We start from the raw sequence: 123,364 nt of genomic DNA, 5'->3' as shown, positions 1-123,364 counted from the left end.
TAGTTTCTCCTGGAAAAATAGGAGTGTAGACGGCCTAGTAAATTATACTACTATAAAGCCGGCATTAGCCCCCATCTAGAGCATAATCCTCCATATGGCCTGCTGTGTCCTTATAGAAAAGCCCCACTGTAAGTTGAGTGTCCAAAGCGTAATTGCTGTAATTCAAAATGCTTTCTATATAGGCCCTATAGGCATACATGTTGTCACTCTGCGTAATCAGACGGTCGCCTAGAGTAGTATCCACCTGATTTAAAGAGGGTGGCCACGGGGTAAGCAATCGTTGCAACTTTAGCCGTTGCGGGGATAGCTGTCCCATCTGCCTTTGTTATTTTACAAGTGAGGTAAAGTAACGTGTCATTTAAATCCAGGTACATTTCTGTTGAGCCTGATCTATAAAACTCTATAGGCGCTAGCGGAGATAGTGCAGCAAGGGGAGCCACTTCAATGAAAAAGCTGTTTTTGATACTAGTTTGTGTCAGGGGTACGGCAAACAGATTGAGTTCAGATTTGACACATTCCCTGACGCACAATGGATAAACGCCATCTTTTAGAAAATATTGATGCCGGGGCTAGTTTTATTTTTCTTGGTCGATCTGTTCTTGCGAGTTCATTTTCTCTTCTGAGCGGTTTTCATTGCTGATCCTGGTTTTTTATGCGGCCCTGGAAGCCCCCATCTGTGTGATGTTTTCCTTTTTCTTTTGTTTGTGTTTTTTTTTCCACATAAACCAGACCAGAACCCTCTTGCGGTGGTTGGTTAAAACGATTTGCGATGGAGGTTGTAGCCATAGACACCACATCCTTAGCAATATTTGTAGCTGCTGTTTTGACATGTGGTTTGGCTAATTCAAACCCCTTTCGTAGAAATGGCATAGCCCTTTGAAAGATGCTCTTTGAAAGTAAGGTTGATTGCTGTAACCGGCTTGTCGACGGTAATAATCCCTATAAACATACGGCTCCCCATAGTTTTTCATAAGTACCATGTTTTAATAGTCTTTTTCTCTCTCCTAGGACGGAGGTGTAGTTTCACTAGGACCTTCCCGTATTTAAATGACACCAACTCCCCCTGATCATCCCTTATCTGTATATTGATGGTGTCAAAATGACTCTTAGAAACCGGTATATATTCAGGTTTAATATATTGTATGTTAACAAGGCCATTATTTTCACCTTTCACCTGGGCTGTTCTCATTTGGAGGGCGTAGGAGTCACCGACCCTTTGATATTCTACTATATCACTGTAGATCATAAGGCTGTAAAAGCCCCCATCAATATCAGCACGTGTTCTGTCCAAATCTTTAGTACTTTTTACATGTTGAACGGTTCCCAACACCCTAAGAAGCTTCCCAGTACATATAAACTCTGTGCTAAGATCTGTCGATTTTAGAAATACCTTTCTCTGCGCCTTATCCAGAAACAACTGTCTATCCGAATAGCGTTCAATGTTTGCAAGACTTTTATTGATAGCCTCTAACAAAGCTTGTATACTGCCGTAAAATCCAGGAGGAAAGCCGGTGTGTAACAGTTCAATAGAACCTTCACGCTTGATGGTAAATTTGACCTCTCTTCTAGCCACAGTGTCCCAGGTATGGGGATATTGAATCTCCATTAGACCTGCTTCCCACAATCCTTGTAAATCAACGGGTTTGGCCATTTTAATACAATAATTTGATATTTCATTGTTGGGGAATGTATCTAGAGAAGCGTTACTGGGTAAGGTGATATAAAATCTGTTGCTTTCCATCTTCTCAGGGAGCGCCTTTGCTTTGTAAATCCTTTAGAGATGAAGCGCTGACCCAACTGTTACATTTCTCAGGCCACCCTGCCCATTTTACCAGACTTTGTTTTTTATTTCCTTTACCTTTACACTGAAGAATTTTCTCAATTCTAATAAAAGCGCTGGGGCTCACTTAGGACCTTCTGTAACTCTTCGGTGTAAAAATTACAGCTCACACCATCACCATCATAATCAACCAGCTGGCAGATGTAAACCCCCTCTTTCACAGACACTTTGGTCACTATAAATATTTAATCAGTAAAGGATTGCTGATACTCCTTTGTAAAGACACCTTTAAGCTTGGAAACTCGGACATGGTCCCCCACTCGAAAGGATGGTTTCTTGACCTTCTTCTCTACCATGTCAGCATACAAGTTTCTCCAAACGGTTAGGGAATTTTCAGGCGTTAAAGAATTTGGAGTCATTTTTATAGATCGATGATAGCTATTGTTGTACACCTCTATAAAACGTTGTAATACGTCCACATAACAAGGTGTATTCTTTGCTGTAAAAAATCTCCAAATCTTAGATTTTAAGGTTCTGTTAAAGCGCTGACCTCATTGTACGTTATAAAATGATACACATTATGTTGTTTTAAAAGATTTTGGAAGGGCCTATTTAAAAATTCCTTGCTGGCATTTTTTATTTTACAGGCACCCGGCCTTTGCTAAAAACATGTTTGAAAGCGGACGTCACTCTTGATCCGGTCTTATCCCTCCAAAACTTCTGCAAAGGCATATTTTGATAAAATAGCATTAACCGTCAGGATGTACTGCGCCCCATTGTTCTGCTTTTCATAGCCACGCGAGGATAGCTCAGCGTGCTCGCCTTGGAAGCAAGACGACACGGGGCAACACGGGTTCGATCCCCGGGTCCGCGCTTAGAAACCTTTGGGTATTAAGTGCGTTATAAATAACCAATCATATCATATCATATGTGCGCATTTCAATTAAATCACACTGCCGCTGGTGGTCTCTTTGAGAAACTACGGTTTTTCTTCTTTTAAAACGTTTTCTAGCATTTTTATAAAGACTATATGCCACTTCACCAGATAACCATTCCTTAACAGCTCCGTGTGTGATGGGTTTCTTGTCATGTTGTAGTTTTTTATAAAGAGCATCAACACCCCCCATAACTGCCAATGCCGCTTTCATCATAATAACTTTCATGCATGCTTCAATAAGAGCTGTTGAACGCTGAATCACTTCAAAAGAAAAACAGAGACGTAATGGGTGAAAGACCATTTTATTACAACTCTTATACATATAGCGTCTGACACAACATCACCCTTTGTTATATTTTTTCTGCAGCCTTATAAATGGTGTTATACAAAATCTCCTGTTCCCCCTGCATATAACTCTGTATGCATAAAACACTTGAGGCATTTAAAAGTTCATACAATTTGCGGTCCTGTAAAACATATCCTTTAATGCTAAAGTAATGTTCATACAATTTCTCCAAAAGCTGCTGTAATACCGCTCTAGGGTGTAGGTATAAAGAACCCATATCATATTTGTACAGATGCCAGTATTCATCCAATACAGGGAGCCAGGTGTTGGTACATATGTTACCTATGCACATCAAACTTTTACAAAACGGCTCTGGTCGGGGGGTAGGTATATGTAGATATTTCAGGGTATCTGGGGCAATTTAGCTCTTTCAGCATAGCGTATAACAGTTTTTCCACACATACAAGGCCAGTTTTCAGTTTATGATCCACACGCCTTGCTGGCCCTTCTGAAAGCATATCCTAGAAACAAATATACACATATAAGAAGCAAACTCTGGATATTTCTTCTCTCTTTAAAACAGTTTCTGGCGTGCTACACAAGGCTTCAGGGGATTCCCAAAAGTGTATAGGTCATGAAAATCTTTATCCATTAAACGGGCTACCCTGTTTCTAAAAACCACAGGACCAGCCATTTGTAAAGATCTCAATTTTTTTCTCAGGATTGCGACAATGGTATATTTCTATCCATGTTTTTGATAAAACACGCTCCACGCTAGCATGTACGCGCATACCCATGCCTTTATAGGCAGCTTTAAGCAACTGAAAACCTTTATATGAATTCAACAGAAAACATATCCGACGTATTGCTCTAGCATGATAATTCGGAAGTAAACTGTCATGAGCATCCTGTTGCCGGTCATCGCATTTATGTCCATAGCACCAGCGGTAATAATCACGCTTCAAGCATACTTTCACTACACAAACCGCAAAAGCCTGAGCAGTTGAGGTTTCCAAAAATGTCATTGTTTCTTCTTCTTCTTCATCAGAACTTTCAAAACGTTTTAAACAAACACACTTCTTACACTTATTACGGGCTTGTGTTGCTGGACTTTCGATCATTTTTGATCAGCACACACAGTAAAAATTGACGGTATTGATTGAAGACTGCTGACTTTCAGCGACGTCAACTTTATCTACCGTTTTCTGCAAAAAAAAGAAATGTAACTCTTCAATATATATTATTACACATAGTTCACACAAACACACCCTTTTTCTACAATCCAAATTACACAGAACAGGTCCCTCTGCTTCCCCCTCCATAGGAACAGCGGCATCCATAGACAATCTGGCCTCCACAACATCAGCCTTCATCGGAACTTGTTTCCAACTCCAGGGTCATGGCCACCTCTGGAAACAGCTCCCCCAGAACCCCCAGGTCCGCATAAAAGGGCTCTTCAAAAGTCTTCATAGATTCGTCCATAGCCTTAAGATCGGCCTCTGTAAAGCCTGCATCCATTATACCAGTCTCTACACCATCAGCATCTTTAAAAGGGTCGGAATCAGGCGGTGTCCTATCACCAAGATTAATTAAAAAAATGCCCTTGCTCAACTCATCCTCATACTCCATCCCACTACCAGCGGGGCATCGCGATTCCTCATCAGCTAAAGGATTTGTTATCGTCGGACTTCTAGGACTATCAGACTTTTCAGCGGTGTTGCAGGCGTCTTTCCCTATGGAATTCTTAGCTGTAACGCTTCATGATTCAGGGTATTGCTAGCGTTATGCAAATAGTACAGCCAGTCTCCAGCAGCACCGTGTACCTCTCTCCAGAGCTCCTTATTCTATAAATACACCTCAACCGCTCCTATGGGAGGGAGCATAACTACATCACCCCCACAACGCCCCCAGGCCTGCCCCCTGACATAACAACTTCATACCTACAGCATCTCCCAGAGCCCTGGACCTTGACACAGGGGGGATGTCACAATCCCTGCTGAGCCACGCCTAGCCCCAAAATCATAGCTCACTGCACGACATCACTGCCGGGAAACGCCCTTTCCTAGGGCTGCACTTCCGTAACACACTGCATGATGTCACTGCTAGGTTAGGCACTTGCATGATGTCACTACTAGGTTAGGCACTAAGAAAAACTATAGGGACATGGCCATGATGTCCCAATACCTGCTAGGCCACGCCTAGCCCCAAAATCGTAGCTCACTCCAGGAAACGCCCTTTCCTACGCCTGCACTTCCGGAACACACCGCATGACGTCACTAGTAGGTTAGGCGCTAGAAGAAACTTCAGGGACATGCCCGTGATGTCACAATCCCTGCTGGGCCACGCATAGCCCCCCCAAAACACAGCTCACCCCACAGCATCACTTCCGGGAAAAGCCCTTTCCTAGGGCTGCACTTCCGGAACACCTCGCATGATGTCACTACAGCACAGGTAGGGAGGGACTTCCATTACCACGGAGCCCCCAGAGGGGTGGGAATTCCGGTAAGGGCGTGGTTACTGCCTGTCAGGTGATGAAAGGTACATGCTTGTTCTACTTGTAGCTTTCTCCTTCCTTACAATTAGTCTACTCTATCCATGCTTGAACACTTTTGCATTCTCTGAGGCAGCTAAAGTGAGTTCTCTGCCTATTATGGGTTACATGTAACTTTTACATACAGTTCTGCATTAATACTACAGGCTGCATACCTTCCTGGGTGCTATTGATAAAAAGTATCTGGTTTCAATACTAGAAGAGAAGTAACCTCTTCGTAAATTGCTAATGTTGGCCTTCAAATGCTACTTGTTTATCATTCTGATTAGAGCAAGACTGGAGAGGGTAAGGGGACTTAAAGGGACTAAACATGCTTATTTTGAATACTGCGAAGCGGCATATCTACCTATGGGTTTTGCTCACGGTGGGGATGGGGCGGTGGTGCCACCAGATATTCTTGATCACTTAATTCCTTTGGTTTGGTGGAGGGGGGGGGGTCCAAAAATGCTGAAGATGGCCCTGCCCAGAGCAAGCCTCCGTCCCCACGCCACTTTACATCCTAAATGGCTTGCTTTGAATTTGTTGAGGGCAGCTCCTGTCCCAAATGAAACGCGGTATAAAAGCAGTTCCTCGCACAGAGTTCGTGTTACGTTTCCCACCTGGAGCACACCCACGGGCCGGCGGATAATGCCTTTGGAAAGAGTCGTCCAGGATGCCGTCCAACCCAGGGCGTCCAACTCTTGGGGTAAAATAACACCTCTTAGGGCAGTGCGCAAGAGCAAATGCGATATAACAGTTATTACTTATGGTGCCACAATCATTCAGCTCTGAGACGCTGTAATTACATTTCAAATGATTCAACTCGGCGCTCCTTATTTCAGCAACCGCTGGAGTTAACTTGCAGAGGGTGGCGTGTCCGCCGGCATTGCATGCTGCTGGTACTGTCACAGACAGCCTTGCTTTATGCCAGCGTGTAGTTTGCGTTATCTAGAATGTCCCTGAACATTTTGTAGATTGTTGCATTTAAAGGTATTAGGTGGAAACTCCAGGTGGAATCCTGTTGCTGTGTAGTGTTTTTTTAGCACGCGGCTGTAAAATCACAGTGCAAAAATCTGTATAGTGAAATGAGCCTGGCCAATGGACGTCCATTTCCACTTTCAAAAGCACCGGGGATCTACAGGAACTTTCTAAATAGAGCTATAGTATCTGTCCTCATACCCAGCAGGCAGCAGCTGGATGCGCTGGAAAGCATTCCCAACTAGTCAACTGGGATTCCACAAGATGGATAAAGTCTCCCATTGTGCCACCCACGCACCAATGGGCAAAGCGGGATTCAGAAAAAAGGGATGCAGAAAAACGACGACAATTCTTTTCTCCTAATTTATTGAGATACTTCCATAGTAGCAAAGAACACGCGACGAGGGATCAGAGCTCAGTACAACTAAACAAGGCAGGCACAATAGGGCTGGGAACCACCCTAGACATCTGTGTGCAACCTTTGGGCGCACGCAGAATTGAATCCGCCCCTTGCCCTCCCCCAGACCCCTTCACAAGGTATTACATTTACCTGCACTATACGGCATCAGAAAACAGAACTCTGCCTAATATGTGCCATACAATTAGGAACTAGTATCCATATTTATGCACTGGAGTATGCTACCCAAGTGTTACATGCGAAGTGTGTGTCGTTTTGGCACCAAGTGTCATTGTGCTATTCATGGTGGAGTATGATATGACTTCAGGGACAGGACTAGGTTTGCCACCTTTGTTTGAAACCAAAACTGGACTTGAAACCCCGCCCCTTGACACACCCCTTTCAGACTCTAATACGGTAGTACACGTTTTAACAGGCCAACATTCATTGTTTTTATTTAAGCAATCTGCATTATAAAAATAAAAAATTATTATGTAAGGCTAAAATGACATTTCATAAAATTACATTTCATTCATTTTTGTTTTTGGCGCTTTTTGGTAGCCACCAAAATCACCATTGCTACAGTAAAGAAAAGGGGGCCAAGAAGCAGTATTTGGGGTTGGCATGACAACTGGAAATTGCCAACGCAAGAAGTGTTTATTGCTGTTGTACTACACGGATGTAATCTACAAACCACTCACCAACCTTGCCCCCACTCTCTATACCTCTCATGCTTCCTCTCACAGACGTGCTTTATTTCTTAACCTCTCACTCAACCTTTCTCACTCTTATTTCCACTTGCTCATCATCAATAGCATCCTCTCTTAATCATTTCCTCCCTTTCGCTATTCTCCTTCCTTCTGATTCTAGTGCACACCCGTAGCCCTTATCGCATCCTCATATAAAACTACGCTGCCCTCCGAGCACCTTGGTACCTATAAATGCAACATGCAATTAACATCGGTAAACGCCAAAACTATTGGCACTGCCAATGCTTGTTTAGTATATTTTTTTATTTAAAGGTATTCCAAAATAGTCGATACATCCATCTCTGTAGTGCTAGGTATGTGCTTGTAAAGAAGTCTCTCCTAACGCACCCTTCTTTGACACTCCCTCCCAGGTCAGTTAACATGAATAGATTCCTTGACTTCACTATAAAAACTTGGGTACCTTTCCATCAGTTTTTTGCAAGGTTATACCTGTCATTTTACACACGACTTGTGACTCTCTGGAAAGTGGTGTTCCCCATGTTGTCATAGTTTACTTGAAGTCGTTCCGTTACTTCTGTGGTGCCCAGTAATTTTTTTGTCAGAGTGGGGTGATCTCTTGGCAAAACCCACACACATTGTTGCACTATGTCTATCCCATAAACAAGCCTAATAGTCTGTTTCTATATCACTGCATCCTTTTCTTAAATGTTTGTTTATTTATTTGTATAGCGCAAGCCAGGCCCTTGGGCATCAGTGTGCATTGCTTAGTTACAATGACATTGTATTGCATTTACATACAAGAATGGATACAAGGGTAACAAAAATATACAAATATATACAATAATGTACAATGAGTGGTAGCACAGCAAGAGTCATTTACAAATGAGGCAGTCATGGTTGAGATAAGGTAGAGGAAAGTGGAAACAATGAATATCGTGATGGGAAGTGATAAGTAGCATTTTTGTGTTTCCTATTACTCTTTTGAGAGTATCCATTTTGAGTTTTTTCTAAAGAGTTGGAAGGATGATTCTGTTCTGAGTGTCAGCGGTAGAGTGTTCCAGAGTTTGGAGGCAAGCACAGGGAAAATGGTGCCTCCTGCTTTCTGGAGCTTGAATCTAGGGACTTTCAGAGAGTGGGCCTGTGCCGATCGGGTAGGTCGTGAGGTGGTATTGCAGGTGAAGTTGTCAGCTAGGTATTTTGGTGCTTGATTGGCCAAGCATTTATGGGTAAGAGATAGGAATTTGTACTCTATTTTTTGCAGAACCAAGAGCCACTGGGTGTTTTGTCTCAGGTCTGAGATATGATGAGATCTTGGAACGTTTTAGAGAGTACTGGTGCTCTAGCTATAGTTGTGCAGTTGGTGGAGGATAGAAAAGGTCTGCAGGCATTGATGAGCTTACAGGTGTAGGCTGTGGATGAGGAGATAGCGTTGATTTGTCTATTCAGAGTGAGGGCAGAGTCGAGGTAGATGCCTAAGGTTTTGACGTCCTTGGATACTTCGATGTTGTTGCTGTCTATGATGAAAGATGTGTAAAGTTTGTCAAGCTTGTTAAGTCTAGATTGGGAGCCTAGAAAAAGTAGCTCAGTCTTGTCGTCATTGAGGCAAAGTCCATGTTTGGCCATAGCGGCTCGGATGATGGAATAAATGTTGTTGAGGACTTTGGAATCTTTGGTGTAGTCTCCTGTTAGTGGGATGAGTATTTGGGTGTCATCTGCGTAATTCGTGTAGGTGACACCCAAATGATCTAGTTTGTCAAACAGAGTTTTGGTAAACACATTGTATAGTGTTGGTGATACGCAAGAACACTGAGGGCCACCACATGAAAAAGGCGCTGGTTAAGCGGCTGCAGAAGGTGTGAAGATCCTCATGGAGCAGTTGTTTAAGAAGGATTGAATCCAGGCATTGGCTTGGTTAGAGAAAAGGTGACTGCATAGAACTTCGTGGTTTACCAAGTCGAAAGCAGCCGAAGTCTAGAAGAAGTAGGAGGGCAAGTTTGCCATTGTCTTTAAATTTATGCATTTGTGTCTTGAGGTCGATCAAGGCGGTCTTCGTACCATGTTTGGGTCGGAAGCCCGATTGTCTGAGGCCTAGTAGATTGTGCTTTTCTAAGTGGTTCTGTATCTGCAGGTAAGCTGCTCTGTCCAAGATTTTTAAAAGGAAAGGCACAGTTGTGATGGGGTGATAGTTGGTGGGGAGATTAGGGTCTAAAGAAGTTTTTTTTAAGAAGGGGTAGAACCCAGGAGTCTTTGAGATTGTTTGGTACAATGCTTGACGTAAATGACACATTGATTAGAGTGGTGATGAATGGGGCGAGTTGTTTAGCTGTATCTTTGATTATCAGGGCAGGGCATGTGTCACCCTGGCATTTTTATGGTTTCAAAGTTGAGATTATATCCTCTACCTGTTTGATAGATATGGTGGAGAAATTGAATACGGCATTGGTATCTGGTTGTTTATTTAATTGTTGATTCTGTCTTTCATCGAAGGTTAGACTAGCTTTTTTGGATTCAATTTTCGATTGTAACAATGATAGTTTACCGAGTAGGGCCTTTTGAATGTTGAGCACCAAGAAATGTCTTTGGTGCACGAGTCAGGTAAGGGGAGGGTGATTCGAGCTCTCTCAAAATGTTGAAGAGCTCTTTGGTATTAGATTTAGCTTTGATAATTCTCTCATTGTAAATGTTTTTTTGTTTGTTTGGGTGATGGCTGATTTGTAGTTATTAGAGACTATTATGTAGATGATCTTGTTAGTGTCTAATGGGGAGTTTATCCATGAGGATTCAGCTTGTCTTTTAGTTTTGCGCAGTGTTTTGAGTTCAGGGGTGAACCAAGAATTAAGATGAGTGTGGTTTAGCTTTGCATAGTTTTAAAGGTGCAATGGTATTGATAGCTTTGAGCATGGTGGTGTTGTATAAATCCACTAAGACTGTAGGGTCAGCGTAAGTGGGCGAATAGTCGATGATGCGCTGAAGTAATGGGAGTAGTTTATCGACAGTAATGTTTTTGTTGTTTCTCGTGAGTGAGGGAGGTGCATTGGGTTGGGCTGGTGTGAGGAGTTATCTTTATTGATTGAGAATGTTATGAGCTGGTGGTCCGTGCATGCGTAAGGTGTGTTAGAGAGAATGTTGGTGTCGAAGTTCATGTCGGCTAACCAATCTAGGGTTCTGCCCTTATTGTGCGTAGACTACATAATGCAGTGTGTAAAACCTTGTTCAGAGATAGTGTTGGCAAGTCACCTAAGATTAAGATCTTTGAGTTGGGTTTGGTGTTGTTGGAAGGCAGGAGAGCAATGTCATCTTCAAAGGAGGACGTTATCCCGGGATGTCTGTATATGAGGTGCATGGTGAGTGTTCTTGTGGGTAGTTTGATAGAGAATAATTCCCCTGATGGGAAGGTTTGGTTGAGTATAGGCCTTAGGTTGAATTAGGCCTTGGCAATGAATGCAACCCCACCTCCTTTTGCTGAGACTCTGTCCAGGCGATAAGTGGCATATCCATCAGGTATGGCCGGTGCAAGGGCAGGTCCTGATGAGGCTTGGAGCCACGTCTTCGTGATGGCAAGGAAATCAAGATTATTGTTGGTTATATTATCTGTTATGTCTAAGGCATGGGTTGGTATAGATCTGGCATTTATTAAGGCACCCTTAATCATTGGGGTAGTGATCTGTGCCTTGACATTGGTGTCTGAAACAATTTCATCAGGTGGTGATGTAGATTCAATGGGACTGGACTCGGAATGTTAGGTAGATCTTTTGTGTTTCACATTGGTGATTAAATGGTTCTGGTGTATTATAGATCCTAGTCTTAAGTTTCTGCTCGATGTTGGACAAGGTTGGTTCGGGGTGGGTCTTCTAGCAAATAGATTTAACCATTGTGCCAGTGTAAGTGTGAGCTGGGTCAGTGGGGAGGGTTTGATTGGCTTGCTAGAGCGATCAGGGAGGCAGGATGGTAAGAATTGTGATGGGGGGTATATTGTCAGAGTGAGGTAGTGTTGGTGCCATAGCAATCGTGGTGGTGCAAGGGTAGTGGGTGGTATGGTCAGTGATGTCATGTGTAGTATTCATGTTGGTAATTTTATCGGTTGTGTTACATAAGTGCAGCAGGCTTATAAACGTGGTGAGGTGCCGCAAGGTGTTAGGTGTTGTATTCATGGCTTAGGATGCTATGTTAGATAGAAATCAGATGAGGTTCACTGGGCAGTGGTGGTGAGGCCACAATGCAGATTGTGATCTAATATTCGTAGTCACTAGGGAAGCACAGGCTTGAAGGCAGGATCGCTCTGGGCCAACCGTCTGCAGTTATTTACCGTGTTATGGCAACCGTAATTAGGGAGCTTGCTAGCTGTGCCATGCAATGGTGCAATGGGCTAGGAACAGGCAACCACCTAAAATAACAGAGAATGCAATTGTGGGATATTTTGACCCACTAAGATGTGCCTCACTACATCACTTTACTGCACTGGTGCAAGAAACAGCACAAAATGGGCACGCTGACTCCTGTGCGCGCCAAGATCTCTAAAGTGTGTTTTGTAATAACCAGAAAATGGCTGCACCGCCCTGCCAACACAAATTTTAGGTGCGCTGGAACAGAGCCCGTGTGCTCTGCAACATTTTACATGGAGCAAAGTGAAAGAGGCAGCATCGTTGTGCTGAAAACCCAAAATGCCTCTTTAAAATGACACTTTCTCAACCTTAAAAAGTTCTGTTTGGCGCTAAATTCATCAATTTCTCCTGAACCACAGTGATTAAAGGGCCCTGCAATGCTCAGGACCAATCATTGTGTCTCAGAGGAACCGGGCCTCATTTGAATGACAGCTCCTGTCAAAAATATCTTTGGAAAAGCAAACCAGGGACTGTGTTTTCATTTACACGGGAAACGCGGCTAAAACTTTGCAAGTGTATCTAAAGAATCAGCTGTAAGAGAAAGACTTGGATGCCTGATACATGTATCCATGCTGCAAAAAGCTCCAGCACTCAAGGAAAGAACTAGAGCTGGACAAAGTGTGTATTTGCTGCATATGAAAACCGAATTTAAAAAAGTTAAAGGGGCTTTTTCCTGAATGAGGAGCAAAATCGCCTATTTAAAAGTACATTGTTGTGTAAAGGCATGCTCATTTAGAAATGTAAAAATATTTCTTTCTGGTAAAAGTGCTCCTATAAACTGTTTTGATTCGATAGGTTTCAGTCCAGATTTAAAATGAGAAAATAAAAGCTAAACCCAGGATAAGTTGGTAAACTATATTAAAAAAGAAAAACTTGCTCTGCCAGTGCTAGCCCTGAGAAAGGGTGACACCTCATAAACTGCTGGCACAGGAAAGGCTAATTGCTAGCTTGGAGGCTTTGAATACCCAGGACAAAGGGACTTCCCAAGTCATCATCAGACATTCGTCTTTGCTCCAGGCTGAGACAATAGCAGGCTAAGACTCTCACCTTTCAAGTGGGAGGGGCAGTAAACTTCAGTCAAGAGAGAGGCCCCTCATCCTGCTTCAAAGGAATTGACATTTGCTTGCAGTTGGGGGGAAAAAAACGATAAGTGACGATAGACTTCCTGTTGGTTTTAAAAAGCCTATTTTGTAACTGAACTTAAAAGACATTTAACTTTGCAGCAAGAATGAGGAAAATATGAAAGTTGGTAGTTTTAAATCTAATTTTAGGCTCTTTCTGTGAAGACGTGGTAGAGCTCATTACTGCATAAGAAACAGAAGTTGTAAAGAATGACAGAGTATTGATATTGTGCACATAACATTTTGTACACATTCCAGGGATAAATGCGCATCTGTGTACAAAGTTGGGACATTTTAGGCCAAATCTTTCATGGTTAAAATTGCCAAAATGTAGCAGAAAGGCAAAACCAGGTCCCACAGACTTGGGGTTTGGATTGAAATGTGACCCCCAAAATATGCAACCTGTGCATCTGATTTTCTCAGCGGTTATAACTGTATAAATATGTATTTGTGGGAAAGTTTAGGGGAGGTTTCTAGTCATTGTAAAAATCATCCCATAAACATGACATACTTTTCTGTGATCCAATCAGTGAAGAGCAAGGCAGAAACTATGCTCTTGCCCAATCCTAGCATTATGGGTGTGGGTAGTAAGCCTGCCCCTCCCATATACTTTAGTGATGTCATTTGGCATGATGAATAAGGGAACCTGACGACACACAAAAGGACTGATTCCTGACTTTCTTCCTGATTTCCTGCGTGGCATCCTGTTCCTGATTTCTGCATCCTGCTAGGCCTCAAATTCTGAAAAACCCAAGGGAAGCATCCTGATCCAGCTGGCTTGCTACTACTATATGCATGCCTGCAAACTCGCCATCCCACTGATCTCCAGTAACCAGAAGGGCCAGTCCAGTGCAGTCCGGTGACCAGAACAGCCTAGATAATCCTGTCCCACCAGATTTGCCCCGCTGTCCTTGGTTAGACCCGATCCATGTGATGACCAGAACCCTTGACGGTCCAAAATCCTAAATTAAAGTGGACTCGAAGTATTAATAGGAAGCATAGAAAATCATAGCATCCCTTGCCTTGCCTTGTCCTATCCCAATCTCTAAACCATCCTATCTTTACCTGAATAACTTGTAGCATTGTCAGAGTTCTTATTGCCATCCTGTTTTGATTTATCTTGCTAAGCGCCATATCTTTAGTCATTTTTATCTTGTGTAAATCTTAAATTAACAATCCTGCTTCGAGTGATCCGACTGGTTCTGCCGGGACGGGCACTGGGGATTTGGTGTTGAAGTCATAAATCAACTCCAGAGCTTACTTTGTCCCTCCTTGGTATTCTAGCCAGAATGCTCTAGTCATAGTAAATATTTTCTTGTCCAAACTGAGTTTCTTTTCTGCTTCTCTACCCGATTTTTCCAAAAACACCTCTCATTCACCCTTGCATATCTTCCTCAGTTTAATAGCTTGAGACTTCATTTCAACCCGGGATTATACCCAAGACCTATAGCTACATTTCAACCCAAAAATCAGTGTATTTCACCCGTTTTTCTTTAAAACCGTTTGGTTAATTTTAGGTGGGAATCTGCAATTTTGCAAAGTTTTACAGGTGTGATTTTTATTCTACATTATTTTCAAACTTCCATTCAGATTCAAAGTCTTTTGCTCTAACTATAGCTCATGATTGTTAGTATCTTTCTAATGTTGCTCCCAAAGAGATTTGTACTGATTTAAGGATTTTTGCACACATTCATTGTTTTACACAGCCATTTCGGAAATGTCATTTTAAAGAGTAAGATTTCAACTCCATTTTTCTCTCTTGTTTGGGGAGGGAAGGTTGGATTCAAATTCTGTTTTGTGTTCCTTATTCCTGACTACCTGCTGCTTCCTTATATCTAGAATTGCTTATTTATGGGTTGAGGGATATTGCAGGGGGAAATCCTAACTTAAGTGCTATATTTTCAAACAAGCCAAAAGTGTTCTTTTCTCTGGTGTTTGATATTGGTGTTGCTAAAGAGCGAATTTAAGTGCATTACATACCTTCCTATCTGTTGTTGTCACCACATTGGTGATTGCTGCTCCCTGTTCAAAAGTATATGTTTGACATGAATTTTAAATAAATAAATAAATATTACCTTTGCCAACCAGCCTGATTTCTGGTCCTTTGTGACCCAGGGTATTTGAATAAGGGGTGTGACATGAATGGTATATAACTCAGAATATTGAACCTATAGACACAATAAAATCAGCATTCCAGCTGCGCGCTGCATACTAGGCTGAGACCAGGTTGTATCGCCTGATTGAAATACTTAACACAATGATATAGTGGGCTACGGTCGGGTAACACAGCACTGTGTGCCAAGGCTAGGTAGAGCAGGCAACAATGTTGTGAATGGGTCAAGCAAAATAGTATGAGAACAGGCTAGGTACAACAGATCGGTGCAATATCCAACAATGTTATGCAGAAGGCAATATGCAACACTAATAATCAGTTGTCTGGGTACCACAAACTACAATGTTATGCAATGGGCTGGTCAGATTATGTGGAGCAAGCAGCAACAGATATGCAACATAATTTTGTGAAGGATGGGGTACAGGAGTACAATGGTACGATAGGCTGTTACAAAACATAGCCAGAGGGGTATGCTGGGCAATCTGCTAGAACCAGGCTAGACGCATAGGTAGGTTGACTGTGGCACAGCTAATGTGTGCCTGATAGCGATGGGAGATGCTAAAGAGCAAGTTCTGCATGGGTCTGTCTGTGGTTCATGGAACAAGATGCCGTGGGGTGGGGGGGCGTGTGGGACAGCGCTAGTATGTGGCGTGCGGTGCTCTGAGATGGTCAAAATGTTAATGGAGACGAGACTGACAGGGATCGTGGCCGTGCCGCGCGGGGCCTGGAACTCTCCCACGGGAAGTTAAAGGTCAAAGGCTCACGCAAATTTTGGAAAACAAGACAGCCCCCCACAGATCGGGGGGGACCCCACACGATCATGTAAACGGTAACTAAGGTTTAATCTCCGTGCTGAAGGCTCGATTTGCATTCCTCTGAAGCCTGCAGCGTCCTGAGGATCCCGCTGGACACAGTGTGTTTTTCCCACGACTAGTGGGGAGTTCTTTGTTTGAATGAGCTTGGTTCATGTTGATATGTTGCCCATTCAGAGGCTGTTTAATGGTTTCATGGAGTGTCATTGGGCGACTCTCCACTGAGAAGTGCGGGCGGTTTTTCTGGCCTTGTGCTGAGGCGCGCTCTGTGGGAGGTGGGGGGCTCTGATGGGGTGCCAAAGTTTGGGGACATAGTGACCAGGAGGCACTACAGCCAGCTCCCCACTGCTGACTAGAAAGGGCCGATGTTTCATGAAGGAAGGCGTCACATAAAGGAAATCTTTTTCCCGGGGCCAGGGTAGCGACCCAGGCGGTTCGTTGCCAGTTACATCCCCACTTGGGGATCCGGCGGCGAACGCCCCACAAAATGGGCAAGGGAGGGGGGAAGAGGGGTGGGGGAGAGGGTGTTCTTTATGGGGTTCAGGGGGAGGGGTACAACCAGTTCAAATCACAGACAGTTCTACAGCAGGCTCCAAATGGCAGATAGAGGTGTTTAAAGTGCACACACTGAAGGACGATAATGATTGAAGGGAGGATAGGCACGCTAAACGTCAAAGGCCTTAACTCCCAGAATAAGAGGTCTCTGACGAGCAACATGTTCCGCAAGCAACACCTAACAGTCCTTTTCCTGCAGGAGACACCTACAGGCAGGGGAGGGAGTCCAGAATTAAGGGGACAGAGATCGGGTGTAACTACTGGGCTTCGCATCAGAGCTCAAAGAAGGAGGGGGTGGGTATTCTCCTGGGCAGGGCGTTCCATCTCACGGGGGTAGAACACAAAAGGGGCTTTGGTGGCTGATTCTTAGGCATTAAGGGTACCTGTGAGGGAGAACGTGTCATCCTGGCCACTTTATACGCGCCCAACTCAGGACAAATCCATTTCCTTACTCAGATCTTTAACGGAATGGGCGGAGGGGGCCATGATACTGGGGGGAGACTTCAACCTTATAATGGACCCTCGGCTGGACTGGTGGTCCGCTAAGGGAGGGGCACCCAAGGGTATTTCCAAGGACAACCTGGCCCTGCAGACCCTCCTGGGAGAGCACTACTGGGTGGACATCTGGTGCAAAGCACACCCAGGCCAGGGCAGATACACCTTCTTTTCACCCCCGCACTGCACCTACACCAGAATAGACCTCTTGTTAATCTCAGAAGAGGGAGACTGGGTGGTGCAACAGCCAAAGGTGGAGGCCATAACATGGGCAGACCATCAACTACTCATAGCTAACTGGTCTCTACCCATCTCCCCAAGATCTTCCCGATGGCGATGTAACGATACGCTTCTCAGGGATCCGCTATTTCGAGATTTCATGAAGCAAGAAATGTTGGCCTACTTTGAAACAAACAACAATGGTGAGACTGACATGTCCACACTGTAGGAGACCGCAAAAGCCACTTTCAGGGGCCTCCTTATAGCAGAAGGCTAGAGACGTAAACGGGAAAGGGGCCTATTTGAGGGTAAACTCCGTACAGACCTAGGCAATCTGCGAGCCAGACTGGGCCTCCCAAGAACAGACCGGGGGGCTCTCCTAGAGGAGATGCAGGGTAAACACAAGAACTCCACACGGTCCTCATAGGGGAAGTTATCAAGAAAATGCGATATACTAAGCAGAGGTATTATGAACAAGGAGACAGGGTGGGGACCCTCTTGGCACGAAGGACTCTGGGCTGCAGGGTTGAGAGAGGAGTCGCTCATCTCAGGGATGGTGAGGGTGAGACTCACGGGGGGTCGGGAGGAAATAGCGGAGTGTTTTGCTGACTATTATAGCAAACGCTACTCCAGACAACCAGACGAATCATTGGAAGATATCCGTGCCTACCTGGCGGAACACCCTCTGCCCAGGCTGTCTGACCCGGAACTAGGGGTCCTGGAGAGTGAAATATCAGAGGAGGAGGTGGAGGGCGCCATCAAGAGATTGAAGGCGGGAAAGGCACCGGGAGGTGACAGCTACACGACAGACTTTTACAAGCAGACCCAATCGGTCCTGCTGAAGCGTCTGGCCAAACTGTTTAATCAAATTAGGAACCGAGACTCCATTCCACCGACGTTCCTGCAGGCCCTCATCACTGTTATACCCAAACCCGGCAAGGACCAGACAGAGTACGGGTCTTACAGACCCATCTCACTCCTAAACCTAGATGCTAAGATTTTCACTAGAATCCTGGCTTCCAGACTGGAGGGCTGCCTTCCTCACCTGATACACCCCGATCAAGCGGGATTTGTCTTAAACAGGCAGGGCTCTGACAACATGCGAAAAACACTTCATGTACTTACCTCGAGGGGGGGTCTGTGACGAGGGCGCGGTCTTATTGGCCCTTGACGCGGAGAAAGCTTTCGACATGGTCATTTGGGCTTTCATGGGAGAGGTTTTCACGACTCTGTGGATGGGCCCGAGATGGCTTGGTTGGATGTCCGCGCTATACTCCTCCCCCTCCGCTAGAGTGGTGGCCAATGGGACAGAGTCGAGGGCGTTTCCCCTCGAGCGTGGCATGCGGCAGGGATGCCCACTGTCCCCGCTAATTTACGCACTTGTGATGGAACCATAGGCAATCTCAGTCCACAATTATGTGGCCATCAGGGGATTACAGGTAGGAGACATGCAATGCAAAATCTTCCTCTTCACGGATGACGCGCTACTCTACATCACAAGACCATCCCACACAGTCCCCCGAATGCTACAGGGTCTCTCGCACTATGGGGAGCTATCGGGGTACAAAGTCAACCTTGAGAAATCGGTGGCGTTCATAGGGGGAAACTTGTGAGAGACAGCCTTTGTGAATTAGGCTCCCCTTTCAGCTACGGGAGGAGGGATTCTGGTATCTGGGGGTCCAGGTCACCCGCGATCCCGAGGGCTTATACTCGGCCAACTCCCCCCCCCCCTTTGGTCCGCAATTAGAAGGGACATAGAGAGATGGGCAGGGTCGGGTCTTTCCTGGATGGCGCGTCTTAATCGTATAAAAATGGTAATTCTCCCCAAATTTCTGTTTCTCTTTCAAATGCTCCCGGTGCTGCTTCCCAAAATATTTTCCACGGAAACGAAGCCAGTCCTTCTCAACCTCCTCTGGTCGGGTAAAAAACATAGAATCTCCTATGAGGTGTTAACCAGGCTTAAAGAAGATGGCGGGGTGGGATACCCTGATTTGGAAACATACTACAGGGCTTCCCAACGGAGGTTTTTGGTCGATCACTTCAACCCGGGTACGAAAAAGCAATGGGTAGCCATGGATAATGGGCCCCTTGCACCTGTCACAATAGAGGAATGGCTCTCGGTCCCAAGGAAGAAGATCCCTAGAAGTGTCCTGAACCACCCAGTCCTAAAGGTATTGTGGTCCCTATGGAAGGAAGAAGGAGGTTATTATCGCTGGCTCACAACCTGGCCCTCCCCGCTAAGCTGTATATGGGCCCCCCCTTTCCTGGCTAAGATAGCAGAACCAGCGGCATACCAAAAGTGGTTTGAGGCAGGCCTCAGCAAGACTGGCCACCTCTGGGTGGGAGGCTCGTTCCTACCCCTGAGTGACTTGGAGGAGGTCCTGGGAATAGGGACTCTGTCCCCCTTCCGCTATCTCCAATTTAAGGGAGTCCTCACTGAACTATCCTGGGGGGACACCCTCAGGAGAGACCTTACAGACTTTGAAAATCTCCTTCTATCCGCGAGGGGCTCCAAGGGGATAATATCTCACCTCTATAGGCTCTCCTGTTCTCTGTCCCAAGGGACCCTCCACCTGCACGCATACAATGGGGAAGGGACCTGGGAGAGGAAATTGACGACGAAAGGTGGTCCGCAATGTGCAGACGGGCCAATCGCTCCACGGCCTCACTTCAGTGTCGCCACCAAGCCCTCAAAGTATTACACCGATGGCACTACCCCCCACAGAGGATTGCTAGAATGAGGCCAGGTTACGACCCACATTGCTGGAAGTGCAAGACTGAGAGGGTAGATTACATCCACATGTGGTGGGGGTGCCCGTTGGTTCAACAATACTGGGAAAAGATACTGGCCTGGATCAGGGGGGTGGACGGGGTGGAGCAGTCTCCCTGCCCCTGGCTTCTTCTTTTTGGGATTGATACTGGGGAGGATCAGGAAAACACCCAGGACCACATGCTACAGATTATGCTGGTGGCGGCCAGGTGCTGCCTAGCACAAAAATGGAAAAACCCCGGAATGCCGGGGGAAAAACATGGGTCACCAAAGTGCAGGCCATTTACAATATGGAATTTCTCACACATCTACTTGACGAATCCAAGTCCAACATCGAAGAAATATGGCTTCCCTTCTTTGATAAATACGGCCGCCCAGTATAATGTTATACACCAAAGCCGGAGGATTCCCCCCCTGGGGGCGTTAGGCCAGTACGCACGTACCCGACTACGAGTTTCTCGAAACTCGGCTCTTGACTTTGGCGTGCTATGTGCACATCGTGAGGACATTACTCTGCTCTCTCAGAGCCTGTCAAATTTGCAACTAGTGAGAACTTGAACTGGAAGGGGGTGGGGGGCGGTATGTTATACTTGGTTTCTTGTTTATCCATGTTTGAATAAGCTCTGTACTGTTGTAACACATGTATGAAACCTAATAAAATATGATTTTCAAAAAAATGTTAATGGAGGAGCCGCCCAATGTTGAGTATTGCTTTGTGCCCAGGAGCAATGAGACGTTTAGATGCTTAGTAGACAGGAAGTGTGGAAAGCAATGGATGTGGTTATGAGGCTGCCCCGCTCAATGGCAGAAGATCTATGATAACAAAGTCAAGTAGAAGATATTAATCGGAGTGGAACGGCAGCGTGAGCCTACCTTGTGGGCATTGGAGGGAGGGGTAGGCCTACGCCGTGCGGGCCTTTGCCGCGATGGGCCGGCTGCCGGTTACGCTAATTGGAGGAAATACTGTTGTTGCTTAGCAACTCCCCCACAGCCTCGTTTGGGACTGAGTGCTGAGAGGAACCCGGGCCACCATTTTGAAATCAGGCAGGCTCAGAGATTGCAATGAAATAAAATACGAAAAATATTGTAGAGGCAGCAGGGCTCTGATGAGTGGATCGTGGAAATGGAACAGCTTCTTTAGTACAGAAGTGCTCACCTCAGTGGACGCGATGCTCAGCCTGATCATATGTTCGCTCCTTGCTCTGCCTTCTCCAGCAGTCCATTGCAGCTGTCAGATACCATTGGCTTTTGGGACAGAAATATGCTCTGTGGAAACTTTTAAGGAATATAGTTTTTCAGATTGCATGCTCAACACCCTTATTCCAGAATGCCAGTGCCAATTGGTTTGCCTGTGTAAGCACTCTTAAGCGTCCTGTCCTCTTTCCTCCATGCTTATGGGATTCCGTCTCTATAAAGGGAAAGAAACTGGATTTTCTTGCAAAGCATTAAACTAAGGAAAAAAACCAAAATGGGTGAATTGCAAAGTGGCATACCAGCCATGTGTCAAATCACCCCTGTGCATGCTTTCCCCAACTGCTATACACTTTTCACCACACAAACAGGGCTGGTGCGTCATGGAGCACCTGCGCCTTTGTTGTGCTTCAATATATTATTTTTGGGACACCCCCAGCGTATGCCAAAATAGAAGGGCTTCAGATGCTGCGAGTGCTGGGGCAGATGCATTGGAACTCAGCTTTTTCTGTGATAGGTTTTCCTTGCAGTCTCTTTGGTGCTGGTTTTTTATCTGTACAGGGTGTGGTTATTCAGCGTAAGGGCTGGCATCTTGTAACCCCACGCAGTACTGTGAGTTGAAGTCTGTACGTCCATTGGGATTAATCCTTGTTCAGGTGTTGTTGAAAGAGCCATGTTTTGAGAGATTTGCAAGACTGGAGAATTGTGGGGGCATTCCAAGCCGATACTGGGATTGAGTTCCAGGGGGATGTGAAACAAATCCTTGATGTTGTCAGTTCCCCCAGGAGGGCGTCCCTTCCCATGCAGCCAGGGAGGTGAGGCCACTACCCGATAGTCCCTTTGGGGGTGGTACTCAGCGGGAGGATCCCATGGAAGGGGACCCACTCCACGGGAGAAGCAATTACTATCAAGGGAGAACAGAGTACGTTAACCACCTTGCCTCCATGCATGCATTGCTCACCCAACAACACAGATGGGGCCCAAGTACCCCACACCCTCTGTCTCCTCGTTCTTCTGTTAGTTACTGCATGCATAGTAGCCCTGCATATCAGATAGACAATACTGTGATGAGGAAGCGTGAGGAAAGAGTGAAAAGAGATGGCTCCAGAAGTAATAACAGGAAAAAGAGCAGGGCAATGAAGAGCCCTTCGCGTACACCAGGGCAAACCTACCAGCTGTCTGGGATTTGAAAGCTGGCTTACCATACAAACCGATGAAGGACTCTCTTCAGGGTCCCTTTTACCCAGATGAGCATCGATCTGGGGAGCGAAGATGCACAGGGAGGACATGCTGCAGACCGGGATGCCGGGAGAAAGTCGGCTTCCAAGAAGGCTGAACAGAGAAAGGGCTCATCTGAGGGCCTGGAAACCTGGCCTCCGGTGTCACAAGTGCTGGGATATAACGGAGAATCCTCCAAATCAGATAAGTCTATGTCCACCTCCCCTTTCTCCTCACCTGTCTCTTCCAGAAGACTTCCTCGTCTGTAGGACTTGTCCTTTGGTATTTTCTTCTTTGTGAAGAGATACGGTCGTCCGCGGGAAGAAGCCACCCTGATTCCCTGATAAACAGGGAAGCAGCCGGCCCCTGTCCCGAAGATGCCAGGAAGAGAGGAAAAAAGCAGCTGCTTAAAAAAAAACCTCTCACCGGATGTTGTTGGTAACGAATCAGTGCCGGAGGAGTTGACTGGTGAGTCCGGAATGCAGGTGAAAACAGGAAAGTCTTTCCGATGAAGTCAAAGCTGTAGAATTAGTCCGGGATAGTAGAAGTTGGAGCAGGAGAAGCCCGAGGAACCGGGATGGAAGTACACACCACTGCCAGATACCGGAACGAGATCCGGAAAACAGGAAGGGATAGAGGAGCCCCGAAAGGCACAGGAACCGATAGAACGGAAAAAACAGGGAAGTTCAAGGAAAGGGAAGAAGCAGTAGAAAGGAATACTGCTTTAGGTACTGAGTAAATCAGGCAACAGGCAAAAGTACTGGAAACACAGTAGCACGGCAACAAAGCGAAAGAAACAAAGTTGCAACGCACAGAGCCCAGAGAGGGGCGTGGTTAAATACGGAAACCAGAGAAAAGGCTAGACCGTTAAACCAGGAAGTGAAAGGAAAGACACACAGAAGAAAAAGACTAGACCGCCAAACCAGGAAGTGAAAGAAAAAACACACAGAACTTCTAATGGCGCCGCCAACGCCAAGCCTTCCATAACCGCCAGCGACCACCAAAAGACGGCGGCATGACAGTATGCCCCCTCCCAAGCGGCACCCCCCCCCCCGCTTTACCCGGGAACAGACGGTGAAACCGCTGAATCAACGCCGGAGCGTGAACATGAGACACCGGTTCCCAGGAGTCCTCTGAGTGTGGATATCCTTTCCAGTGGATGAGATACTCCAAGCGACCCCGATGATAGCGGGAGTCCCGAATGGAGGCCACCTCATACTCATCAGAAGGAACCTCCTTGGGAGCCGGATCTCGTGGCAAAGTGCGACGGTAGGGATCACCCTTGAATTCCCTTAGGAGAGAGGAATGAAACACCGGATGGAGACGGTGCATATGTTTTGGCAACTGGAGACGAAAAGCCACAGGATTGATCTGGTGAAGTATAGGGAAAGGACCCAGATAGCGGGGAGATAGTTTAGAGGGGCGAAGCCAACGAGGCAGAAACCTAGTAGACAACCAGACCTTGGTACCCTTACGCCATGCCGGAACCGGCTGGCGCTTAAGGTTGCAGTAAGATCGGTACCGGAGACTGCTAGCTCGCAAGCAAATCGTGGCAGACTTGTGAGCATCCGAGATACTGGTAAGTAGGGCATCAACAGAGGGAGTTGTAGAAGGAGGAAAAGAGAGAAGGAATAAAGGTGGGATGAAAACCATAGGAACAAAAGAAAGGACTGAGACCAGTGGCACTGTGCTCTGCATTGTTATAGGCAAACTCTGCAGTAACCAACAGACTAACCCAGTTGTCCTGTTGAGCATTAGTGAAGCATCGAAGATATTGCTCCAGAGTGGCATTCGTTCTTTCTGTCTGTCCATTGGTCTGTGGGTGGAAACCGGATGACAAAGCAAGTTCCATACCCAGTCTTTCACAAAGTTCCTTCCAGAACTTCGAGGTATACTGAGATCCCCTGTCAGAAATAATCTTGTCCGGGGTACCATGTAAGCGAAATATTTCTCTGGCAAATACAGCCGCCATCTCAGCTGCAGTAGGAAGACCCGCCAAGGGAGTGAAATGTGCCATCTTAGTGAAGCAGTCGACCGTTACCATGATGCATGAACAACCTTCTGAAGGTGGCAGATCCACAATGAAATCTGTAGAAATAACGCTCCAGGGTCTCTTTGGAAGGTCCTGTTGTTGGAGATACCCAATTGCCTTTTGAGTGCTGTGCTTGGATCGACAACATACCGGGCATGACTTGACGTAGGTTGTAACTTCTTTGGCCATCCCAGGCCACCAGAACCTGCGAAGAAGCAACTCCAAAGTGTTCTTTACACCTCTGTGACCTGCTGTTGGATCATCATGGCACCATTTTAAAGCCGACTGACGGGTGAAACTGTCTGGTAGAAATAATCGTTGTTGTTGAAAACATAAACCATCTTCCATGGATAGATCCTTCGGGAGAGGGTAAGTGGACCGCGTGACCTTACGGACTCTGTCCAAGAATGAATCCACAGAACAGATCACTTTAACTTCTGGTAGCATGAGGCTGGGAAATTCCTTCAGAACCTTGTCTGGATCTGGTCTTCTGGAAAGGGCATCAGCAAGTATGTTCTTGGAACCTGGTAAGTAAGTCAGTACGAAATCATATTGGGAGAAAAAATGTGCCCAGCGAGCTTGACGTGAGTTGACGCATTCCATCTTTTGCAGAATTTTAAGATTCTTATGATCTGTTCTGATTTCAAAAGAATGATTAGCTCCTTGTAGGTGATGTCGCCATTCTTCGCATGCGGATTTCATTGCCAGTAGTTCTTTTTCTATTACCGAATAGTGTGTCTGGCTGTCATTCAGTGTTTTGGACATGTAGGCAACGGGATATTCTAACCCTTCATGTTCCTGTAGGAGAGCTGCCCCAATTGCTGCAGAAGAGGCGTCAGTTTCCACAATGAATCTTAGATTCTGATCTGGTTGATGAAGTACCGGGGCAGAGCAGAATTCCTCCTTGAGAGGTTGGAAAGCCCGGTTTGCCTCAGAAGACCAGGTAAAGGGCATGGATGACTTCTTTAGCAATCTTGTGATGGGTGGAACTCGATCCGAAAATCCTTGGATGAATTTGCGATAAAAATTGGCTAAACCTAAAAACCTTTGGACGTCTCTGATGGTATGAGGTGTTGGCCATTGCAAGATGGCGTCGATCTTAGCGGGATCCATGCGGATACCTTCTGAAGACAGGATAAAGCCAAGATAGTTGACCTCGGAGACTTGAAAAATGCACTTGTCAGCATTGGCCTTGAGTAGATTGTCTTGCAATCTTTGAAGGACTTGGTGGAGATGATTAGCATGAAGTTGAGCGTCTTTAGAATAAACCAAAATGTCGTCGAGATAGACGACAGCACAATGAAAAAGTAGATCGTAGAAAATGCGATCCATGAATCTTTGAAATACAGATGGAGCATTGACAAGACCAAACGGCATAACACAATATTCATAGTGTCCGAAGGGAGTGCGAAAGGCCGTCTTCCATTCATCACCGGATCGTATCCTCAAAAGGTGGTAGGCTCTTCTTAAATCAATCTTTGAGAAGATCTTTGCCCCTTGAACAGCTTCCAGGATGTCTCCGATCAGTGGCATGGGATACCTATCTCTGAGAGTAACTTGGTTAAGACCCCTATAATCAATGCAAGGGCGAAGTTCATCGGAACCTTTCTTTGGAACAAAAAAAAGTGAAGCCCCAGCAGGAGAAAACGAAGGTCGGATCAGGCCATGATGTGAATTAGCATCCAGGTATTCTTTAAGTGCCTTCTTTTCCTTAAGGGAAAGAGAAAACATCCTTCCAAAAGGTACAACAGCGTTGGGCTGGAGAACGATCTGACAATCCTCTGGTCTATGAGGTGGTAACTTCTGAGGACCATCGTCCGTAAACACCTCCTGGTAGCGGAGATATTCTCTGGGGATGCTGTTTACCTTTAATACCTCCGAACTAGAATTTAACTCTGGAAAAACATGAACCGTAGTATGTTGGGTCTGTGAGGAACAAGAACTACGACAAAAAGCTGATGTAAATGACAGTTGATTCTTTGTCCAATCAATGGTCGGATTATGCTTCCGAAGCCACGAGACTCCCAGGATTAATGGAAAATGTGCTGCTCGGATGAGGTCAAATTGAATGGTTTCGTTGTGATGTAGGATCTTCATCTGCATAGGAGGTGTAGTATGAGTGATAAGGCCCGAGCTGAGTGGTCTACCATCTACACCCTCCACCTTTTGATCCTCGTCTTTTTGCAAACGGCGAATGCCAGCCTTTTCCACCCAAACCAAATCCATAAAGCAACCGGCAGCACCACAGTCCAGTAGTGCCAAAACCTCATAGGACTGCTGAGAGAGGCATAACTCTACTCCAACTACCATAAGACGGTTGTCTTCTGTGGACGGCGTGGGTGTGACTGATAAAGAGACGAAGGGACCAGGAAATCCCCCTCGGTAACTTGTCCCAACTAGTTCCGAGGACTGGCGTTTCCCGAACGTCTTGGAGGCACGTTAGGACAGTCTCTAAGAATATGTTGATTGGATCCACAATACATACACAGGTTGTTCTCTCTGCGTCTTCTTCTTTCTTCCGAGGTAAGTGGCCCTCGGGTAGTCCCAATTTGCATTGGTTCCTCTTTCGACATACAGGTGGGAGAGGGAGAGGGAATCCCAGGATCAGGTGTAGCAGGAAATCCACGCTGTTTTCGACGTTCAGACCGTCGTTCTGAGATGCGGAAGTCCAGCTGAATAACAGTAGACCACAAGTCGGTTAAAGTAGCTGGTCGGTTAACCCTTGCTAATTCATCTTTAAGGTCCTCCCTTAATCCTCTGCGAAAGATGGTGTACTGAGTGTTCTCTTGCCAGCCTGCGTCAGCAGCCACCCGTTTAAAACGGGAGATGTATGACAGAAGATCCGAACTTCCTTGTCGAATATCCAGTAACTGTTCACTGGCGACTACCGCAGACTCTTGCCTTTCAAAAGCCATTTTGAATTGGGCGGTGAACCCGGCATAATCTTGGAGTAAAGGGCTGGCACTGGTCACCAGAGGGGTAGCCCAAGAAAGCGCGTTACCCGTAAGGTTAGAAATTAGAAAACCTATACGGGCTGAGTCTGAGGCATATGATTGTGGTCTGAAAGTGAAATAGATTATGCATGCCTCCATGAACTCTTTGAATCTAGCTGGAGAGCCATCGTATTTACCGCAGGCTAAGGGCATGGGAGACAGATCACTCCGGGACTGTTCGAAGTGATCGACACGCTGCCTCAAAGCAGCGTTTTCGGCTTTCACAGCGTGTAATTCTAATGTCACATTCTGCATTGCAGTGAGCAAATCTTGGACCTGTTCCGAAATAGACATTGTGTTCTCTTTTTGGGCGTTGCAAACTGTCACAAGTGCTGGGATATAACGGAGAATCCTCCAAATCAGATAAGTCTATGTCCACCTCCCCTTTCTCCTCACCTGTCTCTTCCAGAAGACTTCCTCGTCTGTAGGACTTGTCCTTTGGTCTTTTCTTCTTTGTGAAGAGATACGGTCGTCCGCGGGAAGAAGCCACCCTGATTCCCTGATAAACAGGGAAGCAGCCGGCCCCTGTCCCGAAGATGCCAGGAAGAGAGGAAAAAAGCAGCCGCTTAAAAAAACCTCTCACCGGATGTTGTTGGTAACGAATCAGTGCCGGAGGAGTTGACTGGTGAGTCCGGAATGCAGGTGAAAACAGGAAAGTCTTTCCGATGAAGTCAAAGCTGTAGAATTAGTCCGGGATAGTAGAAGTTGGAGCAGGAGAAGCCCGAGGAACCGGGATGGAAGGACACACCACTGCCAGATACCGGAACGAGATCCGGAAAACAGGAAGGGATAGAGGAGCCCCGAAAGGCACAGGAACCGATAGAACGGAAAAAACAGGGAAGTTCAAGGAAGGGGAAGAAGCAGTAGAAAGGAATACTGCTTTAGGTACTGAGTAAATCAGGCAACAGGCAAAAGTACTGGAAACACAGTAGCACGGCAACAAAGCGAAAGAAACAAAGTTGCAATGCACAGAGCCCAGAGAGGGGCGTGGTTAAATACGGAAACAAGAGAAAAGGCTAGACCGTTAAACCAGGAAGTGAAAGGAAAGACACACAGAAGAAAAAGACTAGACCGCCAAACCAGGAAGTGAAAGAAAAAACACACAGAACTTATAATGGCGCCGCCAACGCCAAGCCTTCCATAACCGCCAGCGACCACCAAAAGACGGCGGCATGACATCCGGTGGCAGGAAGCAAGTCATCCAAGTGGCCCAGGTGAGACCTGACGTACAGCGAGAAACAAGCCTGACAGAGCCGCAGAGAGTCCAGGGGAAGCCAGTGAAGCTTGCCAGTGTTGCCGAGTACTGGGACCTTCATGGACCAAGTCAGAAAGTACGTGGAGGGGTACAGGGAAGGGGTTTACAACAATTTTACCCAACCCCAAAAGTTCAACCCCCAATTTCTCGCATACATATATGTGGGGGGGTAGAATACATAAAAAATGTACAGGGGTAAGGTGGGGGGCTGTAGGGGGTCTTCCCTCCAAATATATATTTGCGGGAAATAAAAAAGTCAAACTTTTGGAAAGTCGAACCTTTGGGTTCGGTAAAATCACTTAGATTCCAGGGAAGGCACTGGGAAACACTAGAGGCTGCGGTCGGGAGGAAGTGGAACCATCTTCCTCGTCCAGTGGTACCAAATGGAGAAATAAGCCAGTAACTCTATGAGCATCCGGCCGTGATTGACAAAAACATACAAAAACAAGACAATGAACACGAAATATGTGAGAAGTCCTATGATATTATAGTTTATTTATATAGCGCCTATACACAATGTGTTTCAAAGCGCTTCAAGGCAAGGGAGGGAACAAGGGAAAATACAAAGACATTCTTACAGGCCATGAACAACAAGAATGTGAAAATAACTATTGTACTCGGCCTGGCGACATTTCAGATAGTGCAAGAGCGAAAACAGAGATAGGAAGGAGGTGGGAAACAGCCAGGCGACTACCGTACTAGGCCTGACGACATTTCTGGTAGAGCTGGAAATTACAAGAGAGGAGGATATAGGAGGGAGAGGAACAAAACAAGTGACGATCATACTAGGCCTGACGGCATTTCTGATAGCGGTGTAGGGGGGCAGGGGCAGTGAACAGATATGGGAAGGGGGGAGCAGACAAACAATAGTATCATACTAGGTCCAGGGACAATTCTGATAGAGTAAGTGCATAGATAAAAGTAAGGGATGGCGGGAGAAGAGAGGGAGACGGGACAAGGGAGAGGAGGAAAACAATGAAAAAGAACAGAAGCAGAATACAGATTGCAGAGGTCAGTAAAAACAAAAGACATCACAGGGGACCGGGGAGGGGGGCAACAACATCATCACAGGGGCCAAGGGAGTGGTGGGGGGCAGCAACAACATCACAGGGGACCAGGGAGGGGGTGGGGGGGCAACAAGACATCACAGAGAACATATATCGAATTTGAGAAAAAACACCACTGGCTAAAAATCAGAGATAGAATTTCACTTAAAACAACCTCACTAACCTTCAAGTGCCTCAACAACGCAGCTCCACCCTACCTTGCAAATAGAATAGTCAGAAGAATTTCAACCCGCCCCACCAGAGCTGCCAACTCCCACTGTCTTCTAATACCCAGATTTAGACTAAAAAAATCAGGTGGAAGCAGCCTCCCCGTTATGGCGGCCCAATACTGGAACGCCCTCCCACTTAACCTCAGAAAAGATCAATCTTACTACGGCTTTAGACATAACATCCTCACATGACTACACTCTAACGCCCTCCTTGACTTACAAATGCACTGTGCACCCGTCTATCACCTGAACCTCTGCTCCTTCGTGTATCTTTCCCTATGAATATTTATGTATGTTATGTATAGTCATTAGCTAATATTGCTGATTATGCTTTGCCTACATGCATGTATCTCTTTCCTCACTATGTAACTAAGCTTGAAGTAACCTTGTATTCAGTAGCGCCCAGTTACCTAAGGGTCTGGAGCGCATTTCAAATCAATAAACAAACAATAAACAAACAAACAGGGGACCAGGGAGGGGGCGGGGAGGCGATGAGACATCACGGGGAACCAGGAAAGGTGTGGGGGTCCACAACTACATCACGGGGGACCAGGGAGGGGTTAGGGGCAGCGTTCCGGTGCGAAAAAGGTAATGTAGTTCCAATTGTTTATTCAAGTAAGTGGAGTTTCAATATCTTTTGAAAAGATAGGTTATTTTTGAGACGTGGGGCTGGCGGAAGGGCATTCCACACCTGGGAGGCCCTATAGGCAAAGGATTTTTAATTACCTTTCATTTTTTTGGGAAGAGGCTATGTTAGTAACAGTGTTGTTAGATCTTACGTTTCTGATAGGCTTATATGGAATCATTCTCTCTTTGAGGTAGTCTGGGGCATTTCCATGAATTGCCTTGTGTGCGAAGATTAGTATCTTAAATAAGACTCTGGCAGCCAGTAAGTGTTTTTCTATATTCCGAGATGTGTTCTCCTCGAGGTATGTTTTTTAATATGCGAACTGCATCATTTTGTGCTGTTTGCAGGATCTGCAGATCCTTCTTTTGGGCACCCCCAAGTAAAGCATTACAGTAATCCATCCTAGATTGAATGGTTGCTCTGGCTAAAACTTCGCAATTTTTATCTGAGATTAAGGGTCTAATTTGTCTTAGAAGTTTTAGATAATACTGAGACTTCTGTACTATTCTGTTTACTTGGGGCTCTGAGCTAACGGAACAATACATGTAGGTACCTACGGTTTTTACTCTTGATTGCGTTTCTATGATAGTCATCTAATTGCACGTTAGAAGTGCGTAGAGATAAAGATCAGCAACTCAGTTTTTGCACCATTTAAAATCTAGTGTTTTCGCATCCATTTCTTTATTATCTTATAGCATTACGTTTAGAGCTGTCCGGCTTGTAATCTGTCAGTTCTAGCAGCAGCTGAGCATCGTCCACGTAATTTGTAAATATAGCATTTGAATCTTCCAGCAAGTCGCACAGGGATTATCACCCCAGTGGATAGCAGGTTTCCTATCTGTTAGGAAGGAGAAAATCCACTGTAATGCGCTAGGTGAGCAATTTCCTACTTTCTCCAAAGTGGTCAGTAAGATCTCATGATCTAGTAAATCGAATGCTGCTGAGAGGTCTAATAAAATCAACATGCCATATTTATCAGAGTCTATCAACTCAAGCATATTGGATTGAAAATTCAGTAAAGCACTTTCTGTACTATGTTGTTGGCTAAAACCCGATTGTTACTTGGTGAAAGCACCCCACAGAAACCAGAAGAGGGATAAGGGTCTGAGACCCGAATTTTGAGAGGTTTAGAGACTCATACATATAAGATAATGCCTGGCAGGATAGTGAACTGGGCCAGAGTAAGTGGCATTATAAACCTGAGAATAAAATGGTCTGGGACTCGCACAACCAGAAGAGAAGGACAATGGGGGAGAGAGATATCCTTTGGCAAAGGTTAGAAGAAGCCCAACAGAAAAGAGAAACCTTCTTTAGTCAAGAGAAGACCAAGGGAAGAAAGACATATCCTTTGGAACAGGTTGAGAGAAGACCAGAGGAGGAAAGAACTATCCTCTGGAAAAAATCCAAATATCATTGTGACTGTTAAAAGGGAGCCTGGAAGAGGAAGGCATTGTCCCCATCTTTATGAAACTCTGAAACTATATAGGAAGGCCTAGTGATGGCCAGGGGAAGGATGGCATTCCTCCATCATTTACAAACTACATAAAACCATCCAAGAGTAAGGAGACACCCTTTTTGAGTTAGGGCGAAACCTGTTGTACAGGAAAACCCCTCTTAGTTATAGGGACAGGTAGGATTTTTTTTAAATTTTCTGTTACTTAAGTCTATGCCAATAAGCATGCCACCATTGTGTCCCGCATCTACTTCTGTACCCTTACAGTGGGTATGTGATAAGAGCAGGATTGTTTGTGGGTCCTCTCTTGCGCAGGAAAGTTGTGATACGAGCAGGTTTGGTGGATTTTGTTGCATGAGGAGCTTGTGCCACCATATATGTGGTGATTAGCCCCCAGGTATGCTGGTGGGCTACTCATAAATGCTTTGTACAGCCGGTAAAATAGCTCAGCGGGTTGAACACTCGCTGCTGTGATCAATTTGTGATCTGCATGTCGCAGGTTCAAATGCCGACAAGGCTAACTCAGACTTACATCCTTCTGATATTGATAAATGAGTACAAACTTCAGCTGGGTGATAATTGTATATACATATGTTCTCTGTTAAAGCTTTGGCGAAAGCACTATATAAATAACACATTTTGATCACTTTAGATGATGCATGCAGTCTCAAACAGTATCCTGGCTTGGAGAGGAAGCCAATGTATTTTGCGTACAATGGAAGTCATTCAGTCGAATTTCTATGTACTCGTAATAAGACATGCTCCGACGTGGTGGACTATTTTTAGGGGAGCCAATTGTGTGGTTGGGAGTCCCAACAGGAGGGTAGGGAGGCACTGAGCAGACATCCAAACACAACTATCAAAGTGCAAAACCATCCAAATTCACTAAAATCATAGCGCCATCGCACACACCTCAAATACCTTTAAGTTTGGCACCTGTCAGGAGACGGTGCAAACTACAAATGCACCATGCAAGCATAATCAAACCCCCCTCCCCAATAATGGTGGATCACAAATTGCTTGCACTTGAAGTAGCACATTGATTGATGTGCGAGACCACAAGCACCTGCACTTAGTCTGAAAGTGTTGAGGAGGGATGAAGGGTTTGATTTTGTTTGGGCCTTCCTTTTTTTTTTTTACATTTCTATGGCACCAAAAGCCCTGGGGCATCCAGGCACCACATACATACAGGAAAAGAAGAAGTAGAAAGGAAGCTATGGCTGGAAGTTTACATAAACAGCGTAGTTTTCAGGAATTTTCTGAAAACTAAGTGATTTGTTTCTTCCCTAAGTATTTGTGGCAGATCATTCCACGCATATGCAGCCAAGACTGAGAAGGAGCATCCATTTCCCCGTGTTCTCTTGACCCTGACCACTTTCAAAAAGTGGGCTTAGGTGGTTCGAAGGTCTCTGGTAGACTGATGTATGGAGACTTTTTCCTTCAGGTAACTAGGTGCTGATCCATAGATGCACTTATGACATAAGGTCAGAAGTTTGAAGGAGATCCTAGCTGATATCTAGGCAGCCAGTGCAGATCCTTCCTGGCAGAGGTAGTTGGTTCATTTCATTTCATGCCATAGATTATGCGGATAGCCACATTTTGGATTTTTAGCAATCTGGAGATGTCGTCCTTACTAGCGCCACCCAATAAGGCATTGTAATAGTCCTCTCGTGGAAGAATAGCGACCCTAACCAATTTTGCTCAATTTTCTTTCAAAATTAACGGGGCCACTTGCCTTAGCACTCAAGTAATATTGTGTATTTTTCACAACGGCGTCTACTTGGGCGCCTGCGTTCAAGGTGGCTTCTATGTATGTGCCTATGGTCTTTACCTTATTTACTAATGCTATCTGACTTCCCTCCACCAGAAAGCTAGCAAAGGTGGGGGCTAGAGTCTCCCTAGATTTCTTAGACCCATATATCATTAATTCCATTTTACCAGTGTTTCGACACAGCCAATTTGTGGTCATCCAGTTTTTTATGACTTGGTAGATCTCACTAAGCTTGTCTTGGTCCTCCTGGTAATTTCCTGACAACACCAGGGACAGTTGGAAATAATTGGCGTAATTCGTAAAGAAAAGCCCAGTCTTTCCAATTCTCTACATAAGGACACTATATAGATGTTAAAAAGTAGAGGGGATAAACACGCCCCCTGGGGGACACCACACATGATGGTCTCCACTTCAGATGCAGAGTCTCCCCAGTACACCATAGATTTTCTATCTTCCAAAAAAGACTTATCCCAGTTTACCGCCTCATCGGCAAGCCCACCGGTGTGTCGTAGCCGCTTCAGCAGAATCCCATTATCTAGCAGATCAAACGCTGCTGACAAATCCAGTAATATCAGCATCCTTGATCTACTTTTCTCCACTATAGTCAACATGTAAGTTTGGAGATCCACCAAAGCACTCTCGGTACCGTGAAAACATCGGAAACCTGATGGCCTTCCATACAGCCGACCCGAGTTTTCCATATAAAGTTGGAGATGGGTTGTAGCCACCTTGTCAATCAATTTCAAGAAAAACAAGGTGTTGGTAATGGGTCTAAAGTGTGTAGCATCCTTGGGATCAAGACCTGCCTTCTTCAATATGGGTGTTACTGCCACAGCTTTGATGGCTTGCGGAACAATACAATGACTGAAAGAACTATTTATGAATCTATATAGAAATGGAGTAAAGATATCCTGGTGATCCAGAATTATCTTTGAGGGGACAAGGTCCCCTAGACAGCTAGTAGGATTCATAGCTCTCATGATATTAATAGTTTCAGTAACTGATATCTCAGGGAATTGAAAACCTACCGGGGGTAATTCCCGATTAGGGCCATTATCACTAGGTGCCCAAGAGTCAGTCACACAACTAGTATCCACACTCCCTACACTGAGAGTTCTGTATCTAATTTCTGACTCTCTAACTCATTTCTAATTTTATTTAGAGCACATAGCAATTTGTCAGGAAAAGCTTTCTGAGTTCTTGTACAGTCATCCTGGGTAGGGGTGATATTATGATTTAATACATCCGGTTTCTCCCATGACCTAAAGAGACGGAAAAGTTCCTTGGTTTCATTTCCTGCCACCACAATCTGGTTGTTATAGTGGGTCAACTTGGCTTCCATAATTTTAGCTTCAGAAGCTTTTTCAAGAAGTTTCCAGGCTGCCTTATTGTTTGTGTCTTTAAGCCATGCACGTTCTGTATGTCTCTTATTAGCTTTTAATTTGGCCAAGTCTGGCGTGAACCATTTTTGATGATGGATGGCTTGCCTACTTATTCTGGACTTCATAGGTGCGACTTTATCCAATAAGATTGTCATCTCCCTATTGTATTATTCTACAAGTGTATTAGGGTGATAAGAGACACTTGTTTTCACCATAACTGCATCCATACATCCAGATAGGTCATCCGCAGTAAGATCCTTATAATTTCTCTTCACAACTTTACACAATGGTTTGTGTTTAGGCCTGGAGAGAGGAGGGAGTTGTATTTTACTTGAATCCCAGTTAGTGCTATGTTGTAACTGGCCATCCAATCAAGGATGTTCCCTTTCTGTTCTTGGCTATGTGTTACTGGAAGGACAGGCTGCTGTCAATGGAGAAGCATAAGGATTTAGCTGAATCCGAGAGCTGCAGATCAAATCCTTCTAGGCGCATATCACTGAGTCATTGTTGGACAAGTTGTTTAGCGGGAGGACCCTGAGGATGAATCCGGTCTTGGGTGGGTTAGGTTTGAGGTAGGCGGTAGGCAGACGACATACAGGCCGGGATGATTGCAGAGTCAACTGATGTCCTGTGGGCTTTTTACTCACACATACAACTGAGTATCATCTGCTTTGAGGAGTGTGCCCAGTTGCGCAGGTAGGAGTAATTCTTTAGGTCATTACCTCCATAAAATATCATCCTTCACCGAACACAATGAGCAAAGCCTCATTTTCTTAGCCACCCTGACTTTGTGACACATTCCCGTTGTCCACTCAGCCAGGAGGGGAGCCTCGTGTCCCTTCCTGTGCCAAATGGTGGTTCGCACAGGGGTTTGCCTTTAAGTTCTTTGCTGGCCAACTACCAGTTCCTGAACAAAGGGGAGCAGGTTTGACACACGGTCTCATATGAAGAGCATGTGTTGTATCCTTTCAAAGGCCACGAAGCCGAGGATCACACACTTAGCAGGCCATTGCTTTTCAGCAGGTAGACTAAGTCACTCTCAGGACTCCTGGGGTTCGATAGCTGAGAAACCTGTTTGTAGTCTGGCCCCATGTGGGGAGTACACCGCAACACTGTACTCACCAGGGATAAGGAAATATGCAACATCTTCCCCCACACGAGGAAGGCGAGCACCAGCAGGTGAGTGCCAAAAAGGGAAGACTAAACAATATGCATCAACAACCCTCTGAAAAGCATTGGCTTCCTTCGGCAAAGTGCCCAGCCCACATACTACTGAGGACCAGGCTACCTCTGCTGATTTAGCTAAATTGCAGTCTGGGGACCACAAACCCTTCCCAGACAGTAGTCTCTCCCTCCTATAGTCTTGGGTGTTCCTGAAATAGAGATACTGATATTCCCAAACAGGACAGCATTAGATCTCGCCACAAGGAATCAGGTTTCCCATACTGGACAGGGTCAGCTTGAGCCACATCGTAGATTGATTTTCTCCTCTGCTGAAGGAACAATATTACCCCATGATGCATGCTTGTTTAGGTTTCTAGATACTACCACATCCAGCAGGCCTTATACGGCATTGTGCAGTGTCTACCATCCACCCCTTTCCCTGTTGCAGGGACTTGGTTGGCAAAGATTCCTGGAGATGGAGTCGACCCTTCTAGCAAAACTGCTTACATTCATGACATCTCTTAAGATTAAGGGTTCTTTTAAAGATGTTGGCAATCCTCCCCCGCCCCCCGCCCTCCACACCAGTTCCTCAAACTCTTGCCTCCTCCACCACCAGTTAAGCTTGTTCTCCTCCACTTCCATCAGCCAGACACTCCATTGCAGACAAGGAAGGGAGCCCAAGCCGAGCATGGGGATTGTGTGCATAACAAGCTGGAGTTGTGGTGCTGTTGTGAGGGTTAGATTGCATGTTTGAAGTTTGAGCCAGTTAAGCTTTAGGTTTGTTCCTTGGTGGGAAGAAGCTATTGTATGTAAAGATATATGCTGTCTTTTCAGGTTACTATTCTGTGATGGCTGAAGTTTGTGTAAAAACAGGTGCGGAGGAATAGTCGGTTACCATTCTTTTGTGTCCCTACATTAATTCTGGTAAAATTGTCAGCGGATTTCTGCTTTCCTCATAATTTTACCAGACTCCAGTGCAGTCTCAGAATTGTGTATGCATATAGACTTTTTCCTCTACAGAGGACGATTTCCAGTTGGTTTAATTTCTTACTCTGTTTGTAGTGCAGAGGTGGCAGAGTGGTATTGGAAATAGGGATGACCCTTTCTGTGGATAAAAAAGAAAGATGCAACACCAGAGCATCCAGATGTTTTCCTCAAAACGGTTGTTTTGGACCTGGATTTCTGCTTAGTTTCGTTACATTAAGTAAATGTGGATATCATTTAGTTTGACCTACTCATTCAGTTTCTAACCATTAGACGAGTGGGCTGGTGCAGCACTTGAAATGTGTTGGAACATGATGGGTGCTTAAGAGCAGCCCCAGATGAGGAAGTGGGAATAATACTAGAGTTTGGTGATTAAGAACATTAGCCCAATTTGGTAAAAACTGTGTGCGCATGCAGAGTGACTTAAATCTGATGCATTTGGTATCTGGCAGCCAGTAGAATTCGCAGAAGGGTGTGTGATATTATCACATTTATTGACGATACGGAGGAGACGGGCTGCAATATTCTGGGCTCCTTACAACCAGTGTATGAAGAAAAGGGTAAGCCAATGTAAAGACTGCTGCCAAGTCCAGTCCAGTGTAGATGAGGGCATTCACCAAAGTCACTTTGTATGTGAGCCTGAAATACTGAGAAGGGCCTCCCCTTGGAAGCGGCAGGGTATAGGGCTCAAGTGGAGATCCTCAGGCTTTGGTGGAATAGAGTGTCAGAGTAAGCTGTAGTAAAGAGAGATGACAGAAGGGTGTTTGGGGCTGTGGTAATAGGGGCTTAATGAGTGGAACAAGTGATGGTGATTTCATGCTAAATGGTGGATATTCTGTCCGATGATGAAGAACATGAATCGTTTCTCTTAAGGCTTCAGAGGGGCTAATTGGAGTGGGTGAGGGATGTGTGTTGAATTATTCTAATGGATTCCTTCCTCCCACACAATCCTCCGGTATGATGTCGTATGTCCAGCGCAAGATGATTTCAGAACATGTTCCTACACCTTGGGCTGCATCGTGGTTCTGCAATGGCTCAGCTTGGCGCCGTAACTGCCCCTTGCCGGATGTGACATTAAGGCCATTATACGTGGAGCATCTGCGTCCCATGACCTCTGTTCCTTTTTTCTAGGCACTCTGTACGCTTCTGGAATGCTGCTCAATTTATAATTTGTGACTGCATTATGACTAACCCTGTGAAGGTCATGGGCTTCATGCCCTGTGCAAATTGCGGGAGACGATCTCTGACCCCCACAAGATCTCCCTTATTGTTTGCGGAGGAACACAATCCACAGGATTGTGGCTAATGCTAATTCATGCACTAAAAGGTCCTATGGAAGTGTGCCACAAAGTTATTTACCTTCTCCCAAAAGGATGGCAATAGAACTTCTTCAAGGTCTCTGGGGGTGGAGAAAAGAAGACAACTCTCTGCTCTGGAAGGACAATATGAAGTACCATAAGAGATCCTGCTCCCAAAGCGACATGTCAAGGCATCATCCTTCTTCCTTGTTGAAGTAGAGTAGCCACAGTTCCAGGGATGACTGTTGAATCTGATCCCCAGGTAGTACTGCCTACCAAATCCTCTACTCCAGAGAAATGGGTTGATTTCTGGCTGAAGATGGTCAACATCTTTTCCAAGACGTTGCTGGTGACTGCAGGAATCACTGCACGTGTAAAAGCAAGCAGAGCCAACTTGCAAGACAGTGACCGCACGCATATGTGCTTGGCCCTAGCCCCAACCAACGTGGATCTGACCAGATGCCATGCTGCTCCTCCCTCTATCATGGAGCTCTCTGAGCCCGCTCACCTCAGCAAGGTTGCACGGTGCTGCCAACACTGGTACCCAACAGACGGAGGACTTACCCACAGAAGATATACAGAGGATGTTGGCGTGCAAAATACCTATATTTAATCTGTCTTCTCACATATTGACTACAGATGAAAGAAGATTACTTACCAAGGGGTTATCTTTTGTCCCAACACAATCGGTACCTCAGACACAAACAGAGATAGAATTAAGGAACTTCCTTTGTAAAATAAGGCTTAACGCCTATTTTGCAAATGTCACTGTAGACAACTTACTATCTACAACCGTATTCAAATGTAAGTCGACTTCTGACAAAGAAGTGCCACCGTAGGTTCTCACCTTCGAAAAGCGGGTACTAAAAGAGATACCAAGACTGCTTGACCAAAGTTTGCATGCATATAGTAATCTCGGCATGGGTGAGAGAGGGACATTGTGCTGTATGCAGAACAACCATGCTCTCGTCATAAAACCAAACGATAAAGGTGGAGGGTTGGTCCTGATGAACCTGTCTGACTATGAAAAAAGGGTTTATGATCCGTTACTAAACACTGACCATTATATCCGATTAGACGCAGACCCTACATCGGAGCTTGTGGTCTATCTACAGGAAATATGTACTAGGCATATTAACGCAGGATTTCTCAGTCAACAGGAAGCCTGTTTTCTTACACCTCCTGATGCTAGGTGTCCCAAATGCTATATGCTTCAAAAATTCCCATCTACCTGCCAGGGAGACCTGTTGTATCACTCTGTGGCTCTCTTTTAGAACCATTGGCTAAATATGATTTCTTTCTGCAGCCTCTCACCACAACCACTTGAGCTTTTCTCAGGGACATGATCAATCAAGTACCATTGGATTAAACAGCTCTATATACCTGTAGTCCCCACGATCAAACACTTGAAGTGGCTGAGCCAAAAGGGAGACCCCCCACCCATGTCGTACCCACATAATTCATATTCCAGCTACTTCAAATAGCATTATGTAAGAATTACTTATCTTTTGGGAAGGAGCATTTCCTCCAAATTAAAGCAACGTCTATGGCTGCTGTTTTGGCGCCCAGCATAGCCAATCTGTGTATGCATTCTTTGAGGAACAATATATTTTCTCTACCCATAGATTATCTGGTAACATTTTGCTGTGGAAGCGATTCATAGATGATATTTGTCTAATTTGGGAAGTGACATCATTGGAACTGGCTCAATTCGAAAACTGGTTAAATGCATTAAATTGCAGATTGAGACTCACTCTGAAATTACATGCCGAGAGGATAGCATTTTTGGACATTTACATTGGCCTTGTATTCCACACTATACAAAAACTACAGATAGGAATACCATGCTACATTACAATAGCCAGCATCCAAAACCGCTGCATGATCGTCTTCCTTATAGTCAAATGCTGAGTAGCTGCAGGAATTGCACCTCCAAGGAAGATTATCTGGACAATGTTAAAAGTTTGATCAACTTTCAAAATCATGGTTATCTTCCACATTTGTTGAAACGTACTGCCAAAAGAGTGTCCATCATTAGGAGAGACACTTTGCTATCCCCCAATAATCAAAGCTCCAGCACAGGTGGCATGTGTGACTACTTTCTCCAGATCCACTCCAGCATTAGAACAATTTATGAGCAAGCTTTGGAACATTCTTGAAATTGGTGTGGCAACTGGAACAAAATGCATCTTTACACTCAAACGAGGGAGGAAACTCAATGGCAAGCTGGTTCATGCTCTTCATTCAGTACCAGCTTCCCCTAGACAGATTTGAGGACAATCGGCCTTACCTCCTATTAAAGGCCACCATCCTTGTGGCCATTTTTCCATCTGCATTGTAAGTGATTTCAACCTGGCACTCCACCTAAGTCAATGCCTACCATGTGATGCACAGTTGGAACCCTTAATTATATATTTTTGTCTATAAGTTCTTTTATTTCTGAATAATGTACCCTTATATCACGCCCCTCTCTTTGAATCCCCCTGGACTAACTGAACCAAGAAGCAGGTTGTTCTGCAAAGTTAAAAGATCTATTTTATGAATTTGAACAATATACATATATCACACAATTTAATATATATACAAGGATCACCAATGGGTGATGTTAAACTCAACACTCTCTTTAATCAGAAGGAGTATGGATAAGAAAATCATGCAGCACAGAATAAAACTTTGTGTGGGTCCAGTCAAATGCAATGTCACTCTTTCCCCCTGCACACTACTCAATTCCCCCCCAATATGCAATATAGAGATGGAAGGAGAGAACACAGGTTTCAGGAAATATACAATCTCAACCAATACAGTTTCAATCCCAGTTCCCCCCAGAAAGCATAGAGAGAAACAGGAATGATTTCAAAACAAGTCAAATGCTTTTGAATGGGTCTTGTAATGAATGGGAAAAACACTGAAAAATGGATTTAATTCTCTAAATTGGATTCATAACTAGTGGGAGCCGCTTTGTATAGTTTCAGGTAAACACTAGCAATGATGATTGAATAACTAGCAGATTGAAAACTGAATTCTAATAGCTGTTTTACACGTGATGAAATTGAGTCAAACGACCAATTTGCGGCAAACGTTTCAACGTGCGAGAAATACGATTACGGGAAAACGACAAGGATTTGTTTGAAGGCTGAGGATCTTAGCTTCACTTTGACACTTCAATTTCATTTCTAGCATGTACGGTTCAGAAGTTACAGAGGTTTTTGTAGAGGTCAATTTTTCTCAGAAAGAGTCAAGATTTACAAATGAAAGCTGCGCTTTTGAAATTACAAACAGGAATTTCTTTACACTAGGGAGTCTATGAAGCCACAAGATACACGACAGCATAGCCACAGATCCAGTGATGCCCCCGGATGGTTTCTACCTGCCGAGACGCTTGTCTTTCCTCAGCAAATATATTAGCGCAAAGATGATATTATGACTACAATTAACAAAGGACTATATGGATGAGGGAAAGATTCAGAAAAGACAAAAGAGATTCTACAATGCAGTTCTGGATATGATAGAATGGTTTTGGATTGGATTACTTAAGGATAAGAGATTGGCTATGGACAATTCTATGCTAGATACTCACAACTATGGTTTGAAATAGACCCGTCAAAGGTTTTGAACTGGAATTCTGCTAGCCCACCGGACAGGATTCAGGCGCTTGGTTCTGCACACAGCACGGCACTCGGGACACTGCATGGCCTCTGGAATGGATCTGACGGGTTGGTTCTGGGTTGCAGCTATCACGTTACAGCTCTGCTCTACTGGTTTGGATCTTTGGGTTCTAGCAAGAGTTCTTGGCAAGAAGCAGAAACAGCACAGCCCGGCTGTTCAATTTTTGATGTGCCCCTTTGGAAGTCTGGAGTGAATCAGGTTTCAAGATTTTAAAGAGCCAGCTGAGAAGTGTTCAGCTTTGGAATTGGGCCTTCTCTACTTTCAAAGTTCTGGAGTCTTGGACCTGGGTTGTCCTGCAGAGCGCTTTGCCAGTAAATCAGTTAATGGGTGAATCTGTGTGTGTCTCTAGGTCCTAAACTGTCCCTAGTTATGTATTTCCCTAAGGGGTGGGTAGGCTGAATTATACTAGGCACACCTTATAGGAATCCAATTGGTTATGGTCTTTCCCCTCTCCTGATTTGAGAAGGAACACATGGTTTCATGATGATGTGGCATTTTACAATCCAGGGATTGTAATCCCTTTGCTTCCGTACAGTAACTCTATTTTTCACATACATCATATTTACAATATCACCAACTTGTTTATAATACATATTCACATCACAGCTTTAGTAGAGCACGTATCTGTCCGAGTGAGAGCTTCGGTTCAAAATTGACAGTTTTTCACACTTTTGGTTGGGTACCCAGTGTCAGATCTGTCCACATTATTCTCCATACATGCACATGACATCTGGACATAATCCTGTGAAATTTCATATTTCTAGCATTATCACAATTGCTACAACATCAACATTTCGGTAGTCCTGTCTCTGAACATTGCACAGAGTTCAGAGTAGTTTCAAACGGTGAGCAGCATTTTCATATTAAGAACCTATAAATTACAGATTTTTACAAGTTCTGCACAGTTCTGAGTCTTTTTCCAAAAAGATATTTTCTACAGTTTCAGATACACAAATCTGTCTGGTCCCACCTCCATAGTTTGCTGGGCCCAGAGCAGTCCAGGGCTCTCTTCCTGCTGGCAGTTGGTTTCTGTTGACACCTGAATTTGCATTCCCTTTCAGTCCAGGAAGCCTATTGTCTCTCTCCCAGAGAAGCAGAGCAAAATCCCCTCCTTCTTTCATTAGCGTCTAAATGATAGTTCCTGGGCAGAGAGCAAAAGGGAAGGCACCTTTTTTTGCGGCAAACTGTGGAATGTGCCTTTGAAGTCCAAATAAACCTTACATTTTCAACAAATATACAAAAATCTGTTAATTCCAGTCTTTTTAAAACATAAAAATTGAATTGTAGCAACCTATATTGCTTTTGATGGCAAGTCACTTCTTTTCCACAATTTGATCTTAATATACAAGTTTAAACTACAGGGTAAGTAAATGACAGCTTTGACACAGGCGCGCGGCAGTACTGCGCCCATATCTGACAGATTTTTCCAGGCAAGCACCTTTTTGAATGTGGATTTTCTTGTGATGAAATGTGCTCCTGACATTGTGCCTAGGTGGATTCTTTCAATAAAGTGATGGTTAACACCCAACAAGGATGTTGGATCTTTTCTGATGTTTGGGGAACCATTATTTGGCAATTTCCACAGCCAAGGAAAAATGGATTTTAAAGCACTTCTGGGTTTTCCTGACAATGCAGCACTGCCTTTTCAGGTAATTTCATTTCACTCTATGGGCAGCCCAATGACAGGTTTTGGCAGTGTGGTCTCCTGTTTTACCACTGACATAGGCAAAATGGATTGGCGGCCTATTTTTCCAGTTTCCCTGCGCACTTCTCAGAGATTTTTAGCGCATAGGGCTTTTTGGCAGCCATTCTGATGAAAGCAGCACACAGTGATGTTGCAGGGCAGAGCCTAGTGGGTCAGAACATCCCACAGCATGTTCACTAAAAAAACACTGTCTTCCAAATAAACAATTTTACATAGCAATTAAAAACATTCACAATCTGCCAAACAAAAAATGCCATTCATGCTATCTCATGTGCCTGTAACCTGTGGTATATAGTGGGCGTACATTTATAAGCCCAGCAGAACTCCCCTACATCACCAATCTGCATTCCAGCAGTTACAAGGAGAATGGCTGCGCTGGCTGTGCTGAGCGCTATTCCCTTGCATCAAAACAGCGTTTTGCAGTTACAAAAATAATGGCTGAGCTGTCTTTGCCGAGCACATATGGGGTGAGATGGAACACCCGAGAATGGCTGCCAGTTTTTTCTGCATGTGCACCAAAGAAAAGAATTCAAAGGCAGCACTGCTATGCTGCCAGCTCAAAACTTCCCACTGAAAAAGAAAATGTTCTGCATTTAAAATGACTGCGCACTGATGCCCTTTTCATCTTTTCAACATTACCCAGTTTGGTTCCAGTAAGACACATTCATGTACACCCATATTCAGGGTGTACACCAGCAAATGGGGGCATTACTCACTGAATGGCTTGTTGTGTCAGGGGAAATCTGTGAAATAGCGGAGAACTTCACTCCAAGCCGTACAGCAAACGCTTTACTTTTTGCAACAAAATAACATAGGTGAACCCTTCACAAGAAGCCCTCTCTCTTTGCTTATGTCAGTTTCAAAGGATCTTTGCATTGAATAGGTCCCTGTGTAGTAGAAATTGACTAGGGCCATGAAAATGCTCAGAATACAGATGTGAGGAGAAAAAAACGCATTCAAAGGAACAGTCAAGGAATATTAACCCACGCGTAAAAGGGTGCTTTTGACAAACAAGAAAATGCCTTTTACAAAGTGAAATGTTAAACTAAGGCCCTGTGCTTGAATAGAAATGTGATGGGGGCTTGCTTTAAATATATACCTGATATTATTTCCAAAAGATTTGCTTTCTGGTTAAGGAAAGAAAAATAAATAAAAATATTTTGAGACCAGCAGAACAGGTTCGGCAGGCCCTGGCTTCAAAGGGCCCTGCCTCCCCTGGGAACAGAATCACCTCCCCAAGTGACCGGCCCCCTTAAGCACATGAAAGGGGCCAAGGTGGAGAATCTAGCACCCTCGTCAGACGAAGCGGCACTGCTCCAGCCTGAGACAATGGACTGCCCTGGCACAGAGGTGTGAAATCCTCTGACACTTCCCCTCGGCTGCAACAGCCTAACTTCAAAGGCAAATCCATGGCAATCCCAGGCTAAGATGACCAGAGCCTGACATTTGGCTGGGGGTTGGAAGGAATGCCCATTTCTGGAAAACAAAGCCAGCCCTGTTGATGTCAGAGTCCGTTCAGATTATGTAATTTATTACAGTGATCAAAAGACATATTAATGTGAAATTATGAGCGTTTAAATGTCATGTTTGCGCCATTAAAATACGATGTTGTAGGTTTTCCTGGCATGGTGGGGACGCAAACGCCAGGAAAATGGCAATTCTGGGGAAAGCTAACATGGTACAGCTTTGAAAATTAATGAAAACCTGCACTGTGATAATATGTATACATATATACAATTGTAGAATTTCAGGTGACATGTGTTCCATGGAAATGGTGAAAGATTGCCAGCATCACACCATTTGAGGTTTGAATGCTATATTCTTGGTAAAATATGTGATCTGTTTATCTAATTTTTATAAGGTTGACGGGTCTGAAAATAAGAGTTTTGCTCCATAACTTATTTTGGCAAAACTTCGGTGAAACAAAGGTACCTCATGAAACACCCACCCTAAAAAATGATTCACCTCCTTCAGTCCAATCTGCTTACAGGGAGGAGGTGACATCCACAGCTGACCTATCCGATTGTAAGAGGTGTGTTCAGCTTGAGTCTGCCCCATAGTAAAATCCTGTGGTGATATGCTCCTTATATAAAGGGGAGGCATGGGGAGCTCTCTTCTGACTTTTCCAGCTCCTGTGCATCTAGAGATCCAGACATTCCAGATTCACCCTGCAAGATTCCAGATTCCACTGCCAGGCCAGAGCTGGCTGATCCTATCCAGGCAGAACCACTGATATAGAAATACCCCACAAAAATCCCAATAATTCAAGGAGAGCCCAGGTGACCACCTCGCTATCCAGTGACCAGACTAGGCCCAGCTATCCTCTTCTAGGGGAGCCCCTTGCTGTGTGCATTGACCAGATCTTGCCTCGCTGTCCGGGAAGCCGGTCCGCTGTCCAAGCTACCCCATTCAAGTGCCTGTTGTGAGTATTTCCCTTCCCCAGTAACCAAAAACTGCATCCCTTGCTTTGTTACCCTGTATTAGGTCCAATCCCATAGCGATCCTATAACTGCCCTAGCAAAAATCCTTAAAACTGTCAGAACCCTCTGTGTATCCTGTCCTTTAATCTGCATGTGTTAGCGCCATTCTTTCCAATCATTTTAGTCCGTTGTGTAAGTCCCTAGTACTATTTTGAATAAATTAATGAATTCCCGGATAAAGAGACACATGTTGTGAGGGGGCTAAAACTGCAGCTTAACCCTTTTCACGGGTGGCGTTTCTCTTCTCTAACCACTAAAATATAGTCCCAGTAAAACTTGTCATTTCCTTTTCAAACCGAGTTGTCCCGTGAAATTATTTCCGTTTAAAAACCGAGTTTCCTTTCCTGTTAAGAATCTCATACTGTCATCCCTCCAGAGTTACCCTTTCATTTGCATATCATACCTGTGATGTGCCTTTATCCCTTAGCATTAAAACCGCATTCCGATTTCGTCTGTACATTGCCTTGTAGTTGGCTGGTGTTCCTAAATCTCTGATACTGTCTACTCATTTCTACCTCATTCATTCAACCGCACATGTAAAACAAGTATTTAGTAATACTGAGTGCTATTTTGCTCAATTTCAAAGGTTCTCAATACTATTTTGCCTCCCATTCAGAGGGGGAAGGTCGGACTTGCATTCTACTGGTTGGCTAGTATACCTGACACTTTGCTACTCCTTTCTACCCACACAAAATTCGGTTAACAGGGGTTTGAGGGAGCGTTGCAGGGAGAAATATTAACTGTGGTGCTATCAGAAAATACCTTCCAAAAAAGTAATCTTGCCTGTATTCAATTGTGCATTATATATCTTATGTGACAAGGTCAAACTAAGTGTATTCTATCAAATTACAGTGTAATTATCACCACACTGGTGATTGCTGCCATATATACAATTTGTGTGATTGGTTCATGGTCCATTGTGACCTGGGGTGTTTGTAAAGGTGGGTGTGAGACGGGTTGGGTGCCTTCTCAAACTGAATTCGTAATAAATCAAATAAAAGTGTTTTAATTGTGCGCTGCATCCCCGGCCAGTAGAAAGAGTCATGGTATGGAGTGTACCATGCCTTTGAAATCCTTAACAATAGGCATGACGACACAGCAGTGCCAATAAGATTAATGGAGCATTGGTCGAAGATTAGAAATGTGCAGTTGCACCTGGATCGTTCCAAGTGCCCGCTGAAATTAACAATAAAATGGTCTTGGACCCAAATAACTGGACAGATTCAAAGAATATGGCAAAATGCTACTTTATTCTCAGCACAAATAAAGTAGGGAAACCTGGTGAACAAACAGATTGCAGCTCACTCACTCTCAAACATATTTTGATTACACAAAAGCCTTATACCTCGATGTATGTCAGCTATAACATCATCCTAAAAACCTATTGACGGAAGGGATTGGTTAAGGGAACATATATGCCTATACTGAATTTAGGTGTTAGTAACATAATTTGCTGCCCCTTACCTGGTAGGCACGCCTTGAACTACCTCTTAAAAACGTATAATACTAATTAATAACAGAATAACAGCAGCAGATTGGCCTCTGCAACAATGGCTCGTACACTGCTACACAGGCCCTCATGACTGGTTGGTATTCTCTCCCAACCTTGGATATTCGGCTCGTCTAGCAGCACGTAAGCAAAATGAAGCCCAGGTGCGAGGAACAGCGTCAGACCACTGCCCACTTGGCCAATTTGCTTACCATCTCTCATCAGTTAGGCCCAAAGCCAAGACTTCTTCTTTATAGTTGACCTTGCCGACTGTTCACTTCCATGGGACTTTTAAGGGAGTGTAGGTACATCACTATCTTCGTCTGGAGCTTAATGAATAAGACTTGTTTTCTGGTCTCGCACCACTTTTGAGGAAACCACGATTTTGTCCACCCTGACCTTCTATTTAGTGCTATTTAATTCAATTATACTGGGTGCTATTACTCATCTTGGCCTCTGACGACTTGGTTGCTCCATCTTGCGTATGCTTTCTACATCTTGTTCAATACTTGGCACTTGCAAATGTTCACTCCTTTGCTTAATCTAAGAGAAATAAGTTGTGCGTATGTAGCTTATCCTCCTCGTCTCCTCTTGTGCCTTGAAATTATTTCTTGATATGATATGCATTTATAAAGCGCCTATACACAAGTGTTTCAAGGTGCAACAAGGCAAGGGAGAGGGAACAGAGGGAAGACAGACAACGATCTTGCTAGTCCAGGTGACACCGAGATTGCGCAAGTGCAGGGGAGGGTGAAGGGGGAAAAGTGTGGGGGAAAGGGGAGGGGGCAAGTGCTGCCAGCTAGTGGCAAGTGCAAGGGTAAGTACAGACATTAGGTGTCAAGTTCTAGTAGGGGGCTGTAGGGATACAGAAACAGTCCCCGAGTGCAAGGGTTGCCAGGTGGGCAGTGCAGGTGTGCAACTGGTGGGGAGGGGACCTGGGCCCAAGATCAGAGGGTAGCCAGGTAGCCAGTGCAGTTTCAGGTTCAGCCAGGAGATCAGCAGGGAAGAAGATGAGAGAAAGCGGAAGCAAAGAGTAAGGTCTTGCGGTGCTTCTGGAATTGGAGATGGTTCTCCTCAAGTTTCAGAGAGGCAGGGAGGCTGTTCCAGAGGGAGGCCCCAGCAGAAGAAAGAGATCTACCACCAACTTGTTTCTTAGATAAGCTACTGACCCTGAGGGAGTTGGAGGTGGATGAGCAAAGGGCTCGAGAAGGAAGATATTTAGGAAGAGAGAGTTGAAGGTATTGAGGCCCCAGGCTCCAGAAGGCCTTGTGGACAATGCAGAGGGTTTTGAACTTAATACTCGCCGCCACAGGGAGCCAGTGCAGAGATTTCAGTCCTGGAGAGATAGGATCCCTGGGCCTGAGGCCAAGGACAAGTCTTGCAGTCCTGTTTTGGATGAGTTGCAGAGAGCGGACAGTAGAGGCAGGCAGATTTAGAAAGAAGCTGTTGCAGTAGTCCATCCTAGAGAGAACCAGAGCTCTGAAGACAGTGAGCTTCTGGGCGAAGGAGAGGAAAGGTAGAATACCTCTGAGGAGGTGCAGCTGGTAGTGTGACTTCTTAGAGACGTCAGAGATGTGAGGTGAGAAGGAGTGTGGAATCGAAGATGACCCGAAGGTTTTTTGCCTCACAGGTTGGAGCAGGGAGAGGGCCAAGAGATGCTGGCCAGAGAGTGACAGTAAAGGAGGGAGCAGGTGTGCCGATGAGGAGAATCTCGGTCTTACTGGCATTAAGGAAGAGATCATTGGCGGCACACAACTCCTGGATAGCAGACAGTCAGTCAGAGATGAAAGAAGGAGAAGAGGTAGCAAAGGGAGCTTGAAAATGAGTTGGGTGTCATCCGCATAGCACTGAAAGTTGGGACAGAGAGCAGCAATGCAGTGGGCAAGAAGTGCCAGGTATTGGTTGAACAGCCAGGGAGAGAGGTTAGACCCCTGGGGAACACGACAGGTAGAGATAGAGGAAAGGAAGGACCCAAGTTGGACCTGGAAGAGTCGATCGGACAGGAAAGAAGTCAGCCAAGCCAGGTACTGATCGTTGATGCCCAGTTTATCACAGAAACGGGTGAGCAGGATGGCATGGTTGACCTTGTCAAAGGTAGAAGAGTAATCAAGTAAGATGAGGACACAGGGGGTGTGGAATCAAGGTTGGAGAGCATGTCTTCACAGATGCTCAGGAGAGCAGTTTCTGTGCTCCTGGCAGCTCTAAAGCCAGACTGATGGTCATGGAGACAACCAACAGATTCAGTGTGAAAATTAAGCTGGCTAATGGGAAGCTTTTCCAGGAGTTTGCCCAGGAAAGGAGTGATGGAGATTGGGCCATAGTTAGCCGTCAAGAAGGGTCGGCAGAGGGTTTCTTAAGAAGAGGGTGCACAAAGGAGTGCTTCAATGGGGAAGGGAAGACTCCAGTGGCAAAGGAGTGGTTGCAGAAGTCAGCCAGAGCAGGAGCCAGGATGTCAATGTGTTCCTTGATGGTTCTGAAGGAACAGGGGTGAGCCTGTTTTGACGAGACCTTCATAGATCGGACGTGTCTAGAAACCTTGTGAGGGGAGAACAGGGGAAATGCAGAGAAAGAGGCAGGAGAGGTGGCTGAAGAAGGGCCAGAGGAGGAGCAGGGAGTAGAGGGAGGAGGGGGAGAGGAAGAGAGAGAGGACAGGATGTCCTGAGTTTTAGAGACAAAATGAGAAGCCAGGGTCTTGCAGAGTGCCTGGGAGGGGACGGGAGAGGTAGAGACCGCAGCAGGATTGGCCAGCCCCTTACAGATTGTGAAGACTTCGGCCGAGTTGTTAAATGCTGCAGAGATGCGGGCTTGGATGTGGGCTCTCTTGTTTGTGCAGACAGAGAGCCGGTATTGCCTTTGGAGCAGGCAGCAGGCCAGTTTGTCAGAGGGTGTACTGGGAGCACACCATTTCCTCTCAGCCACCCTGCACTTGTGTTTAAGGGTGACAAGGTCCGAGTCGTACCACAAGTTGCACTTGGCTTTGGGCCTCAAGCGGATCCACATGACGGGGGCAAGAACATTGAGAGTATCAGATATAGCAGAGTGGAACATGGAAGCTCCATTTTTAAAATACTTTCGTGATCACAATCACAACGCTAGCCCTACTGCTGCCACGTTCTACCGTTTTGAACTTTTGTGATTGTCATGATTTCTCCTGAATTGTGCAAAATAACATATTTCATACCAAATTGCAGCTAATTTCTATATTATTGGACATGCTGTCGACAGTATGGTACTGTCATAGTAGAATTGGCTTTGTTAGATCAGCCTGAAGGCTGGAATTAGCCACAATGTGTTATGAAATATGTTATTTTACACAATTTGAAAGGATATAACGCAGCAGCAGTAGGGCTAGCGCATGATGCCAGGCAAATATGTCGATACTTTTCCTTTTGATAGATGGAAGGTAGATATACACCAATGTAATTTCATTTGAAGTAATTTCATGTTTGGGAATAAGAAACAAACGGAACACCAAATATTATTTGGAAAAATAGGATAATGTGATAATTGAGCGACATTAATTGTGATGTTTTTTGGTCAATTATTATTATTTATTTAATGTGTTACAGTTTAACTAGTAAACTTTACACATACATGGCAACAAAAATACAATAATAAGATTAAGATTACACAATTAAGTAAAATGGCAATGCTAATAACAATAAATAAATAAATCTAGCCTAGACACAATCATACATTCTAAGACCTAAAACCTAAATCATCCTAAATCAAGCCCTGTGCGAATCACATCAGAACTCACCAGGATACGACATACTGACAATATTTGGAAGAAACGGTTAGGAGTTAGAATTCATAATTACAGGATTCACAATTACAGAGTCACGCATAGCCCAAGAAGGGTTCTATTGAAGGTGTATCCCATCACTACTCCTGAGTGTAGGTAATGCTACCTATTCAGATCCTAATGCCCAATTTTCCCTCTATGACCAACCAGATGTTGTATAAAGCAGTAAAAATGTGGATATTTTCGGCATTTAAGCAGTGATGCCAAAATAATGCCTTAGAGGTTGTTACAGAGTCATGCGTATACTTTCCCATATGTTGATGTATTATGTTTGTCATACTACTACATTGAGTCAGGACATGTCTTGCTGTCTCAAGAACATTATTGATTTTACACAATTTGCAGATCCTTAGTGTCGACAGCAATCAATCTCTCCGGCCTGTGACCCATAGGGTCGGGAGTTGGTCCAGTCTTAATAGGAGTACAAAGCGTCGCAGTCTTTTGCAAGGGCATAAGTTAAGGTAATCTTGTGGTCTCATATATGTATACAACCTGAATTTCACAAATTCATAACTTTTCAATGCACTGAGCTGGGCAAAGTTTTCCAACCAATCCCACATATCTATTCGCTTATCTAGGGCTCTCTGAACTTGCCAGGTGTAGTCCCCTTCGCGATACGTCCATCCTATATCAGCGAGATATCTTAACATTATAACAGCGGGTGAGAGGGAATTTTGTTTTTTACATATTTCCTTATCCACAGCAATCAATACTGGATGTGTTGTACCACTACGCATATTAATAAAAAACCCTAGTCTCTTTTTCATCACTATAGCTTTCAATGACGGTATACCCAGCTCTATCTTTTTTGGTCAATGCAATGGGTTTCTCATCCCATATTTATTGCCATAGTAACGTTTATTTGAAATATGAAAAGAGCGAGCTTTGCAGCTCGTAAAATTGGAAGGATGCCATTCTCTGTAAGTGCGTTTCTCAAAGAGCACAAATTGCCATAGCAACGCCTGTTTAAACGTCTAAAGTAGTGAGTACTGACAATAATAATGTTGGTTTTTGAAAACCATAGTTGGTAAAAATAGACGACTAAAATCTAATATAGGCAAAGTAAATGCTTGTAAAAATTTGCAACGTTGTCTGTATGAAATTATAACACATTAGGAAGTTTGGGTGTACCGTAAACTCAAACAATGGGGCTCAGATGCGGTTTACCGAAGTATGGAGGCCGCTCACACTTGTGAGATGCAAAGGACGCAGTCATTGACGGATCACCTAGGAAATGACTGTCAACAATAGGGAGATGGCGCCGGCTGCTCGACAAGAACACAAGAGCCGACGCAAACAATTGTGGCGGGTGACAAGCAGCTGAAGAAAACGGGTAAGAGTTCAGACTGAGATTATGTAGATCAGACATGGGGCTACAAAATCAAACTTTAAAGATTGTCAAGATATGATAGATAACGTGAGAATGCAGATTATTTAAATAGATCCAAAGCACGAGAGTGTGCTAACCAGTAAGTCATGGCACTTAATTAGACTGTTATATCACAATGGAGCCTTACAGGATACATGATCATGTATATATTTGCATGAGGGATTCACCCATTAACAAGGGAGAAAGGACATAAAAGGGCGTACACGTGAATCGGAAATAATAAACGCAAGGAAGGTAAGAAAACAGAGTACTTTCAAACCATGCACTGTTTATTGAACACGCACATGAGATTGTTCTCACTGAGGGATTTTCCACTAACAAACCACAGTAAATAGAATAAATAATTAATAAGGTGTAAACGCATATTCAGGATAAATGTATGAAAGCATGTGACATGAGAGATATGCTAACATCATATGTGTATATCTTTTCCTTTATTTTCTTTTTATTTTCCCTTCCCTATCAAATCCTCCCCACCTCCAACCCGTATTTTCTGTGATTGTAATTTTGTTTTTCGATAATGTTTACTAATCTCTATGCATAATAATAACAGTATGTTTCAAATATAGCCCGGTTTTGAAAAAGGCTCAGAAGCTGAAATATGTGCCCCCAAGAAGGGCCGAAATCTCAATTTAAATACCCAGAAGGGCTGAAATGTCAATTTAAGTAATACATGGAGAGAGATTTAATACGGTTTGGCGCATCTTTCAAGAGTATCTGCAGTAATACTTTTTAGTAACGGAGTGGGACTTTCTCCGTTTTACTCTGGGGACATGACTCACAGGTCAGAAGTGACAAGACCTCATGTTGCATGGGCAGCGTTTTCTGATGCAAAAGAAAAAACCCACACACCTGTCTAAGACATACACAATGTATTTGGACTTGCAATTAATACAGTGTTTTACCTTGTGGCATTGGTTGCCATTGAAAGTCAGTTCCTTAGTTCTTAGGGCATACGGGTACATACGGGTACATAGAACATGTGCCACATTTGTGGAAGCCCGACGTTTTACTCTTTTAAAACCAGTTTTGTGGGGTATCAGACATTGGTGTCAGGAAGGAAAGGCTTTGGATGTTTCTCAGGGTTGGTGCCTTCGTGAATGAGAATTAGGATTTATCTGATATCCATTTGTGTATGTCTCCATCTATGGTGAGTAGGTGCCAGTGTTTCCTTATGATTTTCTGAAGTTTGTGGCTATCCTGACTGTATTGGCTAACATATCTTAAAGTGTTATCCCTTTGCTTTTTGTTTATTCTTGGGGTGAGGAGTGATTCCCTGGTGATGCATGTAGCTGTCCGTATTGCACTATGTATGTTTTTTTTTTAAGTAACCTCTGTGTGTAAATCTTGCTTTCAGCAAAGTGCACCCCGATTGGTATGCAGGGGTCCTTGCTACAGTTCCTTCTTTCTCGTATGAATTCCCCTTTTCGGATGTTGTGTATGACAGATTATCTGTGACAGCTGGTAGCCAAGAGGACCAAGTTAACCTCTGTTGGTTCCTGTATGTTCTGGTGTGAAGCCCTTCCTGGTCGGCTGTGATCTTGATGTCTAGAAAGTCAATACTATCATAGCTATGGCTATCTGTTAGTTGAATCCCGAATGATAATCATTGAAGTCAGTGAACTGATTAATGGTGACAGATCAGATCATCAGTAAGTTATCAATACATCTGTACCATTTGTAGATATAACAGTTGAAGTCTTGGTTGGCAAAAGCAAAGGTCTGTTCGAAGAAATGCATGAATAGGTTAGCCACTGCTGGTGCAGAGGTTGCACCCATTGCAATGCCTCTCTTTTGGCAGTAGTATGTGCCATTGAATAAAAATAAATTGTTGATGAGGGTGAACTCCAAGAATTCCTAAGTGAACTCAAAGTGCGAGTAGAAAGAAGCCGATGTTTTGGCATAGGCGTAGTCTATTGCTTGTAGGACTAGTGCATACTTAATGGAAGCATAGAGGGCTTTTAAATCTAGTCTAATGAGTAGATATCCAGGTTGCCAATCTATGTCTTGTAGTATTAGGAGGATGTGCATAGTTATCAGATAGTTACTTTTTTTATTGTGGTCATTCTGGACAATATAGTGCTTATATACTACAACATCTAGGGTGATGCCTGCTATTTATACACTGCAGTATCCAACTAATGCCAATTGTATTGTCAGCATGCATCTCACATTTGGCTGTTGCACACTATGGGCCCAATTCACAGAGCGTTTTCCTATGGGATTGCGCCATTATAAAACGCTTCTGTGAATCAGGCCCTATATGTTCGTTGGGTGCGTATACTCTCTTCTAAGATGGCGCCTATGGACGCCAATCAAAATCAATGTTACTTGCTCAAATGGGTTGTGTCGTACATGCACCATAATCACTGAAATAGAAAATGTCTCCTTTTCACTGTACCGGCTGTTTGGTAGTCGCTGAGTTGTAGCACAGTGGAGGTCGTCTAGTAGCTGTGCGTCTGTCACAGAGCAACTCATTTAATACAAGACCTTTGATATTTGAAATGGATAAGCGGTGGCATGCGTGGACAGTTGCAACCTGCTCACAGATCTACATAAGGAGCATGACCCAGTACCAGTAACAAGGGGTACTTGGCATATATTTTCAGTAGCCGGGTTGGAGTATGATTACAACGCCATGATGTGTGCTTGAAAACACATTTCTATGGTAAGAAATCTTTAGATTTATTAGCTCACAGAGAGGGCTGCAACATGCACACAGTATCCTGACAGTAGATGACCATGGGGTTCTACTAATAAGACCTTGTATATTATTGTTCCCCAGGACATACACCAGATGCAACGCTGGTTTTGAATTCACATTGAATAAACCGTTATGTGCAGAGCAGCAACTCGGGATAATGTAAAAAAAATATTTTATCTGTAGATCTAAATTGTTGTTTCAATATATCCGGCTAGGCATTTCAATATTTTTGATCACAATTCACAAACATTACCATCTGGGACCAATTGGTGTCCCCTTTTTACTTGTGGCTATTCACTGCTATCTTTAAGCCAAAACTATTGTCATTAAAATAAGAGCTTTAACATAAGAGCTTCAAATAGGGGCTTTGAATGAGGATCTGTGATGCTTTTCAATGCAGGTGACATATGAGGATGGATTTATGTTGTTTGGCTATGGGTCCCACCCATTTATCCCCAAACCACACCCCTTTTTGCACTCTTTGCCTTCATTTGTATTGTGTGATGAATGCGTCAGACAATTTTACTTCAAAAATGGCAGCTGCAATGTGTTATTTGACTCGTTTGATGCTTTAAAAAACATGTAGATATTTTAATTTATGCAATATATTTTTATTTTGTATAAAAAAAAACTTCTTACTGGTATAAATACATTGTGTGGCGACATGGCTTGAAAAATGCCCATGTACTTATTCGTGGGTGTTGATCTAGTGTGTCTGAAATGAAAGCAGTACCTGATTGGTTGGCAGTATGTTAGAGTGATGTCACTATGATGTGATTGGCTCTAAAGTATTTGCTTTTTTTCAACAAGGCAGCCATTTTCTTTCACCTCCTGGGTTGCAGCTGAGGGCATTATTGCAAGGTGAAATTGCTGGTTTAGAAATGTATATTGTTTAGGGAGGGGGTCCTTGAAATCAATGCGCAGATATCTGAGGGGAGCTGCCTGAGTGCATACACCAAGCTGCAGGTTCCTGTCAGCAGTTGAAGTAGAGCTCCAGGCGGCGGAGGGAGACCCCCGGCACTGACACAAGCGAAGAAGAAGAGATGGGCACACCGGCGAGGATGACACCGAGCACCCGCAGCACTTGCCCCTTCAACTTGCACGAAACATTTGTTTGCATGCTGTTTCCTTTTTTAACAATTCCGATCTGGGTTTACATTTCAACTTTCCATTATGGGGGGTGCATGGCATTTGCACGCATTGTTTTGGTTTTGAAATTACCTTTGGTGCACAAATGTAGGTAAGATTCATGCATCATTAGACTATCTGAAAATCTCAGAATGTGTTCAACACCATCCACTAGTTTTGCTCTTATAGTTCTATCTGAAAACGAGGTTACGTAGCAACATTGTATGTTATAATTAATATTGAGATCTTAAATGCTGAATTCTACTTTTTTCAACTTGGCAAAAATGTAACTCTGCTATTGTAACATTTTCGAATCTTTCAATTAACCCCATTAGCGGCATCATGACACTACACGTATTATTCCACACAATGCCATTTTAAGTGAAAAGATATAATCGATCACACAAAATGCAGGTATAATAATGACAAGTTTAGCTCCTGTTGTACCTAACAGCACTGTGCATGGTTTTGGTATGTCGCAGACAGCAGGTATGCTTCCTGGGTGGCAATCCTCTCTGTGTTTGACTTAAAAAAAAAAAAATCTTCATTTTGTTCGTAAATTGGTCAGAAGTGAAAATACCAGCAGCAGACATGGCGATTTATATTATAACAAAAATGGAAACTGAAAGAGAGAAGCAAATGAGCCTCAGCACTCAAACTACACTTGACAATGTGGGTGCAGCAGTCCTTACCAGCTATAGTATATATAATGCTTACATATACTGGGTCCCTTTTTTTTTTTAGTGACGCAGTCACTGTTGCTTGCATAGTTAAGTGGGTTAAGACGCATGCTGGATAGCGTCTGTGTGAAATATGAATGGACAAAATGCTTCCAAGTCCAATACACCAGGCTTTCATCCATATTCTGCAGGGCCGCGAAGTTGTGGGTGTGTGCCCTAGGCATTTCCTCATCAATGAATGTTCTGTGAATGATTACCCCATGCACAACGGCATGCTATTATCAGGAGTGCTTGTGTCGTGAGAATCCGGACAAGGGACTTGGCAAAATCATTGACAAAGCCAACAGTTTTGGCTTGCATATAGGTATTAATTAACATTTAGCCAGGCATTGCTAGCATATTTCCAAGTAACTACTCAATTTTCGAGCTGTTTCTGTCTTACAGCCTGCCAGGTAGAACCATTAAGGCATGTCTGGATAATACCAATCCCTTGCCTACGCAAAAGCTAAAACTGATGGCTTTGCCAATGCTTGTTTCTATTGAAGAAATACACTCAAGAGTGCATAAATCCACACACGTGCTTTGCTGAAGGCTCGGCTTAAAGTTGAGGTGCAATAGAGAAATGAAACAATGTCTTAAGTAGACGCACAGATCAATAGCATTTTTATGAATCATTTAGACCCAGAATAAAAATATTATTGTTCAGACGGTTAGACCAGGCCTCCAGATAAGGTACATATCAGGCCTTTTTACCCATGAAAATCTTGTGAATATGACAGCTTTATTATTTTCATGTGTGCATTTACGCACAAGTTTAGAGCAGAGAGCAGTGCAACGGTCAGGTTACTTGAGAGAAACCAGAACGCTTCTATAAAATAACCATTTGACCATGAGATAAGGTATAGAATTTAGCATTCAATCCTTGCCCGTCTACACTGTTGTATCATAACATTGGCATACCATTAGGTAGTAATATCACCAGGAAATGAGACAATTCTGCGAAAGATGGAGACCACCAGGGGACGTGGCATGGTCTGCTGCAGGTAAGTCCACCCAAGCATTATGAGCCCGGCGCTTCCAGTGCTGGGACGGGGCATATTTATGAGCCTGGTGCCACTGGCGCCAGGACTGGGTCCAAAAGGTCCCAATTGGGACTGGTTGGCACTCGGAACCTGGGTTATGGATCTGCTTCCAAGGGAGTTGGGAAAACCCTGACCTTTTGGAAGCAGAGATCATGACAGTACCCCCCCTCAAGGCCCCTCCCAAACCGGGCTTCTCCGGGGGTTTTGGCTTGTCAGGAAATGTTCGGTGAAATCTTTTGATTAGGCGAGGAGCGTGGACATATTCAGCAGGTTCCCAGGATCTCTCTTGGGGGCCGTAGCCTTTCCAGTCAATTAGGTAAAATAGTTTAGATTTGGAGATCTTGGAGTCCAGAATGCTTTTGACTTCAAACTCGAGTTCTCCATCAACTAGGATAGGTTTTGGAGATTTAGTTAGTCGGGTTTGAGGTTGCACGGGTTTTAATAGAGAGACGTGGAAGACCGGATGTATCTTCATGTGCGGGGGCAAGTCCAACTTGACCGCTACTGGGTTTAGTATGGTAGTGATGGAATAGGGACCAAGGTATCTTGGGTTGAATGTGCGTGGCCCTTTTAGAGGTAGATATTTGGTGGATAACCAGACTTGATCCCCTACGTGATATTGAGGGGCTTCCTTCCGATGTTGATCTGCTCCTTTCTTGTATTGTTCTTTAGCCCTTTGAAGGTGAGAAACAGCTTCCTTAAAGGCTTGGGTGATTGTAGAATGCAGGTAGTCTACTGCTGGTGTTTCAAGATCTTGCAGGGGATCCAACTCCGAGGTTCGAGGGTGACTGCCGTACAAAAGAAAAAATGGGGTTTTCCCAGTTCCCGAATGGACAGAGTTATTGTAGGCATATTCGGCTATCCAAAGGATGTCTTTCCAAGTTTTTTCAGTTTGTTGCAGCATGCAGCGTAAATACTGTTCCAGAGTTTGATTGGTCCTCTCGGTTTGTCTGTCGGTCTGAGGGTGGTGACTGGTCGATAGTCTCACATCAATTTGAGCCGACCGACAGCAACTTCGCCAAAAATGAGAAATAAATTGACTACCTCGATCCGAAATTAGAACCGAAGGAAAACCGTGCAGTCGGACGATGTTTTCGAGAAATTCTCGGGCCAGAGTTGCTGCTGTTGGCAAGCCTTTGAGCGGAATGAAATGCGCCATCTTGGAGAATAAGTCCACGATTACTAGAATCGTATTGTATCCGGAGCATGGAGGTAGATCGGTGATGAAGTCCATAGAAAGCGTATGCCAAGGGCGAGGTGGGATGTCAATAGGGCGTAAGAGGCCTGCTGGTCTTTCCTTTTGACTCTTGTTTTGGGCGCATACTCCACAGGACATTATAAAGTCTCTGATATCTTTTTTCCAAGACGGCCACCAGAAGTAGCGCTTGATCTTTTCTGAGGTCTTGGCCATACCGGGATGTCCTTCCATTAAAGAATCGTGATAACAAGAGATTACTTTTTTCTGTAAATCTGTGCTGGGTAGGTATAATCGTTCTTGGAAATACAATAAGTTGTCCTTTACTGCAAAGTCCTTTCCCTGCAGATGCCAATTCGGTATGTCTGCTGGAGTTACAAGTTGCCTGGCTTTATCCTTAACTTCCTCTATGGATTCTGTGGCGATTACACCCAGAATTCTTTGTTCGGGAATGATTGGTACAGGTTTAGGGTTGATCAAGTGTTCTTCCACTCCCATCCGAGAAAGGGCATCAGCTTTACCGTTCTTTGTACCAGGTCGATAGGTAATTATGAAGTCAAACTCGGCAAAGAATAATGCCCAACGGAGTTGTCTAGAGGATTGGGCTTTTGCGGTTTTCAAATATTGCAGGTTTCGGTGATCCGTAATCACAGTAACGGTGTGTCGGGCCCCCAGCAGATAATGCCGCCAAGCCTTAAAGGCAGACTTGATAGCCAGAAGTTCCTTGTCAGTAATCGTGTAATTGATTTCAGGAGGCGAGAATTTGCGGGACCAAAATGCCACGGGATGCAACTGATTGGTTACCGGGTCCTTTTGTGATAGAACTGCCCCCATGGCAAGGCTTGAAGCATCAGTTTCCACGATGTAGGGGAGTTCGGGGCGAGGGTGTTTTAAGATTGGTGCAGAGATAAATTTAGTCTTCAAATCCTGGAAAGCTTGTTCCGCCTCGGTAGACCATTCAAAACGTTTGTTTTTCTTTAACAAGGCAGTGATGGGCTGGACTATTCGAGAGAATTCTGGGATAAACCTGCGGTAAAAGTTAGCGAAGCCTAACATGCTTTGCACACCTTTTACGGAGGATGGTGATGGCCATTTGAGAACTGCATCGACCTTCTTTGAATCCATACGCACTCCGCCAGGTGATAATATGAATCCCAAGAATTCAACTTCAGTCACGTTGAAAACACATTTTTCCAACTTAGCGAAAAGTTTGTGTTGACGCAATCTTTCGAGGACCATTTTCACGTGTTTCCGATGTTCAGATTCCGATGAAGAATAAACGATGATGTCATCAATGTAAACAACAACACACACATCTATGAGCTCTCTGAGGACATCGTTCATAAAATATTGAAAGGCGGCCGGGGCATTGCAAAGTCCGAAGGGCATGACCTGATATTCAAATAGCCCATACTTGGTGCAGAAGGCCGTCTTCCATTCATCGCCCTCTTTTACTCGTACCAAGTGGTAAGCTCCTCTAAGATCCAGCTTTGTATATATGCATGCTTTTCTGACTTGGTCCAGGAGTTCAGGGATCAAAGGTAACGGATATCTATTCTTAACGGTGATCTGGTTCAGGGAGCGATAATCTATACAAGTTCTAAGGTCTCCTTCCTTTTTTGGAACGAAGAACAAAGCTGAAGAAGCAGGGGACTTGGAAGGACGAATAAACCCATTTGCCAGGTATTGATCCAGGTATTGTCGAAGGTGAAGGTTCTCAGGCTCGGTGAGGGCATAAATTCTACTACAAGGAGGAGTAGATCCAGGTATCAGGTCTATCTGGCAGTCATAAGACCTATGAGGAGGTAGAGAGTTAGCCTGATCCTTCCGGAAAACATCTTGGTATTCTAGGTATTCGGGAGGTAACTGGGGAGTCTCTGAAGAAATTGCTGCCAGTGCAACACCAGGTGGAGGGTGACAAGTAGAGACACATTCTGGAAACTGGAACGTTCTTGCTCGCCAATCGATCAGAGGATTGTGTTTCTCTAACCAAGGTATTCCTAGAATAATCTGAAACTGAGGGACCTTGATCACATCGAACACGATCTTCTCATGGTGTCCATCTTGACTTACTAGCGTCACCTCTTGAGTGGTATGCGTTACTGGCCCGGAGGCTATCTCCGTACCATCCACCGTAGTAATGACGTCCTTTACAGCCTTGGGACAAAGAGTTAGATTCATCCTCAAAACCATTTCATGATCCACATAATTGCCGATGGCACCGCTGTCGACGTAAGCTTCAATTGCATGTAATCTATCCGGATTATCAGGGCTAATGAGGACCATAGGTATCACGAAATGCGAGGTCACGGAACTGGTTTTCACGCTCGGCAAGAGGACCTCTATTCTTGTCGGGCAAGGTCGTTTCCCTGCTCAGAGTTTGTAACTTTGGTAACTGCAGCTCCTACTGCCTTCTTGGCAGGTTTCACCGGACAGTCTCGAAGAAAGTGCCCTGAGTTTCCGCAATAGAGGCATAATTGCAACTGTTTTCTCCTTTCCCGCTCCTTTTCTGTTAGAGGACCTTTCAGACCCCCTATTTGCATGGGTTCCCCGGAGTCTACTCCTTTGGAAGGAGTTGGCGGTTTGGAAAATACTCGAGCATCAAACTTGGAACGATCGGCCTTCCTGTTCTGCAGTCTGTGATCTATTTGAACGACTAAGTCTATATAGTCCAAACAATCTTGTGGGGGATTCACTACTTGGGCTAACACATCTTTGAGCTCTCCACGAAGACCTCTATAAAACAGCGTAATCCTTTTGTCCTCAGGCCATTGAGTTTCCACTATCAGTCTGTTGAAAGACGCAATATAAGCCAAAAGGTCTTGATTACCTTGTCGCAACGAAAGAAGCTCATTGTCCAAGGCCTGCCCCTGTGAATGTCTTGCGAACAGTTTTTCCATACTGAGCTGAAAAGCTTGAAAATCATGGAGGACCGGATCAGCTTGATTTACTAGAGGGATCGACCAGTCTGCCGCATTGCCACTAAGGTACGAAAGCACGAAAGCTACTTTAGCTTGGAAAGGCAGCTGGCCGGCATAAGAAATGCAACCGGCACTGATTGATAAATACTGCAAACCTCTTTGGGTCACCAGAAAATCGTTCGGGCGGAGCCAGAGGTACATTCCCAGGTAGGTTGATCTGCACTGGATTCATAGAGGATGTAGAAGGAAGATTTCCCCCAGATGCGGGTAACGGGGTCTGTCCGGCTTGTGACTGTAGCAATTGTCTAGCGAGATCATCTGTTCGCTCCTTGGAAATAATCAGTTCCCTTCTTAGACCGTTCGTCTCCTGACGAGCTGCATGCACTTCTGCCCTTAGTTCCCCAAGTAACTGGGCTAGCTGGTCGGTATCCAAGGTTTCCATAGCGCCTGGACGGGAGTTTTGTGGTAGGCTTTGCGTTCTGTAACGCTCACCTGATTCCCGTAGAGGCGCCGGTCTTGACTGGGCGTATACCGTATCTTCAAAGGTGATGTGTAACACACGGCTGGCTCTTTGGGCTGGACCTCTGTGCACTGTATGTCTGACTCGAAGGGTAAGATGTCTTAGGTAAGTGAACAACGTGCTCTCCATCTGCCTCGGGGCAGGGTGCTGTAACCAGTTTCTTCACTGGATAAGGGGAGCAGGCCTCTTGACTTCAGAGGACTGCTGTCCGTCGTTTACTGCACGAACGGTAAGTTTCGAGTAATTCTAATGTCTTTAAAGTCTTTAGTAATGATGTTTCTTGTTTTGCAGGGTTCCGGCGATGGCGGATGACGGGCTGAAGTGAGCTGAAGATGGAGCCTGTGTGATGAATAGAAGCGCCTGGAAGCACGTAAGTAAGCGCTTGGTGCCTGCTTCACGATGCGCTCTAACTGTCTTTTTATTTTGCAGGTACAAGTTCGGAGCGGCTGCAGGGTGCCGGAATACCCACTGGGTTAGATGTGGAAAGGAGTAATGGCACGTGAGTATTAAAGTTCCCCAATGTCTTTAAACGCACCTTGTTTTGTCTTTCAGATGCGGGATGCAGCGCCGAAGGCCTCCGGAGCGTGCGAAGAGTTGGTAAGCTTTTGTCTTTCAGATGCCGGAATGCAGTGTGAAGACCTCCGGAGCGCACGAAGAGTAGGTAAGCCTTTGTCTTTCAGATGCCGGAATGCAGCGCGAGGCGTTGGTGACAGCCGATGGACCAGGTAAGTGAAGAGCTGTCACTGAAGACCGTAATACTAACCTGTTCTTTCTTGTCTTTATAGGTGTTGCTGAAGACTGGATTCAGGATGGTAAGCCTTTTTCCTTAGGCCCAGGATCAGATGCAGAAGACACGATGAGCGTTCTGCTGCAGAGGATGCAGAATAACGCAAAGTAAGATTCATCCATCGGGTGTGGTTTAAATAGCCTCCTGTAGTGCTTAGGTGTCTCCTTCCACAGCCACGCCTAGGTAAGAAAAGAGTTCCTGCTTTCCAGAAGAGTTCCAGTGTTCTGAATCTAGGGAGTGGCTCCTGCCCCACCCAACAGGAAAAGTAGTTCCAAACAGAAGAGGATCAGAGGCTCAATTGGCAGGCAAGTAAGCAGCATGGTCTGCTGCAGGTAAGTCCACCCAAGCATTATGAGCCCGGCGCTTCCAGCGCTGGCACTGGGCATATTTATGAGCCTGGTGCCACTGGCGCCAGGACTGGGTCCAAAAGGTCCCAATTGGGACTGGTTGGCACTCGGAACCTGGGTTATGGATCTGCTTCCAAGGGAGTTGGGAAAACCCTGACCTTTTGGAAGCAGAGATCATGACAGTTTTTGAACTTGCTTACAATAATAGTGCTGGAGTGTTTCTAAGTGTGTCTTTAAATAAATAATTATATACTTTGATACCAAAGCTCTGGTCAGTGTTTGCTTGTGCTACTGTATTTTGGTACCTATCTTGTATACTCTATATACTGTCTAACTCTTCTTGAGAGAAGTCTGGCTGCTCAGCCACAGCTACCAGGTAAATCTGGGTGGTACAGACTGCTACCAATTGGGTTTACTGCCAACACCTGTAGTCTTAAGCCTTTTGCAGTGGTCCCTAAGGGAACTGCACAGGTGTCTGCCTAACACTGGTGGCAGTGGTGGGATTTGTATTGAGTATACATTTTAGTGTGCTTATAGATACCTTATTGCAACTAACCACAAAGCTTAACACTAAAAAAGTTATTTTCTAAACCTGTCAACTATGGAAAGTTATAGTCAAGAGTCCCTTGCTACAAAAACTGCTGATTGTTTAAGAGTTCTCTGTAAGCATAAGAATCTCCTGACTAAAGGCAAGAAAATGGAGCTAATAGAAAGGTTGTTAGCAAACTAAAGTCTGGATGGTGGTTCAGAGGAACCTACCACTCCAGCAAATGTAGATAACAGCAATGATATTGATGTTGATGCTAGTATTGATAATCTTGGGTCAGAAGCAGAAGAGGAGGGTGAAGATGATGTAGTTGTCTCCCCTGGGCCTCTACCTGCCCTGCCAGCTGTACCTACTGGACCTTTACCAGGTCCCACACTTAGTCCTCAAAATCTGGAACTAGAGAAAATGAAACTTGAATTGGAGATTAAGAGACTTAATACTCAAGCAGAATGAATACACCAAGAACTGAATCAAGAACTAAGGCTCAGGGAAATGGAGCTCAAGCATGAGTTAGAGATGAAAAGATTGTCTGTGGAAAATGCTTCTCTCTCCGGATCCTCTAGGAGTTCCAGTCCCAAAAGACCCTGGATGCCTAAAGAGCTTGTGGGTATGTATGAGCCTAACTTGGATGTGTTGGATTGGTTGAGTTTGTTTGAGTATAATCATGGGCTCCAAGACATCTCAGGAAATTGCTTACCTGGTTGTTCTCTAGGCTCCCCCCTGTTGCAACTGATGCGGTAATGGAGTTGGGGGAGGAGGATAGGAAAGATTATGAATGTGTGAAGCTAGCTTTGATAACTAGATTTGGGTAGACCCCTTCCCAGTACCTTAAGAGGTTTAGGACCCTCAAAAAGCATGATGGTACCCCTTGGGCTACCTGGGTGAGCGAAAGTTTGAAGAACTTAGAGGGATGGATTAAGGGTTACAAGGTGAACACTTATGAGGGAATGAAGAATCTTGTGATGTTGGAGTCAATTTATGATGCCTGCTCTCCTGAGCTCAGACAGCACTTGGCTGATTCAAATGAATTAGATTCCATAAACTAGCTAAGGCTGCTGACTTGTGGGTTGCCAACAGGGCTACTCACAAGGACTCTGGGGTAACTCAGAAAAAGGATGAGGGAAAACAGCCAAAAAAGGACTCCAAAGATAATTCTAATAATTCCAATCCCAAAGAGGGCCCCAACCAAAACAATAAGGGTAAGCCACAAGGGAAACCAAATCAGAGTAGTGTACCTTCTGGTGGTAAACCAGAAGGAGGTCAGAGCAAGCCACCATTCCAGAAAGCATTTGGTAAATGCTATGTTTGTAGCTCGCCTGACCATGTGAAAGGAGATCCCAGATGTAAGGGTAAACCTTCAGGGGTCCAGCTTGTCTCCTTAGTCTTTGCTCCAGAGGAGGAAGTACAAATGGCAAGTGGAAACTTTCTGTTACTAGCTGATGAACCCATTGGAGTCTCAGCTAGTGTTTCCTTAGTGTCTCTGGGGTTGTGGGAACAACAGAATTTAGATGTATATAATTCTATCCCAGATAATACTAAAGAGTATTATAAGGACAGTGTCCAGGTGAATGGTCAGGAGACTCCTGCCATTAGGGACACTGGGGCCAGCATAACTGTGGTGGATAAATCATTTTTTCAGGCAGAGGATGTTGCTAAGGCACCCAAACGCCTCACCAAGTTAGCTGGAGGGCCTGTGCAGATGCTTCCCCAGTTACAAGTTCTCATCCAGTGTAATGACATGACTGTGAAGATACCTGTCAACATACAAAGTGAGGTACCAGGAAGGGTTCTGTTGGGTAATGACCTGAAGACTCTTGGAGTTGTCACATAACCCCAGACCTCCTAGTAAAAGGTTACAGGAGCTCACCAGACCTGCAAGGGAGAGAACCATGAGAGGTACTCCCAAGGAGATGATGAAGAAGGATATCACTCCTACTCCACTGGAGTTACAACTTGCTATCTCTGAATAACAAGAAGCAAAGGGGAAACCCAAGACTTCTAGGAAACAGCCAGCAGCAAGCACCCCAGTGCTTCCAACTAGGACTTCCCCTAGGTTGTCCAAGGTTACACCTGTAACTCCAGCTGAGACTGAGAGGGAGGTACAACCTTGTGTGGTTGAGCTAGACTGTGAAGAAGAGCTAGTGGAAGGCCAAGAACTCATTGGAGATCTGGATCCTGTTGACCATCCTGAGCTGCAGTCTTTACTGGCAGAAGGTGGACCCAACAGGGCAGACTTCAGTAAGGGACAGAAAGAATGTCCAACTCTGGAAGGTCTTCGCCAACAGGCAGCTTCTTAGGCTGATGGGCAAGAGCCTGGGAAGTATAGGTTGCACTGGGAAGATGGCCTCTTCTACAGTGAACCAACTGAGTCTGCACCTGGGGACTACAAGCGGCTTGTAGTACCTCAAGACAACAGACAACAGTTCTTGAAACTGGCCCATGAGATTCCTTTGGCTGGTCACTTGAGCTTCAAGAAGACCAAGGAAAGGCTCTTACTCTACTTTTATTGGCGAAAAATGGGGGCTGAGGTAGATAAGTTTTGCAAGAGCTGCCACACCTGCCAAACGTCTGGTAAGGTTGGTTCCAAGAATGTGGCACCTTTAGTGCCTCTCCTAGTGGTGGGAGTCCCATTTGAGAGGGTAGGGGTTAACATTGTTGGTCCCCTTGATCCCCCAACCTCCTCAGGCAACAGGTTTATCCTTGTTGTAGTAGACCATGCTACTAGGTACCCTGAGGCAATCCCTATGAGGACTGTTACAGCTCAGGCTGTGGCTAAGGCCCTCCTTGTTTTTTTTTACCAGGGTTGGGTTTCCTAAGGAAGTAATCTCTGACAGGGGGTCAAATTGTATGTCCCACTACATGAAAGCCATGTGGAAAACCTGTGGAGTTACTTACAAGTTCTCTACCGCCTACCACCCTCAGACAAACGGATTAGTAGAAAGGTTCAACATAGTCATGAAGAGCATGATAGGTGCTTTAGAAGATCCCCTTAAAAGAAAGTGGGACCTTCTATTGCCATGCCTTCTCTTTGCTTATAGAGAAGTCCCTCAGGAGGGAGTAGGTTATTCTCCCTTTGAACTTCTTTATGGCCATCCAGTCAGAGGTCCATTGGCCCTGATTAAGGAGGGGTTGGAGAGTGCTCCTTCCCCCAAGCCAGTCAGAGTGACTGACTATGTGATAGGTCTCCGAAGGAGAATGTCACACATGATGGCAGAAGCTAGTGATAACCTGAAAGCTGGGCAAGCTTTGGTCAAGCATTGGCATGACCAAAAGGCTAACATGGTTGAGTTCACTCAAGACCAGCTAGTTCTAGTTATGATCCCAACAAGGCAGAGGGCCTTGCAAGATAAATGGATGGGACCCTTCAAGGTTGTGGGTAAACTTGGAGAGGTGAACTATCTGGTGGACTTGGGTAATCCCAAGAAGGCTCCCAGAGTCTTCCACACCAACCGACTAAAGGCGTATGTCTCCAGGCCGGAAGTAGGATGCTTGCTGCTAGCTTCAACCGAAGAGGAAGAAGAGAGTGAAGCTCTCCCTGATCTCCTCAGAGGCTTACCCTTGGATGAAAAGATTGAAGGATTAAATCTCTCTTCAAATCTGACACCTGAGCAACAAGAAGAGTGCAAATCTATGTTAAATTAGTTTGCCTCTCTCTTCTCACTTTCACCAGGCTTGACCCCTTGGGGACAGCATGATATACTCACTGGTGACTGTCTGCCAGTCAAAAGCAGAGGATATAGAATGTCAGAAAATGTAAGGACCCACATCAAAGGGGAGGTCAAGAAGATGCTTGATCTCGGGGTAATAGAGCCCTCTACTAGTCCACGGTCTAGCCCAGTTGTGTTAGTACCAAAGGCAGGATCCAAAGAATTGAGATTCTGTGTGGATTATAGAGCTCTTAATGCAGTCACCAGGACTGATGCCCACCCTTTGCCAAGGACAGATGAGTTGGTGGATAGACTTGGTTCAGCCACGTTCCTCAGCACATTTGACCTTACGTCAGGCTATTGGCAAATAGCCCTGACAGACCATGCCAAGGAGAAAACTGCATTTCCTACCCCAGTTGGCTTATACCAATTTAAGGTTATGCCTTTTGGATTGAAAAATGCACCTGCAACATTCCAAAGGATGGTAAATCAGGTTCTAGCTGGGATGGAGGACTGCTGCATGGCATACTTGGATGACATTGCAGTATTCAGCCAATCCTGGGAAGAGCATGTTAACCACCCAGGACATGTTTTGCAGGCTCTTGGACAGGCCAATCTGACCATAAAGGCAAGTAAATGCCAGATTGGTCAGAGTAAGGTGGTCTACCTTGGGCATGAGGTAGGAGGTGGAGAAATAAGGCCTTTGCTCAGTAAGATTGAAGCTGTGCAAAATTGGACAACACCTACTACTCAAACCCAGGTGAGAGCCTTCCTAGGCCTCACTGGGTATTACAGGAATTTCATAGAGAACTATGGGACCATAGCTTTTCCACTGAATGTAATCTCCTCTCCAAAATTCCCTAAGAAGGTCAAATGGAATGAGGAGTGCAATCAGGCCTTTGAAAACCTGAAGAAAGCTCTATGCCAAGCACCAGTATTGAGAGCTCCTGACTATCACCAAACTTTCATTGTGCAGACAGATGCTTCTAATGTAGGTATAGTTGCAGTCCTTAGCCAACTGGATGAGAAAGGTAGGGAGCACCCCATTTGCTTCATCAGCAGAAAGCTGAAGGCTCCTGAGGCAAGGTGGACAACAATTGAAAGAGAATGTTTTGCTATTGTGTGGGCACTGAAGAAGTTTAGGCCATACTTGTATGGTTCTACTTTTGTCATTCAGACTGACCACCAACCCTTGAGGTGGTTGATGCAAATGAAGGGCGAAAACCCAAAACTACTGCGATGGTCAATCTGCCTGCAAGGGTTTGATTTCACCATTGAGCACAGGTCAGGGTGTCACCACCAAAATTCTGATGGTCTCTCTAGGATGTATGTCATCGACTAGAGGTATGAGATTCATCCAGGAGTGGATTAAATCCTCCTGTCCCTTAGTCTGGGGGGGGCGAGTGTTAGGGAGAATTCGCTGTTAAAGCTAATTTCCCAAACCTAGTGAGTCCCCCAGATTTTGGGGGTTTATTCTTTTCTCCTGCTAAGAGTGAGACTCTTTTTCTCCCACTCTTAGACATGATTTGAGATATCCTTTGACTTTGTATGTGTTTTATGGGCTATGGGGTCTTTTACTCCATAGGGCTTCATGTGTTTTTAGTATATGTGTTACACAGCACCCTCAGTGCAGTAACACAGGGGTGTCATAGTGACCCCCAAACATAGACTCGGTACCCTGGGACTGACTGCTTGTAAAGTCACCATTGGCTTTACTAGTCCTAAATTGTGAACAGAACCAGTACAAACCATCATATTGTGGGCGTACTGGTAGGGGCAATTCGATTGCCCCTGGGTCTGTTGTTCGAGGGGGCACTCTCCAGTCCCCCCTGTGCGAGTTTCGGCAGGTGGCAGTGGATACTACTTTTTATATTCAACCGCGAATATATTCCTATGGGATTTTCCCATTGTTCGAGGCTAATACATTTTAGCATAGCCTCAAACATACTGCTGGGTTATTTATTTAATATCAATTCACCGGTTGGTATTTTTTGCCAGAACTCGGTTCCAAAATGGCGTTTGTGTTTGCTTCTGTGACTCCAACCCAAGTCGAGCCCTTTGTTCCACGTTTTGGCCGGCTTCTCGACAGAAGCCTCCAAAAGTGGTGCCACTCTGTCTGGGTATCACAGAGGGTGTGGGAGGGGGTTTAGGCACCCTGGACTGAGTTGCCTCTGCAACTCAAGTTGCACTCTTGTGTGATTGGCCCAATGGTGAGCCGCCCGGCTCACCACTTAGCATGTTTGAGTGACAGCTAGGACTGATGAATGGGGGTTTTCTGCATAAAAGCAGGGCTTTGGGGACTGGGACTTCATACGTCGCCACAGGACCAAAGAATCCGAAGAGGGAGAAGCTGAGCCGACCTGCAATGACGACACCACCGGTGGAGCCCTGCTGAACCGACTCACCACTTCTTCCAACGACAGAGGAAATCTTCATCCCGAAAAGTCTTCTTCCTTTGACTGGTGGGGATAACCAGTTTGCCCGCCTTTTCGCCTTCCCGGATCATCTCGTGGCCGCCTTGCCTGAGCCAACCACCCCCCCTGCAACCGGGATACCACGGTTTTCCACTACCGCGAATAAAAGGGTAGTACCTTTTAACCGGAGAACGTCGCGGCTGGTTTCTTCCCTGGCAGTGCAGCGACCTTCAGCTTTCCTCCACGTTGAGACCATCTCTTCCTCTGGACGACGCCGCGACTTGCACCCGCTGCCAGGAACAACTGCCCCCGCTGGAGGATTTTCTCCACTTTCAAGGTACTGTGTCCGCCTGGCCTCCCTCACAACGGTCTGTGTGGGGTGTCTCTTAAATCCTCAACTTACCACTTGGGTTGGCCCTAGGCTGGCTAACTGAACTTTTCTGAGCTGAACTGATTCCTTTTTAAACTCTCTGCAAGACTCTCCAAGCCTTTTAAATTGTGTGATCTTGGGCGCATTGGTGTTCTACTTTCTCCAAGAGGGAGCCTGGCCTCTGAACTTTTTGCTCACAAGTAGACTTTGACTTCCCTGCCTTGCTGAGTGCTTCTAAAGTACTGTGCTGTGTGCTGGTTCTAATTTCTGCCTTTTCCCTCCCTTTTTCTTAACTTATTGGAGTGCCATCTTTAGTTAAGCGCTCACCTCTGTCTGGAAATAAGTGGTGTTAACTAAGACTTGTCTAATAAGGAATAAGGGATGTATATACATTAATAGTGACTGTGTTTTTGAACTTGCTTACAATAATAGTGCTAGAGTGTTTCTAAGTGTGTCTTTAAATAAATAATTATATACTTGATACCAAAGCTCTGGTCAGTGTTTGCTTGTGCTACTGTATTTTGGTACCTATCTTGTATACTCTATATACTGTCTAACTCTTCTTGAGAGAAGTCTGGCTGCTCAGCCACAGCTACCAGGTAAATCTGGGTGGTACAGACTGCTACCAATTGGGTTTACCGCCAACACCTGTAGTCTTAAGCCTTTTGCAGTGGTCCCTAGGGGAACTGCACAGATTTCTGCCTAACAGGGACATCAGTAATGAGACGGGCAAACCCCCAGTGGCAGCAAGCACAGGGGGAACACAGATGGGGGGGGCACATCGACAGTGTGACCAGTGACGGATGCAGGCCCAGTGACAGCAGGGCCCACGCAGGGCTGCCAGAAAGGCAGGGGAGGTTGAAGCTCCCCATACAGATCTAAAAACACCCAGGCGCAGAAGGCCCTGAAGAGCAGTTGCACATACGCAGAATACTGGCACAGCACGCAGTACCTCGTGAGACTAGGAGGACAACGCAAAAGAATCGCCATGGGGCCCCCTCTCCTGAACAGGTGAACGGTGAAGTGCCTGAGGCGCCTGCTGAGCATTATTAGGACTGTTGGAGAGAACAGACGGACGCACCACCACAGGTGGAGGCAATGCGCTGAGGCACGCATAATCCATCCTAATAGCCCAGAGAAGAGCAGGAGCTAATGCAGAGAACCCCTGGGCCACGCAAGCTGGACCCCAACACAGCCGGGGTGTTGCAGAGCTTTCGCAGAGACCCTGCAAATGGCCCAGCTGGAGAGCTTGCAGCCGGTGGCCGGAGATGACACTGAGGGTTCAACCAAAGCAGACATAGGTATGCTCCTAGAGGAGATCAGATCAATAAATAGTGGTCTCACGGGGGGGATCACTGAATTGAAAGGAAAGGTTAATAAAGTAGAAGACAAACTGAAAGCTATTGAAAACAACCAACTATCAGCCGACATAATGGTGATGCGCACAGAGGGCTGCATGCAAGAAATCAAACAAAAGGAAAGAGACATTGCCCTCAAAACGATGGTCTGGAAAATCGCATTAGCATGAAGGAACCGCAGGCCGAATCTGCGGACGCACTAGAGGAACGTGTGAAAATGCTTATCAGTGGTCTCTTCGAGGTCCCGGGGACCCACATAAGGGACTGCGGTCAGTGTTGGCGAAATGCTACTACTATAGTCAAAAGATGGGACATACTACTGAAAGCCAGAGCGAAAGGGGACATAACCTTTGAGGCAACAGAAATTCACCTCTGTAAGGATCTGTCCTCCATGACACTAAACAAGAAAAGGGAATGTTGCCCATTGACGCAGTGGCTAACTGAACGAAACATACTTTACCATTGGGGGGGTTCCTGTTCACACTGACCTTTGAAGATCAGGGTGAGGAATACAGGGTCACAATGCAGGAAGAGGCAGAGGGGTTCTGCAACACTTGAAGGCGAGGACAGAAACCTGGATGCCACAGAGGCAGCCAAGGATTCCAGGCCCATTTGTGGTCCAAGTGAACAATGTCCGAGAAGGGGCCGATTGACAGGCTCGAGGAAATATAAGAGGTTTAACACACCATGAACTCCTGCCCGCCATATGCACATAACTCAATCCTCTTGGAAGGCAGAACTGGTCAGGGAGTGCAAGACTCCAAAGGCCACACTAAGTGGTAAATGAGAGATCACCACAGAGTTCAGTTTTATGTTTATGTTGGCAGTTTAACATCACTTTTTTCTTTAATCAGTGACTCACAAATAACATGGTTGATTTGCCGCAGGGTGAAGGGTCACTCCAGGTTGGCCCTTTTCTTTCTCAGGCCATCTCCAATAGCGGGGAAGTGACTTCCTTTTTTCCGTCACATCGACGGGAAGCAATGTAGGGCTCATTTAGAGGCACAGTGGGAAGCCGGATCAGCTACCAACTGACGAAGGGCATAAAGGCAAGGGACGGTTGGACAGGGACGCATGCTTCACATCACAACGGCAGGAACAGGGTGGGGGGTTATGGCATAGTTGGAGCAAGGGACGAAACAGCTGAGAAATTGGAAATGCTAGGCCATTAGGGGGATTATATAAAGGTGGGGCCCCTGAATGTAAAGGGACTGAACTCACCACAGATACACTCTATGGTGCTGTGGGAGTGATCAGGGATTAATGTCCTCTTTCTCCAGGAGACCAAATTAAAGGCAGGCGAAGAAAGCACATTCCGCGGAGGGGAAGTGGGGATAGCACTGTCAGCATTTTGAACTGAAAATCACTTGGCTTTGAGCTGCTGCAAATAAAAAGGGGCATGGAAAAGAGGCTGTTGGCAGTGAAATGGAACATAGGCGGCACGGCAGTCACGCTCTGCTCACTATATGCCCCCAACCAGCAGCAGATATCGTTCTGTGACGCTGCACTGGCCAATATTAACTTATGGAAGACACGTTGACTCATTTGTGGCGGCGACCTCAGCCAGATCATTGACCCTCTAGCAGACTGGTCTTCACGTAGGCCAGGAGCAACCCCCGAACCTCCCAAGAGAAGTATGCATTGAAAGCACTCCTGGCAGAACACTTCCTAATTGACACAAGGAGAACACTACACCCCCACACTCGGGCATTTACTTTCTTTTCCCACCACACTTGACGGTCACGTGAATTGACTATATTTCAGCATACCATGACTGACCAAGGTGGGCATCCAAGTTGTGGCATGGTCCGACCATAGCATGTGCAGGCTCACCCTCGAGATGGGGCCTCAGACACCACTTGACGCATGATGGGTCTGCAACTATACGCTTTACAGGGCCCCTGTTTTTAGGGAGACACTCAAAGAAGGGTTTAGAAAATGTTTCCAACATAATGTCAGGGAGGACACCTCATCGCATATTATTTGGGATGCAGCAAAGGCCACCTTCCACGGCCTCCTGATATCGGAGGGAGCGGCTAAAAACAGAGAGAGAATGCGACGTGAGACCAAATTAAAGCAGACAATCCAGAACAAAGACAGGGCGTTTAATGCAGGGGGCGGGGGGGCTCAGAGGAGGAGATGGTGGAAATCAGGGGTCTAAGGAAAGCGCCAGGGGATATAGGGTGGGCCATTGTGCAGCTACGCTACATGAAATAAAAATATTATGAGAAAGGGGACAAGGTGCATACAATTCTGGCTGCTCACCTCTAGTTGAAGGGCGGAACGTACAGTTTGCAGAGTACAGGACGAAGGGGGCTCGGTACACAACTAACCCGAAGACATTGTGCAGCGCTTTGGGGAATATTACGCACGACTATACACGACAGAGCCCACAGGGACTGAGAGGGAGGCTAGGGAATTCCTCAAAAGTCTGACGATCCGCACGCTCAATGTAGAAGACAGGGCATCTCTCGAACTCCCTGTTAGCACCAAAGAGATCACGAGGGTGATTGCCAAGCTGAAGCCGGGCACAGCCCCGGGGCAGGACGGCTACACTCTGGCCTTCTATAAACAACATGGCCCCCTGCTGGCCCCGTTCCTGGCAACATTATTTAATAGCATGTCAGATGGCGGGGGGACACCAGACTCTTTCACTAAAGCGCAGATCATCCAAAAGAGGGAAGAGATCAGTTAAGCTATTGCTCATATAGTCCAATATCGCTGTTAAATGTGGACGCAAAGATCTACGCAGGCGTTTTAGGAGAGAGGTTGAGTCGGGTCCTCCCGTAACTAATCCACAATGACGAGGTGGGATTCATCAGGGGCATTCCGGGTGCAGACAGAATCTGCAAGACCCTGAACATAATAGCGGGAATGCTGAGAGAGTCCAAGGACCCCTTCTTATTGTTGATTGATGCTCAAGCCTTTGATGGGGTCGAGTGGCAGTTCATGGAACAGACCATACAGAGAGCAGGCAACATGCCCAGGTTGGTCGCCATTGTCCACTATCGCCCCTCATTTTTGCCATAACGTTAGAACCTTTGGCGGCATCCATCCGCGCCAACGGACAGATCCAGGGGATCTGCATAGCGCTGACGGAATTCAAACTAGCCTTTTATGCGAATGATGTTCTGGCATACATCACGCACCCGGGCAGTCAGTCCCCGCTTTCCTTGAGGCAATAACATCATATGGAGCCCTCTTTGGGTTCAAAGTTAATCTAATGAAGACAATAGCGCTGCCACTAACTCACGGTGCAGGGCTTAAAGATACACACTGCCAGCATAAAATACCTATCATGCCAAGACATGACGACATGTTTGGGGCCAACTACCCCCTGTTATGGGAAAGCATAAAACAAGACCTCCAGAAATGGTCAAAGTTTACACTATCCTGGTCGGCCCATTGTACGGTAAAAAAAATGAATGTCCTGCCTAGATTACTGTTCCAGACACTCCCCCTTACTCTGCCGACAACCTTCCACAAAGAGATAAGAAGAACCGCACTGACATTTGTGTGGGTGAGAAAGAGGCCAAGAATCGCATATAATACTTTGATCCTGCCGAAAGACGAGATAGGTGTGGGCTTTCCTGGTTTTTATGAGTACTATCGTGCCGCCCAACTCAGGCTCCTGGTGGATCACATGCACGAAAACAAAAAAAAACAATGGGTGGTGATGGAAAATGCCCTGTTCGCACCAGTCACCTTTGGTGAATGGCTTTGGGTCCTGTACAAGAATTTGCCACGTAGATCTCAATCCCACCCGGTGCTCTCGGCCCTCTGGCAGGTATGGAAACCCACAGGGGACATGAAAGGCGTCACATCCTGGCCATCACCCTTAAGTTGTATATGGCCACCCCCCGATTTAGGGATAAAATCGCAGTCCCACTAACATTCCAACCCTACTAGGAGGCAGGTCTCATCAAAGTGAGCCAAATGTAGAAGGAGGGTGCACTCAAGCACAAGTCAGAACTAGGAAGCCGCCATCGGGGTCCCAGGAATCCCCCCTCTGACATTTCCTCAACTGAAGGGGGCCCTTATGGACCAGTGCTGGAGGCACAAAGTAGCCCGACCGCTGACTAGGTTTGAACAGGTCCTCAATACATTTACAGACACAAAAGGCCTTATATCGGATAGATGCCAAGCCCTCCTGTTTAGAGGCCACATCCCTTCACCAAACACCCAAAAAGTGTGGTCCACAGAGATACAACTCCCGGAGGACACAACTGTCTGGCAGTCTATCTATAAGGGGACATGGTCCTCTACTTTTGCAATGCAATATAAAATGCACAATGCCAGGCTCCTCTTTTGAGTGAAAAAACCTTTTCGAATTTACAAATTTAAATGCAAAGGTCTACAACATTGCAAAAGCCTTTGATAAAAAACTAAATACTTTGGGTTACTAATCCCTCTATGTTGAGATGCAAAATTAATAAATGCAACTTTACCATATGTGAATATGTGAATCTTTAATTCTATTTGTGTTTAGGTTTCACCTTTATTACACATGATTGAATACCTGTGACATGACTAAATAACTTAATGTGTACTTCAAAAAAAGAGTACCCCCTCTAAATCTAGTTGTCAGAGCGAACCCACTTGTGTATTTTGTCCTCTTTCGATGGCATCTGACCCCGCAAAGACTCTCGAAGATGTACCCAAACGTCAGCACCCTATGTTGGAGGAACTGCAGAGAAGTTAGCACAAATTGGCATATATAGTGGGCATGCTCGTTAGCAGAGGCATACTGGAAGGTGGTTCTGTCATGGATAAGGGACATAGATGGTATCAACAGAGACCTGTCACCATTACTGGTTCTGTTTAGCATTGAGGCAATCAATGGCAAATACACTCTTCTCCCACATATGCAAAGGAATCTCTTACTGATGGCCAGAGTATGCGTCACGCTTCACTGGAAAAAGTCCCACCCACCAACGTGGTGCAATATATGACATGCAAAGCCTCACGGCTATCTTACTACAATCACACACACATCGACATTGAGTGGCTGCAGTTCATGGAATACTATCACCGGCCCATGGAGAGAGATGTCACAAGGTTGACGATCACACGGGCCACACTCCCATAGCAGAGCCCAACCCTGGGATGTACCCCCAACATACCCCGATGTCCAGCTCGACAGACCCGTGACAACCACTGCCTTATCCAGTTGATCCAGTGCAGTGTTTGGCATTGCACCCACTGCTTCCATGAGGGAGGGAGAGAAGGGATGGGATGTAGAACTTGAGCTTACACATGTTGCTTGATTAAATGTGAACCACGGTTTCCATGTTTCTAGGTATTATTGTTTCAAGGGTCCTGTTCCCAAGTGAACCATCTAAAATACTTTGTTGTACCGCATCCCATAGGAAATGCTTAATAAAAACATATTTTCAGAAACAAAAAAGACAATTCTGCTATTGAGCCTCAAAACACACAATACAATTCTTGTTTCTTTTACTATGTAATTGGCTAGGTTTTTGTATTTTGAACATTTAAATATATACAGGAGAAATCAAATGGGCAGAACTTGGAGAAATAATGAAAGGTGTATTCTGTCACAATGCAGAAAGCTGCTGCATGGTAATGATTTCCATACAGTTTTTGCACACGTCAGCCGGATGTCAGATACATTTTGTTCTCTTACAAAGGATAACATTCATTTTTACTCTCTTGAAATCACATTTACTCTCAAAGTTTAAAAGTAGGGAGTAAAATACTCCCACCTCAAAATCCTATCTGCAGCACTGTGTTTGACGGTTATATATTGGGTGGAATTGTGTAACACACACTGCCAGTGTTAACATGTATCCACACTCGGACCGGGTTATGATCATTTTTCGTGCTATTTGTTTTTAAGATTGTACAATCATTGTCAGTGTCTAGATGTGCTCTAGTGTGCCATATTGAATGTTTAGCATACATGTGTCTAATTGTGCAGTTATTCCTTCATCCTTCAACTAAATGAATTAGGAGAACTTTTCTTTTTGTTGCATTTTGGTATACTGTCAGGGTCACATTCATTGTCAACTTACTGTTTAATTATTTCGTATTTATCATCTTTTTTAACATGAATTTAATTTGAATGTATGTTTTAATACCCATCTGGTGTTTGACACACACAAAAAGGGTGTTTTGTGTCTCAGATGGGGTTGTTCCAGAAAATATGTGAGGCATCTTTGACAAAGAGGGTGATCCTATCTCATGTGATCCTAGGAGAGGACTTGTTGGACCTGCAGGAGAACAGCTGCCTTGAACCTCCCCTGATCTGGATATACTTCTGGCTTTGACATGGGTAAACCTCATGCTTTTTTTTCAGATGTTGGCAAAGGTGGTAGAAACTCTCTGGTTATCAGCACCCACCTGGCCCGAGGTTCAATTTGAGCTGTCTGACATCCTGAATGGGGGTCCACAGAGAGACCCTGATGCCCTTCAACCACCCTGCAGTAGGCCACAGTGTTGCGGGTCTGGGTGAAACCAGCATCTGTCTCGGCGGTGGACAGGGACCTTGCCAAAAAGCATCCCTGAGCACCCTCAGATCCAGCTTTCTTCTACACCCATGCATCCCCTGGTAATTTGGTGCAAGCTGCAATTGCCAACCTAAAAACCAAAACGTTCCCCTCTTTGCCTCCTGACAGGGAGAGCAAGAAATTGGATGATTGACAGCGTAAGATATTTGCTTTGGTCGCCCTTGCCCAGAGAGTGGTAAATGGATCCTGTGCCAATGGTCCAATTCTTCTCTGGAGTGTGGTTTCTGAAGCGGCAGAGAATCTCATGGTTGGACAGATAAGGGAGATATTCAATGCTCTGGTGAAAGGAAACAGCATGCAATATATTACAGTCCGGCCTTGACATAGCCAACTGTGTATCACGTACCATGGGAACATGATTGTCCCAAGGAGGCACTCTTGGATGAGAAGTGCAGGTTTCGCTTCTCACGTCGTGGTGAAACTCCTGGACAGAGGTCATGAAGCACAAAGAGGTGGTATTGCTGCCTTAATGGTCCCCACATTGGGCCCAGCTACAAAATGTGAAGAGGACGTAAGTGAGGAGTGACATCACACCACTTCTGACAGTTGAGCCTCACAGGTTGTAACTCAGGGTTACTGTCTCCCTTTTGCTCGACACCCTCCAGACCATCCTCCCACCAACTCCTCTCTGCCTCTGTCCTCTCTCATACTGGAAGATGTTCATCAGCTTCATATAACTGGTTCTGTGCTCTGGTCAGCATCCCATCCGGGAGTTGAGGCTTTTGAGCCTGTATCTGCACATAGACACGTTAAAGATGGTCTCCCTGGCCCAGATCCTCCAGGCCCTTGAACTACAGGACTGCTCAGTGTTCCTGGATCTTCAGTATGCCTACTTCCATGTGCAAATCCTTTCCAAGCACAAGAAGTGCCTGAGTTTTGTAGTTGGGTCTACCTGCTACCAATTCAGGGTCCTACCATTCTGCTTTTCTTCAGCACTAGCAGTCTTCACTAAACTGCTGGCAGTGGTTGCAGCTCACCTCAGGAGGGGAAGCGTACAAGTCTTCCCCCTGCCTTGATGACTGGCTACTCCACACTCCCCTTAAAACCAGACGTCTGTACATCTGTACCACATGTGCAGCCTACTGCACTTGTCTGCCTTCTCCCTAAACTTCAAGAAGTCCTTTGTTTTGCTATCTCAGGGCCTTCGATTTATCAGTAAGGTCCTAGACATTCACCTCAGCATTGTCTACTCTCCCAAGGATCCAGTGGAAAACATCTTCCAGATGGATCATAGCTTTCAATTCCATAAGCTACTTTCGGCCTCTGCCTTCCTGTGGAAAGTGCGTCTCATGGCCTCCAGCATTATGGTGGTGCCAGAGGCCTAGTTACACATGGGTTTGATACATTAGCTACTTCGATGTATGTAGTTTAGTTCCAGAGCAACATGCCAGCACGGTACCTTTGTGAGACACAATGTGTCTCAAGACCTAGTATGGCGGTCTCTGCGCAACAACTTTCTTGGAGGTGTGTTGCACTGACTGTAGTCAAAGACTCATCCCTGAAAGGCTTGGGCGCCCTTGGACATTGCAGAGTATTGTCTCCAATCGAAGCCCCAGAACACATCAATTTGCTGGCATTGTGAGCGATCAGACTGGCCCAGATTGCCTTCCTCCTCTCGGAGAGAGGCAAAATGGGACTTGTCTGAACAAACAATAGAGTAGCCCTGCACTACCTCAACAAATAGGGTGGTGTGGGGTAGAAAAGCAATGAGACCGTGGTTTTGGGCTCTGGAGAAAAATGTGGCTGGCGGCGGCCTATCTCCCCAGGACAGAGTCCGTCGTAGCAGATGTATTCATCAGATAGGCTTCGGTCTCCCACGAAAGAAATTCTGATTGAGGTCTTCTCTTTCTGGCAGACTCTTCAAGTGGACCTTTCTGTAACGCTCACCTGATTCCCGCAGAGGCGCCGGTCTTGACTGGGCGAATACCGTATCTTCAAAGGTGATGTGCAACACACGGTTGGCTCTTTGGGCTGGACCTCTGTGCACTGTATGTCTGACTCGAAGAGTAAGATGTCTGCAGATAGAAAATATGGGATTAATGAACTGGGTTATTGGGTGTCTCTCTCTTCTTCCCTTTCTCTTCTCCTGTAGAACCCCAAAGGTTAACGCTCTCACCTTAGGTAAGTGAACGCCGTGCTCTCCATCTGCCTCGGGGCAGGGTGCCATAACCAGTTTCTTCACTGGATAAGGGTGCAGGCCTCTTGACTTCAGAGGACTGCTGTCCGTCGTTTACTGCACGAACGGTAAGTTCCGAGTATTTCAAATGTCTTTAAAAGTCTTTTGTAATGATGTCTCTTGTTTTGCAGGGTTCCGGCGATGGCGGATGACGGGCTGAAGTGAGTTGAGGATGGAACCCGTGTGAGGAATAGAAGCGCCTGGAAGCACGTAAGTAAGCGCTTGTTGCCTGCTTCACGATGCGCACTAACTGTCCTTTTATCTTGCAGGTACAAGTTCGGAGCTGCTGAAGGGTGCCGGAATACCCACTGGGTTCGGCGTGGGAAGGAGTAATGGCACGTGAGTATTAAAGTTACCCAATGTCTTTAAACGCACCTTCTTTTGTCTTTCAGATGCGGGATGCAGCGCCGGAGGCCTCCGGAGCATGCGAAGAGTTGGTAAGCTTTTGTCTTTCAGATGCCGGAATGCAGTGCGAAGACCTCCGGAGCACGCGAAGAGTAGGGAAGCCTTTGTCTTTCAGATGCCGGAATGCAGCGCGAGGCGTTGGTGACAGCCGATGGACCAGGTAAGAGATGCGCTGTCACTGAAGACCGTAGTGCTAACCTGTTCTTTCTTGTCTTTATAGGTGTTGCTGAAGACTGGATTCAGGATGGTAAGCCTTTTTCCCTTAGGCCCAGGATCAGATGCAGAAGACACGATGAGCGTTCTGCTGCAGAGGATGCAGAATAACGCAAAGCAAGATTCATCCATCGGGTGTGGTTTAAATAGCCTCCTGTAGTGCTTAGGTGTCTCCTTCCACAGCCTCGCCTAGGTAAGAAAAGAGTTCCTGCTTTCCAGAAGAGTTCCAGTGTTCTGAGCCTAGGGAGTGGCTCCTGCCCCACCCAACAGGAAAAGTAGTCCCAAACAGAAGAGGATCAGAGGCTCAACTGGCAGGTAAATAAGCAGCATGGTCTGCTGCAGGTAAGTCCACCCAAGCATTATGAGCCCGGCGCTTCCAGCGCTGGGACTGGGCATATTTATGAGCCTGGTGCCACTGGCGCCAGGACAGGGTCCAAAAGGTCCCAATTGGGACTGGTTGGCACTCGGAACCTGGGTTATGGGTCTGCTTCCAAGGGAGTTGGGTAAATCCTGACCTTTTGGAAGCAGAGATCATGACAGTACCCCCCCTCAAGGCCCCTCCCAAACCGGGCTTCTCCGGGGGTTTGGGCTTGTCAGGAAATGTTCGGTGAAATCTTTTGATTAGACGAGGAGCGTGGACATATTCTGCAGGTTCCCAGGATCTTTCTTGGGGGCCGTAGCCTTTCCAGTCAATTAGGTAAAATAGTTTAGATTTGGAGATCTTGGAGTCCAGAATTCTTTTGACTTCAAACTCGAGTTCTCCATCGACTAGGATAGGTTTTGGAGATTTAGTTAGTCGGGTTTGAGGTTGCACGGGTTTTAATAGAGAGACGTGGAAGACTCGATGTATCTTCATGTGAGGGGGCAAGTCCAACTTGACTGCTACTGGGTTTACTATGGTAATGATGCAATAGGGACCAAGGTATCTTGGGTTGAATGTGCGTGGTCCTTTTAGGGGTAGATATTTGGTGGATAACCAGACTTGATCTCCTACTTGATATTGAGGGGCTTCCTTCTGATGTTGATCTGCTCCTTCTTGTATTGTTCCTTAGCCCTTTGAAGGTGAGAAACGGCTTCCTTAAAGGCTTGGGTGATTGTAGAATACAGGTAGTCTACTGTTGGTGTTCCAAGATCTTGGAGTGGATCCAACTCCGAGGTTCGAGGGTGACTGCCGTATAAAAGAAAAAACGGGGTTTTCCCAGTTCCCGAATGGACAGAGTTATTGTAGGCATATTCGGCTATCCAAAGGATATCTTTCCAAGTTTTTTCAGTTTGTTGCAGCATGCAGCGTAAATACTGTTCCAGAGTTTGATTGGTCCTCTCGGTTTGTCCGTCGGTTTGAGGGTGGTGACTGGTCGATAGTCTCACATCAATTTGAGCCGACCGACAGCAACTTCGCCAAAAATGAGAAATAAATTGACTACCTCGATCCGAAATTAGAACTGAAGGAAAACCGTGCAGTCGGACGATGTTTTCGAGAAATTCTCGGGCCAGAGTTGCTGCTGTTGGCAAGCCTTTGAGTGGAATGAAATGCGCCATCTTGGAGAATAAGTCCACGATTACTAGAATCGTATTGTATCCGGAGCATGGAGGTAGATCAGTGATGAAGTCCATAGAAAGCGTATGCCAAGGGCGAGGTGGGATGTCAATAGGGCGTAAGAGGCCGGCTGGTTTTTCCTTTTGACTCTTGTTTTGGGCGCATACTCCACAGGACATTATAAAGTCTCTGATATCTTTTTACCAAGACGGCCACCAGAAGTAGCGCTTGATCTTTTCTGAGGTTTTGGCCATACCGGGATGTCCTTCCATTAAAGGATCGTGATAACAAGAGATTACCTTTTTCTGTAAATCTGTGCTGGGCAGGTATAATCGTTCTTGGAAATACAATAAGTTGTCCTTCACTGCAAAGTCCTTTCCCTGCAGATGCCAATTCTGTATGTCTGCTGGAGTTACAAGTTGCCTGGCTTTATCCTTAACTTCCTCTATGGATTGTGTGGCGATTACACCCAGAATTCTTTGTTCGGGAATGATAGGTACAGGTTTAGGGTTGATCAAGTGTTCTTCCACTCCCATCCGAGAAAGGGCATCAGCTTTACCGTTTTTTGTACCAGGTCGATAGGTAATTATGAAGTCAAACTCGGCAAAGAATAGCGCCCAACGGAGTTGTCTAGAGGATTGGGCTTTTGCGGTTTTCAAATATTGCAGGTTTCGGTGATCCGTAATCACAGTAACGGTGTGTCGGGCCCCCAGAAGATAATGCCGCCAAGCCTTAAAGGCAGACTTGATAGCCAGAAGTTCCTTATCAGTAATCGTGTAATTGATTTCAGGAGGGGAGAATTTGCGGGACCAAAATGCCACGGGATGCAACTGATTGGTTACTGGGTCCTTTTGTGATAGAACTGCCCCCATGGCAAGGCTCGAAGCAGCAGTTTCAACGATGTAGGGGAGTTCGGGGCGAGGGTGTTTTAAAATTGGTGCAGAGATAAATTTAGTCTTCAAATTCTGGAAAGCTTGTTCCGCCTCGGTAGACCATTCAAAACGTTTGTTTTTCTTTAACAAGGCGGTGATGGGCTGGACTATTCGAGAGAATTCGGGGATAAACCTGCGGTAAAAGTTAGCGAAGCCTAACATGCTTTGAACACCTTTTACGGAGGATGGTGATGGCCATTTGAGAATTGCATCGACCTTCTTTGAATCCATACGCACTCCGCTAGGTGATAATATGAATCCCAAGAATTCAACTTCAGTCACGTTGAAAACACATTTTTCCAACTTAGCGAAAAGTTTGTGTTGACGCAATCTCTCGAGGACCATTTTCACGTGTTTCCGATGTTCAGATTCCGATGAAGAATAAACGAGGATGTCGTCAATGTAAACAACAACACACACATCTATGAGCTCTCTGAGGACATCGTTCATAAAATATTGAACGGCGGCCGGGGCATTGCAAAGTCCGAAGGGCATGACCTGATATTCAAATAGCCCATACTTGGTGGGGAAGGCCGTCTTCCATTCATCGCCCTCTTTTACTCGTACCAAGTGGTAGGCTCCTCTAAGATCCAGCTTTGTATATACGCATGCTTTTCTGACTTGGTCCACGAGTTCAGGGATCAAAGGTAACGGATATCTATTCTTAACGGTGATCTGGTTCAGGGCGCGATAATCTATACACGTTCTAAGGTCTCCTTCTTTTTTTGGAACGAAGAACAAAGCTGAAGAAGCAGTGGACTTGGAAGGACGAATAAACCCATTCGCTAGGTATTGATCCAGGTATTGTCGGAGGTGAAGGTTCTCAGGCTCGGTGAGGGCATAAATTCTACTACAGGGAGGAGTAGATCCAGGTATCAGGTCTATCTGGCAGTCATAAGACCTATGAGGAGGTAGAGAGTTAGCCTGATCCTTCCGGAAAACATCTTGGAATACTAGGTATTCGGAAGGTAACTGGGGAGTCTCTGAAGAAATTGCTGCCAGTGCAACACCAGGTGGAGGGTGACAAGTAGAGACACATTCTGGAAACTGAACCGTTCTTGCTCGCCAATCGATCTGAGGATTGTGTTTCTCTAACCAAGGTATTCCTAGAATAATCTGGAACTGAGGGGCCTTGATCACATCGAACACGATCTTCTCATGGTGTCCATCTTGACTTACTAGCGTCACTTCTTGAGTGGTATGCGTTACTGGTCCGGAGGCTATCTCCGTACCATCCACCGTAGTAATGACGTCCTTTACAGCCTTGGGACAAAGAGTTAGATTCATCCTCAAAACCATTTCATGATCCACATAATTGCCGATGGCACCGCTGTCGACGTAAGCTTCAATCGCATGTAATCGATCCGGATGATCAGGGCTAATGAAGACCATAGGTATCACGAAATGCGAGGTCACGGAACTGGTTTTAACGCTCGGCAAGAGGACCTCTATTCTTGTCGGGCGAGGTCGTTTCCCTGCTCAGAGTTTGTGACCTTGGTAACTGCAGCTCCCACTGCCTTCTTGGCTGGTTTCACCGGACAGTCTCGAAGAAAGTGCCCTGAGTTTCCGCAATAGAGGCATAATTGCAACTGTTTTCTCCTTTCCCGCTCCTTTTGTGTTAGTGGTCGGTTCAGGCCCCCTATTTGCATGGGTTCCCCGGAGTCTACTCCTTTGGAAGGAGTTGGTGGTTTGGAAAATACTCGAGCATCAAACTTGGAACGATCGGCCTTCCTGTTCTGCAGTCTGTGATCTATTTGAACGACTAAGTCTATATAGTCCGGACAGTCTTGCGGGGGATTCACTACTTGGGCTAACACATCTTTGAGCTCTCCACGTAGACCTCTATAAAACAGCGTAATCCTTTTGTCCTCAGGCCATTGAGTTTCCACTATCAGTCTGTTGAAAGACGCAATATAAGCCAAAAGGTCTTGATTACCCTGTCGCAACGAAAGAAGCTCATTGTCCAAGGCCTGCCCCTGTGAATGTCTTGCGAACAGTTTTTCCATACTGAGCTGAAAAGCTTGAAAATCATGGAGAACCGGATCATCTTGATTAACTAGAGGGATCGACCAGTCTGCCGCATTGCCACTAAGGTACGAAAGCACAAAAGCTACTTTAGCTTGATCAGTTGGAAAGGCTGCTGGCCGGCATAAGAAATGCAACCGGCACTGATTAATAAATACTGCAAACCTCTTTGGGTCACCAGAAAATCGTTCTGGCGGAGCCAGAGGTACATTCCCAGGTAGGTTGATCTGCACTGGATTCATAGAGGATGTTGAAGGAAGATTTGCCCCTGATGCGGGTAACTGGGTCTGTCTGGCTTGTGACTGTAGCAATTGTCTAGCGAGATCGTCTGTTCGCTCCTTGGAAATAATCGGTTCCCTTCTTAGAGCGTTCGTTTCCTGACGGGCTGCATGCACTTCTGCTCTTAGTTCCCCAAGTAACTGGGCTAGCTGGTCGGTATCCGAGGTTTCCATAGCGCCTGGGCGGGAGTTTTGCGGTAGGCTTTGCGTTCTGTAACGCTCACCTGATTCCCGCAGAGGCGCCGGTCTTGACTGGGCGAATACCGTATCTTCAAAGGTGATGTGCAACACACGGTTGGCTCTTTGGGCTGGACCTCTGTGCACTGTATGTCTGACTCGAAGAGTAAGATGTCTGCAGATAGAAAATATGGGATTAATGAGCCAGCGACCGTCTCTCTCGTTCCAGGGGTAAGCTCCTCCATCCAAACCTCAGCAGTCTGAACCGTCATGCTTGGCTCCTGAGAGGCTAAGATATAATAAGTGAAATTCGTCAGAGGACATCCTGGATGTATTTGTATTTTATTTTATTGGATATTTGTAAGGTGCCTATACAACAAATGGTGTTTCAAGATGCCAAAAGATGAACAAAAAAAGAAACAAAATAAGGAGGCTGGAGGGGGCAAGGGAGATAGATAACAATAACGATGCAGCCATCAAATACATTTATGCCTGCAGGTGGTGTACATTCTCGGCTTGGTGTTAGGAGATTTCCGTCTGTCTTACCTCCTGGGTTCTAGAATTTCTGCTTTCTGTGACCGAGACCATCCTGCAGATTGTCACTGTGAAGGGGGACTTAGCGGCCATCTCATTATTTAAAAGGACCGCTGAGCAAAGCTCTTTCTTCACAATTCCCAATGTTATAGAGTTTTCGCAGGGTTTGTGCAACAGATTTCCGCATGCTAGATTGTTGTTCCTTCTTGTGACTTGCATTTAGTGTAAACTTTATGTATGGGGGCTCTGTGTGAGCCCCTTGTGTGAGCCCCTGCATTCATGTTCATTAAGGTTGCTCACCTTTCAGGTGATATTCCTGGCACCCATCACTTGGGGGAATGAGCTCTGAGCATTATTGGTTAAGCTTCCCTACTTAGTATTTTCCAATATTAAGGTGACTTTTAGAGGGAGACTGCCCTTCCTTACAAAGTTTGTTTTGAAATCCAATCTCTTCCAGAAGATCCAGCTTCCCACCTTTTTAATCCAGCGCTACCCTTCAAAGACTGAAGAGCGATTCCATTGGCTGGACCCAGGGCAGGCTCTCAGCTACGTCTCTCGGATGGGGGACAGCAAGGAAGATGACCAGCTTTTTGTGGGTTATGCTGGTCCTCGTGCTAGCAGGGCTGTGACTAAACAGACTCTGTCAAAGTGGATCATCTGCAGCATCTCAGAATAATATAATTTGTCTGAGAAGGATGTGCATTAGAGTCTTCGGTCCCTGTCTTGAACATATGCCAATCGGCCATGTGGGTCTTGCTGCGCACGTTTCCCTAAAATTACTACTTGAATCGCTTTGATTGAGAAACCCACCAAGTCTCTTCTGGTTTAGGTAGTGTCCTCTCACACTCCTCCAGATATACATACTGTTTGAGAATCGATCATAGATGAGGAATCTGTGGGAGAAAGGAATCCATTAGCAGAATAAATTACTTAACTCTGTAATGTTCTTCCCGACTGATGGATGTTCTTTGCACAGATTTCTCATCACCTTTCCAACCAGCCTCTCTTGTCAGATAGTTCATACACCTCATCTGTTCTGTGGTCCCTTGTGGTCTCGGTGCTAGAGAAAAAGGGCGGAACTGAGGTAATGGGACGTGCCGCTCCATATATTCTGGCCCTGATGTGACATCTGCTGTATGGTACTTAACGGTGCTAAACTGAACCAACAAACAGCCTCACTGTGGTCGGTGGTGGCGAAAAAGATTCTGAAGGCAGCTTGTGCTGGATATGAATGGGGTTTCTGTTTTTCAGTGTATATTTTGTCAATGTCAGTGGTGTTTTTCCAGTGTTTTTACACAATTTAAAAATCTGTGCATCTCAGTGTTTATATCATTTTTGTGGAAAATGGAGTGCAACAGTGTTTTTCCAGTGTACATGAAAAAAACATGCATTTATTAACATACATACTTTTGAAGTAGACATCATGAGACATACAATGTTCTCAATGGAAGGGATATTAAGATAACAGTCTCTCAAAAGGGGTAGACAACATGCTTCTGCTGAGAAAGGACACTGCCACTGGAAAGGATGTAGGCAATTTTATGTACAGAACAATGCCCTTTATTAATATCCCGGTTAGGTCCTATGTGTGAGGGCCTGTGTGACAAAGGACGTGCAGGAGCACTAAATGGCATGGGTGCGAAGTCACAGAAAATTATGTTACAGGAAGTCACATGGGGCTTTGAAAATTGATTGTATTGTGTAAAGCAACATTACAAGAAATTGTTATGAGTAAACCAAATGGCAAACAAAATGTGTGATGTATTAGATATGTTATGTTGATTTATACGTGCACCACTTCCATTTTTAATGGTATATAGGTGCTCTGTGAATGGTCACTGGTATTACTTATGGAGCAATCAAATTACTGGGATATTTATTTTCTAGAATACAATGTGGACAGAATCAGGTCTCAGGACTTCTACCTTTCATGCATATGTCGCAGTGAGATAAAATGATTTTCCTAAGATCACACACTTCAATAAAGTGGTGATGCAGGGATTTAAGCCCACTCTGAGACAGAATTTTGACCACATATATCTTCCAGGCTTGAGTTGGTAGAAAGATTTATTTTTTGTTTTTCAAGAATACTCTGTACACAAATCATAATAAACCACTCCGACAAACATATACACCCTTGTAAAACTATGTTAAGCAAAAAGAGGATCATTCTAGCTTTGTTTTCCCCAACTTTAACAGAATCTTGAATGTATTTGAATGCAAAGCAGCATTTATGTATTTGTTTGCTTGTTAGGTGCTTATACAGGAAATAAAACTGTTTCAAAGCGCCCACAGGGCACCATGGAGGGGACATGGGGTAGCAATACAATTAAATACAAAAAATACGGAGGGGGAAGGGACGGCCAAACCTACTATGCCTTGTGAGTATTCAGAACGTGCAAGTGCAGGAAGGAAGAGGGCAGTGGGGTAGGTGCTGAGGTGTCCATGCTCGAGGGTGAGCCACAGATGAAGTGCAGGGTATAGTAAGTGCTGTGCGCCAGGAGTCACGTTGGGTGGAAGTGCGAATCTCCAGTGCAGAAGGTGCGCCGAGGCAAGTGCTGAAGGAAGACAAATGCTGGGGAGATAGGGTGTCAATGGTCAGGAGCCCAGTGGATGCATAAGGGTCCAAGGCACCAATCACAGCAGCTGTGTGGTTAGCAGGGGAGGGAGGAACGGAAGCAGGAGGAAAAGAGGACAGTCTTGAGGTGTTTTCGGAACTTCAGAAGGTCCTGCTCAAGACGCAGCAGAAGAGGGAGGCTGTTCCAGAGGAAGGAACCAGCTGACTAAAGCAAGCGGCCTCCTGCTCTTTTTTACACCTAGAGAGTTGGTGCCAGTGGAGCGTAGAGGTCTAGAGGTCACAGCAATTGTGAGATTAGCAGAGGCAGGAATGAAGGAAGGAAGGTGAAGAGGAATGTCTTGACGAGATCCTGGAATTTGAGGAATTCCTGCTCAAGATGAAGATCAAGAGGGAGGCTGTTCCATAAAAGGGGGCCAGCAGAATAAAGTGGTTGGCCTCTGGCCCTCTGTTTAGTGAAATACTTTACACACATAGAGTTGGTTCCAGAGGACTGCAGAGGTCTAGAGGGAGAGTAATTGGTAAGAGACAGTTGCAGATAGAGTGGTCCCCGGCGCCAGACAGCCTTGTGCATGATGCAGAGGGACTTGCATTTGATCTGTGCAGCAACCGGGAGCCAGTGGAGGCTTTATAGGACAGGGGAAATGCAGTCCAGGGGCTTAAGGCCAAGGATAAGTCTTGCTGCTCTATTCTGGATTAGCTGAAAAGGATGCAGAGTGGAAGCTGGTAGATTGAGGAGGAGGCTGTTGCAATAGTCAAGCCTAGAGAGAACCAGGGCTCAGAAAACATTGAGCTGCTGGAGGAAAGTGGGAAATGGGAGAATTCATTTGAGAAGGAAGAGTTGAAAGTGGGACTTCTTGACAATGTCCTACGTGTGAGGGAGGAAGGATAAAGGAGTAGTCAAAGATGACTCCAAGGTTTCTGGCTTCAGAAGGAGGAGGGGGAGAGCCTAGGAAGGCTAGATAGAGAGGAGGGAAGAAGGAAGGAGCAGAGGTCCCAATTGGAAGGATCTCAGTTTTTCTGGCATTAAGGCAGAGATCAATGTAAGAGCACCAAGCCTGGATTGCAGACAGGCAGTCAGGGATGAAGGAAGGTGCAAGAGAGTCATCAGGAAGTCTAAAAAAGAGTTGAGTGTCGTCTGCATAACACTGGAATTTGAGGGAAAAGGAAAAGATGAGGCATGCCAGTTGTGCAAGGTAGTTGTTAAAGAGCCAGGGAGAGAGGATAGATTCCTTTGGGACATCACAGGAGGAGAAGGAAGTAGGAGAGGGAAGGAGCCAAGGATGACATGGGAGGAGCGGTCAGTTACGAAAGTAGCCAGCCAGTCCAGTGCCCGTTCCGAGATACCAAGGGTATCATGGAGCCTTTGTATGAGGATGGAATGGTTGACAGTGTCAAAGGCAGAGGAGAGATCAAGTAGGATGAGGACAGCTGGGGAGTTGGAGTCCAGAGATGCGAGCAGTTCTTCACCGGTGTTCAGAAGAGCAGTTTCTGTGCCTATTGGTGCTCGGAATCCAGATTGATGATCATGAAGACCACCGACTAGGTCGGTTTGTAAATTGAGTTGGGGCAAGACCAGCTTCTCCAGCAGTTTCCCCAGCAAGAAGGGGTGATTGTAATAGGGCGGTAGTTGGATGGACAGGTAGGGTCTGCTGAAGGCTTTTCAAATAGTGTGTGCACAATGGAGTGCTTGAGGGAGGAGGGGAAAGAGCCAGTGGTGAAAGAGTGGTTGCAGAAATCAGCGAGCGTGGGGGCAAGAGAGACAATGTTGTCCTTGAAAGTTCTGCATGATCAGGGGGGGAACCTGTTTGGAAGAAGCCTTTGTAGAGTGGACAACTCTGACAACTTCTACAGGTGTGACAGAGATGAAGGAGGAGAAGGAGGAAGGCGGAGATGGTGGCCAAGTGTTACGCTCACCTGGTCTCTGCGGATGCGTTCGAGGCACGGTTGCAGCCCTCCCGGGGGTGAGGTCGCTCGGGTCCGACTTTGCCCTCTGCACTTATGTGGTGACTGGTGGTAATAGGTGATGCTGCTCAGGACTGCTCCTGCGTGGAGAATAGGAGGCATGAGTATGCCAGCTTATGCGCCTGATCCCCTTCCAGACCCCTTCTCCCAAACTGTGGTACCCGTGGGATGCACTGTCCCTGGAAAGCTCACCTGTTGATTAGTTTTGGCGAGCACTCCATCCTGCTGCTTCTGGCAGGTGCGCTTGTATGATCTGGACTGAGTTCCTTCACTGGTCCCTTGCACGTGGTATTCCAGTCCTGCTGCGACTAAGCCACTATACTTCAGTTAAGTGTTCCTGTTTGCCTTTGTCTTTCCTCGTCTGTTTTTGTTGTATTGTAAAGTTTGTTGTCTTGCATTGCTGTCCATTCCACTTTTGATGTTTGATCTTTTGCTTTCTTCCCTTCCAGGTGATGTTGCCGGCCCGGCAGAAGCTGCGGAGCTCGAGGTGGCAGCCGGAGGGAATGAGGAACGAAGCTGCAGCAGTACAGTAGCTGGTAAATTGTTAACTAACTAGGGGGCGCGCAGGGTTCAAATGTGGCGTGGCCCTAGGACGGATGTTCTAACGTTGTCTTTCTTCTTCTTCACAGGGTCCGCGTTCGTTGATAAAGAGTGCAGTGCTGCGGCGTCGGGATCAAGATCACTGGATGTCAGGAGATGAGTCTGCAGATGAAGTGATGAAGCACCAGTTTCCTGGAGGTGAGTATGCAGGAGAATGCCTGGTTTCAAAGGTAAGTAAACTGATCCAAGCAGTGGTGAGCGTCACTTTGCACGTGAATGAACAGTAATGCGAAGCACCAACCTTAAGGATGGAGCAGCTTATATAGCTGAGCTTCTGAAGCCACGCCCACCAGGAGCAGCCTGCCTGCCACACCTGATGAGTCAGCACATGAAGACCAGGCCTAGGAAGCCACACCCGATGTGTCAGCACATGGGTATGTTCTCTGAAATAAAAGCTTTCAGCTCCTGGAAAGTTCTTGTAAAATAAAAGCACTCCTGCACTGAAATAAAGTAAAAGCACTCTTGTACTGAAATAAAGTGTTCCTGCTCACATCTCTATATGAGCCTGGCGCCTTTGGCGCCAGGACTGTGTCCAACCAGGGCCCCTGTGTTTATGGGTCCCAAAGGGACATACGTGAGTCAAGTGACCCATTGCCCCCATCACTAGATGGTGTGGTTTTTGTGTTATGTGGCCATGACACCAAGCGAGGCAAGAGGGTATGAGATGGGTTAGGTGGGTGACTAACAAAGGTGTTCAGGATGTTCCGAGTTTTGGTGGCAAAGTGTGTGGCCAGTGCTTTGCAGAGTGCCTGGGATGGAAGAGGGTAGGACGAGACAGCAGAAGGGTTGGCTAGCTCCCTGCAGATTTTGAAAAGTTCAGACGTGTTACTGGAAACACCAGATACCCATGCCTGAATATGGGCCCTTTTCCTGGCACAGATGGTGAGTCTGTATTGCCTTCAGGGAAGGCAGCAGGCCAGTTTGTCAGATGGTGAACCTGGGGTTTGGCACTTCCGTTCTGCTGCTCTGCACTTACGTTTCAAGGCTGCAAGTTCGGAGTCATACCAGGTATTATGTTTAGAGGCAGGTTTCAGGCGGATCCTCATAACTGGGGCAAGGATGTCAAGGGTGTTGGTGATTGTTAAGTGAAGATCGCTGTGAGCACAGTCTGAGGTGGAGTCTGAGGTAGGGGATGAAGGGGGGATAAAGGTAGAGGCAAAGGCAGTGACTGACCCCCGTTTCATTGGTGAATGTTCTAGAATGAGGTTGGCAGGGCTTTTGTGGGTGTGGTAGGAGGGCCGAAGAGACCCAGGTGGGAGGAGAGAAGAATATGGTCTGACCATGAGAGAGGGGTGGCCGGAGAGGGAGTGAGCGAGCGATCGGAATGGATGATGGCATACAGGTTGTGTCCAGCCGAGTGGGTGGGATTGGATGGGAGGATGGAAAGCGAGAGAGAGGTGCAGAGGTTAGTGAAAAGAGTAGATGCTGAGGCAGAGGCGTCCTATTGGATGTTGAAATCACCTAAGAGGAGGAGGTTGGAGGTGGATGAAAAAAAGCAAGAGCAGAAATCAGCCCATTCAGACAGGAACAGGGTGGAAGCACCTGAAGGCCGATAGATGGTAGCAGTGGTCAGAGTGGAGGAGGGAGCGATGACCAACTTGCAAGTATAGAGTTGGGTGGGTACGATGGAAGAAGGAACCCACTCAGGACAGATTAAAGCAATCCCACCACCAGCACTGTGAGGTTGAGACTTGGAAATTATCTTGAAGTCGACAGGGAGGAGGGATTCAAAAGCAGTGACAGAACTGGCATTGAACCATGTCTCGGTGAGAGTGAGAAGGTTGAGGTCAGTGTTTTAAAGAAGGAGGCAGATGTCATCAGAGTATAAGGTTGGGTTGAGGACCCTGGACCGGGATAGTGCCAGTATGTTAGACATTAACGATGCAGCGTGAGGATGAGAAGCCAGCCAAGAAGATGTCCCACTTGGTCCCACCTTGGTCCCCCTCTTAATGGGGGAGGAAGTGAAAGGGGAGAGAGTAGAGATAAGATGAGGAGTCCAAAGAGCCGGAGAGGGGGTAGAGAAGAGAATATCAGTGAAGACCTTTCTAGAGGTTGCGCTGACTTTGGTGTCTGCGATGGGAAGGCCAGGGTTTACATGCAAATGTCTTTTTTTGTGCTTTTTCATTCCAGACTTTGTGAGAGAGGGGGGGATAGGAGATAGAGAAGCAATTGGAGAAGATAGCAGAGATGGTGAGTGCCATTAGGATGATGAAGGGAAGTTGAAGGAGAGGGGTGACTGCACTACACAGTTCTCACCTAATCTCACAGGTGTGCTTGCAATGGCAAGGCAAAAAGCAATGAAGTTAGGATGCAGGATGTAAATACACACAGCTAATTTCGATATTCAAATGAAAGGCCACAGGCAATAAAATTAGGATGCAGTGAAGTTAGGATGCAGGATGTCAATACACACAGCTAATGTCGATTTTCAAATGAAAGGCCACAGGCAATGAAGGGTATTTCTGTGGTAATTCAGTACCCACCTGCACTCCAGCAGATCAGCGCAGGGGGTATAACATGAGAGATCCAGCCAGCAAATAATCAGGCTTCACCATAGGCAAAAGGAAGAAAAGAGAGAAGGAAAGAGCAGGTTGCAGCACTCCTGTTGAGCTGGATGCATGCATGGGATCGCACAGCAGGTCATGAAGTATCTACATGTGAAGTGCCGGTGAGCGCAGGACACATCAATCATCCATCGCATGGCTCCCCGGGTCTGTGGGCTTCGTCAGTACGAAAATGATTCATGCGGGATAGAAGGATCCAAGTCCTGGAGTGGCTGCGCCGCACATCCCCAGTGAATGCAGTGGGGTTCAGGCGACTGGGGTGCCTCCTACTCCTCCTCCAAAAGCCATTTGATGCGCCCCTGTAATGTTGGTCTAGCAGGGGGGATGCAATGAGCCCCCGAGCTGCCTCCACAGGACCGTAGGGTGCCAAGGGACACCACCAGTCTCCTCGCCAGCTCATAGCAACGACCGTATGGCGGCTGCCATTTCCCCCATGCGGTGCAGGCAAAGCTTTGTATTCTTCCTCGCTTGCCTCCCCCAGGGGCGATAGATGGCAGTGTTGGGCAGTGGCAGGCAGCCCGACCAGCAGCAAAGCACAGCCACTCCACTGGATTCCCTTGCTTCAACCGCCATCTGGTGAAGGATGGGAAGCGCCTGGCAGCCGCCGTCTAGTTCAGTTGAGCTGCCCGCTGCAGAGGTCACTTTCCCTCCAACTCTCCTCCTTCCCACTCCAGGCTGCCTCCATTGCCCTTTGCCGCCCCCCCTTCGCTGGACCGCTCCCGCTGGTCGCCAACTTCGGGTCAGGCTACTGCTTACTCACGCTCTGTTTCTCCAGGGAGCACAGCTGATGCTGTCCCCGTACCCCACCACTGCCAAGTGCCTCTCCGTTACTTCTCATTCACGTTCTGGAGAAAAACAGTGCTCAAGCTGCTCTCAAACATCTTTTTAGGAAAGTCTGATCCCGGAGCTTTTCCCAGAGTGACCACTCCGTCGGGCATCTTATGTTCTGCATGAATCTAAATAATGCAATTTGAGTTTTGTAAATGTACTTTCAAAAAAAGTGCAACAAAATATTTTGATGAGGTCACCTGGTTCAGTCATAGATTTTCACAGGCATTCAAGTGGAGATTAGGGAGGGTTGGCAGGGCCTTAATGCACTGTAGTAGGAAAAGGCCTTAAAAGAGTACTAATACTGTGCAACAGTGTACTTTGTCACAGACACCTTAGATACCCACCTGCCACTCATCTGCTGCTTGCCTTATCACAGCATGTGTGCAGGAATAGAGTCTGGGAGCATGAATGCAGACACTGCGAATGCAATGGTACATTGTTTCGATTTGTAAAAGAAAACATGTATTTGCCAGTGTCCGGGGGCTGCTTAGAGGTAGTGTGCCACATTTCAGGGCCATTTTAATTTTTGGGGCCAAGTAAATGCGTGCACAGAAATTACTAAAAGTTGGCTACACGTTCTCAGAACAGCCCCTATCCACTGACAAATTTTTGTTTTTAATTTAAAAAATGATGTAACAGAGATGTTACATCCTTCTGTGGAAAAAAGTATTTGCCACTTGTTAGGGGTTGTTTTGAGGAATTGTGGCAAACTTTTGAGATACGTTTATTTTCTGGCGTGTGAATTCATGGTTCAACATTGGCTACAATTACTCAAAGCAGCACCTGCCAATGACAAAAACCTTCTTTTACCAAAAAATGATGTAACAAATGTGTTTTCGTGTCTGTGCATGTCTTATTCAACCCGTACATTGGGGCAAGGGGAAACAATGGGCTCTTGCGGCACAAATAGACACTGAAAAACCCATGTTGAACCATTTTTTGTAAATGCAAATCGCTGTTTTGAGGAATTTTGGCCCAATTTTGAGACTTGAATCGTCAGTCGCAAACATTGCTGAAATTTGTCTGCAAGTCCTCAAAATAGCCCCTGACCACTGTCAAATAAATATATTTTACAAAGAAAACGATGTAGCATAGACTGCAGTGTTTTTGAATAGGGTCAAGGAACAGCAGAGGAGACAATGGGAGAAAACATACAGGTATAGACGGTGGGAATTAGGGTCTTTCTCCTGTTGTATGCCAAGCCCCCTCTCGAGCCAACTCTTCACCACCCTCCACCGTCCTCTCATCCTTGCTCGCACTAAGGCACCACTGGGAGGAAACAAAAGCAGTGTTTTTTGGTTTCACCCTAGGAAGCACCTTTTTTTTCCCAGCAGTGTTTTTCCGGGGTTTATCGCATTCAACTTCGAAACCGAAAGCCTAGATATATAATCTGTGGGAGGAACATAATCAGAACATTTTTGCCAGGTAAGTAATTTGTTCTTTTGAAGTGTTTGGAGCAAGGTATATCTAATTTTGTTTCTGTAGACTCCCTTTTGGCGGGATAGGAAGGGTTTTGCCTATGGGTTGTAGGAGGGGTTCCACGTTTAGTCAAGTGAGCAAAGGAGGGGTTTGATTGGAGGATTATAAAGTGTTTGCCTGCTTTTTTTCTTGATGGATAACTTAATGTGTTTTTGAGGTGCGTGGGGAGCTTTGTCCAAAAACTGTGATGGGGAGGTTGCTGAGGGTGAACCAGTATGTGTCAAGCCAAGGATGCAGAGAAATAGAGGTGCACAATCGGAAAGAAGCAGGGGCATACCTTCTTCCAGGCCCTTAGCCAGATGCGTGTTGGAGAGAAGTGCTGAGGAGTATCTGCAACAGCGATGTGGACGGTGGAAAGGATGTCTGAATGGTCTCACCAGGGAATCTGTTTGGGTGTAGAGAGGGATATGGGTGGGACCGAGGGTGTGGCCTTATGAGTTCAGTGGGTTATAAATCTGAACCATGGCCACCACTGTAATTTCTGTATTCATTAAAAAAACTAAGTTTTAAATGAAAAAAGGACTGTGGTGTGGGAGGTGCCAAGTTTGGTCAAGAAAGTGAAGTTGATTTTGTTTGAGTGGAAGCTTTAAGGGGTATAGTATTTCCCTGCTTGTATTTTCTCGTTGGATCACCTGATGTGTTTTTGTGATGGGTGGGAGTTCTGGCCAGAGCTGTGGTGAGGAAGTTTCTGGTGGTGGACCTGCATAAGTAATATCAAGGGTAAAGAGATATGTTGGAATATGTTGGCACAATCTGAAAGGAGAAAGGGGATGCTTTGTTCCAGGTCCTGGACCAGATACATGGTGGATAGAGAAAGGGATGCCCAACTGGTCTGACCAGGGAATCGGTTTCGGCATGGAGAGGGATGGAGGGCCAGCCGGTGAACAGTAGATTGATAGATTTGCCTTTTTAAGTAGAGCTGTTTACAATTGTAAACAGTGACCACCACTGGAATGTGTGTATTTATATAAATCTCTGTAGTTTAAATTGAAATGACAAGTATTTGTGTATTGTGCAATAGCCTCTTTACATGCAGCACAGAAATAGTTTGCTTTGAGACAATTTATACTTTTCAGCTGCCTGTGCACTCTGGTATGAATAGCACCCCAAAATGGTTCATTAAAAAGTGTGACAAATCCAGGAAATTCGTCCCTTCTCCCCAAGGCGGTGGGTATACCACACCCCTCTTTACGCACTGCCCAGACTATACTCTGCGGGCCCTAGGGCAGCCATTATTTGTGGTATGGCATAAAGAACACGCCCTCCAACAATTGATTCTGCTCCACACTTGAGAAAATTCGATTTAGAAGATTATTTTAATCAAGCACATGATTTGGAAAGTAAATCACACTTTGCCCATTGGTGACACGTGTTTCGGCAAACCAGGGCTTTCTTGTACTATCAATAGAAACAATAAGACAGCAACAATAACAAATTACAATATTAACCAAAAATTTCAGTGATGTTTCAATAGTAATGAATGGTTAAGTCATTGAAAAAATGTCACAGAATATGATATTGTAGACAGAAAAGGAGGACGGGGAATGGGGAAGGATTCAAGGGGGTAAAGAAAATTAGAAACAAAATGTTAGAAAGCACACAGAATTTAAACCAGAATCAAACATTTTAAATAAATAGAGAATACCTAATACACAACTCGACGCAGGGTCTGTCTCAGAACGGAGATGGGTGATATTAAATGATACATTCTAGGATTCGGTGTTCAATACCATACTCTTAAAATCGACATTGGGTCCCATATTCTTTCGATTATGATGTCAAAGCAGCCAGAAATATTGGAGAGGCACCAGGGGAGCCCTGCATAGATAATTCCATATATAGGAAACATATTATATTGCTTGGTTACCTGTATCGAGTAGGTCTTAGTGGTCTACCATGATTAGTGGTCAACGTGATAACTGGGTTAAATCCCACTGTCGAAAAAATAATGAAAACCTTATTTTAGTTACACTACATATGATGTGTGCCTGCACATCCATAAAGAACTTGGTAATAGACGCTTATGTTCACAGACATGTTTACCCCATGTGCGCGTATGAATAAACGTGTGAATGGATATCTCCAAGTATTACGGATCGAGATGTCATTTGATGAATGAGAAGCTATGTGCGTTTTGAAATAGTAGTCCCTATTTCTGCCCGGCACATTAAGCCTGAGTATTGCAGAAAAGGAACATGTATGTGATCTTGCAGCCGTGCAGAAACAGACCGTATAACAACCTCATGCAGCTGTAGAAGATAGATTTTGGGCCTGCTGTAAAATGCCGTCCCTGTTTCTGCCCTGTATAACGTCACTTTTTGCTATGTGTCAGAAAATCCTATCCTGCTGACTGAGCATGCGTGCTGCGCATGCTCAGTCATTACTTAACGGATAGGATTTTTTGACACCAGGAATGTGGTGTGCCTGTCTTTCTGGGGTCCCGCGGGTGCAATGCGTTTAACTTTGAGAGCCAGGTTCTCTCAAATAACAGAATACGGTGAAGCCGTGTCACTAGCAACTCCAAAACGGACATAAAAAGCATGAACCGGGCGTAGGAACCTGAACGCAGCGGACACTTTGTTTCATAGGCTCACAGGATTCTAGTAAGCACTAAATGTGCAAAACATATTAAAGAATCCATCAAAATGTATATGTATGTGAACTAAGTGCATTATTTACGTGATAATAATGCACTTAGTTCACATACACGTACATATTTGGGGACCTGCACTGGCAGCAGCTCCAAGGAGAGCCCGCCTATCACACGGGCTGAGCCCAGCAGTAGCCCCAGCCCTTCCAGCTCTAGTGATAGCATTGAGCCCTGCAGTAGCCCCAGCCCTTCTAGCTCTAGTGATAGCATTGAGCCCAGCAGTAGCCCCAGCCCCCCGAGCTCTAGTGATGCATTGAGCCCAGCAGTAGCCCCAGCCCCCCCAGCTCTAGTGATAGCATTGTGCACAGCAGTAGCCCCAGTCCCCCTAGCTCTAATGATAGCATTGAGCACAGCAGTAGCCCCAGCTCTAGTGATAGCATTGAGATAGCGAGCACTGCACAGGCAGTCGCTCCTGGGAGAAGCCTCCCATCACACGGGCTGAGCACAGCAGTAGCCCCAGCACCCCAACTCTAGTGATGCATTGAGCCCAGCAGTAGCCCCAACCCCTCCCCCCAGCTCTAGTGATAGCATTGAGCACAGCAGTAGCCCCAGCCCCCCAGCTCTAGTGATAGCATTGATCACAGCTGTAGCCCCAGCTCTAGTGATGAATTGAGCCCAGCAGTAGCCCCAGCCCCTAGCTCTAGTGATAGCATTGAGCCCAGCAGTAGCCCCAGCCCTTCCAGCTCTAGTGATCCCATTGAGCCGAAGCCTGGGTACACTACACAGTGGGGACCTGCACTGGCAGCAGCTAAAGGGAGCGCCCGCCTATCACACTATCACATGGGCTTAAAGGATAGGATTTATTGACAGCAGGAATGCAGTGTGCCTGTGTTTGTGGGGTTCCAGGGGTGCAGTTTCTGTAGCTTGATGTGAGCCAGGCTCACTGAAATAACAGAACGCAGTGAAGTGTGTTAAGAGAGACTCAAACCAAATGGCCTCATGCTGCCCTGTGAAGGCGTGGGGTGGAGTGTGCCAAAAGCTGATGCCTTGCTTTCCCCTGGAAGCAGCGCTTAAACGACGCGGCCACCCTAATAATCATGCCCACCCCACCCTAGCATCTTCCAGCACCCCACCTAAACACATATAGTGCACCTCACCACAGAACACCACCCACTCCATTTCTACAACCCACACCCTCAAGCTCACCTCATCAATGAACTATCCAACCACTCTTGCCACCCACCACAACCCTAACTCACCGCAGCACAACAGCTCACGCCACCCAACCTCCCCACACCACCAACATAACCCACCCACGGCACCTCAGCCCACTTCCTCACCAACATCACCCCAGCCACCCTTAACCCACCGCTTTGCCCAATCCATCCACTCACCAAAGCTAAACTCTCTCTTGCCTCATCCCACACATCCTTACCGCACCACTTTACCCAACATGCACAGACCCTAACTTGCCACAGCCCACCACCCATTCACCTTACCTCACACAAACACACCCACGCCATGTTGTCCCAGCATGCTACCCACCCTGCCCAGAACACCTCTAACGACCCATCCTACCTTTATCCCCAGCATGGTATAGTCATTCCATCTCCCTGCCTCCCACCGTAACTTGATACAGCATACTTCCCAGCAACCCTCGATCGCCCCAGCAAAACATCAACCATTCTAGATCACCCCAGCAGCTCATCCTTCCACACTAGATCACCCCAGCAGCTCATCCTTCCACACTAGATCACCCCAGCACCTCATGCTTCCACACTAGATCACCCCAGTAGCCCAACCTCCAGTATACGATCACCCTATCGCCCACCCTTTCATCCTACCTCACTGAAGCACTCCAAATGACCATGAAACCTAACAGCACCCCCTTTGCTCACCCACCCTAGCATGCCCTGGCCTGCCACTCATTAACCCAGCTGAGCCCCACCCAGTATCCCAAACTTTCACTAGCCCCTCAACCACCAACCAACCCTTGTTTACCCCAGCTCACCTACTTCACCCTAGCACCCCATCTTAGATCGTCTCGTCACCCTACCTACATCTGAAACACACCTAGCCTAGTTTACGTTAGCACTGAAACCCACTCACTTTAGATCACCATAATAGTGAATCCCAACCATCCGAGCACACCCCAGTCCTATGTTATGTTATGTTACTTGGCATTTATATAGCGCTCTATATATCATTGGTATGACCTCAAAACGCTGGTAGGTTGAACGCCCTCGGGAACCGTAGTTCTGGTTAACAACTTACCTGCCTAAGCTTTGCACTTCCTCCATCCATGTACCCTAGCACATGCCAGCCTAACTCACCACACCCAACCCCACCCCACTTCACTTCATCCACCCAGCCTGTCCCAACGACCTAACCTCACCCTAAACCCTCACCCAGAAATCTCAGACCGCCCACAGTCACCCCACTAATACACCTAATTCCACCCAACCACTGCCTCTCCTCAACCAAACCAACCCCCCACTATCTCCCATCACCCCATCTACAGCACCCACCCAACCATGTCACCTGCTCACCCAACCTCATCACATTAGCTCGACTCATCCAACATAATATCACCCCACCACCTCACTGATCCCAGGACCCCTCCCACCTAGGCTAACAATAGCACATACGCTTGATGACCTTAGCTTACCCTACCACAATACCCCCCTACCCTAGCTCATCCAGGCACAACAACCAATTTTTCATAACTAGCCCCCGAACACCATAGCTCACTCCAACACCCCACTCACACATGTTAGGTCATCTCAAAGTAACACACCACCCACCCTACCCAGCTGACCCAGCAACCCACCCAGAGCTCACCCCAGGAGTCCCAGGAGGATAGCTCAGCGGCAGCGTGCTCGACTTGGAAACAAGACGACACAGAGCAACACAGGTTCGATCCCTGGGTCTGCGCTTAGAAACCTCTGGGTATTAAGCGTGTTATAAATAACCTATCATAACATATCATATCACCCAAGCTCACCCAAGCATCTCAATAGCTCACCCACACTTGCTACCCCATGATCACACCTAACCCTCTACCCACCCTTCCTCACCTAGAATCCCCCCTGTTGGTTGCAGCATCACACCAACAAACACATATACACACCCTAAAAACTCACCCAAGCTCACTCCCATACCCTAGCCCACCCCATACCCTATGACTCCCTGATCACTCCCAGCCCGGCTACATCACTGCAACACATGCGGCTCACCCCAGCACCCCAACCACCCTTGCGCACCTTAGCAAACCCTAGCTCACCCCAGCAAACCTACCTCACCCCAGGACAACCTACCACACCCAGGAACCCTAGCTCAGCCAGGCATTCACCCCAATGCAAATGCAATAAAAACAAGCACAACTCATTCAACATAGCTCATCCCAGCAGCCCACCTATCCAACCACTGCCAAAGCACCCCAGAGAACATGAGTTCACTCCAGCGCCCCATTCTCCCCAGTCACACAACCTCCCTCACACCTCACCCGTCCTCACACACCCCACCAAACTTCAACAAACCACTTTGCCTCATCCTACACAAGCTTACCCAACAACGTGACCCCGCCCTAGCTCCCCAGCATAACACCAACCCACCCTAACTCTCTGCAGCACGCCACCCATCTACCCTAACTAATCCCCGCACAATTCATATCCACCGTAGCTCCCTCCAGTACATACATTTCCCGGCCTAGCTTGCCCTGGCACAATACTTATTTTAGCTCACCCAGGGTACCATAAGCTGCCTCAGCAAACCCATCCACACACCAATCCCAGCTTGCATCAGTACACTCCCAACCTTTCCTCTCTCCAGCTCACCACCCACCCACCCTAACTCACAACATAACTCACCACAAAAAAACATTCCACTCACCCTAACTCTTACTAGCATACAATCTGCCCGCCCTAGCTCACCTGTGCAATACAATCACCCTCATCTAGCTCTTAGCAACACCCCCTGCACCCTAGGTCACTTCAGCACAAGATCACTGTAGCATCCCACCTGTCAACTCAAGCTCACCAAAGCATCCCATCATCCAAGCATCCTATCCACCATAAGTTCCCCAACAATGTGCACATTTTAACTCATCTCAGCCCCTAGCCACTCACTCTAGCTCACCACAACACAGCACCCACCCACCTAGCTCATCAGGTGCAATATCCACCGACCGTAGCTCACACCAGCAAAACGCCACAGCCTAGCATGACACAGACTAGCACGCCGATCCTACTTCACCCCAGCAAACCTTCCATCCTAGATCACCCTAGCCCCACACCCACCAGAGCTATTCCCACCAACCCCACCCTAATTCACCTCATCATCCCACTGGACCTAAGCTCATACCAGCACCCAGCCCACTTAACCTAGCCACCCAGCATCTGAACAAGCTTACATAGCTTATCACAGCACATCACCAACCCACCCTAGGACACTAGAGCAAATAACGTCACCGTAGCTCATCCAAGCACCCCACCGTAACTCAGCACAGCACCCACCCAGCCTAGCTCACGCCAGCAGCCCACCCACCCAAATAAGCTCACCCGAACTGTATAGCCAAGCACCCAATAACATCCCAGTACAGGCTCCTCTCAAGACATCAACACCACCCTAGATTGCATCTTCTTGATGCCCGCCCACTGCATCAACTTAGCAAACCCTAGCTCACACAAGCATCCCATAGCTCAAACAAGCATCATATAGCTCACAAAAGCATCCCCTAGCTCACACAAGCATCCCATAGCTCAAACAAGCATCATATAGCTCACAAAAGCATCCCCTAGCTCACACACGCATCCCATAGCTCACACAAGCATCCCATAGCTCACACACGCATCCCATAGCTCGACCGAACACAACACACACCCAACTGAGCTGAAAGCAGCACACTTTAAGGGCCTCATTACTAGTTCGGTGGCACGGCAAAATGTGGTAATTCCATTGCTGCCACCTTTTTGGGTGGTAGCAGAATTACCGCCATTTTTCTCAAACCACTGAACACAAACACAAAAGTATGCCAGTCAGGTAACACAATACTGTCCCCTCCAAAAACATCTTTTTTTTTTGCGGATACCCTGATTACTGGTCAATTATCAACACACTTGTTCTGTGACCAAATCGTACAGTTTCTCCTCATGGTGAATGAAATGGTAGGACGATTCTATAATTTTAGCCAACCGCGCATTGCACCCTGGAACTTGGAGTTCCATATTAAATTTGACATATAATAAATACTACCAGCTCCAAAATGCAGAAGCCTGTAGCGCTATGTAAAGTGTGCAGTGGACCTCTGCTGCACCAGTCTGTATGCAGACCTGTCCACATTGGCCTCTTGATGGCCCTAACACCTAGTGGTGAGCCCCCCAATAACCATGGAGATTCACCGGCTTGGGGGGAAGAAATGCAGGCAGCTCCAAGGGGAAGGGGTGCCTGGCAAATGGGAGCGTGTGATAAAGGGAGGGCATGCTGGGGTGAAGAGGATGGCAGAAGGACATTGGCCGAATACTGGGGCAAGGTGTGAGGGGCTGTCCAGGGGCAAAGCTGGATAGAGGGAGGCAGGGAAATGTTTATATGCACGTGTTTGGGGAGTAGTAGCCCTCTTTGTTTGGTGAATTGGACGGTGAAAGGTGTAGAATCCCTGAGTAGTACTGCTGCTGCCTTTCCAGGTAAGTTTGTTCTTAAATAACTTACATTTGCTTTTGTTTCCCATTTTGCTTACTTATGGCAACTTATTCAAAAGTCACTTCCATGGTAGGAATTGTGCTGTAGAAAGACCAGGGCATATTGCCTCTGTGAGGTTTGTGTGTAGTGAACCATTGGGGGTAGGGGCGCCGAAATAGCAGTCTCTTCCGCTCGCCCCCTCAATAAGCGGCGCTCAGATGCGCTATGTATATTCATTTTTGAAAGCCAAATAAAGCACAGCTCCTGCTCCCCCTGTGAAAGCAGTCTGGGGGTGCCGTTCTGCGTCGCGTGCAATCGAAGATATATTGGAAATATTAAAGTTAAAGGGAGTGTTCCAAAAAGTCTGGTCTGCTCTCTAACTTTTGCATTAAATGTGCCCTCTGGATAGCCCCCGTCCCGCTCATAACAAAAACCTCAGTGGGGGCTGTAAACCCAGCTACCTGCAGAGCATCTGGCTCTTCGGCGAAGGCCTCACAGGGTTTCCAGGTGGTGCCCCTGACCTCGGTGGCATCGGGCCTGCCTCGTCGCTAACCCTGTGTGTGCTGGTGCTTGATAGTTTATTCTTTTATGTATCATTTTAAGTAGATATGCGATGTTTACCATGAACGTTACAAATTCAAAAAAGGGCCATGACTACCTTCATTAAACGCTACTTCTATTTTCCCTGTTTTTAAAGCACAATATCTGCACTGGCGACAGTCTCATTTTGAAGAGCAGAGCGAAGAAGGATGGTGCGTACCGGGGACAAGGGAGGGGTTAGGGGGTGAGGAGGCTGGAATAGTGGGCTTAAGAATACGAGAGAGACGCAACAGAGTAGGCAGCAGCAGGGGGGGAGAAGAGGGAATGGGTGAGGCCTGTACGTACCTTGGCTGGCAGGAGTAAGTGGAAGGGTGAATGAAGGGAAGATATGGAAAGTAGGGTATGTACCGAGGGTATAGGTGGATAAACAAACAGAGGTAGCTTATATGTTCCTTTCATTAGTGTCAGTCTTGGCGGGGGAGGCGTTGTACAACGAGGGGCCAGGTGGATGCATTTCAAGAAGGATGGTACCAGCAGGAGGTGGTGAGAGGAAGAGGAGAGCATGGGTTGTATGTATGGTTGTAAGTTGTGATTGTTAGCGAGAGCGTTGGATGGAGTAATGGTTTGAAGAGGAGGAGCTTCCTTGAAATAGGGGTTGTCTTAGAGGCGCCTGTGCTGCAAGCAACAAGTTGGTGGGTAATGGGTGAATCAGTTCACAAGTAATCAAGGGAATTGTTGGAGGGTTATCAAGGTGTGTAGATAGCTATGGTGTGACTTGGAAGGACTAGGCGGTCAGGGTATGTGTGGCCAGGGGGATTGTAGCATCTCGTATTGGAGGGGGTTCATGTAGTGAAGGACGAGAGGATGGGACTTTTGGGAGAAATTAAATGGCATTTGTGCAGCTGGTGATCGCAAAGTGGCTAAGCTTGACGAGGAGAGATGTGGGGAGGGCGGGTGTATGGAATTGTGATGTGATCGACAGGTGGCAATTATATTAGTGAGGGTAACTTGCGCTCAATTGCTGGAAACATCGGGTGGCTTGGCCGAGTTCGGCTTTTTTGTGAGACCAGCAGTGGGGTTTGCATGCAGACGGATTGTGAGCTTATTACAACAAGGCAGTCTGGGGTGTAAGGTGTTTATGTTGGCGAACAGTTTAGAGAAATTAGTGGTTATGCTGTGTGGGTGCGAAAGAAACTGCAGTGAATTGTTTTGGTGGTGGATAGACGGGTCCGTATTGTTGGAGCTGTTGCTGTGTGCGGAAGGAGATGGATAGTTTGTGTTTTTAGAGTGAGATGTTAGGACACTTGCAGAGGAGATTGCTAAGTGGGTTATTGTGTGAGAGGGGGTTATATGCTTGATGTAACGGCGGTGAGTACAACGGTGTCGGGGTCTTTAGGAGGAAAATGCGTTGCCTCTGTATATTGTCATTTCTGCTTCGAATAATAGTTGTTAGGGTCTGGGGTATTCAGTGTCGAGAAGGAAGGGTTTCAAAGTGAGTTTTTGGTGTCATTGAAAATACGCCAGCGAGTGGTTGTATAGTGTGTGAATTTGAGAGGCCATCGAGGATGGGATGGATGTGTGTGTGTAGATGGAGCGGAGGGACTGGATGTTCTTAAGAGTGAATGCTGGTTAATGATGTCCTGGAGTGCGTTTTTGAAGCGTTCCAATGGCTGTTGTCTCACTCCCTGCCTCCTCTCTGCTGCTTGCACGCAGACTGCGCCTCATACATAATTGATGCGTGATGCCCCTGGTGGCTAAAGTTGTGCCTGTGCAGACCTTGCGCCCCAGAGACATGCAGGCCTGACCGGAAGTAAACCTGAGGTCCCTGCTCATGTGTGCAGAGAGCTGCACAGACCACAGGCTTTGCTTTGCGCTGATCTCGGCAGAAGAGGGCAGAGCATGGCATCAGCGAGACGGTGCCCTCACAGGAACATGGCTTCAGCAGGAACACAGCTACAGAGCCACCAACAAATCAATGAAGCCACATTCGGGTTTCCTTCCCTGTACCCCTCTCTCTGTGTCCTTCCCTGAATTCTCTTCTCATCCATATTAGTGTACCCCATTATTGCAAGCTCTTGTATGGCTACATGCGAGCTATAAAAAAGTGAGTGTACACCTGCATGCAGATATGTACCCTATGTGTGCGGAGGTCGTGGCATTTTTCCAAACGGAACCAGAAGTACCTGGACCAGGATACAGACCCCACTAACCCAACCCTCAATTTTCTGCATACTCAACCCACTCACAAAACCATTTCTATCCCAGCAATCCCCATGCACTTTACCACACCGCATCAACACCACATAGAGCGACCCTACAGCACACGAGGCCTCGCCCGATCCGATACTTGCACCAAAGCCCAGCACTCTGTGTATACCAAGCTGAAGCTGCCAACAGCACACCACTTCTCCCACTCTTCTACTCCCCTCCTCCTCGACTAACCCTACCCACCCTCATCTTGTTTAAAGGTCCGCCAGAGCGCCTGTGGACCAATTCCGTTGGTGACGGTGCGCTATATGAGTACCTTTAACATAACATAACATTTCCAATGATATGGACATTTTAATATGTAAAGTACTGTTGTGACATGTTGCCAGAAAAGGTGCAGACAAAGCTCAACCTGTTGGCAAATCTCTAAGTTGAATATTGTTTGAGCTTATAGCCGTCAACAATCATGTCCTTGTATTGTGTCTTCGCAATACTAATGATCAAAATAGTAAAACAGTGGTGGGGCATATAGAGGTTGCGCAAGCTGCCATCCTTAAAAATGCACTTTGAGGCAGTACGGTGACCCAAAATGTTTCAATCCACTTGGGTATGTCATCAAACTGAAAAAAGAGGAATTGTTTCCATAACCTCTTACTCCCCTTACCCCACTTTCCCGGTACACGGGCAAATGCCTGCTCTCGGTAGGATTATCTGACGGGTAGGAAAAAATGGTTCCATGTGTTAATATCCACGCAAAAAATATTGCCGTATTTTTGCGGCGATATTGAGCCATGGACCCTACAGGGGACACCCCGCGCAACCCCAGCATTATTTTTAAAAGTATGGGGGACACCCCCGCAACTCCCGCTCCCACAAATTATCCCCCCCAAAAATATCGCCTATGGCAAGACAAACAGCCATGCCATATATACAGCAATATTTTTGGTGGGGATAATATGTAGGGATACCGAAAAAATGACAGGTCAGGCTGACAGATTTTCCTACCCTGTCACTTTTTCCTACCCCTGGGTGAGTTGCCCAATGCCTGCTCTCGGTAGGATTTTCTGACGGGTAGGAAAAAATGACAGGTTAGGCTGTCAGATTTTCCTACCCCGTCACTTTTTCCTACCCCTGGGTGGGTTGCCCAATGCCTGCTCTCGGTAGGATTTTCTGACGGGTAGGAAAAAATGTCAGGTCAGGCTGTCAGATTTTCCTACCCCGTCACTTTTTCCTACCCCTGGGTGGGTTGCCCAATGCCTGCTCTCGGTAGGATTTTCTGACGTGTAGGAAAAAATGACAGGTCAGGCTGTCAGATTTTCCTACCCCGTCACTTTTTCCTATCGGTAGGATTTTCTGACGGGTAGCAAAAAATGACATTACAATTCCTGTCAGATTTTCCTACCAATAGGATTTTCTGACAGATAGCAAAAGGTGACGTTACACTGGCATGTTGCGCCTGAATATTGCAGAAACGGAAACGCGTCCGTGATCTCAAAAACGTATGAAGAACAGGATCGAACGCTGGATTCCGAAGAATCGTTGTGAAAATGTACACGCGTACATGAAGAGCACTACAAAGAGTGAAACATACCTGTGGATACAGGGCTGTGCAGTGCGTAAGCTGCGAACCATACGGGCACGACGCCGGCGTTTGGCTGATATTATTAATGTTGTACTGACATTGCCATGGCACCGTATTAAGTCACTCTTTGGTTTCCATCCCCTGGGTTAGATGGTCGCCATGTTTTGGGTGATCATGAACATTATACAATAGGAACTACGTATTGGGAAGTCAATGTTAAAAAGAAAGCATTGACAACGTTGTGTTCATGTGCATGCACTTATAAAATGAAGTTGGTTAGCCAGTAAAGTTGGAACACCTACAAATGTTTGTATTAAATGAATATTATGTCATAAATACGTGTAGACTGAAATGCTGGTGCCTCGCCAAGTTGTGGGTGTGAAAAGCCTAAACTGAGATTAAAAGTTTTTTGTATTTTTAGGGAATACCAAGCTATATGTTTTAGTCGCAAATTTAGCTCAATTATAGTGTGAATTGAAACCATTCAAGGTGAGTAATATGTGATGAAATAAAATGAAATGAAATCAAATGCCTCATGTATGCCAATCCAAATTATTCTTTTTTGATTATGAGCAGATGAGCACCTCAGGATTGCATCAGTGGGCCAAAAAATGGTTTGAGTTGAAAAGATTAGACTTTAAAGTTGACTGTGCTATTACAGAAGCGGCAAAACAATTTTTTTTTGTTGTTATGTAATCTTTATAGAAAAGAATACATTTTGTGGTATGGTTTGGTACTTCATAGCTGACCCTAGCAGCTTGCTTGTCATTTAGCACTACAATTGTGTGCAAGACCCTTTTGACATGGCTGGTATGGTTTCTGACCCTATAAAAGTTCCAGCGTTAGGGGAAGCACCGAATCAACCTATGACCCAATCCCAGTTCAGGCTCAACCATAGAGACCGCACAAGCAGCTGGAAGAGGGAAACTCCTGTGGAGCCAGCTGAAGGCAGTCTGCAGGAGTCTGCTGTGAGTATAGACGTCCTCCTGGGAGGGCGTGGGCCCAACAGCAGCAGCCCAACGCAGACAACGTCTGTAACAGAAAAGCAGAGGAGTCTGTTGAGCGCTGCTCTCTGATGCGGTCCTTCACTATAGCCACACAGTTGCAGGAGTGAAGGAGCCTTGACTAATGAACAGGTGATACCAGGCAGAGAGTCTCCAAACCGACATGGAGCACTGAGCAGGATGCCAGTCTGTGGTTCTGTGCCAGCTGAGGAGACAGCCCACCCTGAGGCACAAAAGGTATCTGGTTGCCCCAGGGTATAAGGGAGGCGGGTGAAGAGACCTGGCAATAGCAAAAGATAGGCTGGAACAGCAGAGACCCCACGGCCGGGTGAGGGATACAAGACCCCTGAGAGGGTTGAGAATAACAGAATCCCAAGGCAGGGTGGAAGCAACAGTACCCAAAATACCCTAAGGGGGGGTTTGTAAAAAGTGAGACCCCCAATGTTGGAAGTGAGAAGTTATTCCCCAACAGGGGAAGGAGGTAACAGTACTGCAAGATGGCATGAGAAGATCATCCCAAGAACGTGAAAAAGACCCACACATCGAGGGTGGACTGAGAGACACCTTAGTCCAGGGTGAAGTGACCCAGCTCGACTGCAAGAGGCAAAGAATATCCTTTTTGGAAAAGAGAAAGAACAAAGAGACATTTCGAACTCAACAGTCTGGCACATGAGAGTGAGGCCTTTGGTTGTGGGCCAAGAACCAGTCACCATTTGGAAAACAGGTGAAGAATACAAAGAGGTTTTGAACTGCACAAACATGCCCTGGGCCTGGGGAAGGACATTTGGGAGGGGGTTGGAAACCACCCACCACTACCAGGGTTGAGAGGGAACCCCTTTGCAGTCCTGGATGAGTTCATTTATTTAAACATGTGTATAGCCCGCTTAACCCTTGCACGTCTAGGTGCTTGTAGCATCTTAGTAAGTTACAGACAGTTACCAGGAAGAGTGATGCTAATCTGGACAGCTGAAAATGTTAGTCAGATAGCAGGCTGGGTGCTAGTGAAATAGGAAGGTTTTCAGTTTCTTGCAAAACACAGGATAAGAGGGCTCAGATCTCAAGGCGGGTGGAAGGGCGTTCCACAGAGTGGCAGCCAAGACAGGGAAGGTGGTGGTTGGCATAGGCTGAGTAAATTGGCCTGGTTGTGGCTGGTGTGGACAGTCTTTCAGACAGGTAGCCCAGAGCGGTGTTGTCAAGGCAGCTGTGGGTGATGGTGAGGATCTTAAATTGTATCCGTTCTCGAATTGGGAGCCAGTGTGCTGCTCTCCTGTCTGAGATGATGTGATTACGGCTCTCAGTGCGTTGTTCTGGATTGTTTGTCATTTGTTCAAGTTTTACTCTGATGTGCCTCCAAAGAGGGTGTTGCAGTAGTTCAGTTCTGCACCAATAATGGCCCTGGGAATGTTCTGGCAGTTGTCGGTTGAGAGGAAGGGTCATCACGTGTTGATAAGTAGGTAGCCGAGGAGGCAGTTGCGTTGACGTGCCAGGATAGTGATAGCGTGGCATCAAGGTAGAAACCATGCGTCTTGACAGATGACAAGACGTGGATAGGGTGACTGTCAATAGTAAATAGCTGGTAGTTTGCGCTGAGCTTGGCGAGGTGGGAGGGGTTGTCGATAAGGAATTCAGTCTTCTCATCATTAAGACGCAACCAGTGGGAGGCCATCCACCCTTGGATAGTTTAATTGAGGGCATTGATGTTTTGGGAGTCCAGGCTGTGGTCTCCCATGAGGGGGATGAGGGTCTGAGTATAGTCATCATAGTTTGTATATTTGCTATTCAGAGAGAACAGAAGGCCAAAAAGGGGTTTTGTATGGATGTTGTATACAGTGGGGAGATGCTAGATCTTTGGAGCACTCCACAGGTGCTGTTGGGGTGGATGAGTGATTGTCAGAGAAGACTAAAGACGTGCAGTTGGTCAGGAAGGATGCAACCCATTTGGGGGCGGTGGCAGTTAAAGGAGGGCAGAGGATGGAGTGGTCTACCAAGTTAAAGGCTGCAGACAGGTCCAGAAACATGAGGAGAGAGAGGTTGCCAGAGTCTCTGGCATCGTCCAGCTGATTCCCAAGGTACAATAGTGCCAACTGTTCTGTGGCGAGGCTGGAAGCCAGATTGATGCTGGCTTAAGATGTGGTGATGCTCAAGGTGTTGTTGAATTTGGAGGTAGGCGGCCCTGTCTATGATCTTCAGAAGAAAATGGATTGTAGTGATGGGCCAATTTGTTTGTTAATCCTTTGTGTTAGTCGTAGAGCCAGAACTTAGGTTACATTAGGTTTTGGACAAAGAAGAACCGACTTTTGTTTTGAGACATCCTGATAAGCACCCTTTCAATATTTTCTAGGCAGGACAAAGAACATCCTAGAAGCAGGGACTGAACAGATCATATTTTCTTTTGCTTTAAGAAACGTCGAGTGGAACATGACCTCTTGTCTGTCTCCGGAGTCTGAATTCACACAAAAGGCAGGATGTCCACTGAACTGCACGTCGGCTGACAAAAGCAAATGGACGAAACCCCTTAAACCCACTGTGACAGGTTTATTTTTTCTGTAGTGATATTTTGGGTATGTGTGCACTGTGATATAATAAATTACAAATACCAAATGTTATGTTATTATGAAGATTGCTTATCTTTTCTTTCTTCTTCTATGGCACATGAAACCTATCCACGTGCACTGCCAGCTTTAAAGTGTAAAACAACCTCAAACAGTCTTCAAATGAGTGGGGCTCAGACTTCCTGTTTGAGGCCAAGGTCATTGAGGTTTGTGATGAAGGAGGTGAATGTAGGATAAAGACGATAAAGTTTCCCAGAGTGACTAAATTGAAGTGGGAGATGGGGATTTCAGCAACAGCATATGTGAATCTGGTGTTGAAAGGACAGTGTGGTCTGAATAGGAGTATGTGAAAGTGGAAGGTGTTGGGGGGAGGGACATTTTTTTGTACTGTACATTCATAGAGCATAGGGCACAGAGTTGACGGTAGTGGCAGAGAGTGTCACTTTGATGATGAAGGTGATCCTTGTTGCCCTGAGCTGTTCAATGGTTCTGGAAATCTGTTGTAGCCCGTGGCCCAAATTGTGCCAGGCTAGGCAGGGCTGCATACCTTTCCCTAAAGGGAAGTGTAGAAATAAAGACACAGTATTAGGCTGTATAACAAAAATCTTTATTTAGTGTTTGTGTAGGGTGTATATTTGTTTGTGTTTTACTTACCTAGACTGTTCCATCCAGCCCACATTGGGGTGGATAGAATGTGGCAGACAAAAAAACCAAAGATAGAACTACCCAGCCCAAGAATGGGCTGGGCAGGGGAGAGTGAATATTCCAAGGATGAACCATTGAGGTAGGGAAGCCACAGCTATTTGGGATTACCTTGGTGCTGTGCCTCAAGCATCCCCCAAGGTTGGAAGAAATACACTTTATAAATGCTGAGCCACCCTGCTCACACAGTCCAGTGTTTTGAAAGTTTTTTTTAAATCGTTCAACCCTGTGGGGGGCTGGCTGTGTACGCACAGCCGCACAGGCAACTCCTGTGCCGGGGTGCCTGTTGGGCAGCTCGGGGGCAAGACAGACAGGCTCAAGCAGGAAAAACCTCCAGACCGCATGCATGGGGCAGTTTGAGGGAGAAGGAAGGAAGGGTGGCCTGAACCGAGCGACATAGCCATGCCCTGTGATGACAGGTCCTGTGGCAGTTGGGATGGACCCTGAAGAAAAAACATTGTGACGCACATGCCAGGTGCGGCCTGGAAGTGAAGAGTGGATGGTTGGCCCGGGTGAAGAGAAGTCCGAGACCGCTCCTCTGCATGACCCAAGTGAAGTGAAGCGAAGCCCTCCTCTACCACATCCCGGCAGTCTTGGTGAAGTAGAGACGCCCACAATACCTCACATTGCACCGCAGGAATGGTGGTGATTGGCTGTGGCATCCTATGGCAAAGGGGACACGGCCTGAAGACAAATAGGGCCCCGGTTTGCAGCAGTGACCATGGGTGGCCCCCAGAGCATGGGGAAGCCCAAGACAATTAAAAAGGACAGCTGAGTGCAGCTGTGATGACTGCGGCCCCCCCACTGGCATGGAGGCCGCCTGATGAAATTGCTGGTGGGACAGAAGTACAGACTAGGGAGAACATCACAACCCCTATTGCCATCATGGGGAGAGGGCACGCCATGGCAGCATGATACCACTCCCAAAGGTACCTAAAAGCGGTGAATTAATTTATCTTTATTTCGAATCTACAGGCTCCATAACAGACAACATACAAAAAGACTATGCAAATATCAAAATTGAAAATGCATTAAGAACACAATATAATGAAAATCCATAAAATATATATCAATGCAAAAACAGTTATTGGTGCAAATTGCCTGGTAGCAGCTGTATTGTGGCTTCTAAGAACATATACACTGCCGCTGCTACTTCTCTTGATGCCAAAGAGAATATAATTGTCTCTTTAATCAACCAGTAATTTGACTTCCTTAAAACTGGTATTACATTTAGGTTCGTAAAAAAGTGGACAAAAAACAAGAAATGAGCCATCTGGTTAGATAAAATCACATTACAAGGGCAGCAGATTGATTCCGGGTCTGCGTAATTTGCACTGTGACCCCCTAGTCAATGACAGAAAAAAAACTATTCCTCAGGTGTAGCAAAACGCTCCTTATTCGCTTACAGTGAAACCAATGCATATAATCAGCATTTAGCCCACTGCAGTCGTAATCATAATACCTGAAGACTGACCGATTCTTTATCTCAATGCAGCCACGCAAATCCCTTCGATGCTTCATATATTGTTTCTGTACCAGTGTCACATCGGCTCTAGACACGCTTGCCGGGGCAGCATAAAGACCCAACAAGTCACGACTCCCAAATATTTTCCTCAGTTTATTCAGCCAACTAATATTCCTGCAGATGTCCGAAGATATCAGTTCTTGTAGATTCTCATGTGTTAAATGACTCTCGGTTTGAGACCATATTCTCATCCAGAACAGCAGAGGTTTTAAATTTATAAGGTCAAATATGTAATCCAAGCTTAATTCTTGGTGGAGCAAATAAAATGAGGGGCTCTTTAAAGGCCACAAAATATTTTGCAACAAGTTCTTTTCTTTAGCGTGAATCGATTAAATAGAGCACAGGCCCCACACTTCTGCACCGTAAATACATGATGCAACAGGCTTGGCCCAATAAATATCAAGAGTTGGCTTAATGGTTAATCCGCCCATCTCGAGACCAAATCTATGTAGCGCACCACAAGCCTGGGTAAATGTTTGCCTCAATGATATGGTCAGTCAAATTTGCCTTACTATTAAAGGTCAACCCTAGGTAAGTGCATTTTTCCACCCAGCCAAGTTTTTATCCGGATGCAAAAATGGGGTGTGTGTTTTTGGTCTGCCTGCCGACGCATATAACGTTAGATTTCTTTGTTTACTGACAGGTCTCTGCTGTCTATGTATTTGATATGGTCATGAACAAGCTTCTGTAATGTTAGTGGAGTTTGTGCCAGCAAGACTGCATCATCAGCATAAGACAACACAGTAATATTTCTCCCCCCAACTCTAGGTGTATCCTTTGTGGCTTTATTTAGTACTTTCGCCAAAGCACAGACCTACCTGAACCCGCATAAAATATCAAATGGTAGCGATATTTTCCCTTCATTGTCAAACCTCACTGCTGCTTTTAGGCCTGTGTGTAGGGAAATCAGTATTTTCTGGATAGGTCCTGGCAAACCCATGGAATATAATATGTTCCAAAGCTTTTCGCGATTTACCCTGTCAAAAGCTTGGCTTAGATCCATAAATCCCAGATAGACTGGGCAGCCGTAACCTTTAGTATACTTGTCTAGTATCAAACTAAGGTTCAGCATTTGCTCCACTGTACCAACCCCTGCCCTGAAACCATATTGCTCCTCAGATAGTATACGATTTTATTTCGCCCTGCCTAGCCATTTCGTGGTGGCATTGATCAGGGGTATTGGCCGGTAACAGCTTGGATCTAATTTATCTCCTTTTTTGAAGATCGGAATTAAAGATTCCTTCCAGCTATCAGTAAATATGCTTCTAGCCACATGTGCTTTAAAGATTTTGGTGAACAAGGGGACCCATATCTGATGTTCCCTCCTGAATATATCTGTCACCCCCTGGTCGGGACCAGGAGCCTTTCCAGGGGGGATGGAAAACAATGTTTCCTTTTTTTCGTCAACCTGGAACTCAAGGGAGGATCGATTGTTGTAACATAAGTTGAATATAGACAGCTATCTATTTCTACATTGCTTCTGTCTTACCTGTGACCGAATAACCTCGAAAAGTGGTCCGTCCATGCTAAGGAAGTAGGGAACTCATTTGATTTGTCTATAGGGGAAGGGTACCAGATTAAACTATTTCCCAAAAATCGTTTTTTGTTCAATTTATTTGGCTGCATCTTGATATTTGATTTAGATTTTTGTCATTTGTAACGCGCACATAAAAGAATAAACCGTATAGAGGTGCAGATGTAATAAACATCGATGCAAAGCATAATCTAGAACAGAAGAGTGAGGCAGCCTGGAATAGAAGAAGAGTAGACCCAAGGGCCTATCTAAACAGAAAAGTCTTCAATGCCCCACGAAATTGAGGTAGTGATTTAAGGGTCCTTATTCCCAAAGGAAATGAGTTCCAAAGTTTTGGGCCAAAAACAGCAAATCTTCTGTCACCTCTTGATGCATACACAGAACGGGGGATGGCCAGAAGATAACAATCACTAGATCTTAAGTGTCTTGAAAGCTGATACGGTTGAATCAGATCCATTAAATATGCTGGGGCAAGACCATTAATACACTTAAAAACAAGGGAAGCCACCTTGAATCTAATCCGGTCTTCTACTGCCAATCAGTGTGTAGCATGCTGGAACACTCTTCCAATTGTTGCCAGCATTTAATCTTCCACACCACTTTGGCATTTTTAGGGCATTTCTATATAGAAGCCTTGCATGACCAAGATCAGCATTATTTCAGTTTAGGCCCTTTACTATTCACAAAAGCATGGACTTCAAGCTGCTACAGTCTTTATTATACCACAGTGACTTTCGGGTTTTTTTTAATGTTTTTTGTAAATATGTAGGTACGCTGACTCTGTCTTACATATAGAGCAACAACGCTCAATATAAGGGAGACAGGCAGCTATTATCTTATTAGAATAGAATTCTCTGTCCATTGCTGTCCATTTTATGTGCTTCCTGATGATAGATATATCATGATCATATTGATTTGGAGCAGTACTAACATTAGTATTATTACTGTAAAAAATCGACAATATCATAGGAGCATGGTCATTCTCAGGACGTTGTTCAATTTTTAGATCCTGCAAATACTTCTAATCAAGGGCATACACTAAAAAGTCATCAGTTATTGAGTTGCACCTGGAGGTGCTGACGGTGTAGCGCCCTGGTTGATCTGCAGGTAACCTTCAATTTACAGATCGCAAACTGTGCCTTGGTTGGTGCAGACGTTTACCCATATCGCTTTCCCTGCTAACAAGCTCTGGATGCTTGACTTTGCTCACTAGCGAGATTAAAAATTGGGATTAGGACTGAGGTTTAGGTTGACAATAACAACTCAGAGGTAATATTGGGGCCCACCAAGTGGGTCAGGAAGATATTACTAAAAGAAAGTTACTAAAGAAGTCTCATGTTTTAGGGCATATATCTGTATATGGGCTGATCTAGTCGCAGCAGTGTTGACTTTAACTGCGTTAAGACGTGCCGTTAAAAAAATAATACTGCCTCCTCCAACGCTGAGACAGTGTGGTAAGAAACAATATAATACTGATAATACAGATACGCCCCTCTTAATGGCCCCTCAGTGGCCCCTAATCCGCTCCCCCTCCGAGTCCCCCAGGCAGATGTGCCTCTCGCTTGAACTGCTCGAACTGGAGTTCGAGCCGGGGAGGCAAGCGTGACCTAGACGCTCCCCGTGCCTCACCTTGCCTCTCTTGCCTCTCTGTTCAGACAGGGTCAGGAGTCATACTGCGAGCGGTAGATGCTGCGATGAAGCTGTTCAGGTCGTTTTTCCAAGATATACCAAGCTGTCGGTGTCAGAAAAATATCAACTGATCTCGCACTCAACTCTTATTGCAGTGCGCTGGGAGTTTTAGAGGAAAGCACCTGAGTATGCTGGTGCCGTCGATCACAGTCACACTGTCAAGCCGCACTAGACTTTTTTATTTTTTTTAATTACATTTTTAAAGACAGTAACAAAAAAACAAGCGAAAGGAGCGCACATATCAATTCATCAGATTTTCAATCCAAGTTCCCTTCCCTTAAATCCCTCCCCATTCAACAAAGCATAACAATACATTATTAATTCATCACTTCAATTTCAGCTAGATCATGAACAAATTCATTTATGAACAATCCATTGGAGAACAGTGCAAGTGCAAACAGAGAGAAAACGGAGAAAGAAAGAAAAGAAAAAAAAAATAGAATTCAACACATTGGTGTCTGTGCAATTCTTAGCCGTATCATTTCTGAGCAAAGTAAGCAATTTCAAGTCTGTCAGGAGTTCATAAAGTGTCTCATTAAGTCTGGCCGAAAGAACAGCTGCCCTCTGTCCGACACATAGTCCAGGAAAGGGTTCCAGATCCGCCTAAACTTTGAGAGCTTCCCCTCTAGCATGGCAGTGAGCTTTTCAAGACCCATCAATTCCCACACCTTCACCCACCAGTACGCCACATGTGGCCCTTTCCGCTGATTTCCAAAATCGAGCCCTTGTGATTCGTGCAGCAGTAAGTAGCTGAGCCATTAGAGCTGCTCTGGAGCCCGTCATCGGGAAGGACCCATCTTCAGGCACGTCACCTAAGATTAGTATGCGCGGGTCCATAGGGAGCAGCGTGCCGGTAACATCCTTGATCTTGGAGCGGACCTCCAACCAGTAGGCCTGGATGACCGAACACCCATGCCAGCACGTATCCGGATAATCTAGATTCATTGCATGCAACCTAGTCGGTGGGAAGTACCAACAAAAGCAAATCTTAACAGCGTTCTCTTTTACCAATGTACACCTAGAGCTCTTCTGGGCTCTGAACCATATCCGCTGCCAGGATTCCTCTGGGATTTCAACTCCCAGCTCCCTTTCCCATGCCATCATGTAGGGAAGCTTCTCGCCCTCTGAGGTATTTTCCAGAAGACTATAGCAAGCCGCCAACCTATGGGAGCTCTGCCCCTCAATAATTCTCAGTTCTATGCCGAATGGCACTCTATTGGCAGCTTGGCGAGTTTCCCTGTTAGTCAACCAGTGTCGTAGCTATATGTATCTAAACCGTTCCACCTCTGACTCCTTCTCCTTCTCCTTACATTTCTGAAATGTCAGGGGTTCCTGATCTACATATAAGTCCCTAAGCCTTAATGGTCCGTCTGATTCCCATCCTTGGAATGAGTTAGGATTTAGTCCCGGCGTAAACGCTGGGTTTTGAGCCACCGGGGACAGCAGACCCAGTCCCAGTGCAATCCCCCTTTGCGTCCTTGCCTTGTCCCAACTTTGAAGCATAGCCAATGTCGTGGGCAACAGTCCTCCCTGATAGCCTCGCGCCTCTTTGGGCAGGAACGGGAGATACTCTAACGGGAAGGAAGAACCTTCCTGCTCTATTTCTTGCCATTTTGGAGTTTCAGTGGAGCTTCCCCAGGCTAGCATAGGAGCCACCTGTGATGCTCTATAGTATCGCTGAACCGAGGGCAAACCTATACCCCCATGTACCGCCTTTCTTGTCAAGAGTTTATAAGGGATCCTAGGCTTCTTCTTTCCCCACACAAAGCGTCCTATCTCCTTCTGCATATCTATAAGATCCCTCTGAGGAATCTGTATCGGTAAGGAATAGAAGGCATATAGCAGCTTCGGAACAAGAGATATCTTCACCGCACTCACCCTGCCCAACCAGGATATTTCTTGTGAATCCCAACGGCGAAGCCACTCCTTGGCTTCTCTCAACAGTGCTGGTATGTTTGCTTTAAATGGGCCTGCGTATGTCGGGGTCAGTTTAATCCCCATGTAGGGAATGTTCGTGGAAGACCAGGGAATGGGGAAGGCCGCCTGTATCTCCGCCAGGCCCTCCGGGGACTCAGTTAACGCCATGCCTACCGATTTATTTGCATTCACCCCAAATCCAGAAATGTTTTAAAGCGGGACAATAAGTTCATCAGAGGCGGGATGGATTTAGGTGCATCTTTTAAGAAGCACAGCAAGTCATCGACGTATAACGCTATCTTATGGCATTGTCCTGCAAACTCAAAGCCCATGATATCCCTACTCAATCTGACCTGTTGTGCCAAGGATTCTAGTGCTAATGCAAAAACCAAAGGGGACAGGGGGCAACCCTGCCTAGTGCCCCTATATAAATGGATTGCTGGGGTCAAGTTTGCGTTCACTTTAACTTTAGTAGAGGGGGACTGGTAATTGGAGAGAATCAACCTCAGAAATCTGGGGCCAAACCCGAACCTCTCCAGCACCAACTGTAAGTAACTCCAAGACATACTATCAAAAGCCTGATGAGCATCTAACGATAACAGAGACAATTTACCCGGCAGACTAGGGGCCAAAGCTATCAGATCTATCATCCGACGTATATTATCATGTGTCGAACGATTACGAATAAACCCTGTTTGATCTTTCTCCACTAACATCGGAAGAACCTCCCCAAGGCGCCCTGCTATTACCCTACTCAATAGTTTCGCATCCGTATTCAGCAAAGTAATTGGTCGATAGGATGTACATTCAATCGGAGACCTTCCCGGTTTCAAAGCCAACGTCGTAGTAGACTCTGCCATAGACGCCGAGACCGACCCCGTTGCTCAGATGTCATTAAAGAGTTTTGCTAAGGGGAGAGCTCAGCCCTGAAGGTCTTGTAAAATGTATTTGTGAATCCGTCAGGCCCTGGGGCCTTACCCAAAGGAAGGGATCATATCACCATTTCTATCTCCTCCCTAGTAATTGGCCCCTCTAAAAGCTCACGAGTTCCTTGAGACAGCTGTGGCAAATGCGCATCTCGTATAAACCCATCTGCCATGCATAGGTCTGTTTGGTGTGGGGCAGAATGGGCCCTAAAATACTCCTCCACTACACGAAGTTTATCTCTGTCTGAGGTGACCCTCCTCCCTTCCCCATCCACCAATGCTTCAATCCTATTGCGGTTCGCGCGCATTTTCAGCTTAGCTGTCAATAGCCGATTGGCTTTGTTACCTTTAGAATAGTAGTATTGTTCAGCTGTCATCATGCTATACGCTGCATGGCTCATGTGATGAGCTTCGAGGGCCCTCTGGGCTATCCTAACCTCACGTTTCAGTCTCTCAGTGGGCCTACATCTATGTGCCTCCTCCCTCTTCCAAAGCTCCAGCTGGGTCTGTATTTGTTTCCTTGCTCTCCCTTTTTCCGCCGAGTAAGCAATTATCTGACCCCGGAGCACAGCCTTTGCTGCATCCCATACCTTAGTATATGGCAATTCATCCGTCTCATTCTCATTAAAATAATAATTAATAGCCTCGGAAATACATGAGCGGAACTGGGACTCTTCCAGGAGGAATTCATTCAGTTTCCAGGTACTTGTTGGGTTTGGAGAGTCCTTAAAGGAAGACAACGTGAGTAGTACCGGGGAATGATTCAACAAGGCTTTGGGCAATATATCTACGTCAATTGTTTGGGCTATAAGCTTGTCGGACACTAAGATCATATCCAGCCTGGAGAATCCCCTGTGCACCGCAGAATAGTATGTATATTCTCGTTCTTCTGGATGGCAAAATCTCCATACCTCTATAAGGGAGTGCTCTCGCAGGAGCGTGGTCAGTGCCAAGTAATTCTTTTTGTCAGCACTCGTTGGAGGGAGAGACTTGTCCATCAGAGGGTTAACTACAGCATTAAAATCACCCCCAATTATTATTTCACCCTCCGCATGTTCAAACAGGAGTTTGGAGACAGACTCAAAGAATATGTCCCCCACATCCTTCAGCGTCTTGCAAACCACAAACGATAT

At 45.9% G+C, this 123,364-nt stretch overlaps 1 long non-coding RNA gene across 1 annotated transcript; it reads right to left on the bottom strand.

Annotated features, from left to right (window-relative positions):
• Positions 1 to 3,003: 3,003 nt before the first annotated feature.
• On the bottom strand, positions 3,004 to 96,174 carry LOC138498610 (uncharacterized). The gene is made up of 2 exons (XR_011278782.1): positions 95,396 to 96,174; positions 3,004 to 4,208 (listed from the first exon to the last, which is right to left on the bottom strand). It is a non-coding gene; the product is annotated as an uncharacterized lncRNA (long non-coding RNA).
• Positions 96,175 to 123,364: the final 27,190 nt, after the last annotated feature.

This window comes from Ambystoma mexicanum, chromosome 5q (genome assembly GCF_040938575.1).
Source record: "Ambystoma mexicanum isolate Mex_15411 chromosome 5q, UKY_AmexF1_1, whole genome shotgun sequence".
Taxonomy (NCBI): Eukaryota; Metazoa; Chordata; class Amphibia; order Caudata; family Ambystomatidae; genus Ambystoma; species Ambystoma mexicanum.
This window is presented reverse-complemented; position numbering and strand designations above follow the sequence as displayed.